The 133,260-nt window shown below is 51.5% G+C and overlaps 5 protein-coding genes, 1 long non-coding RNA gene and 1 other non-coding gene across 16 annotated transcripts; 4 read left to right on the top strand and 3 right to left on the bottom strand.

Moving 5' to 3' along the window:
- Nucleotides 1-22,159: 22,159 nt before the first annotated feature.
- Nucleotides 22,160-53,836, top strand: R3HDM4 (R3H domain containing 4). Of its 2 annotated transcripts, XM_048830781.2 has the most exons (8): nt 22,160-22,305; nt 34,491-34,645; nt 35,789-35,907; nt 43,984-44,107; nt 44,804-44,889; nt 47,642-47,727; nt 48,568-48,623; nt 50,390-53,836. In XM_048830781.2, the coding sequence occupies exons 1-8, from the start codon at nt 22,247-22,249 to the stop codon at nt 50,491-50,493; spliced, it is 789 nt and encodes a 262-aa protein (XP_048686738.2). In that variant the 5' UTR covers nt 22,160-22,246; the 3' UTR covers nt 50,494-53,836. The 2 variants fall into 2 exon arrangements, with proteins under 2 accessions (XP_048686738.2, XP_074979288.1); XM_075123187.1 differs by lacking the exon at nt 48,568-48,623.
- Nucleotides 53,837-57,179: 3,343 nt separating this feature from the next.
- On the bottom strand, nt 57,180-57,286 carry LOC125627362 (U6 spliceosomal RNA). Its single transcript, XR_007353993.1, has one exon. It is a non-coding gene; the product is annotated as a U6 spliceosomal RNA (small nuclear RNA).
- Nucleotides 57,287-57,711: 425 nt separating this feature from the next.
- On the top strand, nt 57,712-73,398 carry MED16 (mediator complex subunit 16). Of its 6 annotated transcripts, none has more exons than XM_048830769.2 (15): nt 57,712-57,798; nt 59,373-59,572; nt 59,881-59,988; nt 60,647-60,816; nt 61,595-62,026; nt 62,365-62,470; nt 62,835-62,990; nt 64,312-64,523; nt 65,117-65,323; nt 65,928-66,138; nt 66,820-66,953; nt 67,661-67,853; nt 68,132-68,348; nt 69,302-69,385; nt 72,747-73,398. In XM_048830769.2, exons 2-15 carry the CDS (start codon nt 59,437-59,439, stop codon nt 72,871-72,873), a joined length of 2,493 nt encoding a protein of 830 aa, XP_048686726.1. In that variant the 5' UTR covers nt 57,712-57,798; nt 59,373-59,436; the 3' UTR covers nt 72,874-73,398. The 6 variants fall into 6 exon arrangements, 5 of the variants coding, with proteins under 5 accessions (XP_048686726.1, XP_048686725.1, XP_074979287.1 ...); XM_048830768.2 differs by having other exon boundaries at nt 57,730-57,802; XM_075123186.1 differs by lacking the exons at nt 57,712-57,798; nt 72,747-73,398 and adding exons at nt 57,897-58,327; nt 70,010-72,200.
- Nucleotides 73,399-88,129: 14,731 nt separating this feature from the next.
- LOC125627053 (mast cell protease 1A) lies at nt 88,130-93,804 on the bottom strand. The gene is made up of 5 exons (XM_048830779.2): nt 93,639-93,804; nt 92,787-92,943; nt 92,223-92,358; nt 90,249-90,500; nt 88,130-89,144 (listed from the first exon to the last, which is right to left on the bottom strand). Exons 1-5 carry the CDS (start codon nt 93,787-93,789, stop codon nt 88,995-88,997), a joined length of 846 nt encoding a protein of 281 aa, XP_048686736.1. The 5' UTR covers nt 93,790-93,804; the 3' UTR covers nt 88,130-88,994.
- On the top strand, nt 89,141-110,146 carry LOC142070112 (uncharacterized). Its single transcript, XR_012666066.1, has 4 exons — nt 89,141-89,238; nt 91,398-91,494; nt 100,849-100,976; nt 107,698-110,146. It is a non-coding gene; the product is annotated as an uncharacterized LOC142070112 (long non-coding RNA).
- LOC125627055 (complement factor D) lies at nt 97,530-105,296 on the bottom strand. The gene is made up of 5 exons (XM_048830782.2): nt 105,126-105,296; nt 102,908-103,064; nt 102,265-102,409; nt 101,136-101,393; nt 97,530-98,197 (listed from the first exon to the last, which is right to left on the bottom strand). The coding sequence occupies exons 1-5, from the start codon at nt 105,181-105,183 to the stop codon at nt 98,042-98,044; spliced, it is 774 nt and encodes a 257-aa protein (XP_048686739.2). The 5' UTR covers nt 105,184-105,296; the 3' UTR covers nt 97,530-98,041.
- A 6,810-nt stretch (nt 110,147-116,956) lies between the features above and the next one.
- PLPPR3 (phospholipid phosphatase related 3) lies at nt 116,957-127,323 on the top strand. 4 transcript variants are annotated; one of them, XM_048830772.2, is made up of 8 exons: nt 116,957-117,078; nt 120,071-120,190; nt 120,840-121,025; nt 121,533-121,662; nt 122,228-122,423; nt 122,643-122,700; nt 123,286-123,459; nt 123,685-127,323. In XM_048830772.2, exons 2-8 carry the CDS (start codon nt 120,116-120,118, stop codon nt 124,984-124,986), a joined length of 2,121 nt encoding a protein of 706 aa, XP_048686729.1. In that variant the 5' UTR covers nt 116,957-117,078; nt 120,071-120,115; the 3' UTR covers nt 124,987-127,323. The 4 variants fall into 4 exon arrangements, with proteins under 4 accessions (XP_048686729.1, XP_048686732.1, XP_048686731.1 ...); XM_048830775.2 differs by having other exon boundaries at nt 117,008-117,082; XM_048830774.2 differs by lacking the exon at nt 116,957-117,078 and adding an exon at nt 117,505-117,740.
- The last annotated feature ends 5,937 nt before the right edge of the window (nt 127,324-133,260 follow it).

Genomic DNA, 133,260 nt, shown 5'->3' with positions numbered 1-133,260 from the left:
TGGGGAAACATCTTATTACCAACGCCTTGTACCTTGGATAAAGAGAAGATCCATCCAAGCTTCTCCTGCTACCATAGGATAAGAACCTCACAACACCCCTTAGGTAAGGCGGTGCTGTTATCCCCATTGCACAGGTGGGAAACTGAGGCCCAGAGAGACTAGGTCGACCTAACTGCATGGTTCAGGGCTGTGGAAAAGGTCATGCCCTGTGCAACTGAGACTATGTCTACACTACAGACCGTACAAAGGCCCAGCTCTTCCTTTCCCCAATAGAGTCCTCAGAGAAAGGTGCCCCCCAAAGACATGCACCTAACTGCACAATACTGCACCATGAAGGGAGACTGCACTTATGAACCCAGATGCTGATCACTTTATACCCTGAAGCATGAGGATTGAGAGCCCAGGCCCTTTTAATCTTACCTAGTGTAATCACAGTTGTTGGTCTCATCCACATAGACAGCTGATCCTTTTTTATTACTGTTGCTTCAGACATATCATGTGGGGGGTAGTTCCAAAGGTTAACGATATCTTGCATTTTTTAAAAAAAATAATATTTCAGCTTGTAGGATCCAGGAGTGGCTGTCAACCTGCTAGCACTTTAAAAGCCAGCTAGTTGGGCAGTAATCATCATGGTTGAAGGGGGAAATGATTCTTCTCATGTAGCAGGGAGATCTAGGGGCTAGCTGTCCGTAGCATTAAAAAATAAAAAACGGTTCCATCTTGCAGGACCCTGGAACAGCTGTCAGCCTGCTAGTGCTTGCTTGTAGTCTGGTGATTGCAGAATGGCCAAATTAGCACGGCTGACGGGGGAAAGAAAACTTCGCACAGAAGCTCATGCAGTGTCAGAAAGCCAGCATCAAACGCATTCACTGTCCGGTGGGAGATGAGCCCCCCAACTGGTCTGGATCCACCTCCAGGCGTCCGTTGTCAGCTTCAGAACAGCGCTCGGCCTAGGCCATGTCTACACTTACCAGCGTACAAGCGGCGCAGCTGTCCCGACAAAACGTTTTGCTGAGGTCTGTGCTGGTGCAGACATGGCCTTCGGGGATTTTAGTGCTGCTGATGAAGACTTTCCGATGCAAGGCGTACACAGACACAATGTGTGTAGATGGCACATGTTGTAACACTGCTGAAACCCGGAGTCGGCAGGGCAAGGAGAGAATGTGAGCGGTGGGATGGGGGAAGAGAGGCAAAGCAGCAAAACAGCGGGGAATTAAAGTGAGAAAGGACCCATGTGTGAGCTGAATACGAAAGTGGGAGATGGTAAAAGGTCTATCCCAGTGAGCACTCAGGCCATATTCTCAAAGGGATTTCAGCACCTAACTCCCATTGACTTCAGGACTATGGAAACCTTCTTCTCTTTCACCTGTGCACGCCAGCTAGAACTGGGCAGTGAACAGGGCTTCTTCTAGGCACCCAGGGCCTGGTGCAGGAGGATGCTGGGCACCCACTGAACAATGGTGCCCATTCGGGGCTGGGGGGTGATAACCCCCTCTGCATGGTTTTGCAATTGCTTAAAATTCTACAGGCCCAAGAGTGAGGGGGGCATGAGGCTGGAGCACTTTTAAGCTGTGGTCCCGTATTAAGCCAGGACAGCCGCTGCTACAGCTGTCCAGAGCATCGCTCGAGCTGCGTGATTGTAACAGACAGCGGAGCAACTGGGCCAAATAGCAGCAAGTGGTGTTGTGACCTGGCTCACAGGGCTGCAACGCTGCTCAAATCTGGCTCAGCTGTCCCTCCGTCCTGACAGAGGGGCAGCCAGGTCCAATGGTGCCGTGACCTGCTGCATGGGGAGTCGGTTCCTATGTAGTGGGGTGCAGGGGAGAGCTCAGCTCTTGGGGGCAGCAGCTCGTGCACTGTGTGGGTAAGAGAGAGGTGGGGTCTCTGCGAGAGGAGGGGGGCTGAGCATGGGGACCAGCATTCCCCACCCCCACCCCAGAAATATCTGAATTGTTGCCACTGCCACTGAAATCAATAGGCACTCTCAGGAGGTGCTGAGCACCCTGCAGGAGCTGGCCCATGAGCCTCCCCCATCCCGGGGATCAGAAGCAGGGATTGAAGCGGGTGTCGTGCTTCAGCGCTGGCCCGTAAGGCCTTGGCACAGCCTCGGCTTTAGCTTTTGAGCCTGTAGGGTCTCATTGTCTTGCACGTGGGCATTGCGGCCTCTCACCCCTATACCTGGCTTCACTGGAACAGGCTCCTCTTGAAGCCAGAAGGACACGTGCGTTTGCCTGAGGTCTACTAATGTCACCGTGCAGCACATCTCCGAATTGTCATCTGGTGTCTCTGTGGCACTGGCTGACCTGACTGATTCTGTCCTCTCACCTCAGAGCAGGTGTAATTGTTTGGTACTCAGACTCTCGGGTCACTCTCTTGCCACTCATCTGATCTTCTTCTCCTGCTCCTCCTTCCCCATCTCCTCCTTCTCCTTCTGCTCTTCCTTCTTCTTCTAATTTCTCAGCCTCACACAGGGCCCTGAGGTTATAATTGTTCTGCAGCCAGGATTTTACAAATATTGCCAAGGTTACAGAGAAAAATAGACACCAAATTGCTCCTGGATTGAGACAGCTCTGTGCAGCTCTCCAAGGATGATTCTAAAGGCCCAGAGAACCCACTGATCCCCACGCCAGCCCGGGCCCAGATTCTCTCCCACTGCCAAGCTCTACACAGCTCAAAAAGTGGGGAGAACCAGGGATCTAGTTACAGTTATCTGTTTCTGAGGCCCAGTCTCTGACTGCCTCAGTATGAGTTAGAACAGCCTAGGGGCTGCTCTGACCTATGTCAGTGGTGGATGGTCCCTAGGGATACATCTACACGGAAATAAAAGACCTGCAGCAGCTGACTCAGGCTCACAGGGCTCATGCTGCGAGGCTAAAACTTGCAGTGCAGATGTTTGGGCATTACAATTTTGAGCCCTGCAGCCTCAGCACCGTGAGCTGGAATCAGTTGACCCAGGCTCTGAGACTCGGTGCCTCAGATTTTTTATTGCAGTAAGACGTACCCTAAGGGGCCATATATCAGCTGAGGACCGGCATGGCAAAGTGGAATTCTGCCATCTGGTGGCATCTCCTCATTCCCCTAACTGATGTAGGAGTTGGCACCGATGGCTATACACCAGCTGAGAGCTTGGAGAGAATGTCTCAGCTAACCAGAAGTACTAGAATCTGGCTCCTTTTACAGCGTCAGAAGACCGCTCACTATCCCACTCTGCGCGAGCCCTGTGTCTGAGTCCTGCAGGCACAGGTAACACGCAAGGACCCCCATGTGCACCTAGCATCCTAAACACCGCCACGTCTGGCGACTGTCACACCAAGGAGTTGGCATTTTCTCCTTGCCGTCGGTTCACTGTGCATCGGAGAGCACACTGTGTGTCCTCAGCTTCCGTTGGGTGGTCAGTTGCTTCCTACCTGAAGAGTCCCTTGCAAACATTGGCAAGACCACTCTCGAAAGATTGTACGTCGTGACATCCCATATAAGCAGGGCTTATATTTCTGAAGAGATGCTCAGTGGCTCTTGAGTGACCAGACACATTAGAATAATTACATTGCTAATGACTGCTTATGGAATAGTTAGAGCTCCTCGTGTTTTACAAGTACACCAGCTCCATTAAGGACTACATATTAATTAAGGAGAAGGAAGAGGGAAGCAGATGGGGGGGGAGGGGGCGACACTTAACACTGAAACTAGCTGGGAACATCAGGCCGTCGGAGGGTCAATAAGTTGGTTATACGCAGGTTTAATGAACCCTCCATCCCAGTAGCTGGTCTTTGGTATTTTCAGTGCCGCTTGCCACTGTGGCTTTGAGTCAGCCATGCCGGGGCTGTTTAAACCCAGTCAAAGGCCTCTCTGCCCTTTGCTGCGGTGATAAAGACTTTCCAGAGAGTTGGTTGGATTTTCTGCTGCCCGGGGACTCACTGGAGAAAGGAAGAGAGAAGAGTCGGGGCCTCACCAGCCTTCCTCTGCGTGGGTGATGGACAGAGCGCACAGCACAGACTTGCTGGCATTGTTTGCAATGGTACGGGCTGCAACCAGTCCCCTGTCTAGTGTGCAGCTGCATCTGTGGAGTAGCAGTTGCCCGAAGCGTGTCCAGTGGCAGAGCTGGGAACCAAACACGGGTTCAAGTCGCTCCGTGGCACCTACCATCGTTAGCGACACCCCCTCAGCCGACCGTCCGTCACGGGAAGGAGTTGGCGGTTTTCCTTTCTGCTTGCAGTTGGTTCACTCTGTGCATTGCGGAGTGCTTTGTGGAACATCAATCCCCCCTGTGTCGTGGTCAGTTTCAGAAAACAGAAGGCTGCCCCTGGGAGGCGGAGTATCCAGAGGTTAGGACATTGGTGTGGTGATCAGAGGAGCCTGGCGCTATCCCTAGCTCTGACTTGCGGTGGGCGACTCCCTTCCAATCTGTGCACTCGTCTATAGGATAGAAACGACGCTATTCTTTGTTTTAGAAAATCTACCAATGAAAGGTGTTTGGTGGGTCTGATTTTCACTATTAAAGTCAATGGAGTTTTGCCATTAACTTCCCAAGGTGCAGGGTTGGCCTCATAGGCATAAATATTATTTCCCATGTAAGTTGCTGGGTTTGGGAGGAGAGAGAAATCTGAACAGGGGACACAGGGAGATTTTGGTACCCAGGAAATCATGAGAGGCCCTTTGGGACTGGAGGGGTGAGCGGACTAGGTGGATGTTCCTGCTAAAATGATCAGGAGAGAAATAATTAACAGCGTTCTTTTCTAAAACATCATTACGTTTCAAAGTCAACAGCGACTGCTCCAGAGTTAACACTCATAGCGCTCTGAACGGAGCAGTTCACATCTCTCACAGCTATTGTTTCAAGCTGCCTGCTGACTCAGGACGACAACCCTGCATTTGGTTCATGCGTAAAAACATGCTCTTCACAACCACAAAGGCGAGAAATGCAATTCTAAAAAAATGGCTGTCCGTTTCTGTAGCAAGGGATGGAGTCTCGTGCTGATTTCTGGGCTGTAGAATACCCAGGGCTCTGGCTAACACGTCTAAATTGGCTGAAAACCTTTGTCAAAGCGGAGCAAAGCCCCAGGGAATGGCGCAATGTGGCTTTAGAAGATTTCGAATAGGGCGGTGACGTGGCTGAAGCTCAGAGGAGCAGCAGCCGGGAAGCTGCATTGGTGGTGATGCTCCTGTAGACACAGTGCCTAGCATCCTCCAGCCCTTTTTGCCAGGCAACATTAGCGCCCACCATTATGGCTACTGTCGGTGGAGCTGCACTGGTGGGGTGTGAACTGGTGTTCAGGGGGTCGTGACCATCTTACCCGTCCTATAATGCTGAGTGGGAGCGGGCTCCTGGCAAGATCAGAGGTGTGTCCAGGAACAGACAACATGGTCAACCACTCAGCAAATGGGATTCTTTCCCCAAAAAGCCTAGCAGGGATGGAGCTGACTCCACATGGAGCGCTCTCCCACTCTGGTGGTGGCCGAACCACAGAGTGACAGATGAGCCTGCTGCAGCCTGGCCTAAGGAAGTTAGGGCTATTTTCAGATCAGGCAGCAGAGGATCATATATTTAGCTCTAGAGGTTCCAAGCTGAAACCCTGCCATCAACTCACTGAGCGGCCCAGTCCTGAGTGCATTCAAAGCCCTTAGCAGACAGCACTGAAGTGTCCACAGGTTTGTGACTAATATGGCGACTGTAGAGAAGAACAGAGCTCTGGGTTAAGAGTGAGTGACAGAACAACTGAGGGAGAAACAACATTTGCTGAATAGCTACAGAGACCTTTAGATATTCTTAAACTCATAAACGTTACCTCTTCTCTCGTGCCTCTCCCAACACCCTGTGCACTTGCTTAGAAGAGTTTTTACATCTTCAGAGACTCCATGGTGTTGCTTTTGTCTATATTTACCTGGGGAAGGAAACAGGTACAACAGGGGACATGGTTTTGGTATGATGTCAGTAGAAGAGGTTTTAGAACAAATGGATAAACTAAAGAGGAATAAGTCACCAGGACCATAGAATCATAGAATATCAGGGTTGGAAGGGACCCCAGAAGGTCATCTAGTCCAACCCCCTGCTCAAAGCAGGACCAATTCCCAGTTAAATCATCCCAGCCAGGGCTTTGTCAAGCCTGACCTTAAAAACCTCTAAGGAAGGAGATTCTACCACCTCCCTAGGTAACGCATTCCAGTGTTTCACCACCCTTTTAGTGAAAAAGTTTTTCCTAATATCCAATCTAAACCTCCCCCACTGCAACTTGAGACCATTACTCCTCGTTCTGTCATCTGCTACCATTGAGAACAGTCTAGAGCCATCCTCTTTGGAACCCCCTTTCAGGTAGTTGAAAGCAGCTATCAAATCCCCCCTCATTCTTCTCTTCTGCAGGGTAAACAATCCCAGCTCCCTCAGCCTCTCCTCGTAAGTCATGTGTTCTAGACCCCTAATCATTTTTGTTGCCCTTCGCTGGACTCTCTCCAATTTATCCACATCCTTCTTGTAGTGTGGGGCCCAAAACTGGACACAGTACTCCAGATGAGGCCTCACCAATGTCGAATAGAGGGGAACGATCACATCCCTCGATCTGCTCGCTATGCCCCTACTTATACATCCCAAAATGCCATTGGCCTTCTTGGCAACAAGGGCACACTGCTGACTCATATCCAGCTTCTCGTCCACTGTCACCCCTAGGTCCTTTTCCGCAGAACTGCTGCCTAGCCATTCGGTCCCTAGTCTGTAGCGGTGCATTGGATTCTTCCATCCTAAGTGCAGGACCAGATGGGATTCACCCAAGAGTTCTGAAGGAACTTGCATATGAAATTGTAGAACTACTAACTCTAGTAGGTAACCTATTACTTTAATCAGCTGCGGTATCAGGTGACTGGGAAGGTAGCTAGGATGACACCAATTTTTTAAAAAAGGTTCCAAAGGCAATCCCGGCAGTTAGAGGCTGGGGAACTGCACACATTGGTAGACACTATAATAAAGAACAGAACTATCAGACACGTAGATAAACATGATTTGCTGGGGAAGGGTCAACACGGCTTTTGTAAAGAGAAATCATGCCTCACAATCTATCAGAATTCTTTGAGGGAGTCAACAAGGAATTGGATAAGGGTGATCGGTCAATATGATGTACTTTTGGATTTTCAGTAAGCTTTTGACAAGGTCCCTCACCAAAGGTTCTTATGGAAATGAAGTAGCCCTGGGATAAGAGGGAAGGCCCTCTCACGGATCAGTAATTGGTTGAGAGATAGGAAACAACAGGTAGGAATAAATACTCAGTTTTCACAATGGAGAGAGGTGAAGAGCAGGGTCTCTCAAGGATCTGTACCGGGACCTACGCTGTTCAGCACATTCATTATTGATCTGGGAAAGGGGGTGGACAGTAATGTGACCAAATCTGCAGATGATACAAAATCATTCAAGATCATTAAGTCCAAAGCAGACTGCGAGGTGTTACAGAGGGATCTCACAAACCTGTGTGCAAAGACATGCCCGTTGGAGAAAATCATCCCAACTCCACATACACACGGATGGGGTCTAAGTTAGCTGCTATCACCCAAGGAAGAGCTCCTGGAGTCACCTAGGGTGACCAGACAGTAGGGCCGACTCCAGGCCCCAGCGTTCCAAGCAGGTGCGTGGGGCAGCAGGTAGAAAGGGACGGCAGTGTTTCCGCCGTGGCGGCAATTCGGCGGCAGCCCCTCTGTCCCACCAGCAGCAAATCGGCGGCAGCTTCTCCCTTTTGCCATCTGGGGCGGCAAAAACTGTAGAGCCGGCCCTGCCAGATACCAAGTGTAAAAAATCGGGACAGGAGAAGGGGGGAAAAAGGTGTCTATATACGAAAAAGCCCACAAAATCAGGACATCTGGTCACCCTAGAGCCACCGTGGATAGTTCTTTGAAAACTCCCGCTCAATGCACAGCAGAGATCACAAAGGCTAACATATTCCAGGGCTAAGAAATGAAATGTTTTTTGGGGAGACATCAAGCTCTTAGAATCTCAGGGTTGGAAGGTACCTTAAGAGGTCATCTAGTCTAACCTCCTGCTCAAAGCAGGACCAATCCCCAACTAAATCATACAATTTTTTTTTCCTTTTTGCCCCAGATCCCTAAATGGCCCCCTCAAGGATTGAATTTACAACCCTGGATTAAGCAGGCCAATGCTCAAACCACTGAGCTATCCCTCCCTCTTCTTCATTAAGAATTCACCATTTTAATGAACTAATTAATCAGAATTATATGTGGATTGCCCCTTGAGGAGCAAAAAACCCCCAGCCCTGCGGTCTGAAGGCTTCCTGTGTGTTTGCCACTTACCTTTCCAGGGGACACTCAGTGGCAACTTTGTTTGAATAAACATTTCCTCAGCTGATGTAAGTCAGCAAAGCTCAGCTGAAGTCAATGAAACAAAGTCCATTTACATCAGCTGAGGTTCCCACAAAACCAAGCTCTTCTGCACTTGTGATCATCAATGATGTAATTCCCCCCTATGCAGCGTGCTAGAAACCACTTAGACCCTGTTTGGAGGAGTTCGGTTGTGCCTACGCCTTGTGATGTCTTGCTACACGGCGGAGAAGTCATCCTGCGAGTGTTAGAGGAAAGGTGTTTGTGGTGTCGTGGAGGCTTGGCAGCGTTCAATTTTAACCCACAACTGTGAGAACAGGCGGATTTTAGCTGACACGTGGAAATCGACCCAAAAGAATATGAAGCAGTAACTGGTGGGTGTCTGCAGGATCTGATGTCACGAGCCCCTCAGGGAGCCCTCTGCAGCCCTAGTGGCCTGGGAACGAGGGAACGGGGCGCTGACAGGGCTGCTGGGGGGTAGCACACGATCCCTGCAGGCACAAGATGCAGGGGAAGCTGCGGTCATCCTGGCCTAATGGGGCACAGTGCCCTGGCCAGGGCTGCGAGGAGCAGTAGTTCCCAGCTGTGGAGGAGGCCACCTGCTGCTGAATGGCTCTGTCCCTGGGGCTGGGGACTCCTCCTCCTCCTTGTAGGTCCTGGCCGGGGGGTCTCTGCTTCGCCAGGTCAGGATGACTGCCCCCTCCCCCACACCTTCTGCCAAGGGGGGGGGGCCTTGGGCCCCTTGGCCGTGAAAGTATCCCCATAGAGCCCCGCAGTCAGCTCAGTCCTAACCCCTTAGCCCCAGCACTGCCCCCCTCTTAATGTCCTGCAAGTGTAAAAATCAAAATATCAAAACATAGAAAAAATCCTTTAAAATCACTTTTTTTTTTTAAATGGAGCAAAATCTGGAAAAATAAAAATCAAATTCTGCCACCCTCAGCGTGAAAGGCAACACGTCAATGGAAACCATCCTGGTGAGGGGCTTGTTGTTAGCAAAAGGGTCCCTGGACTGAATGGACAGGGGAGATTTGCTTCCACCTGCTTTGTTTTGCTATGGAGGTTTCTGCCCTAACCCTCTGCAAAACCACGGGTGCAGCTGCCTGATTCCTTCCTCATTGTTCCCGCTAATCCCTCGTCAGCTAATCCTAATCATCCCTCTAGGACCATCTTGTCCTTATATTTTAATTAAAATCCATGTCCTGCTACGGGATCACAGACTGAAACTCTTGAAAGCAGTCGGGGGTAAATGTTACCCACTTCTCATCTGGGGAATATGGAGTTTACCTCCATGCCACTGCCTGGCCTGGAACAGCAGAAAGGTTAGTATGCCCAATTCTTCTTCTTCTTCGTCTTTTTACCATGACACCACTGGTTTAAAGTAAAATCCAATGGAGAGAGATTGCAGCAAGCGCGATTCAGGTTAGATATTAGGGAAAACTTTCTAACGATAGGGATAGCTAAGCACCGGAACAGGTTACTAGGGTCTGGGAGATTTTTAAGATTAGACCAACATCTGCCGGGAATGGTCTAGGTACAGGTAACCCTGCCTCAGCACAGGAGAAAGGGTTAGATGACCCCTTGAGGTCCCTTCCAGCCCTACATTTCTATTATTCGATGGCGGGATTGAAGAGTCAAGCAGGGTTTGTCCTGCACCCAGACTCAGGGAAGGAAATGAGATGCCAACATGCCCACACTTTCCAGATCCTATTATATTCTGAGACCTAGGTGGGGCGTAATTATCCCCCGTCTGTTTAAGGCATGGTTCTTATGCCTTCCTCTGAAGCATCTGGCGCTGGTTACTGGCAGAGACCGGATACTGGACTAGATGGATCAAGGATCTGATCCCATCTGGCAATGCCTATGTTTCCTGTAAAGGGCATGTCTGGAGTCGAGTCTTGTCCCTACGCATGAGTCAGTCTTGCAAGGGCAAAATCCCAGGCCAGGCCAGGTTCTAACCCTAAAGTTCCTGCTCTGATCTATAGATTCCTGCAGCCTCCCTTTGTAGTTCTGCATTGGACAAGATGGGTTGCCGTTGTCCTGGACGGGGAGCAGGAACCCTGAAATCATCCATGCATCCCTAACAAAGATCACCAAGGATCATATATTCAAAGTAGAGATGGGTTTGAACCACCCCTCTGCCCCCCCCAGTTTCCTCCCACCTTTGGTGCGGTGTGTGATGTCAACACCTGGGATCCAGGTCTGCATTTTGGGTGGAATTCACCCCTGCGTAGAGGGCCCAAATGAGGCCTCTGTCCCAGACAAGCCCCAATTTCAAGGCTCAGAGCAGGTCTGCTAGCACTCTGTAGCGGCTGGTACTTCTCCCTTTGCCTCTAGAGCCTGCCATGTTTAAAGCTGCAATAATGAAACAATGTTAAAGAACCATCTCAAAGCACTTTACAAAGAGGGTGAAGTAGCCTCAGACCTGCCCTTAAGTGGAGAAACTCAGGCACAGAGAAGGAAAGTGACTTGGCTGAGGTCAACAAGTTGATGGCTGAGCCAGGAACAGAGGAGAGGGACGTGACCTTTGCTACGAAAGACGGACCTTTACAGCTCCCGGTGTGGCCCAAACAATCAATACAGACCCATTTCCACATGAAAGGTGGTGAATTTATATTTTGCCCTCTCAAGAAAAGCATTTTAAAGTGTCAGACTCCTACAGAGACTTTCATCTTTACATAAGGTGGTGGTAATGACAGGTCTGATCTTTGCCCTCGCAGCACACATAGTGGGTTAAAATGCTCTGTAAATAGGAGATTTTGCCTAATGTTTGTCTTCATATTCTGGGCGGATGTACCACTGCGGTTTGTAATCTGATTCCTTTTCATTCCTCTTGTCCCATTTTCTTTCTAAGATGACAGTAGCTCAGCATGGACGGAGAACACCAGGGGCCTGATCCATCCATGCCCTGCACTGTGGGCCCAATTCTTCATTGTCTGTACCTTTGGCAGTCATTTACACCAGTGCGAAGTGGGAGCATTCTGCTCTGGATTCTGCACAACCTGCAGGACAACGATCAACCGGTCCCCAGGCATGCATCTAAAATACCCCCTCCTTAACAGCTATGTTGAGGTAGGGGGAGGAAAACGTGTGGGCAGAACTCCCCACGATCACACATATTCAATACCCCTCGGACCTGACCCACAAGTCCGGTTGAAGTAATATCCCAAAGCAATGACATGGGGCTAGGAACATGTGAACCAGTTTTTGCAGCAATGGCCTGTTTGTCAATTTCACACTCCTCACCCCCACTGAGAAGCCGGAGTGCCCTTTGAAAGGTGGCAGGTGCCCTTTGAAAGGTGGCAGGCTGTGTCAGCTCCTTATCAGGGCCTGCAAGGCACATGCAAGGGGGTGTCCACAAAGGATCAATGCGTCATTTAAATGCCAGGTCTAGAGCTCTCCACTGAGAACTCAGAACATTAGTCTCTCTGCTGGGATATTTTACAGCAGTTAAAGCATGGAGGCCTCATCAAGCCGAACCCCCACGACTCCACAGAGCCCTGAACCACTTATCCAAAAACTCCCTCGTTCAAAGCTCCAGTGGCTGGAATGAGCGAGATCCAGACTGGAAGCAGTGCAAGGAACAAGGGTTTTTCAGCATCCAAACCAACCTGGCAGCAGTGAGACCGAGGATGCAGTTAGCAAGTGCCACAAATTCCTTTAGAGCCCAGAGGGCTCCCACTGAGTCAGACCAGGGCCAGACCCAAAGCTCCCAGGAATCAATGCAAAGACTCCACTTGGCTTCAGTCATCTTTGGATTCGGCTCTCAAAGAGTCACAGTATGGAATGGAGACAAACCCCACACGGACCTGGAAGGGTTAATGAGTTTCTATCAGCCCCCTCCCCGCACCCACCCGTAGAGGCAAGAAAGGAGAGAGCCCACTCCTCGGGGGATGAGAGCAGATCAATGGTGAGAGAAGCTGGTTTGGAGCCCGGAAGTGGGGAGGGAAGGCAGGCCCTGATGGGGAACTATTAGGAGGGACCTGGGGACCTGCCAAAGGTTCTTAAGCCAGGCCCTGACAATGGCATCTCCCACCAGCAGCAGCAGGAAAGCAACTGAGATCTGAGCCCAGAGGGTGCAGGGATGCATACCCTAAAGAGGCTACACTTAGAACTAGGCCCCGCAGGGACAAAACTTTCATTTTGCACTTGCTTGGGTTATGACCTTGGACTCTGCCCTCCCGGAAGGGGATTGAACTTGGCCAGGCTGGAAGGCTGAACCACATAAACCACCAGAGGAGGCTGGAAATGCTGGTTGGAGAAACTGAGGCAGAGAGTCTGCAGCACCGTGCCTCACCATCAGGAGGTTCCGTGGGGTGGCAACGAGCTCAAAGTAACAAAGGGGATAAGCCTTTGCTCACATATGTCCCTGCAGTGCAAACTGCACCACAGACAGCTTGGGGCTGGAAGTGATTATTCCCCTCTATTCAGCACTGATGAGACCACACCTGGAGTATTGCGTCCAGTTTTGGGGCCCCCACAACAGAAGGGATGTGGACAAATTGGAGAGAGTCCAGCAGAGGGCAACGAAAATGATCAGGGGGCTGGGGCACATGACTTATGAGGAGAGGCTGAGGGACTGGGCTTGTTTAGTCTGCAGAAGAGAAGAGTGAGGGTGGATTTGATAGCAGCCTTCAACTACCTGAAGGGGGTTCCAAAGAGGGTGGATCTCAGCTGTTCTCAGTGGTGGCAGATGACAGAACAAGGAGCCATGGTCTCAAGTTGCCAGTGGGAGAGGTCTAGGTTGGATATTAGGAAACACTATTTCACAAGGAGGGTGGTGAAGCACTGGAATAGGTTCCCTAGGGAGATGGTGGAATTTCCATCCTTAGAAGTTTTTAAGGCCTGGCTTGACAAAGCCCTGGCTGGGATGATTTAGTTGGGGATTGGTCCTGCTTTGAGCAGGGGGTTGGACTAGATACCTCCTGAGGTCTCTCCCAACCCTGATCTTCTATGATTCTATGGGTGCTGCATGGCCAGTTTCAGAGGTGAGCACGAAACAGGGGGAAATGACACGTGTTCCTGTCCCAACAGCGTAGAGGTCCCAGCTCAGCCTACGTCCACTCAAGACTTACGTAAATCCCCATCCACTTTCCAGTGTGTAACCCTCCCTCTCTCCCTCCTTTTAACATCCCTTCTGAATTTGTCCTACGGCATGAGTCTAGTGTGACAAATGCAGTGGGGAGCAGGGCAGAGGTGTGCAGCTAGACAGCAATGAGCAGATGGATGTAAGACAAAGTAGATTCAAGTAGCCCTCTCCTTGCTTTAATGTCCCCCACCTCACCGTGCGAGTGACACCAAAGGCTTTACACGGGGGCATGGGGGTGTGAGTAGATCTAAGGGTGGTCTGAGGCCCGGAGTCAGGAAAACAGACCTCTGCAGGACAGCACTTTAAGCCCGTGCTTCAGTGGTTTCCTGAATCGGGGCCTAAAAGCCTAAGGGAGGGTGAGTGCAGACCAAGAGTGCTTCCTTGTACTCCCTGTCTGTCTATATCCATTGGTTCTCACTTGTCTTACACTTAGATTGTAAAGACGGGCTGGGTGCTTGGCCTGTGTCTGTGCAGGCTCCTCGGTGTTACCAGACTACAGATCATCCTAATAATGTAGCATAAGGGAGTCTAACATCTACCACCTCACTTCTCACCTCTGCATTTGGCCCAAACCAGAGAGGAGGCCACCCTTCATGCCCGTCCCTCAGGGGGTTGCTGAGAGACTGCAGGAGGCCCTTTTCACCTTCTGAATCCCTGCTCTGCCCGAGGGCCTTGGCTTCCGTTTGCGCGATTCTGACACAGCCGGTGATGTTTTCCCTGCCGTGGACCAGAAGGATTAACTGCGTCTGGCTCGCTATCAAAATAAATAACACGAGGCAACAAAGGAAATCCAGGACGTCTTGGGGGGATTGGCAGGCATGAGGCTGAATAACGGAGGAGAGGTGGAGAAAATGTCGCTTACAGGCTCTTTGCCTCAACGTGCTTTCTCCAGAGATGGAAACACAACAGTCACTAGAGAAAATGCACAACAAAAGGCTCATACAGTGAGCTGCATCTACCTAGCTGAAGTGCTTCTATGGCTCACTTGCTGTATAATCCAAATACCTCACAGTCTTCACAGTGTTTTTCCCTGCAATCCCCTGAGAGGTCGGGATGTGCTGTTGTCCCCTTTTTTTCCCAACAAAGGAGAAACAGAGGCACAGAGAGACTTAGGGGTTGTCTATACTAACAGTTAGTACGCGGCAAGCTGAGGTGTAACACTACCTCCTGCTAACTGCTGGCCATTAATTGTCCAGGTGGACCATGCTGCTGCGCTCGAAGGTTTCCCCACTGCTCTTGCATCTACCCTGTTTCAAAGCACACCGCAGCACCTTTAGTGCCCAGGAGTGGAGTGCACACAGCCTAGTTTTACACCCTGCTTGTCATGCATTAACTGTTTGAACAGACAAGCCTTCAGTGACTTGACCAAGATCACTGATGGAGTCTGTAGCAGAGCTTGGGACGGAGCCTACCTAGCTTGAGTTCTAGTCCAGTGCCTTTGCCACCGGACCATCCTTCCAAGGTGGGGGTCCAAATTTTAATCTAGGATGTTTCTGTAGAAGAGAAACATCCCAGCCTAAACTCAAGGGAGTCGTGCAATAGCAAGTGTTGAAAGTTTAGCAGTGATGGGAGTCTCAGTTTCTGCCTCTAACTCACTTCCTTGCCAGGGTGAGTCTCTCTCGTGGAATAAAACCCCACGCCGCTGATTGGAATTCGTGGAAATGGGGATATTTCCCAAACCTGAGGACAATGTCAAGACTTGACTAAATGTGCAGGTAGGGCTTAATCCAGCCTGTGGTCTTTGTTCCTCTGACTTGGCAGCAAAGGGCAAGAGGTGAAAACTCTGGTGGCCCTTAAAAAAAAAAATCAGTAAATGTTGAACATGCAGGAGAAGACGGCAGGAGAAAAACTTCTCATTACTCTATCTTGGCTGCATAGAAGGGAGCTGGAGTCAAGATCCATAGACAGACACCCCATTCCTTTCCCTCAGCCACCAAGGGTTTCCTCTGGCATCGGGGATATTCTCATTTTACAAACCTTACACCTGATGGCCCTCATTCTCTCTTAAATTAAGGCCTCTCTATGCCGTGGAAAGGGGCCTGAAAGTGGGGGAACATGGCTGCCCGAGAATCCCCCATGCGTAAGGCCCAGTGCCGGTCTGGCAGAAGGGCTCTATGTCCCGCTCCCAGGATAGGAGTGGATTGGGGGGATGGCCAGAATGCACGGCCTTACCGGGCCATAGCAAGTCAGTTGTGAGTTAGTAATTTACACCAGGGGTTGAGCAGGCTCTGGCATGGTCCCAGAATATGAGGGGGGCAAAGGTAGTTTAAAGCCCCTTTTCTCCCTTCATGGACAGAGAGGCCCATCCATGGGTGGTGGGTGACTGTGTTGTTGGGGGAGGCTAGCTCCCAGCCCCTCCACCTCTGCCCCGCTCCTCCCCTTCTGACCCCCCCTCACCTGCCAGAGCCCGGAGCACTCCCCCCCCCCCCCCCCCGTGTGGCCACCGGCCCCCCTGAGCAACCCCAGTCCTGGAACGCTGGGCGTACGGACAGGCGGCGCAGGGTAGCCCAGCCCTGGTGCCCCGGGCCTTGTGTGCACCAGCCCCAGCCTGCCTCCCCAGCCTCTTGGCCACAGGAGACAGGAAGGGAACGGGAAACAGGCAGGAGGGGGCCTCGGGGTGGAGTGTGGGCAGGGCCACACAAGGCACAGCCTTCCCCTGCCCATGCTACCCATCGCCCACGGTCCCATCTCTTAGCAGTGCAGTGAACAGGTTGTTCCTGCCTCCGCCAGATATAAAAGGGAACGGAGCCGACTGTTTAAATCGCTAGTAAAGAGGCCTGTTCTTTCCTCTGAAGACAATTTTCTCTGCAGGCCGTTCTGCTTCTCTCTCTCTTTCCCAGCCCAAAGGAAGAACAGAGCTGTGCAGCTTTCCTCCAAGGGGAAGGTAATTAGGTGTTATAAAGGTGCCTTAAAGTGGCTGCATGGCTTTTAAAGACTTTTGCTGTGGGCCACTGGGCACTACACACACAAGCCAGCTACAGCCGAAGTCTTTATAAAGTCCAGGAGTGATGCTGTAGCAAGAAAGGCAGTTTCCTTTATAAATCCCTATTTTCAGGGGGTGAGCATGTCCTGACCTCCTCAAAAACATAGTCCACACACTTCACAGGGCCACAAACTTGCCTTCCTGCTGAAGTTAATCATTATTCATTTCCTTGTTAATAAGGCCACATAACTTTCACCTTAAACCATCACCCCAGGCTTGGCCGCTCCTAGAGTTCCTCCCTCTGCACTGTTCAGCCCACACCCTAGATCTTCTCTCCCCAGACTTTCACTCCCACCCCTCTCACATCCAGGTGGGGTAGTGAGCCACCTGCTTCAGTGAGGCAGCTAAACCCACTTAACCCTTTCCCAGCAGCTTTAACACCTACCACCAGCCAGATGCTGCTGGCCTATTACATAGGGGCTTGGAAACATACCCTGGCCAACTTCCTATCCCTTCGCCATGACTCTGAAACTTACCACAAGCAGGAGATGGATGATTTGAACTGGAATCAAGAAACCGCATCCTACTGTCTGGTTCCTGCTGGCTGCACAATAGCTTGGCCTCCAGCATTTTGCAGGGAGCGGAGGATGAGAGGTGGGTTCCTCGGAGCCGACAGGTGGACAGCCAGCACTAACATTCTGCTGTTCCTCGGGAGGTGTTGTTTAATGGGCAGCCCCCCAGGGATTGGAGAGTTGTGGCATTCTGTCCTTCCCATCAGCGGGTGAAGGAGGGGATGCCTAGTCTTGGCTGAGGTTGTTGGTGATCTTTATTTTGCCTGACACCTTTCAGAACCTGCTTGGTTATAAGCTGTTAAACCTTCGGCAGAGATTGGAGGGAGAGGGGATATTTGCTGAGATAACAAGACAACAGGCTGCAGAGTGTGAACCTCTGAAATTAAAAGAGTGTTTTTTTTAATATACCACTTCAGCACAGAGGCTCCTTTCCTCTGGCTGAAACCTGTAATTACAGCAGCAAAATCCTCAGAAAACAAGCCACGCCGCTAACTCTGAAACGAGCAAAAAACAAGAAAACCATGGGCCAGATCCATAGCTGGGATTACTCCTGTCGCAATTCAGGGCAAGTGCACCTGTATTTCCCTTCAGTGGTCCAGCCAGGTCACCCACTCCCAGGCTTCCTGCTCCCCTGGCTGTCACCTCTCTTGGGTAGGGTAACCAGGTATCCGGTTTTCGACCAGAACACCCGGTCGAAAAGAGATCCTGGGGGTGGCTTCCAAGAGACTGATACTGGAGGACCTATATTAGCATCCATCTCCTCCTACAGGCATTACGGACAATTCCACAATAGCACATACACAATTTTCACGTTTAACACAATGGCCCCAGAGGTCTGACAGCTAATTCAGTCAGGTTAACATTAATTCACTAGAGTTTATCTTAACTTCATAAGGTTTGTCCAGGATATTGTCAGTATGTCACAACTCCACTCACATCAGTGGGGTCGTGCTGAGGATCTGGTCCAGCATTCCTCTTATGTTTCCTTTGTGTCCCTATGGGCATGTAAAGTATGCTGTTGGCAACTCAGCAGCCGGTGCTCTGATAAGGGATTCAGACTGATGTTAGTATACAACAAGGGGATGAGATGCAACACTGAGGTCCTCACTGGGATTGTTTATTTAATTAATTTTTTTAGTTTTTACTTGTGAAGGAGTCTCTTTTAATGCCTAGAGCTGCAGATCACAACAAAATAAAACAGAGCTGGATGGATGGATGGATGACAACTGAAATCATTCTATGTTATAAATGCCAGAACTCTGAAATCTCACAAAAAAACTCCATCATAATTATGCAAAATTTAAGGGGTCAGTGGCCCCCTAGCATGGTGATGTAACTAGCAGATCAACTCAGGTAATATGCAATTCAGACAGAGAATGGACAGTTAGTTAGGTGAATCTGCAGACACCCAAGGACTGTTCATATGGGTGCAATCACATCTGTTGACAAAAATATGATTTGTGATGCTAAAAGAGCAAGTGAAGAAAACACTGACTGTGATACAAAAAAGCCCTTAGAACTACTCACTGGGCAGACTGAAGAGTACAGTCAACACAAATACAATCACCAGATGATACCACGGCTGTGTCGCTCCAGATAAAGAAGATTTAAACCCAGAATGGAAGGACTATGGCATGTCCTAATGCTGTTATGAAGCAGGAACATTGGTAATGGCATCTCCAAACTTATTTTGTTTATGGGGGGAATGTATTGTACACATGATACATATATCTGTTAATTTGTTAAAGGTCACAGGAGACGTTGGCCCAGATCCTCAATGGTATTTAGGCTCCTAACTTCCATGGTTCGGGGCCTTTATGCAAGACGAGGGTTTCCAATATAGGTAACTGGTGAAATTTCCTCCTCTTGCCGTTTCAACTGGCTGCAGGCTGCTGCTTCCTGTCCTAAAAGACTGAAGAGTGCTGGCTTGTACTGCTCAGCAGCTGCCACATCCCATGCCCAGACATGCCAGGAGGCTAACCCCTCCAGCAGCACAGACACATGGAGGTATGTACCCAGCCACACGGTGGTACCTAGGTAGTTCAATATGAACGATCACTTTTCTGCCTGGTATGAGAGGGAAGGGTATGAAATACAGATGCAACTATTCACAGCAGAACTCAACAGATAGCGGGAGGCTCAGTAAACTGTGTCCATGAGAGCTTTGTGAAAGCAGGGAAGGGGAGGATGGGAGAGGACTGCTGTGTATAGAGCGCGTCTCATTTAGGAAACTATTAGCTCTGTCCGACTCCTGCTGATCCTTACTACCCTATAACTGGGATACAGGGATGGGCAGAGAAGGGAAAGGAATCCCTTCCTGTGTACTAGAAGTGGGCTCCACCTGTGGATTTTGGCTCAGGATTCAAATCCAAACTTCCCCAAAGTTTGGATCCAGGGCTCTGGATCGATCCATTATAGAGCTACGCCTAGACCATGAAATTCAGGTCTGGAGCTGAACTTGCTTCAAGTTCAAGATAAAGATCCAGGGTTTGGGTTCATCGCTACAGTCCAGCTTGTTTGCAAGACATGACAGAACCAGTCTGGAAAATATAAGAGCCACCCCCAATCTCCATGAATCCCTGGCCACACACAGACAGAGTGACCACCTTGGAATCTTATTATAGCGATAACTACAGTAGTCTAATTACATCAGGATAGTTCTGTTGGTAAATTTTCCTCTGTAGACAAGGCCTTAGAGAAACGAGTAGATGCTCAGATACAGTGGTGCTGGCAACTAGACTGACAGATTCCCAGCCCAGTTTTGGAAACCCAGGGAGTTTGCAGCAGTATTCAAAAGTGGGATGTTTCTCTGAACTTCTTGTGACTCTATCATACCTTTAATTCACCCGTGTGATTGAGAGGGCACATTTCTAGGGAGAAAGTACAGCCCTGGGAATGGAAAGAGGGGGAACCGAGAGCGAATATAGGAGGTTAACGGTATGTCAATGTCAAAGCAAACTCAGTACAGCTGCAAACACAAATATCATTTTCATTTTCAGCCACTGCAGGGCAAAAGGCCTGTAGGCCCATCTTGCTGAAAAAATAATGAAACCAAGGTGAAGCTGAGGAAAGCGGCATCACACGCACAACAGCCCTGCTTGGTGCAGCTCTGCTGCACACGGTTTTCATCACAAACTCTGCTTCAGATGGCCTGGGCAGTGAGCCAGCTTAACTGTGCTGGCATAGAACCCTCCTCTGGATTGAGTAATAGCGCACATCCCATCCTAGCACTTTCCATTCAAGGATGTCAAAGCCCAACCACCCAAACCAGCCTCTCAGGCACAAAACAGGATAAAGGTCCACAAACTCAGATTCTGTCAGACTCCTGGGGGAACAAATTCCAGGGCAGAGGCTGTCCCCCCGCACAGGCCATGTCCACACTATAGATTTTGTCCAACGTAGCTGGCAGACTGCCTGAGCTGGGCTGGCGCAGGCCTCTAGTGTAGACGCAGTTGTACTGGCAAAGCAGTGCTTTTAATGGAATAGCGCGTATTACTCGGGCTGCATGTAGATTAAGGTAAGCTGGCAAAAGGACAGCTTTGCCAATAGAGCTGTGTCCACACCAGGAGCGCTTTGCTGGTCTAATTCAGAGGGAGAGCACTCCCAGTGTAGACACATGGCCCCGAACGCCCAGCGCCCCTTCCAGAATTCAGAACTGGCAACTGTTAGCAATAGTTTGCCAACCGATCTCAACTGTGGAGATGGAGCATAAAGAGGGAGAGGTAGACTCTGAGGTCCCAAACTGTCTAAGCCAGGACTCAGGCCATAGAGGGCTTTATACACTGAAACCCACAAAGAAACTGAAGGCGAGAGGCCTCTCCAGCGTATCGTGGTCCAGCTGGTGTTTCCAAATGATCTTACAGGGGAGCAGGCGGAGGGTCCAAATGGCATAGTCAGGGAGGGAAGGGCACAGTCTCCATGGTATGTTGGCTGCTGACTGGGGGTTCCAAAAGCAGCTTTGGAGCCGCAGGGCACAAAGGACACTAATGATTTGATTCCCCTCAACAAAGGACCCTCAGTTTCTGGAGCAGGTGTCACTTCTTTCATGATTTCCGCACGTTCTGCCAACCCACTGTCACCATTGTCTTGGCTAGGGTGACCATCTATCCCGGTTTGGCCGGGATTGTCCCTTCTTTAAGCTGTCCCGGGCAAGCTGGCAAGAGCAAACGGGACAAAATGGCCACTTTGGTCCAAAACCCTGGGATGCAGGAGTATGTGTCCGGGGAGGGTGGTGAGTGGCAATGCCAGTCCTGAGCAGGGTGGGAGGCAGGGGGCAGGCAGGGCTCTGGCGAGCAGCAACACCAGCCCCAGCCTGGCGCATGGGGCAGGCAGGGTTTGGGTGAGCAGCGACGCCAGCCCCATGCAGGGAGGGGGGCCCGGGCGAGCAGCTCGGGCCAACCCCACGCGGTGTCGCCTTTTCCCTTTGGGAAATATGGTGGCCCTAATCTTGGCCAGACCTTGGGGAAGCCCAGGTAGGTAAAACCATTAGGGTCCGAGAGAGGTAGAACTGAGCCTATGGATGGCATTGCCCCCCAACCTGTCCCACCGTCTCCCCCAGGGCCTCACCTGTCTGACTGTGTGGGTGCACAGGGGTGTGTGTGTGTAAGAACTGTGCTAGGCCACAAGCCTTTGCTGTGCTCCGGGACACCTTGCAGCCTTTGCCCCAAACTTTGCTGCCCTGAAACTATGCTCCCCACCCCCATGCTCTGCTGAGCTCCCTGCTCCCGCCCCATTCCCTGCCCCAACCCACGCCCCCCCCATGGCTTCCTGCCCTGGGTCTGCTGCCCTTACGCCCCATCCTGCCCACAAGCCACGCTGCACCCCTCTTCCATGCTACGCTCCCCCCCAGGCCATCCTGCCCCCCGTCCTCTGCTGCACCCCCAGGCCCTGCTGCCCCTCTGTCTCCATTGCCCCACGACCTGCCGCACCCCCAGGCCCTGCTGCCCCTTTCGCCCTATTGCCCCCCGTCCTCTGCTGCCCCCCCAGACCCTGCTGCCCCTCTGTCTCTACTGCCCCACGCCCTGCCCCACCCCCAGGCCATCCTGCCCCTTTCGCCCTATTGCCCCCCGTCCTCTGCTGCCCCTCTGTCTCTGTTGCCCCACGACCTGCCGCACCCCCAGGCCATCCTGCCCCCCCCGGGCCCTGCTGCCCCGTCTCTATTGCCCCATCCCGTCCTACCCCGCCCCCCGGCTGCCCCCTCTGTCTCTGTTGCCCCGCCCCGGGCCCGCAGGGGTTAACCCCCGGGCCCGCCCCGCCGCTGACGCGGTTTCCGGGGGGGGGGAGCCCCGGGGCTGGCACCGCGGCCGCTTTATCCGGAGCGGAGCCGCGCGGCCGCCTCCCTCGGCCGGCCCCGCCATGGTGGTGCTGACGGGCCGGGAGGCTGGAGGCGGGCGGGCCCCAGAGGAGCCCTACCTGTGAGTGGGGCGGGGGTCCCCGGGCCCCCCCCATCCGTCCCTGCTGGGGGGGGGCAGCCCGGGGGTTCCCCCGTCAGTCCCTGGGGGGGGCCCTGCCGGGGGCGGCAGCCCGGGGGGTTCCCCCGTCAGTCCCTGGGGGGGGGCAGCCCGGGGGGTTCCCCCGTCCGTCCCTGGGGGGGGGCCCTGGCTGGGGGGGCAGCCCGGGGGGTTCCCCCGTCTGTCCCTGGGGGGGGGCCTGGCTGGGGGGGCAGCCCCGGGGGGTTCCCCCGTCTGTCCCTGGGGGGGGGCCTGGCTGGGGGGGCAGCCCCGGGGGGTTCCCCCGTCCGTCCCTGGGGGGGGGCCTGGCTGGGGGGGCAGCCCGGGGGGTTCCCCCGTCCGTCCCTGGGGGGGGGCCTGGCTGGGGGGGCAGCCCGGGGGGTTCCCCCGTCTGTCCCTGGGGGGGGGCCTGGCTGGGGGGGCAGCCCGGGGGGTTCCCCCGTCCGTCCCTGGGGGGGGCCCTGGCTGGGGGGCAGCCCGGGGGGTTCCCCCGTCCGTCCCTGGGGGGGCCCTGCCGGGGAGGGCAGCCCCGGGGGGTTCCCTCGTCTGTCCCTGTGGGGCTCCCTTCCCCAGGGATCCATATACAGGAGAACTCTTCCCCTTCTCGGTGCAGCCAGAGTGGGGGTTCTCTGTCCCCCAGGGAGATCCCGAGCCCCCTTCCCTGGGAGGGGGGGGCAGCCTGGGGGCGGGTTCTCTCTCCACACAGGGGAGATCTCCTTTTCCCCGGGGGGGGGGTGTCCCTGTCTACACAGGGGAGATCATCCCACCTTTCAGGGTGGGGGTTCTGGGGGTTGTTTCCCTCCCACATAGGAGAGATCCCCTCTCTCGGCCCCCCAACCCCAGGGAGGGAGGGGCTCAGTCCCCACACCTGGTCAGATTCCCCCTCTCTGAGGGTGGGGGCATCACTCTCCCTAGTGGTGATAAATTTTAGTATCCTTCACCCTTCTCTGGTACCATATTACCCCACCCCTTGTAAGCCCCAAGGGGGGCAGACAGAAAAGAGGAACTGCCCCCACCCCCAGGCGGGTGAACCTGAATGGCTCCAGTCTTCTGGTCTCAAGGCTGTGCGCCCCACAGCACTGTGGCCCAATCCTGCACCCCATGGGGACTGAGCCCAGGCCGCACGTTACTGAGCCTCTGGTGGATGTCAGTCATTTTGCTTAATGCCCAGTTGACAGGTGCTCAGATCTACAGAGAAGAGGGTGTCCTGATACCCTATAGAGACTGGAACAGCCAATGGTTTCCTCTGCCTCATTTCCCCCTACAAGGAGACCTTGGTCCCATACAGGTCTAGGGCCTCTGCTTCACCGGGCACAGGTGCTAAGGCCACTCCCTCCCCCCCCTTCTGTCTTGGTGACACCCAGAAAGTCATTACTCTTGTTTCCTCCTCCCTTCCGATCATCCGACCAGGGAATGCAAATACCTTTCACCTTGCTCTGGGTAGGGCTCCTTGAAGCGCCAAAGGGCCGGTGATCCAGCTATCTGCCTCTGTGATGCAGGACAGCCTTGAAAGTGTTAGGCCTTGTAGAATTTGCTCCAGTTTAAGTTAATTTGAGGCAAATTCCTCTGGAGAAGCTTTTTTTTTTTTTTTGTTCAGTTCCCAGTTGATTTTAAGCTAAACTGAAACAAGCTGCCTGGCTTAAACTGGGATAAGTGTTCACACAGCCTTTTGCACCGGTTTAAGTACATTGGTTTCAAGTAACACCTGGAATAAAACCGGTGCAACTGTCTCATATAGACAACCCTGAGACCTCCTGCCTGTGGGATTCCCCAGCCCAGTGCTTCCCTGCTTTGCACTGAATGTAGCAGTCCTAGGTGGGTATTCTGTCCCCAACCAGGATGGTTGCATAACATGTTCATATGGAAACAGTGTAAATGACACCACAGTCTGTCTAGTTTAGGGCTTGTCTGCACTCTGGGGGTTATAGGACCATAGCGTCTGTGCTAGGGGGTGAGGTCAGCACAGCTGTGGCTATGTATTTCTGTGGTCCAGGGGTTTAGATGTGTATTTCTGTGGCCCCCGTTCCCATAGTATCGAAGACTTAATGTATTTACTCGGGCAACACCCCTGAGTGGTAGAGAAGGATTCTCTATTTTAGAGAGGAAACTGAAGCACATAGCAACCAAGAGACTTGCCTGAGGTGTGTCAGAGCTGGGAATTGAACCCAGGTCTCCTGAGTTCCAGAGTTCAGTGCTCTAATCACTAAACAATCCTTCCTCTCCACAGTCTAAGGCGAAGGAGAATCAGACCTCAGGCTGTCCACCAGAGCTGGTTTTAGATCCTGGGGTCTCGACCTGGGAGTTGGAAATGAACCTTGGGTGTTGTAACTACCCTGTGATTTGTCAGGGCTAGATTGTGGGGAAGGTCCCAGAAAGCTCCTGTTGTAGAGGGGGATCACAAGTATGGATAAGGCTGAAACTAGCTGAGTTAGATGAATCTCAGGAAATGGTAACATGTTTTATACCATGAGACCTTTTGTTTTCTATTCTTAGTTAACAGCAGGCTGGAAGCATTGGGTGTATAAGGGACACAGGGTTATTACTCGGATAATTAACTAATTATTGTTTGCACTCTGCATTTATAGCACCTTTCATCCAAGGTCACCAAATACTTTATGGAGTTAAGTTTCAGAGTAGCAGCCGTGTTAGTCTGTATTCGCAAAAAGAAAAGGAGTACTTGTGGCACCTTAGAGACTAACAAATTTATTTGCATCCAATGAAGTGAGCTGTAGCTCACGAAAGCTTATGCTCAAATAAATTTGTTAGTCTTTAAGGTGCCACAAGTACTCCTTTTCTTTTTATGGAGTTAAGTTAGCATCATCGTCCACCTCTTACATGAGAGCGAAGCTGGACATTGAGAGGGGGCATGAGTTGGCCCTGGGGTCACACGGAGTCCCTGTCTCTCTGCATTTAGTGTGCAGAGCTACTGACTCCCCATGCTCCTTGTTCTGCCTGTTGGGTGTCCGGGGCTCAGACCTGCCTCCATGGGCATGTTGGGGAAACTGAGTCTGCCACTGTCATCTGCTGAAATGACCAATTTCATGTTGGAGGCTCCTGTTAGAAATGGCCCCAGGACCGTCTTGTCCCTTTGGTCCTGGCTATGGGGATCAGCCACAGTTAGCTGGTGCAGGCTAAAATGGGTAAAACCCTGGTTACCAGCAGGGCTCTAGAGATCCTATCTGTCTGGAAGCCATGTTGTACTCGGGGGTTATAGTCCATATAGGATGGCTTTCTAGAAGGAGGATGCTGTCCATACTGGATAGGGAAGCCCTGCTCCCATGGCTATTGTCCTAGCATGAACAGCGATCTTCCTTGGGACTGATGCATGAGGCTTAATTCTGCAAACCCAGTTTCTAATGTGAGGGGCGTTCGGGACCATTCCAGCATATCCTGTTCATAAAGTAGTAAAGGCCAGAAACTGTTTGTTTACAGCTCTCCTGTAATGAAATCAGATGATTCCAATGATTTCCTCTAAACCTGCGGGGGGGGGGGGGGGCATTAAGGAACTGTTTTTGAGCTGTGATGCAGAAATCTGTGTCATTGTGAGGTTTGTGGCTTGCTTTAGCACTGGCTCAAAAACTATTTCAAATGGCTGGAAGTTTGGACTGTTTGTTGCTAGATGCTGGACTCTAGAGCAGTGACTTCAAGGTTGCACAAGTGTGCTGAGTGCTCTGCTCCCCACCCCTATTTTTAATCCAAACCCAGCCGGGGGGGGCGAAGGGTGGGAGATGAGAACGTGTTCGCTCTTAGAGTAAAAAGCAGTGATGGGTGAGATTTTACACGCTCTAGCAGCAATGCTGTCCATGCTGTGATGCTGAAGAACAGCGGCAGAGAGCGTCTCCGGGGAAAGCTGCTGGCACCGAGGCGATCTGTGTGGAGAAGGGCTCTTCAGGGCGGAGAAGAGTGGTAACAAGAACTAGCCCCCTTTCTAGGCCGCTGGTTGTGTAAGTGGAGAAAAGGATTGGAAGGCGCTGGCCAAGCAAGTGGTGGGGTTGGGACAACTAGGAAAAAGCAGCTTGGCTTCACGCTGCTGCCAGAAAAATGTTGCCATCTTTCTAAGATGTTGTGACCAGGCCGTGGCATGATGATGAGCCTGGTCTGCCTGTCGGAGTATCTGGGCAACCTGCTATTACTGACACGGGTTGAAAATGAAGGGCCTATTACTGAGGGGCTTGCGTGGTCGTGAGTCTCCAAGGCTGACAATGAATCTGTTACCATTTAAAAGCTGGCAGGGAGGGGGAAGATCGTAGATTCCCACATAGTATTAAACCGGTTGTCTGTCGCTCTGACAGGACCTTCAAAAGGCATGCCAGTCACCTTCTGGTGTGGATTTTTTCCTTCTTGAACTGTTTGGTAGCTACTACTAACACTTAGTTCACATATCCTGCTTTCCAGTCATCCCTTTCAAAGTAGGTCATTATCACCATTTGACAGGTAGGGGAAAACTGAGGCACGGGTGAAATGACTTGCCTAAGGTCAGCTGGCAAACCAGTGGCAGACCTGTGACTTGAACCCATGCCTCCTTAGTCCTAGTCCAGTGCCCTGTCTAGGCGATGCTGTCTTCGTAGTAGCTATGAGCTTAAGAACAGCTGGAGCTAGCAAGCTGTGCTGTGCGTTATCAGGGAGGAATAGCATCCTTCCAGTGGGATAAAGCATTCACCCCTAGGTTTACTGCTTCTTGAAATCTACCACTAAAGTCATGTGGGAAAGACTTGGATGAGGGCTGAATTGGCAGACTAGAACGAATGCTTTCAGGTACATTAAACCCTTCCAAGTGCCAGTCCGGAAGCAGAGATCAGAAGAAAGTGTTGATTCCTGACAGACAAGATGAACTGCAAAACCATAACTTCCAGCAGAACAGCCTCGGGGTAGATTTTCCACACTAATATCCTTCTAAGGAACAGGGTTAATCAATGACAGTGCAAAAGTGCTCCCCTTGCATAGAAATAGTCTCAGAGTAGGATGAAAAGCCTGCCAGCTTTCCTATAAGCATGGTGCTTTTTGCTAGGATACCAGGCAGAATGGCAAGAGCTAACCTGCTAGCACAAGGCAAATTAAACTTGGCACCAAAATCTTGGAACACGCCTTCTATGGTGAAACTTGCCTGTTTATTTCTAAAAACTTTTTTCCAGCTGAGGTAAGAGGGAAAAGTCCTCTTTATTTTTTTTCTTTGCCCTGCTATGGAGAACTGTGACTGCCTTAAGGTGTCATTAAAATTGGGGATTTCAGAACGTGCATTGTCTTGGATTTTTCCTCTTCTGCAAAATCCTCTTTAAGTCAAACAAATCTCAGATAATGCAACAGGCCCCTGGGCTACCAGGGCAGGTTTTGGTATTCTACATGGTACCACTTAATGGTTGAACAGTATAATACATAGAATATCAGGGTTGGAAGGGACCTCAGGAGGTCATCTAGTCTAACCCCCTGCTCAAAGCAGGACCAATCCCCAGTTTTTGCCCCAGATCCCTTAATGGCCCCCTCGAGGATTGAACTCACAACCCTGGGTTTAGCAAGCTATTTGGTACTAACTCTAGGCCTACAGGTTTTGAGACACTTGAATGAAACCTGTTGGCTCTGTGCACGTCAACTTTATGATGAGCCAGTTCAGCTATATGTGTGGGATGATTTTTTTTTTTTAAACCATGCTTATATCAGACACATCTGTGCAGGTTCTACTTCTCTTCTATAGCTACAGCACTGCGCAAGGTTCTCCATCTCCTTCTGTTTGTCGTCACGCCAATTTCCTGCTTCTATTTTGCAAGATCGTGTCTGACCCTCTGTCCCTGCCCCAGTTGGAAGGGGGGAGAGATTTTACAATAGAGATTCTCTCCCTGGCGTGGCCCTGCTTAAGAAAAAATCAGGACGTGGAGGCCAATTAAAAACCTTGCCTTCCACCCCTTCCTGTGTGCTGTTTGCAATTGGTAACCTGCCAGCACAACCCTCCCATCTTCCAGATGGTGAGGGGAGCTGTGCCAATGCCCCCATTTATGTAATGCACATTTCATGAGGGGGGATGTGTAATGGGGCCCCAGACTGGCAGTATTCAGTGGAGCCAGGCAATACTCCTGGGGCTACAGCGGAGGGGCCTTTTCCTCTTTCTGAATAAGTACATGAGGAGGGTTAAACCATCCATCTATGTTATTGACCTCAAGCTGCCACTGAAGCACGACTCTTAGAGCTAAAGTACCAGACCTCCACAATAGAGGTGACTTCTGTGGAAGGTTCCCAATGTTCCCCTTGCCTGGTCTTCCCCAGTGAATTATATGCCAGTCACTGGGAAGTGTGACTGATCAAACTCACCTGTTTGTAAAAAGAAAAGGAGTATGTGTGGCACCTTAGAGACTAACCAGTTTATTTGAGCATGAGCCTTCGTGAGCTACAGCTCACTTCATCGAATGCATAACACGGCTGTTACTCTGTCACCTGTTTGTGGAATTCTTAGCCAGTATTAGTTACAGTAGCATGGCGCATCCAGACACATAGTGAGAGACAGCCCATGTCCCAAGGAGTTTACAATCTAAACAGGAAAGATGAAGGATTCTAATACCCTTTTACTGATGTGGAAATTGAGGCACAGAGAGACTAAGTGTCTTGCCCAAAACCACACAGGAAATTGGTGGCAGAGCCAGGCTTTGAGCCTAGATCTCCTGAATCCCAATCCGATGCCTTAAATGTGAGGCCACTCTTCCTTATGCACTATGGAATTAGCATGATCCAGATAGCAGTTGCTTTGATTGAAGGACCCCGAGGTCTCTTCCTTCTGAGTAGTCAGACTTCAGGAGTCAGACAGGACACTCCCTGCATTACAATTTCATTCTTTTTAAAGAATATCTGGGATTATTAGAAACTTAATTTGTTTTTGGTGTTTTTTTGGTTGTCATTTATGCCATTTACTCTTTACACCAAACGTAGCCTGCAGTGACCGTCGCTGGGAGTCTCTGGCGTGGTCTCAGACCCTAGCACAATGCTGCTTGTGTTTGGATTCTCAGGCTGGCTGGAGCAGGTTTAAATCTTAAATAAAGTTGAGTCATGAATTGTAAATTGCTCTTTACAACCTGTGCACAGTTGGGCTGTGACTTACTCATCAAATCGCCATCTCAAAGTACAGTAAGACCTCAGAGTTACGAACACCTCGGGAATGGAGGTTGTTCGTAACTCTGAACAAAACGTTCTGGTTCTTTCAAAAGGTTACAATTCAACACTGACTTAATACAGCTTTGAAACTTTACTATGCAGAAGAAAAATGCTGCTTTTGACCAGCGGTTCTCAACTGCAGGTCTGTGGCCCCCTGGGGGTCCATGAGCCCTTTCGGGGGGCTGTGGGGCCCCACTGCTGAAACCCTGAGCCCCAGCACCCCCCCGTGGGGCTGAAACTGGGAGCGGTGTGTAGCTGAAGCCCCATCCCTGGCGCCCCCATGGGGCTGAAGCTGGGGACAGCACGGGGCTGGAACTCTGAGCTCTCCTTCCCCCCTCTCCCCTGAAGCCGGGAGCAGCGTGGGGCTGAAACCCTGAGCCCATGGGCAGAATTGAGGGGACATGAGGGTGTTGCCCCCCCAAACTGCAGTGCCTTACCCACAGTGGGGCAGTCCTGGGGGCAGCTCCACGCCCCCAACCTCCTCCTCCTTCAGCGCCCTCCCTCAGGCCAGATCCTAGGAGGGAAGCCAGAGCCAGACAGTGAAGGGCAGCTGCTCCTGTGGCTGGTGGTGCTATGGAGTGGGGAGCCCTGGCATTCCCCCGTCTGTTGCTGGGGCCTGGGGTTGCGGCTGCTTCTCAGCTCCCAGTCCCTCATGCAGCCAATCAGAGCTACCCAGGTGGGGAGCCGGCTCCGGGGCTGGCAGAGCCCTCGGGGAGCAGCCACCAGCACATAGCCCCAGACAGGTGGGTGCCACCTGCTGAGGTGAGTCGGGGTGGGGGTGGCGCTCCCTTCCTGGGACCGTGCGGTGCGGAGCTGGCCTGAGCCCTGCCGGCCTTTGCCCCCCTCCCCGCCAAATAGTCAAACTATACATATGCCCAATGGCCCCACCCTTGGCCTGGAGCCCTGAATTTTTCCCTCCCCACTCCCCAGCCCTGCTGAGCCCTGGAGTTTTTATAGCATGTTGAGGGGGGCCTCAGAACAAAAAGGGTTGAGAACCCCTGCTTTTAACCGTCTTAATTTAAATGGAACAAACACAGAAACAGTTTCCTTAACTTGTCAAGTCTTTTTTTTTTTTAAACTTTCCCTTCATTTTTTTAGTAGTTTACATTTAAAATAGTACAGTGCTGTATTTTGCTTTGCTGCCTGATTGCGTACTTCCAGTTCCAAACGAGGTGTGTGGTTCACCGGTCAGTTCGTAACGCCGGGTGTTTGTAACTCTGAGGTTCTACTGTACCTGGGATGTTATAAATAATACAAACAAAATGAAACCATTAGCCAGGGGCCCCAGCGTACAGCTTAAACTGGGCAGACAAAATAGTCCCAGAAAGGGATTGGCAAGGAGAGATCTCAGTGGATCAAAGCTGGGTTAGTTGGAGTTCAGTAACACCCAAACAAGGGCCATGTGAGAGACCATCACTGCCCCAAAGAGTTTAGGGTGGAATCCTGGATCCACTGACGTCCATAGCAAAAAACTCCTGTTGACTTCAGTGGGTGCAGCATTTTCACAGTCTAAATAGGCAAGACAGACGAAGGGTGGGAGGGGGGACCAGGGTGGTGGCTTGCCCAAGGTCACATAGTGAGTCAGTGGCAGAGCCAGGAATTGAATAATCCTTTTTTTATGCATTGCTTCACATCAGTAGATCTCAAAGTGCCTTACGCAGGAAGACCACCATTTTACAGGTGCAGAAACTGAGGCACATATCTGATGTGACTCCTGCAGCAGGCCAATGGCGGAGCCTAGGTGTAAAACCCAGGTCTCCTGACTCCCAGTCCAGTGCTCTATCCACTAGTTCAGAGAATAGGCCTCAAAGGCAGCTTCAGGGACTCTCCTGGCTCTATTGCAGGAAGGTAGTCCTAGAACCAAGGGGGTTCCTGCCCTTGGCCTGATTCGGATGAGGATGAGTAAAAAGACGACTGCCGGATACCTTGGAGAGACGTGGGGGAGAGACGATCTCCGATCTGCAGTACTCCAGGCTGAGGATATAGATTTAAAGTGAGCATGAACTTTGGCCCCAAGCACCATAATGTTGTGACTCACCTGGCTGATGCTGCGTGGGTGCCCTTGTGATCATCCCCAGGTGCAAGGAAGGCCCCCCTTGGTCTGAAGAGCAGGACCTCAATGACACAAAGCTGGGTGTAGTAACTGGAGGAAACAGCATTGGAGGGGGTGGGGGTGGGAGTACTGGCCGTCCTCTGCTCCTGTAAGCTTGCAAACTAGTCTCTGTTTAAAGAGACAATTGAAATGTAGTTAGTTTCAAACAATTAAAAAAAAAGTTTCAGCCCCCCCGGTCCTTCTGCTAGTTTTGTTTTGTTTTTGTTTTTTTTACAGCTGTGCAATTTTCTAATTTTTTTTAAATGTTTGTCTCCTGTTGCTGTGTGGAAACCCACACAAACCAAAGGGGAAACAAACAGTGAAACTGATTGCGCACAGTGTGCTGCCAGATGTACAGAGATATTGAGGGGGTGGGGTGGGGGGTGGGGAATAGGGAAATGTCTTAAATTATGTTGATCTTGGGTGTTAATTGTAACAGTTGCAGGTTTTAAAAATAATCCGATGGAAAGTTTTGTGCTCTTAAAGAAAAACAGTCAACTTAAATCTTCAGTGAACGCCTCTTAAATTCATGCTTGGGTTTAATATTTATCAAGAGGTTCAGCTAGACCAGGGGTAGTCAGTAGATGGACTGTGGGCCAAATCTGGACTGCCAGATGCTTTAGAACAGACCCTGAAATCTTTTTATTTACTTGCTATGATCATTATTTTGTTGTTCTCTCTGGGGTCTGGACCTTGACTATACCTTGACCAAGAAATCTGGACCTTGACAAAAAATAACTACCTCAGAGCTAGACCGTGTCTGTATCTGTGCATAATATAAAAACCCTGGCCTTGAAAATGGATTTATATGATCAATAAAAGCAAAGCAGCCTGTAGTGTGTGAATACATCAAAGCTGGGTCTTTTTCTTTCGCTGTTTGGGTGCTTAATTGCAATAATGCTTGTTATTGGCAAACAGCCCAGGTAGATGTAGATGGAATCATTTTGCTCTGTATCAAAGAGGGCAGTAGCAAGTGAGTATCTCATTCATTTATCAGTTGTGTTCACTTTGAAGGTCAAGTAGTTCTGTTTCCCTGCTCGGCCTTTTATACACTAATTTCGGGTTGCTCTGCAGGCAAGGTATTCAGCTTGTAGTTTTATCTCTAAATGGGTTTCCTGTACTTTCCAGATGTGCACGCTTTCTCTTGTGACTTTTCTATAGGGGTTAGGATAACGTTGCCACCAACAGAGTTACCACCTCAGAGTTACAAACACCAACGTTACAAACCGACCCGTCAACCACACACCTCGTTTGGAACTGGAAGTGCGCAATCAGGTGGGAGCAGCAGAGATACACAAAAAGAGCAGAGACAGTACAGTACGGTGTTAAATGTAAACTAAAAATAAGGGAAAGTTTAAAAAAAAATTTTTTTGGCAAGGTGAGGAAACTGTTTCTGTGTTTGTTTCATTTAAATTAAGATGGTTAAAAGCAGCATTTTTCTTCTGCAGAGTAAAGTTTCAAAGCCGTATTAAGTCAATGTTCAGTTGTAACCTTTTGAAAGAACAACCATAATGTTTTGTTCAGGGTTATGAACCACCTCCACTCCCATTTTAGATCGGGGGAGAAAATCTGGGATCTTGGGTTCTGTTCCTAGCTCTGCTTCGTGAAATTGGACAAATCACATACGACTTGTGTGTTTAGACAAGGGCTACCGCTTTAACTACAGTGATACAGTTCAAGCTGCACAGCCTTGGCGTGGACACAGTTATACCAGTATAAAGGTGCCTTATACCAGCATAGCTTATTCCCTTCCCTGACAGGAACAACATATACTGGTATAAGGCATCTTGATACAGCAACACTAGGGCTTTTGTCCAGGTATAACTATTTTGGTGAAAAATGATACCCCAACCAAAATGGTTATGCCAGTGCAAAACTTCCAGAGCTGGCCTAAAGTGCTCTATGTGGCTGGGTTTTTTTAAATCTCTCAAGTTGAGACCGTAGTACTTAACTTTTCTAAAGTGCTTTGAGATCCTTGCCTAAGTGCAGAGGGTCAGCGGCTATGGTTGATGCCCCCTGGAATGTTGCTAGAAGAAGTGTAAGTCAGGGTTTGATGTAGTCACCCCTTACTGGAGGGAGCTGTCTCACTTCATCCACGCTCATGCATCGCACCAGGGAACATTGAGAAATCACCAAGCCCAAGTCTCCTTTCATGCTTACATAAATCCCAGTTGAATTCCTCTAGATTTGCACTGGTGTAGCAGAACAAAACATGTCGCTCTGGGGATCGCTCCCCTGGCTGGTTGTGGAGGCTTGCCTGCCCAGGTCTAGCCCCCATATGAGCACATTCTCTAACCCGGCATCTGAGTGCGCTCATTGCTCTGTTTTAATAACAGAGTCTATGGGTGTCTGAGAATCTGGGCCGCCAGATGGAATTTGTCTTCATTCTGCCGAGAACCAGACTGTCTATTTACTTGCATGTTGGTAGTGTTAATTAAGCATCAAATCTTGTTGTTACTACATGGCCACTGAAGCAATCTAATCAAGTTGGGTTTTGAAGCCTGAAGAACGGAGGTGGTTGTTTTGGGAGTCTTTTAACTGTGACGTCGGGTGAACTTGTCATTGACTGGCACAAAGCCTGATGAGAATAGGTGTTATCTGGGCTTTCCTCTGCTGGGCTTCTCCTCTGCTTAGCTCTGCTGATGCATCTCAGTCCTGACCTCTACCCCCGCCCTGGGTTCCCCATTCAGAGCTCTCGTGCTGGCCCACAGTCCTGACCTGCAGGCCCACTGCTATTCCAGCCCTGGGCTCCCCAGACACAGCTGATCCGATCCTCAAGGCTGCCCTGCAGTCCCCTCTTCTTACTATTCCTGTCCTAGGTCCCCAGAACCTTTCAGCTGGGCCAGCCTGTGGTGGTCTCAGGATCTGAACAGAGCCCTTGGCAGGTGACACCTCTCACCGTGTGTTCTCTGTGCCTCTGTAGGAGGATTGAAGACTGCCTGCCTCCTCTGGGGAGCTCCCCATCCAAGAGGTTCTCCCCCTCCAAACGGAAGCAGTACTACGTTAACCAGGCCATCCGCAACTCCGACCTCATCCCAAAGGCCAAGGGGCGCAAGAGCCTTCAGAGGCTGGAGAACAGTAAGGAGCAAGCCCTTTTGTGCTTCATGCAGCCTCTTCCCCCTAAGCACTAAGCAGTCTCTTACCCCTGGGGTAGTCCGGTCTGTTTCCTTGGGAGCTGCTTGCAGCATGAGGGATGGCTCATGGTGAGTGAGGCTGGTGGAATCCGGCCCTGCCCGCACTTGCTCATCGCCAGGCTGTGTGCCAGGTACATAACTGAGATAGCTTGAAGCTAGTCACTGCAGAGGTGACTGCGCGGAGCCCTCTGGACAAACAGGCCAAGGCTTTCATAGGTGTCAAGTGCCTTTTGGGGTGGTGGGGTTGGGTACTCAACTTGAGAACTTTTAAAGAGGCCTGACTTCCAGAAGTGCTGAGCATCCACCCTGTGAAACCCAGCTCCATTTAAGGTGTGTCAGATTGCATGGTCACCTGTGCAAACCTTGGCCAATGTGCTGCTGCTGATTTAAAATGTCCCCTAATATATTTCCCTCTGATCTCCGCCCCTCTGTCTTCAGACTCCGCCCCTCCTGATGTATTTTCCTGTAGATTTTGCCCCTCTGTTTAATGACTTCCAAGGCGCTATCTTGACTAGTCAGCTAGCGATGGGTTTGCATGATGCGGTGGTGTGAAGCTGATCCAGTTCTGCCCAGCTGTGGAGTGAGTGATCTTACCTGATGTGAGATCTGGTGGGGAGTAATGGGATGAAACTGAGGAAATCTCAGGAGAGGACAAGTTCAGAGTGGTCTGAGCTGTTCGAGGGAAGAACAGTCTCCCAGAGGACATGGTGGAGGCTCCAAACCTGGTTGGGACAGCTCCGGGAAATGTACTGTAGGGAACAATCCCGTATTGGGATTTGATGACTTTGAGTCTGTCATGTTGAATGTTTTGATCCTTGATTTGGGAGGATGGGAAGGGGCTAAAAACAATTCCTGCTTATGTTTCCAGTGCAGGGCATGGCTCCTGGGTAGCTCTCCTTCCCCATTCCCCTTCTTTGTCCTGCCCAGCCCTAGCTCTGGTGCAGGTGTGTCTCTTGCTTTGTGTCAGCATTAGATCCCCAGGCTGGGACTCAAGCTGGAGTCACTCCCAATAATCAGAAACCCTCTTGCTGAGAGCCGCTCTGCCTGGAGCTTCCGCTCCTTGTTTCTAAAGGGTTCTGTTTCCTAGCTCGGTACCTGATGACTCTGCTGGAGCGGGACGAATGTGGGAATGATGATGGAGAACTCACTCACTCTGCTGCCCCAAGCATCTTCACAGAGGCCTGCAACAACGAGACGTACATGGAGGTAGGTGTCGCGGGTGATCGTACCCGCTTCAGGCTCACGCTGGGAAACCTGGGCATAAAGTGTCCAGTAACAGTAACGCTTGGACCTCAGATCCTTGCTGTTCCTGCCAAGGCGCTGTAGGAACATTGGCTAACACTCAGCCTCCCGGTGCTGTAAGGAGGTGACTTGGCCAGGACTGCGCAGTGAGTCTGTGTCGGAGCCAGGAACAACACTTAGGAGCTCCTGGTTCCCAGCCTTGAGCTCAGCCCACTAGTCCATGCTGCCAGGGGGTCTAGCTGGTCGGAAAGTGATGAAGACTGGGTCCTCAAGGTTCTTTTAACCTCCCTGAAGCACTTCCATCCTGCCCTTCCCAGGGCACCTCATGGGCTCCTGAGTGGGGCGGGAGCCTTCGCTTCATATGCAATTAGCAAGCGCGTCTGAGAGCCAAGTGCTGGCATGCAAATTAAGCACAATTCCTCATGCACCCTCCTTTGCCTTGGGCTGTGCGACTTCTCCAGGCAAAGCTGGCACGCGTGGAAAGATTGGTGCTCCCTTGGCTTTCAGGGGTCTTCCGTTTACTTGGGCTTCCTGTGGCTGGAGCAAGGCTCCGTATCCTCCCTCAAAAGCAGCGGAAATCCCTACCAGGAGACCTTTGGGCCAGACAATTGCAAACTCCTCTGCCTGGGGGAAGAGCTGTGATGTGCCTTCTCAGGCTTCCCTTGGGCAGGGGCCTTGGAGATGATCTCTAAAGTCCAAGCTCCTGGCTGTCCTATGACAGGTCTATCCTGGGGTGATCACTGGAGTATTTATAGATGGGGATGGGAGGCCATGTCTTCATGCACACTGGAGTCTCTTTTCTGTCCAGAAACAGCCTCCAGCTGATGGGACGGCAGGAGGGGGTGGGTTGACGTTGCAACAGCTAAGAAGCCAATTCCCTGGTCTATTTTTGGGGGTCAAAGGGTGGGAGGCAAGTTCCCTGGGGTGATGTAGACAGTGTGGCACATTGCCAAGCTCCCCGTCCATGGGCCCGTCGCAGCTGCAGGCGCGGCCTGTGCCAGGAAACCCTCAAGAGCCTGCACAATGAGCTGAACGGGGGGGGCTCGCCCCAGCAAAACCGTTAGCTAGCTAACGCAATGGCTTCCTCCGTTAAGGCAGTGAAATTGAGAGAGCTGTGAAGAAACTCAGCGTTTTAATGCTTGCTATTGACTCGCCCAGTCAGTGATGGTTTCTGTCTGCCTTCCTGCCCCCTGGGGCTGTATGACAAGCAGATGCTGCAGGGGCATCATTTGAGAAGCTCACTTAATAGAGGGCAGCTTTTGTTGGTCTCTCATCCCGGGGAAGCTAGAATCATTCCTCTGTGAGGAGATTAAATGGGTAATTAACTGGGGAAGGACTTCAGTGGCCAGGGCTTGGAGTAGGACGTCGTAATGAGCTGTTATGCCCACCACCTGCTTCACTGACTTAACCGCCCGGGATGCCCATTCATACCAGGTGCCTTGGGAGGGAGCGTGTCCTGCGAGGAACATTCTTCAGCGTCTCCAGCCCTGGCATTTGAGACCTTCCCCAGGTGTGTGAGGCAGCCAATATGCGGGTGACGGCTGGAAACAAAAACAGCTGGTAGAACGTTGCTGTCCATGCTCTGCCTGGTGAATGGTCACACCAGGTAAAGCCTTGGTGTGCCCAGCAAGTTGCCCGAGTTCATAATGGAACTTGCGGTGTTTTAGTGGCACTGCATCCCAACATGCAACGCTCCATCTAGGTCTGCAGAGACCATCTCTCCTGCACGGTGAAAACCACCTTCTGCTCCCTTGTCGGTGTTTTTCTGGTCTGTAGTCGGACCAAGCTTTAAAAATCATGTGGCAGGCTAATGTCCTGACTTGGAGGCTGCCTGTGGATGGAGCAGAGATACTGAGGCTTTGTGCATAGGAGCAAAAACTCCAGCGCCAAACTAGTTCCTGCTCAGGGTCTGGCTCAAAGGAGCTGTCAGTTTCAGGAAGTTCTCTATCAAAGCAAGCAGCACTTCCTGCTAAACGGGTGCTTGCTAAATCAAGGCTTGCCTCGTCTGGCCCTTCTCCATGCCACTTTTGACACTTGCAGCATCAGACAACTTGCTTCGTGCCTGATGTTTAACCCTGTGTGACCTGCAGTGCGCTGTCACTTCCATCAAAACAGGTCTCTTGCCAAACCTTCATCCTGCCGTTGGCTGGACAAGATGTAGCAATCTGCTTTGTAACAAGAAGTTTGGAAAGGTTTTCTTCTCTCTCCTATCTTAGATGTTTAGGCTTTTAACATTGCACGCGAACAGAGGCAGCTCCCAGGGGAGTGTCGGAAGGTGTAGCTGCGGACTCTGGGGTTGGAGGTAGCGGGACTTGGTGAGTGGCGTTTCGTCTGTCTGAAGTCTGAGTGGTGATGAGGGGCAGGGCAGAGCTGAGCTAAGCAGGGAGACTTGGCATAAAGTCACTTGAGAGCCATGAATGGAGGCACCTAACAGGACAGTTGCAGAGGGAGTTGTGAGAGGCGCTCTCCCAGGTGCAGCTCTACATGCTATTTTTAGGTGGCCAGCGGTAAACACGTGGTGGTGACCTGCTACAGATGTCATGTTTTCTTTCCTGCCTGAAGCCGGAAGGGACTTCCTGGGCAAGTTGGTGGCTGTGCCGGAGGAGAAAATTCTTAGATTGGAGGGGCAAGTAGAGACGCTACTGAAAATCAGAAGCTCAGGAGCTCCTAGACAGCCAGGCTCAGGAAACATCAGTACTCCAGGTTCAAGGAAGAAAGGAGCTGGCCACCAAGCAGTGAGAGACCGAGCAATATGTAATCACCAGAGGCAAGAGGTCACAGTGGCATTCTACATAGCTGGGGATAGATGAGGATGGGCAAGCTTGGACCACCAGAGCAGAGGACCAAGAGGAATTCCATGCTGCTAAAAGTTGTCAATCAATGTCAGGTCCTTAACATGGAAACTGAAGAAAATCTCTCAAGATCCAGCAGGCCCCAAGGAATGGAGAGATGTACAGGACACGCGTGTGGATGGCAGCTTAGACCAACCTGTCAGAAAAATCAAGCTTGTCCACAAAGTTCTCCAAAGGTCTGAGGAAGACAGATTATCTTTGCTGGGGATTCAATGCTCAGAAGAATCAGAACAACATTTTGCAAGGGACGAGCAGAAACCAGAATGGTGTGCTGCCTTCCTGGAGCCAAGCCCTGAGATGTCTCTCTAAGGCTGGATCGGATTTGGAACTCTGTGGAAAAGGATCCATTGGTGCTGGTTCATAGAGGCACTCATGATACTGTGTTGTGAGAGATCTCACTGATAGAAGATGTCTTCAGGGAACTTGGAAGCGTGCTGAAGAAGAGGAGTGTCCAAGTGATCTTCTCAAAAATCCCAGAAACAAAGGAGAAGGCAAGGCAGAAGATGCTGGAAGTGAACTGCTGGTTAGGTAAATGGTGTATGGTTTTGTGGAACATTGGACCACCTTCTATTGGAAGAGGGGGCTGTATAGTTTGCATGGCCTCTATCTTGGTAGAAGAGGAGCTGATTTTCTTAGGCACAGGCTGGCTTGAATGGTCAGGAGGGCATTAAACTGCTAACAAACAGGGAGAGTAAAAAGGTGGGAAGATACAAGCATCATTTAGTACAGAATCAGGATGCCGAGGACAAAAATTAATCAAGGGACCAAAGGACATGAAGAGAAGAAATTATTTAATTGCCTGTACACCAATGCTAGGAGCCTGGGTAACAAACAAGAGGAATTGAAGTTGCTTATTCAGGAGCATACATTTGATCTAGATGGCATGACTGAAACCTTATGGGATGAGTCCCAGGAGTAGAATGTTAAAATCAATGGTTCTAATCTATTTAGGAAGGATCAAGAGGGCAAAAAAGGGAGAGTGCACTCTGTCAAAAATGGCATTACCTGTTTTTGAGTTGCTGATAACGTGGAAGAAAACGATGTTGAATGTTTATGGATCAGTGTCTAACAGATAAAGCACCAGATATGGTATTAGTTGGTGTTTGGTACAGATCACCAAATCACACTAGGGAGCAGGATGACCATCTCCTTATGCACCTCCCTATAACGTGTGTGTGTGTGTCGGGGAAAACTACGTGATCATGGGGGATTCAGTTTGAGTGACTCAAGCTGGATATCTCATGCTGTCAGTACTAAACCATCTGTGACATTTCTAATTATTATTGATAACCATTTCCTAACTCATAAAGTGTTGCATCCAGCTGGGGGGAATTCTACATTAGACCCCATCTTGACAGATCACAGAATTAAAAATTAATGGTAGCTTAAGTACAAGTGATCATGACTTGTTTAAAATGTGCAAACGGAATAAAGTCCAGACCATCAGTATATATATTTGGTGCTTTAAAAGATGCAGTTTCACAATGTGGAAGACAATTATGAGCCCAGTCATCTCCGAGGAAGAATTTAATAAAAAAAGAGTGAGTGATAATTGGAAATTGCTTAGAAAAATTTTACTAGATGCCCCAAAAGCCACAATCGAAGAAGGCTATATTGGTTAAAAACCCAGCTTGATTTAAAGGGGAGATGAAGGCAACTATAAAAAATTAAAAAATAAAATAAAAAATGAAAGGTTGATAGTAAAAAATATAAATCAGAAGCTAAGAATGGTAGAAAATTGATAAGAGAAGCAAAGGGACAAAAGGAGAAATATATGGCCAGCAGAATTAAGGACAATAAGAAGGAGTTGTTTAAGTATATTAGTAACAAAAAGAATCCTAACAATGATATTGGTTCATTATTAGATGGAACTGGTAGAATTGTCAATAATAAGGCAGAAGTGTTCAATAAATATTTCTGTTCTGTATTTGGGGGAGGGGGGTCCTCTCCTATCATAACACTCTTTCCATTCCACTTGTATCTCAAGAGGATGTTAAATAACAGCTACTAAAGTTAGGTATCTTAAAAATCAGCAGGTCCAGATAACTTGCATTCAAGAGTTTTAAAAGAGCTGGTGAGGAGCTCTCTGGACTGTTAATATTGATTTTTTTTTCAAAAAGTCTTGGAACACTGGGGAAGTTCCAGAAGACTAGAATATTTAAAAAGGGTAAATGGGATGACCTAGGTAATGATAGGCCTGTCAGTAGGATATCGATCCAGGGCAAGATAACGTAGCAGCTAATACAGGACTTGATTTATTAAAGAATTAAAGGAGGGTAGTATAACTAACGCCATTCAACATGGGTTTATGGAAGACAGATCCTCTCAAATTAACTTTTTTTTTTTTTTGAAATTACAAGTTTGGATGATAAAGGTAATAGTGTTGATGTAATACTTAGGCTTCTGTAAGACATTTGACTTAGTACTGCACTACATTTTGTTTAAAAAAAAGAAAACTAGAAAGATATCAAATTTAACACGGCACACATGAAGTGGATTAAAAGCTGGCTAACTGATAGATCTTAAAATGTAACTGTAAACTTTGAATCATGATTGAACAGGTGCATTTCTAGTAGGATTCTGCAGGGATCTGTTCTTGGTCCTGCGTGGTTTAACATTTTGATGAATAACCTGGAAGAAATTGTAAAATCCTCTCTGAACATTTGCAGGTGACACACAAATTGGGGGAGTGGTAAGTAATGAAGAGGACAGGTCACTGATACAGAGCAGTCTGAATAGCTTAGCAAGCTGGGCCCAAGCAAACAATATGCATTTTTAATATAGCTAAATGCAAAGGTATACATCTAGGAACAAAGAACGCAGGCCATATTTCCTGGACGGGGGACTCTCTCCTGGGAAGCAGGGACTCTGAGAAAGATTGTGGGGGGGATGTGGATAATCAGCTGAACGTGAGTTCCTCGTGCAACTCTATATCCAAAAGGGCTAATACCATCCTGGGATGCATAAAGAGGGGAGCAGAGATGTTAGTTTACCTCTGTATTTGGCACTGGTGCATCCTCTGCTGGAATGCTGTGTCCAGCTGTGGTGTCCCTAATTTTAGAAGAGCGTTGACAAGCTGGGGAGGGTTCAGAGAAGAGCCATGAGATGGATTAAAGGATTAGAAAACACGCTGTATAATGACAGGCTCCAGGAGCTCGATCCATTTAGCTGAACAAAGAGAAGATTCAAGGGTGACTTGATCCTCAGTCTATAAGTACCTACATGGGGATGTAACGGGGCACGACTCACCCCTGCGGCGCCTCCTGCTGGCTGTCTGGGAATTCTCTTTTTACCAGCTCAGGAGCACCCTCTGCTGGTGTCTCGCCATCGCTGGCCCCTGTGTCCCTCCCGGACACTGGTGCCCTTTTACCTGGGGTGCTGCCCCTCCAGGCAATACCCCACAGATCTGGGTCTCGTCTCCCCTCCCCAGGGAACCCCCCACCTTCTATCCCCACCTTACCGCAGCCTATGGACTACTGCCAGTCCCCATCTAGCCCCCTTTCACTGGGGTCAACTGCAGTCTGTATAAGCCAGTCGTCATAGGCAAGGGGGGTTTGGACCCGCTGCCTCTGCCTACCCTTGGGCTGCCCTGTTGCAACCCCAGTACCCTCTTTTAGGTCGTCTGCCAGGCCTGCAGCCTGGGGCTTTTCCAGTCTGGAGCCTCCCAGCTCCTCTGGCCTTCCCCAGCACTACCTCACCTCAGGTACCCTGGTACGCTCCCCAGCAGCGAGGCCCATCTCCCTCCACAGCTAGAGGAGACTGTGTGTGCTCCTGGCCCACTGTCCTCTTATAAGGGCCAGCTGCCGCCTGACTGGCGCATGGCCCCCAGCTGAGGCTGCTTCTCCCAATCAGCCCCGCTTTTCCTTCCCTGCCACAGCCCTCTCCCTGGGCTGTTTTAAGCCTTTTAAGGCAGGAGCAGGTGACCACCCTGCTACAGGGGAACAAATATTTAATAATGGGCTCTTCAAGCTAGCAGAGAAAAGTGTAACAGGATCCACTGGCTGGAAGTTGAAGCTAGACACATTCAGACTGGAAATGAGGTGTAAATTTTTAATGGTGAGAATAATTAATTGTTGGAACAGTTTACCCAGGATTGTGGTGGATTTTTTACCATTGACAATTTTTAAATCAAGACGAGATGTTTTTCTAAAAGCTCTGCTCTAGGAGTTATTTTCGGGGAGTTCTCTGGCCTGTGTTATACAGTAGGTCAGACTAGATGATAACAATGGTTCCTTCTGGCCTTGGAATCTGACCAATAGAATAGAGCATCACCTTGCTCGTGTGTGCTTTTTAAGGCAGAGAAAGCTGATCTCTCCCCAGCTTATCTAAGATCCAGGGGCAGGGCTGGTGTTGTGAGTGCAGGACTGAAACCAGTAATAAACCCAGTATGCCTGTAGCCTTTTATGATCAAAGTGTGGTGTGGGTTAGAAAGACTAATTAGCCTTTAGCTCTGAGATCAGTTGGATTTCATAAATGGCACCATCATTTCAGCACTCATCACATTCATTTAAAAAACCCATTAATACGTTGGGTCCAAAAAAGACAGCAAACCTGCATTTTCTGCCCCCGAAACAATCTGGTGATCAGTGAACCGCTTGACCCAGACAGATGCATCTTGCGGAGAGTCCTAGAATATTCCAGGGGCCAGAGGAGCAAAGTCCAAAGCCCGTTCTGAGAATATCCTGCCACAGGTTCCAGCGCTTTCAGCCCCAGGAGCTGACAGCAAAACCTCCTGGAGGGGGATCACTGCCACACCAGGGCCATGCAGAACTTCTTGGATCAGAACTAACACCTTGAGCTGCTCCCAGAATGAATAAGTATCAAGTTCAGAGCCCTGGTGTTACGAGCTTCAAACTCTGATCCAGTATCTCTGGTGCGAACTCAGGCATTGTTACAAGGGCAGGGCTAGGCAGGCAAGGCTCTTCCTGTCAAGTAGTCTGTTCATCTCTGTTCCTTGCAGGCTGTGGATTTTCTAGGCTGCCCGAGGACTTCACTGAACAGATTGGCCCCATCTGACAAGCTCCAAGGACTGGGGGGGTTGGCTAGAGAGGCCGTAATTTATCCAAGTTTCAGGTGGTGCCAGGAGACTACGGCGTTGCATGTACCTGGAGTGGCCGAGTTCTGGTGACTGAATTGGAGTCCCCTGCACACGTCTACACTGAAATTGTGGTGTGACTTCCCTTCGCAGATCTGGAATGACTTCATGAACCGGTCTGGGGAGGAACAGGAGCGGGTCCTGCTCTACCTAGAGGAAGAGGCCAAGAAGAAGCACAAGAGGAAGCTCCCTGTTAAAGCAGAGGACACGTGGAAAGGTACCGAGAGGGGAAGGAAAGGCTGGACAGGGGTGACTTTGAATCTTGAAGTGGGTGTTACGTTCCCGGGCATCACCTTGCTGCCCCACTGCACCCTGCTCACATTTTCTCCTACATCACTCTGTGCCAGAGAAGCGCGACAACCTGCCCTCTCTGCTAAAAGAATCAGCAGGGACCTAGTTAATATTGAGCCTCCGTTTATCAGGTATGTCTGCCCGGACCCCACAGAGGTGAGAGGGGGCAGGTCATGCCACCCGGAGCTATGGGGGTAAGTTCATCCCTGTGCTGGCGCTGAGGCTGGTTCAGGACAGGGGGGAAGCAACTTGTGTCTCCCTGATTCCAGGCGTACGGGGCTTGCAGCTGCAGGGAATCACTGGGGTGACTGGCACAGCGTGCCTCTTCCTGTTCCAGATCCCTCTTGGCCAAGCTGCCCTCGGCATGCCCCTCCACTGGTGGGGAAGGTTGCTGCCTCTTGTGCCCTTCACATGCTAAGAAGAGAAGATGCCTGGCTGACATCCCCACTGGGGCAGAGTTATGGTGACTTGTGCACCTTGTTTGAGGAGTGCGACCTTCACTCTGCATTTGCCTGGTTTCTCCAACATTCATTCAAGTCCCTGGCTTGTGGCTACAGCTGTCTCATCCCTGAACAACACTGGGAATGCCGATTCTTTAAATCTGTTTCTTTGTTTCCTCCAGAGCATCCTGCTTACACGCCGAAAGAATGTTTCCAGCGCATCAGCCGCCGGCTTCGCACCACGCTGAGACGAGGCAGGATCCCCATGGTGAGACCCTGTCACGTCATTGGTCTGGTGACTGTCCAGGTGCCGGAAGCTCCCATCTAGAACTAGAAGTTTCCTATAGGGTCGGTAACCCACATGCCCCTTCTATCCAGTGGGTGGAGCCAAGGCTTGTTCTGACTCTTCCTGATGCGGCTGCAGCTTGCTACACGAGGGTATCTCTACGCTGCAGCTGGCGGTGTGATTTGCAGCTCATGTTCATGTACTTGCACTAGCTTCAATCTGGCCAGCTCGCTAAAAAGAGCAGTGAGGACGCGGTGGTGCCAGCCGCACAAGCAAGCAAGTATCCGGGGGGTGAGGTGGGCTTGCGCAGCCCAAGCCGCCCTGGCCTCGCTGCTATTTTTTGCAAGCTCGTTAGCTTAAGGCCAGCACAGGTACGTCACGAGCTGCAGATTGTGGATGCTGAAGATGCTGCAGTTGACACAGGAAGCTTGGGTTGAAGTTTCCACCCAGTACAGTTCATGGGAATCAGGTGTCGAAATCGCAGTGCACAGGGTGTGACCAGAGAAGTCTAGTCAGCTCAAGAACAGAGTGGCTCAGAGATTTTGGGAGTGGGGCAGGAGGGAAATGGAGCCTGTAATCTGTAGGTTGTGGGTTTTCAATGTGATCCGGGTCAGTAAGGACTGAATTCTTGTCATCTGCTGGCTGTTCAGTCCCTGGGGGCGGGGGCTAGAGGGTCGAGTGTCTCTAGGTCTCCAGCTAGCTCCTGGTGTGTCCACATCACACAAATCACAGCTGCCCTCCCTTTATTAATAAACTTCGGCGGGGGAAAACCAAGGAACCAGTGGGGCACTGAGACAGCGCCAGCCTCCTCCATAGAGGCGGCCTCTCCACGTTGGGTTGAGGGGCGCTGGCAGGCCGCTGCGGGGAAGCTTGCTCTGCCCCAGCCTGTGCTGTTCCTATTCCGGAGACGGAGGATTTATCCCTCCAGGGCATCTGACGCCTTAGCCCTGGTTCGCGCCAGAGGATGAAGTTGTCTCTGCGAGAGTTTGATGATCAAACATGAAGAAAGAAGGGAGCAAGGTCTGTAGGAAGGAGGTGGAGAAGGGAATGACATGAAGGATCCACAAGGGTATCTAGACTTTACCAGCTGGGTACACGCTCCCATCATGCACCTCCACTGATGGGAGGAAGACATTACGCTTGATCTGGTATGACCAGGCACATCGGTAGGCATACACTGACAATTATCCCTTGTTACCGAAGGGCCCTTGGTCTCCGCTTCCTTTGATTTTGATTTTCAGTGCTATAATTTTCTTGGTCTGTTTTTCTGCTGCCTCTGTTCAGCACCTGCTTTTAAAAGCAGCTCCAGCTTGTGCCTGGCGTGGCTGCTCTGATTTGCTCTCCAATTGCACCAATCTTTGCCACTAATTTCTTAGGTCACGGTGCTCCAAAGAGCTGTGCTGTAGCTCCTCGCTTATTATACTCGGGGGCAGGCGGGAGACAGGAAGCCAGAGTAACCTCCCGGAGGCCTTTTAGCTGCTGCTCCGTTGTTAACGAGAATGTAAATATTTTCTGGGAGAGACTGTTTAGGGGAAACACACCAGCGCTGAGGTTTCTTTTCACAAGCTCTGGAGCTGGGAGCTGCTGCTCCTGGATTCTTGCTTGCCTCATGCTGCAGAGAACGAGGTTCCCCCGTTCCATCCCCACCAAACACCCATCTGAATGATTTCTATTGCAGCAGAGCCTAGATGCCCCACTGGAGATCAGGAGCTCATTATGCTGGGCACTGGGCAAATACAGAGATTAAAGAGACTGAGGCTGCGGAGAGAAGTGACCTATCCAAGATCCTGCATGGATCAGTGGCAGAACTGAGAACAGAACCCAGGGGTCCTGATCCAATGCCCTGATTGGAATGATTTTCCCTCTCCATTGGTAACAGCTAAAGGCTGGTGCTTCATGTCCTACATCTTGGTCAGTTGCTCTCAGTGGGTCTGGAAAGGCTTCCAGGAAGGCACTGTGACATGGCATGGCTTCTCCCCAGCTTTCCATGCCCAGCATCCTTGTGATTGGGTTTATTGTCCAAACGTAAGCAAGTGAAACGGTCCCTCAACCCAGCCTTTGTCCCAGGGTTTCACAGCCTCCCTCCCCAGGGGTCTCTGGTGATCCTGCTTTGTGCAGCTTTGCACTCCCAGCCAGCTCTGTTACTCTCCTGGAACAGCAGTTCCAGGGCAATCTTACTGGGCAGCTGGCCCCTTGTCCCATCACACCCCCTCTGACAGGCCATTATCACCCCTGCCTCCCCCCTTGAATTTGCTCATTTGGGCCCACCTGCCCTGACATCTGGGCCTGGTCTGCTGGGACTCGCTGATCTGCCACCCGCCAAGGAGTCAAATCTGAAATGCTACATTATATTTATTTTTTTCCCAAACCTGGCTCTGATTACAAAAGCAGAGATGTTCCTGAGGCCCGGTCCCTGTGACCAGCTGTGTGCATCAACTCCCTGCCTGCACAGGTGAGGCAGCAGAATGTGACTTCATGTAGGGAACACAAACCACGCAGGCATGGAAGCTTGCTGCCCAGGGGTATGGAAGACCCAATATCCTGGCAACCATCCACTTTGGAGGGAGATGTCTGGGATCTTGTGGCATTCTGTTTGCGGGTCGGCCTGTTGGCTGGCTCAGCTTTCTGGATGCATGCAGCTCCTAGCCTGCAGGTGGTGACCTGATGCTGGTTTCAAGCTTCCAAATAGCTTCTCAGCCATATTGTCACCCCCACTTGATTCTCATTTTTGCAGGGGACCCTGGAGTGTCTGGAGGAGGAGTTACTGGCCTTTTTCTCCGTCACCCCTCACTCTGTCTACACAGCAATGATGGACAATAGGTAATCCTTTTTCCTTGCTGCTGGGACGGCAGGACACCTTTGCTCCTGTCCCAGAGGAAGTGGGAGGAGGGAGGGTTTTGCATGGTGACTCCTGCTTGAGCTGGTTCCCACTTAGTAATGAGGTCACTGGGTGTGTGTGACGGTCAATCTGTCAAGGTGTCAGGTACACAGGATCTTTGGGGCTGATCTTGCAGACTGCAGGCACGAACCAGACAGAGCTGCCCCACGAAGGGGCCTTTGACTCGAGTTCTTCGGAGATGCCTGTTGCAATGGACTTGTGGGGATCGGAGGCCTCTGCCTGCATCCCCTCGAACCCGGTCGTTTGCCTTCCGTCCACCAAACGCGGGTATGTCCTCACTGCAAGAAAACGCCCGTGGCTGGCGCATGGCAGCTGACTCGCGTTCGGGAGGGCTCAGGCTGCTGGGCTATAAAATGGCAGTGTAGATGTCCAACCTTGGGCTGGAGCCCGGGCTGTGGGACCCTTCCCCCTCAGTGGTCCCAGAGCACAGGTTCTAGCCCAAGCCTGGCTGTCTCCACTGATTGTATAGCCCCGCGAGCCTGAGTCAGCTGATACAGGCCAGCCCCGGGTGTTTGACTGCAGTGTAGACATACCCCAAGAGTCGGATCTGATCTCAGATCGCTCGCTGGAGAGGGAATCAACCAACCCGTCCTCTTCAGAGAGAGATGGCCGGATTAGCTCCAGTCTCAGGTTATCAAGACCAATAGCTCGTTTGCCACCGGGGGCCTAACGTGCTGTGAAGCTTCTGATCCCTGAGCTCTGATGGTGGAGTTTAAAGAACCACTTGTGACCAAAGCCCGGTTGGTTTGTTTTTGTTCCAGCTTTGAGCGGCTGCTGCTCCATGCCCTCTGCCAGTACATGGACCTCGTCTCTGCCAGTAAGAGCCTTGTTTTGGTTCTCTTCTCTCCATTGCTATCAAGCCTCTCCAGCTAAGCCCTCTTCCTCCCCACCCTTCCGTCACCCCTGCCCGCCTTCCACTGCAGCTCCCAGATAACTCTCACCACACGCTGCCAGCGTTTCCCCGTGGCTCTGGGAGCTGGGGAGTCAGGTGGGTTACCCTGGGAGATTGTTTGAAGGCCGCATGGGGCTGGGAGGCAGGAATTCCAGCATTGTAATCCCAGCTGTGCCAGTGAGGAGTCGTGCAGCCTGGGGTATCTTCCAGTGCCTAATTCCTGCCCCGCTAGGGTGCTGCCGGGTTTGATTAGCTACTGTTTGTACAGCAGTTGGAAATGCAAGTTGCTGTCTCAAATGCTAAGCACCATTCTGTATGGCCAGTCCTCTTAGGGCCAGATCCTAAGAATCCAAACGCCAGGATGCAGCCCTTAATTACACAGCTCAATGAACTTCTTGCAACCCACTCGACTGTCCTGGGCTTTGCTTCCCTCCCGCTGTGCGTCATTATTCCATGCACCCTCTGGCAAGGCCCAGGGGTGGGGAAAGGAAGGAATCTGTTCCCAAGCTGCAGTACTGATTACAGCTAGCGGGGTGTGCATTAGGGGAGATGGAGTTGGAGTGTGTTGGGTGGCATGTCTGGGCTGGGAACCCCATTCGCTCTGGCATGTTGGCAAGTCAGTGGGAGTTGCTGCTGCTTATACCGGGGCCGAGTTTGGCCCAGAGATTCGACATCCCACCGCAAGGCTGAGCCCTTGGGAGACATCCTGCCGGTCCTAGAATTGATCTCGCTATCGGCTGCTGCTCTGGGTGAGCCGTTCACTGGGGAGTGAGCATGCTTCCGTCCTTCCACTTGTTCATCGGGAGGTTTGGCTCAGTGGGTTCAAAACAACCAGCTGTTCGCTTGGCCCAGTCAGTCTCTTGTTGCATCAGCCTTTGTCTGCGGCTCCCTTCCAGGCAGCGAGCTGGCCTGGCCACCAGAAGCCAGCAGGAGAGTGTCTGTCTGGAGGGTGTTATGGGCTGGAAGGGCATGCTGCGTGCGGTCTGTGTGTGAAGGGAGCTCACGGGCGAGGCTAACTTTTTGTGTTGGAAATGAGCACATACAAATCCTACTGGGGAATACAGCACCTTGCAGCTGGGAGGCACAAGTGGTTTAGCAGCTCAGATGTGGGCCGGGCCAAGCAAGTCATATTGTCATGCTGTGCCTCAGTTTCCCCATCATTAAAACATGGCTGATTCTACTTGCCTCTCTCTGGGCAGTGCTGTGAGAGGTCATTGTGGGATCTGCAAGCAGGTGTGCTCCTGCCCTGTTCTTAACCCAGTGCATGCAAACATTCCGGATCTGGCCCAAACTTACCTCCTCTTTGGGGCTTGCATTTATCAACTTGGCTGCCCAGCACCCTCAGGCGACTTTGAAAACGTCAACTTTAAGTAACCAAACACAAACCTCAACCCAAGAGTTCTCCTGAGTGTGGCTGTGGCTGGCAGTTTTCTCCAGGCAGGACACCACTGTCGGTGCCTCTGTGTTAGGTGCTCATCTAGCTTATCCCCCCTGGATCGGAACTAATGAGACCCACCTGGTCTGATCGCTGGGGTGAGTGAGTAGAAGAGCACTTTATCTTTCTGTTTGGTCCCAGAATATGACCCCAGTTGCAGGCCCAAATCCTGTGGTCTTTGCTCTAACTGTGTGAGAGATGGAGGCATGATCTGGCTCCGAAAAAAGAACTCAGATTCTTTCCTCTCTCTGTCCAGGTTCTGACTTTGAAGGGAAACGCCAAATGAAAGTGAGCAACAAACACGGAGTCTTCCTGCCCCCAGAGTTACTGCTGTCCACCTACTTGGAGCAGATGAGCTGATAAGCCTGGAAGACATCCCACTCGGTGCTCTGAAGGCTTCTACGATCCCTAGATCTGCTATCCGTCCACTCAGTCCTCAGCGTACAAATGGGGTGTGTCCCCACCCTCTCTGACGATTCTCTGCACTTGTGCAATGGCCTAACTGGCCGGTGGGTTTGTGTGGAGTGGGTTAGATTGCCATCCCTTGTGCCCTGCTTCAAGACAGGAAGTCTTCCCTTGCCCATCGCTGAAGCTCTGCAGGCATCTCCCGCAGCTGCCGCTGTCTCTTCCCCGTGTGGCACAAGCTTGGCAACACGCGGGTGTGACTTCCAGCTTCCTCCCCACCCCTGGGGTGCTCCTGGTTCCACCCAAGGCTTCTCCATACCGCTCCTGGTACCTGGTGGAGGGCACCATCTCTGCTCCTTGCAGGCGGGGGGGTCTGGCAGAGGCCTGCAAGCACCCCCCAGGCAGCCCACTCTGTCCGGAATGGAACCACCTATTGGACAGCCCAAAACATCAACCTTTGTCATGCTCAAGTGTCCAACCCCTTCTCAAAGACATGGTCAGGACTGAGGACTCTGCCTCTCTTGAAGCCTTTGCCCTGGATGGGCAGAGTCCTGCGGGTGAGGGTGGTAGGAGCTGACTCCAGGGGTCTCCCCTGCTGCCTGTAGGCTGGTGGGAGGTGAGGAAGCGTCATCCCTGCAGGATTCCCTCCGAGGGCCCATCGACACTGTCAAATGCATATCAGCTGTTGTTGCGGCACTGTTCCCTCTTGTAGTGTAGATGGGATCTTGATTGTGTCTCTTCTGCCCCCCAAGCCATGTTCCGGATTCAGAATCCAGCCAGGTTCGGGGCGATGGTGAAAGTCCTGTTCTCATAAAATGGAAATGTGCTTTTATTGGTGCTGGGGAACAAGATCGCTCTTGAATAGTGGAGATGGGCCCTTCATCTCAGCCCCTTCGGGCCAGATCCTGCCCTCATTTCTCTGACTCATTGGCCTCTTAGCTTGGCAGGGAGACTCCAGGACCTGCTGCAGCTGCCAGATATCACCACACTAATGGTGTGAGACCAGTCTGCCTAGCCCTGCCTTGGGCGTGGCGCTATCTCCCAGCAGTAGCTGCGCTCCCTGGAAGCTCATTTAAACACAAACAGCCTGTCCCTGGGTGCCTCTGGCTTCCCCCGGGGGTGAATTTGGAGCAGTATTTTTGTGACAAAACAGTTCCCTTTCGGTCTTAGCATTTCAGTGGCTCTGACCTTGCCGTTGAGCATCTGAATTGGTCTCCTTCCCCAGCTCAGTAAACACTTGAACAGGAGCCTAAAGCTTCAGCAGTGGCTGAAGTGCTTTGCCGAATCAGGACCTGAATGTCCAGCAGCTGCCTGGAACATATAACTTGTAAATTGCATTTCACAGACCAGGGAGGCAGGGGAAGAGCCTGGGGTCAATTACCACAGACTGCAACAGCCTGCTTTGGCTGGTGCCTAACCCTACTTCCGCTCGCCACTCGCCACAGAGCGCTTTAAAACATCGCAGGGTCAGCCCTGGGTACAATCCAGTGGCATATAGGGGGTGTAGATCCCACCGAATGCACGCATTAGCACTTACCTAGCCTTGGTAAAGGAGGGAAATATCTGTGTGAAAAGCTCAAAGACATGTCCAAGCAGGACTCAGCGCCCCCCTCCCCTGCTGGCTGCTTGGTTTTGGACTAGGGAGAGCGATCTGTTAGTTCTGACAGAAGCTCAGTGGAGAAGCTGTCCAGGGAGCCAGCCCTGAGTGGGAGTAACTAGCCCATTGTTTAGTGTCTCCGTGTAGATTGGCATTGAGCAAACAGCCCTCTGAAGCCAGATCGCTATTGTTTAAGCTTTGGTACAGTTATCAGTGAGACAATAACACAAAGGTCTGGCTTTCTCTGCAGTGTGGGGGCCTTTTCTTAATATAATAGTGTGTCATTTATACAGATGTGTGTTGGTGATTGTGGAATCCAAGCCAGGGCCTTAGCAGTCCTGCCGCTCGCAAGCGTGGCTGGGTGGTCAGAGCTGAACATCACAGCTTGGGCCACCTGGGTCTGCCAGGGGTATATGGCATGGGGGGAGGGCAGGGGGAGTTTTATATCATGGCGCAATTTAAATGGCTCCGTTTCCAGCTCTCTAGTGCTGTAACGAGCCTGTTCGGATATGTGTGGTTTTTAATATGTATACTACGTGTTGGGGTGTTTCATTTGGTGCATATCAAGAGCTGCTCTCACCTGTACATAGCAGCTGGTTTAAAGGGATGGGCCAGGTTTGATTCTCCACCATCCCGCACTGCCTGTGTCTGATCAGCCCTGCGGGGAAACGCTCCTGTGTTGGGATTCTCTGTAGCTGTGAGCAGTAAAGAATCCCGACTGAGGCACGCGCATTTGTATTCTCTGCACAGGTTCGGGGCTTGATTCTCCTCTCCGCTATAGTGCGGCTCCCTTGGTTTCACTGGAGTTACTCCTGACTTATATGGGTTAGTGACCAGAATTAGGCCCCCGGAGGGCAGGATCAGGCCCCTTTCCCCTCTTCTCGCTGAGCACCAGCGTAGCTCGTGAGTGAGGCTGTACACTGAGTGGGTGGAGAATCGGGCTCCGTTGACATCTCCTCTTCCCTTGTAAACCAGCTGGATGTAAAAAACTTTTTTCAGCAAAACAACCTCTCATCCTACAATGGAGGACCCTTGATTTGCTTTGGACAGCAAGGCTCTCCTGGGCGTGGGTGGGGGTCTGTTCTAGCTGGACAATGCAGCATAGCGGACCGCAGCCCTTGACCTCCCATGGGTGCGCTTTTGTGCGTGTCAAAGCCACGCACTATTCTGGGAGCTGCTCTGGGCAGAATAGGCAAACTCCTGCCACAGTCCCTGCTCTGCTCTGCCCTGGGGCCTGGCGTCCCCTTCTGCCAGCTCTGCACACTGCCTCTCCAGCCCATGCTCCTGGTCTGGTGAGATGGCGCAAACCAAAGTGATCTTGGCACGGACAGTGCCTCTGTGCAGCCCAGCACCCGATCAGGACCGTACTGTGGATTGTAACGTGGACATGGATGTTGTGTGTCGTGCTTCTGGGAATGGTTATCGATTTTTCTTTTTAATTGTGTCACTTGTACCTGCCAGCCCTAGCTCTTGCCTCTGTTGAAAGGACCGTCCCCTGTTCTCACCGCAGCATTCACCTGCTGTGCCTGAGCAAATCCATGCGTGGACTGGTGACTGTGTGGCGTTGGTAATGCTTTAGTCTGCTGTAAACCAGAGGCCAAAACCGGGGCTTCTGCTGAAAGGGGAAAAAAACGATTCCTTGTGAGCTGACTCAGCTGGGGAAGGTATGTGCACAAGGACAATAAATCATGGTGCTCCGGAGTCATCTGTCTGCTCGTGTGTCGTGTCATAGCGATCGCCCTCTGTCCAAGCCAGGGCTTGAGGGTGGTATTGTTAGCAAGAGGTGTAGGACGCTAAGGGTTTGTCTACACAAGCACTTTTGTCGGTGAAGGGTGTGGAAAAAGCACATGGTGTGGACAGCGCTGTGTTGGCAGGAGACCCTCGTTGAGGCGTGATTTAATTACGCCGGTGGGAGAGCTTTCTCCCATCAGCCTATATCGGCTACACAGGAGGCCTTACAGCGGTACGGCTGTGCCGCTGTGTGGTCCATAGTGAAGACCTGGCCTAATGGAATATCCCGTCGTGCTCAGACGTGAGGCAATTAACTTGTGAATCATCCTAACTGGGAGAAACTCCAGGGCTTCTGATGTAGCACTGCCAGCTGCCACCACCCCTGAGTTTAAATCCACTTAGCAGGCTGGGTGTTGTGAAACTGACAGTGATTGAAAATATAATTTACGCCTATCTACTATGTATTATGGAGCTTTGTTCTCCATAATAGCTGATTTCTTAAACTGTCAAACACAGACAAAGCAGGGAGGAGGCTGCAGCTTAGATGAAAGGCCGTGGTCGTATCTACGCTAGGGAAGCCTGCAGCCCATCTACCTTCAGCAGCCTTAATTCCAGCCAGTGCTCTCAGCCCCTGGATCCAGGAGCCCCATGTTCATTTGCAAATTGCATTCTAGCAAAATAAAGCATCTTTGGCCGGGCATGAGCGCCACTCAGCACCCAGACGAGAAATGGGACAACGGCTCGCTCCGCCAGCAGGAACACACGTCTCTGCTTTGTATTTGCCTGTTCTGTACAAGAGCATGGGCGTGAACCCCCCCCATCACCCGCAACCCCCTTGCGTGGCCATATTAATGGAGACGGGGCTGGCAGACTCCCCTGTTCTTGGCAGCAGGGGGCTGGGGGGGAAGAGGAAAAAGTGGGTAGAATCAGAAGCCTGATACAACCTGTGAGTAAGGATCCAAAATCTGAACAGCTTGGTCCAGATCCTCTGCTCTTCTTTCAATCTTCCGTTCTCTTGGGGGGGATGTTATTGTGATCTGCCACGTCTTCCTCCTTCTGCTGTCTCTTTCAGTCCCTCTTTAGTCAGTCTCTTGTGGCTCTCTCTGCCCACTCTCTTTAGTTCTCCAGCCCCCTCTCTCATCCTTCCATCACTCATGCACCTGCCCCCTTGGATCACTGACAATCACCCTCCATCTAGCCACACATCTGCCCCTTGGGGCCACATGCACACTCCCCAAAACTCCTGGATTCTAGGGAGCCAGGGAAGATGCCCGTTCGGTCCCCTCCCCACCCCACCCCAGCCTAAGCTGAAAGTGGGACCAGGGTCACGGGGCTGGGCATTGTGCCTTATCTCTCCTGCTTCTGGACAGACGGTGCTGCCTTAGCCCCTTGCAAGCTGCAGTTGAACATGGAAACTCAGGGCAGTTGGGCCCTAATGAGCAGCTTTATTCACAGGCACACGGGCATTAAAGGCACCAGTCTGATGGAGCCCTGTGGAGCGCTCGCTCTCGCTCTTGCCACTTACTGGCTCCCCAGGCAGCCCTAGGAGGTCTCTAATCGTCACCCATGGCGGAGAAGTGTTACCCCCTGCCGGGGGAAGGCAGGAGCCAGGGAGCGAAGCAAGCTTGCACGGAGGGAGACCTGTAGGGGGATCACAGTGACTGAGAGGCCTCTGGCCAGCCCAACTGGCTGGTTCATTCCGGCAGAGCCGAGACTGAGTGTGGAACCGTCATCGCTCTGAAGCCCCCTGCGGGTTCTGACTGGAGCCATCAGGCTCAACAACTGAGCCCACAGGGCTTCCCAGCACCACCTGCTCTCTGTCTGGTTTTCTCATCTTGCACTTTTTCATTTGGGGTTTGCAAGTGCATTAGATCGGCCTCCATCTGCCTTTGCTGGACAGGGTGGAGGAGCAGGGGTGATCATGTGGAGGGGACAAGGGACACAATGCTTTGTTCCACTTGCCAGGTGCACCATGCACACACATGAAACCAGCTGGCTGCATGCCCCTGGGGGACCAACCCAGCGCCTCAGGTGTGTCCACAGAGCGCCAGGCCAGAGGAGTGACTTTAAGCCCCCCAGGGGAGAGAGAACTGTCCCAGAGGCCCTGCTTGGTCACACTGCATCATGCAAAGTGGGAGACAGGGAGCGTCTGTTTGTGCAGCCCCTAGCACCCTGGGGCCCTGGTCCATGACACAGCCTGCCGGCTACTACCACAAGAGAGCTAACAATAATTAAAAGAGGGCTGCCCAGCTGTCAAGAAGCTGAATGCATCCGCAGGTCTCAGGTTGTTTCTTGTTCCCGGGAGTGGGCAGTGTGGAAAGGGAATGGGAACAGGTCAAGGAGGTGGGTAAGTCAGGGTGGTCGCTAGGGGCGGTAATTCTCTGCACCCCCACCATGCCTCCCCAGCTCATGGGAGCCAGGAGGACATGAAACTGCCAATGCCCATGAGAATGGGGTTTGGCACAGATTTCCTCCCCAGCAACAGCAGTGAACGTAGTTGTGTTTGGGAATTTTCTGGTTTGAATGAAGCAGCTGGCAGCGTGTTCTGCAGGTCCCTGAAGTTTCATGTTGAAACCACAGATCCCACCCTGGCACCGGATGGTGGGTGGGTGTTTGCTCAAACCTCAGCATCCCTGATTCACTCCAAAACTCACTCCCCAGCTTGCTTGAACCTCAGCACTCACTTGTGCCGACCTCAAGCCCCCACATGGCTGGCTCCAGACTTGGTCTGGCTGTGGCTTAAAACTTGATCTGGGTTCATTGAACTTCAGGCAAACTTGGTCCAAGTTATGGGGTGTAACAAAATCCCAAGCCAGGCAGGAACTCAGTCACTTTCCCTAAAGAGAGAGAGCCTGGGGAATTCTGCAAATTTACTTGAGATAGTGAAGTTTTGTTGGATACTGAGATATTGGGGTTTATTTGGGTCTACACAAATAACAAGTTGCTGGGGTTTATTTGCATGGATGCAAATACCAAGATACTAGAGTATTTGTATGTAACCCAGTAGAAAAAACAGTGGGGTGGATCTGGGTCTATGTATTTGGGGAATGAAGAGTGAGATTGTGGGGTAAGTTTGGGTTATGGGGGAAGCTCAATATGCAAGAGTTGCTTTGGGTTCCTCTGAATAATGAGATTTTTGTGGGGTGGGGCCTTGGACTTTCCCAAAGGCAGAGGGTTTTTCTTGGGGGGGGGGGGAATATTTGGGCAGCCCCAGCCCCAAATACTAGGGTAATTTGTAAAACCCTGCTGCAGAGGGAGTTAACAGAAATGCCCTAAGGAGAGGTTTCCTTACAAGAGGGGAAGGGCAGGCAAGAAAAATATGGAACGCTTCACGAATTTGCGTGTCATCCTTGCGCAGGGGCCATGCTAATCTTCTCTGTATCGTTCCAATTTTAGTATATGTGCTGCCGAAGCGAGCACAAATTCAAGGTGGGCCAGCTCAGTATTTATATCTCTAAAAATTTATTTTCTTTACAGTGAGGGTGATCTTAGTATGTTGTCAACGATATGTACCTAATTAATATTCTTGTTTACTTAATACATATCATTATTTTATTTCATAATAACCTTTTATTTTCATTAAATCCACTTAAATTTGGCCATCATCTCAGCTTCTCAGCCGTCTGGCATTATGGGTAGGAATGTATGCAAATTAACAGAGCAGCGCCCTCGGCTGAAGGAGGCCCTCACACTGGGGCTGCCCTGTGGGATGCCTGAGCGAATTGTCCACAAACGGCTCCGAGACCGTCTCCCGCTCTGACAGACACGGGCCAGCTGGGCGAGTCGCCTCCTTCCTTCCTTCGGGCTCCGGAGCCGAGCCCTGGCCCTTGCCCGCTCCCTGGGAGCGAAGGTTTGTTCCGGCCCGTTTAGAGGCAGCCCGGGCAGGGGGCCTTTCTGGGCAGAGAGGAGGCGGCGCGCAGGGAGGGGGGGAGGTAGGTGAGTCTCTCCTGCGGGGGAGGGCAGTTACCGCCTCTCTCTAGGGTGGGGGAGGGGTAATTACCCCCCTTCCTGTGTGGGGGGAGGGGTAATTACCCCCCTTCCTGTGTGGGGGGAGGGGTAGTTATTGTCCCTGCCTCTGTGGGGGAAGGGGGGTCCCCCCCCATCTTGGAGGAGGTGGGTGGACTCTTCCCCATCCCCATGAATGACTGTGGGGGGGAGGGGATTTCCCAACCCCCTGTATCTTGGAGGCATTGGGGGTGGCCTGGGTGGAAGACCCTGGCTTACCCCACTGTTAGGAGTGAAGGGATCCCAGCGTGGTGCTGTTGATAGGGGCTCCTGGGTGGAGGAGAAATACTGGCAGCCAGCCCCAGTGTAGCCCCTGACAGTGACACCTCTGGGGGACCCCTCTGGTACTCGGGTGACCATCACGGCACCAAGGTCACTGATCGCGTACAGAAAAAATACTCTTTTCTGACAGCATCTAAGACTCACCAGCGTTGATCCAAGGCTAGTAACAAGAGGGTAATGTTTCCACTCGAGAGGTAGCACTTGTATACAGGTGGCATATGCGGCTAATGGGGCCGTATTCCCAGGTTAAGAACAGGGACTGTTATACAGAAGCTCAGAGGGAGTTAATTATATCATCCAGTGTGCTTACTGGACCTACATGTCAAGAAAGCTTAAGCCATTTAGGAAGAGACCATCCAGCCCACCATGTTGGCTCTTGTTTTATCTTTTAATCTCACTGTACTTTTCCTTTAAACAGAAGAAGTGTTACATCAGTGGGCTATGGAGATAAGTTGCCCACAAGTAAGATGAGCAATATGGCATTTGGATTGGAGAGTTGATATTCTTTTACCTGGGAAGGAGTGGTACAGTGGATAAACTGTATGATCACAGGTTTCAGAGTAGCAGCCGTGTTAGTCTGTATTCGCAAAAAGAAGAGGAGTACTTGTGGCTCCTCTTCTTTTTGTATGATTACATTCTCTCCACCTTAGCAGAAAACTTAACCTTTAAATCAGGTGACTGTGGCTGTAAAGATTATGAGCTCCATGGGCTTTTCTTTGCTCTCAGGCTCCCAAGTATGGAGTACCCTCTACTAAGAGAAACTCAAATTAATGGTGTTGAGGATCTGTAATGGTGTTCAGGATTACTGTGTCTGGCTTACATTTAGGGACAAAGGAATGAGCTGTAAAGGTTGGAGGATCTTAGGTGGGAGATCTCAGTAGGAATGAGGACATGGGAGAAAAGAAAGAGTGGTGAGGAAAGGAATTAATGCAAATGGGAGCAGAGGGTACAGCTGTGTCACAGGAGTTAATAGGATTCTTTAAAAGGTGTAAGGTTTAAAACTAGCCATGATGGGAATTCTCCACTCCGGCTGCTCTGACTGATAATGTAAGTCAGTGCATCCTTATTTTCAGTGGGGATTGCACAAAGCAACACATTTCCTTGGGAAAGTGAAAATGGCTGCTGTTTTACAAAGGGGATCTTTGACAATGTACTTGTGGTCCTTTGCATGTGTGACTGTACAGTAGATTCTAGTCCTATTTATTCTTCTCTTTCCTAGGCACAGCAGTCTATGAATAGGCTTGCAACAGGCAAGTGGTGCCTTGGAGGTCTTCCAGGGCATAATGGATTTGGCATATGTCTGTGAGTGGGAGAAAAGGCCTAAAAGCAACCACTGTCCTTCCATCCCACTGGTATGTGCTTGGTCCTGCAGGAACCTGATTGCTTTCACAACAGACCTCAAAAATGAGGAGGAAAAAGGTACAGTTTGTCCCATTCCTGTGGTTTGTGATTCTTATCTGCTCCCCCTCTCAACACCTATTCATGACCCCCAGCTAGAAAAACCCCTGCTCCAGACTAGTCTTGCTGTGGAAAAACGCTCTAATTAGATCTTCACTTCTTCAGAGCAGAGACTTTATTTTTTGGTCTTGTAAAGCAACATATGTTTATGGTCCTATAAAAATAATTAAAGCTCACTAATGTCCTACAGTAAAAAATTGAATTTTTAAAAAATTAAATTAAATTCCACTGCAAATTTTTGAAAGGACTTGGTGTCTCTCCCTGCCTAGATCTTACCCACATGATCCATATCCTGGACACTGAGCATCCATGGGATGTTTATTCCATTAACTCTGGGCACATTGAAATCATCACCTGTTTGGAATGGGATCAGTCAGGTAAGCTTTGCTCTTATAGTTGGTTGGGGTGGTTTTTTTTTTTTTTTTTTTGGCTTCATAAAATTGCTCACAGTGTGATGGGGCATATAGTGGGAGTTTATGGAGGTCTTTCTCTTTTAGGTTCCTGCTATCAGAAATCTTTGTATAGTGCCAATCATGTAATATCTGCAGTGTTCAGTTCAGTCAGATCTGCATTGTGAGGTCCATAGTGGATTTCATAGAGGACTGTGCTTCCCATCCTTCTTGAGTTAGTTATTAGCAATAGACTGGTCTCCTGGGGTAGTTAGGTGCCAGGAGTCACCTCTTGAACTCCAACCTGTAAGAGCTGCAAGGTGCTGAAGGAGGCACTTTTAAAATCCAGCAACAGGTGAGAGCCCTGAATCTGCTGAATCATTGAGGAAATAATCCAACCCAGGTATGATTTCACAGTATCACCAGTACACAGTGGGAACCAGTGCTTAAGATTAAATTGCTGCTTGAATTGTGAATTTTCATCTTACGTTGGTGTGAGTGTAATGTTACTAAACCCTTTTGTCTTGCATGGGGGGGGCCTCTCCCTCCTATGCATTGCTTTGAAGATGCCTGTGGCTGGGTTCCTGGTAATCTCTGTGAGACGTGTTCTGACGTTTCTATTCTTCTTTTGATTGTATTGCATTAGGTTCCAGGCTCCTGTCAGCAGATGCAGATGGACACATCAAGTGCTGGAGCATGACAGATCACCTGGCCAACAGCTGGGAGAACACTGTGGGCAGCATGGTGGAGGGAGATCCAATTGTGGCTCTTTCCTGGTTGCACAATGGGGTGAAGCTAGCACTGCACGTGGAAAAGGTTTGTTCTAGCACTTGCACGGGGAACCTGCAAGGAAGGAACCAGAGAGGAAGGATTATCCAGTGGTTAGGGCAGTAGTCTAAGACTAGGGAGATGTGGGTTCAAATCCCTGCTCCGCCATAGACTTCCTGTATGACCTTGGGCAGGTCACTTAGCCTCTCTGCCGTCTGTACAATGGGGAGAATAGCACTGACCTATCTCACAGGGTGTTGTGAGGATAAATGCCTTCAGAATTGTAAGATGTGCTTTGAAATGGGGACCATATTTATACCATATAGCCTGCTTGATCTGGAATATCTCCCTGATTCCAGAGAAGATCCAGGGGCTTTGGTAAACTTTCCATTCCACAGGACGTCTCATAATACACAAACCTCACGATACGCTGATGAGAAAAATGTTTGTCCCATTTTACAGCTGAAATGCCTTGCGGCTCTTTGCAGCACATGCTTTAAAACACTGTGTGATTTAAGTATTAACCAGTCAGGGTGCTTCTACTATGTTGTTAAATAGTATTATTTTATCAATTAAATTATTTGCTCAGCCATTTTGCTGTGACAATAATTTATAGATAGATAGATATAGTAAATGAAACAGTGAATTAACACTACTGTGGCTCTTTTGGGTAATGTTGATTGCCGATTTTGCTCCTGTACTACTGAGATCTGAGTATCACTGCTCTAGGCCATGTTGAAGTGATATTAAAAGGAGACTCAGGTAATGGCAGAGTCGTTCAGCCCTAGGATCTAACCGCTCTGTGTATGTTAATCTCCATTCACAGTCCGGAGCATCGAATTTTGGCGAGAAGTTTTCCCGGGTCAAGTTCTCTCCCTCCCTGACTCTGTTTGGTGGGAAGCCTATGGAAGGCTGGATCGCTGTGACCATTAGCGGCCTGGTGACAGTCTCTCTCCTCAAGCCCAACGGGCAAGTGCTAACATCCACGGAGAGCCTGTGCCGTCTGCGGTGCCGTGTCGCCCTGGCGGACATTGCCTTCACGGGTGGGGGAAACATCGTGGTAGCCACCTCAGATGGCAGCAGCACCTCTCCCGTCCAGTTCTACAAGGTCTGCGTCAGCGTAGTGAATGAGAAATGCAAAATTGACACAGAGATTCTGCCCTCCCTTTTCATGCGGTGCACCACAGACCCAGCCCGCAAGGACAAGTATCCGGCAATCACTCACTTGAAATTCCTCGCCAGGGACATGTCAGAGCAGGTGAGCGCCCTCCTCCTATGTTACACTAGTATTCCAAGAGTTAAATGCTTAGGAAAGGGAAGGACCCACTTGATCTATAAACTCCTCCCTACAGCTTTGCTCTTGCACTAACCAGCAGCCCATCTGCTGTTCCAAACTTGGGCTCCCCACCAGCTCTACTAATGCACACATTTTCTGTTTCTCACTTTTTCACCCTGTACTCTGTATTTTCCTATTCTGAATTTCATGCAGACAATTACAGTAGCAAATCTTCCCCCTTCCTTTTCGTCTAGAGGGTGGGCACAAAAGACATGGCTTTGTAGCTGTGCCTGGTTTGAAAATTCCTTTCTGCTTTGAAGGTGCTGCTCTGTGCCTCCAACCAGAACAGCAGCATCGTGGAGTGCTGGTCTCTCCGGAAAGAGGGCTTGCCAGTCAATAACATCTTCCAGCAGATCTCTCCCGTGGGTGAGTTTCAGCAGCTGATGCTCCTCAAAAACAAGATCATAGCCAAAGAAATATCAAAACCTAGTGTAAACTCTTGACTCAATTATGACTCGAAATCCAATCCTTATTCTTCTGGGCGTTCGGTAATCACCACGAGAAGAGCACTCCGTCATGATGGATTTAGAAAAAAAAAACCACAACTTTTTTGTAAAACTAATGAGTCTACAAAAATGCATCCATCTGAGTGAATAAACTCATAATCAGTGTTTAATTCCAAGCACGCTGTTGTGGTGGGGGAGAATTCAAGACTGGGATGTCTGTGGCACTTTCTCTGACTTTTTTATGTGAAATTCTGTCGTTTATTTTGTTCGTTTTTTCTGTAAAGTTGGAGACAAGCAGCCGATGATACTGAAATGGCGGATTCTCTCCGCCACCAATGATTTGGATCGTGTTTCAGCTGTGGCTTTGCCGAAACTGCCAATCTCCCTAACCAATACTGATCTGAAAGTGGCCAATGACACCAAATTCTTCCCTGGACTGGGTAAGGAGGCTTCTTTTCTGAACATCTAGCTGCAGATGGAAGTTTTGCTGCCTCTGTTCATCTCACTTATGAACAGAGAGAGCCCCAGCTACTTTGGAGTGTGGTTTGTGTGTTTCTTGATAGAAGATGCCCTGCAGGAATCAAGAAGTCCTTTAAAACTGGACTAAGTTTGTTCCCAGTGGGGATGGGTACATCCACCTAGCGATGAGGAAGAGCTTACACAGGAGGAACTGTTGTAGCTGTCATATGTGCTGGGGTGCCTGAGGCCTTCTGTCACTGTATCCCAACTTGAAAGGACTTTCTGCATGTCTACTAGTGAGGACCGAAGAAACCTAGAAAGGTCAGGGCTCCTGTTCTCGGCTGTCCAGGCAGTGCAATTAACGAGGCTGGCGTTGAGGAGGGATACTGGATAGCGGTTAGAGTGGAGGACGAGAGTCAGGATTTCTGGGTTCTTCTCTTGGTTCTGCTACTGTCTTGCTGGGTGAACTTGGGCAAATCACTTAGGGTGTTCAGATACCACAGTGATAGGTGATTACAAGGACCTGATTAGAATAATGTTTGCTTTTCCAAGGTGCTGAGCGCCCATAACTCCCCTATGGAGACAGTGGGAGTAGTAGGTGCTCTGCAAATCAGACCTTTAACCCCCTCCCTGCCTCAGTTTACCCAGCATGTCGTATGTGTGCCAGTCTCTTGGGATACATCTACATTGCAGCTGGGTGTGTAATTTCTAGTTTGGGTAGACGTACGCGCACTAACTTTGATTGAGGTAGTTTGCTAAAAAGAGCAGTGCAAGTGAGAGGGGCTAGCTACCCCAAGCACGATCCCATCTGAGACCCTAGGTACGTACTCAGGTGGTTAGCCTGCCCTGCTGCCGCAGCTTCACTCCTATTGTGTGTGTACGTCCATCCGCGCTGGAAATCACACCTCCGCTCCAGTGTAGATGTACTCTTAGACTGTAGGCTTTGGGAGGCAGGGCCCATCTTTGCTTTTTGCCTGGTATGGGGCTGGGCGCATCAGTGTTTAACACACAACAGAATGGATGTACTGTGTACCTACCTCCCAGTGGGTGAGACTGAGTCTTAATGTTTGCAAGGTGCTTCGGGATCCTCCAGTAGCAGACCCTATAGAAGAGACAAGTATTCTCATTACTGTAAAAATGCAGGGCAGGATGGGGAAGAAAGGCTTGTGGTAGGCTGGAGACCACTGGGCTGTCTTCAGAGCTGCTGTCTGACTTTGTGACAACTGTCTGTGTCTCATTGGGGTGGGATGGGTTACACTCACAGGAATCACTTGCTAAACCCCAGATATTTCTTGTCCTCAGGTCTTGCTTTGGCCTTCCATGATGGTAGCGTCCACATAGTTCATCGCCTGTCCTTGCAGACCATGGCAGTGTTCTATGGTTCTTCCTCTCAGCGCCCAGTGGATGAGCAGGCGATCAAAAGGCAGCGGGCCGCCGGTCCTTTGGTTCATTTCAAAGCCATGCAGCTCTCCTGGACTTCACTGGCCTTGGTTGGGATTGATAACCATGGCAAGGTACTTTGCCTTGTTATGCTAGATGTGGGAAAAGACCTATTTGCTCTTCTAGGCCAGGACAAACTCTGTTCAGTTAGCCAGGGCTCTGCTCTGCTTGCTCTTAACTGGCTCAAGCAGTGAGTCTTCCAGGAGTTACAAGTCCATTTGCTCTTGCCAGTAGGCAGCCTCATCCAAGATAGTGCCTGTGTTTTCCCTTTGTTTAACAGAACTGTCTCTCCAGCTCAGTAGTAACTAAAAATTGCTATGGTCAGACATAGAGTCCGTTAACTTGTGTCAAATGAGTTTAATAGGTCTCAGTCCAATTTGCACACCTCTCTCCAGAACTGGCCTCTTGTTGCGAGTTTTATCAAAGACGTTAAGGTCTGAGACTGCCATGGGGACTGAACTGCCCATATCCTGGGAGATTGTCTCCACAGATCATAGCGGAGGTTCATTTGCAGGGTGTAGTGTAGACAAAACTTACTGGAACATGGCTGACACTGTTCTCTGTTAGAGGTTTTGTAGATCTCCTGCCACTTTGATTCCAGGTGTTGTTAGTCCCTTAGAGTGGATGGATCCTCTTGATGTGTGTTCCTTTTCTTTTCTTTCTTCAGCTGAGCATGCTCCGGATCTCTCCCTCCATGGGCCATGTGCTGGACATGAACATGTCTCTCCGCCACTTGCTGTTCCTGCTGGAATACTGCATGGTGACGGGATACGACTGGTGGGATATCCTGCTCCATGTTCAGCCCAACATGGTGCAGAACCTGGTGGAGAAGCTGCATGAGGAGTACATGCGCCAGAATGCAGCCCTGCAGCAGGTGAGGAAACAGCAGAGGAACGCTTGGCACAGTGCCGAGTGTGGACTGGTAGGAGGGGAGTCAAGGAACAGGAGTAGATAAGGGGATGTTAATTTCCAGACTTCACTGGTTTCCAGTGAACTTCCACGGGTTACTTTGACTACTAGGCTACACTGCCTCTCCAAATCTGGTACTTATGTACTGTTGGGGGCTTGGAGTGATTGGGAAAGGCATATGACTTCACCCAGGGTGATTACTATGTAGAGAATTCTTATGCATGAACTTAGCATACTGTCTAGTGTCCAATGAGTTGCCCCAGTGATAGAGCATTGCTGGTTTAGGCGTAGCATTTTAAGCGTAAGGTTGATACCACTGTCTTCGCTACTCTGCCTTCAGAGTATTATATTTCAGCAGCTCCTGCCCAGTAGCAGCTCTCGGAGAAACTCTTGGTAGGCTAGTAAAGCCTATTGTTGATGTAAATGGGTACTGTGGCCAGTTGTAGCACACACGGAGAACAGCATTCATTCCTCAGGGTGATGGTTGCTGGGGAGTAGCGGTTTTAAGTAGGCTCATTCTAAATCTGATCTTGTTTCTGTGCCTATCCTTGTGTGTCCCCGTCAAACAGGTTCTCTCCACACGCATTGTTGCCATGAAGGCCTCTCTCTGCAAGCTTTCCTCCAATACTGTTGCACGCGTGTGTGACTATCATGCCAAGCTATTTCTGATCGCCATCAGCTGCACCTTGAAATCGCTGCTCCGCCCGCACTTCCTGAACACTCCAGACAAGAGTCCTGGTGACCGGCTCACCGAGATCTGCTCCAAGATTACGGACATAGGTAGCCGTTTGCATCCCTTGATGCAGCACGGCTGTTTGCCTGGCTGATCAGCTCCCTCCCTTTCTGAATCAGTCTTTTGTTGGGGGTACTTAGATTAGGGTGGACACTCCATGGGGGGAGCGAGTTCCACCCCTTCATGGCTACCAGTCCCAGCAAAAGTTCACTCGCTTGTGAACCTGAGGTGTGTTGGTGGAACCCCAAAAGATGATGGTGTCAAAGACCAGATGCCCACCAATGAAACAGGATAATGTGGACAACTCCATGTAGGCTGTTACAGGCACTGGGCATGAAGGATCCTCAGGGGTGTGTATCTGTTTATACTGCGATAGCAGATAGAGGCTCCAACCAGAGTCAGGCTTGCAGGGCAGAGACTTGCGTCTGAAGAGCTTATGGTCTATTAGACAAGACAGACAAAGGGTGGGAGGAGAAACGGAGGCATAGTGGGGGAAGGGACACGCAGCAGGGCAGTTGGCAGAGATGGGACCAGCACCCAGTCTCCTGTAGCCTTACCCATTGGGCTACACTGTCTTCTATAGGCTGCACTATTGGGGTAGGTATAAAGTTGCATGCATTTGTAGTCGGTAGCCGGGTTTAAAAGCGAGAAGAGCAGTGTTCACAATGCTGGAAACTCCCAGAGCCTCTTTTCTCCCTGTGCTAGGAGCTGTCTTGCTTCCTTTTCAGACATTGACAAAGTGATGATTAACCTGAAGACGGAGGAGTTTGTCCTGGAGATGACTACCCTGCAGTCCCTGCAGCAGCTCATCCAGTGGGTGGGAGACTTTGTGCTCTATCTGCTTGCCAGCCTCCCTAATCAGGTGAGAACTTGTCCTCCATCTTTGGCAGTGTGGTGTGTGGAGGGTAGTGAAAGCCTTCTTTCATTCAATGGCCATGTGCTGTTGGGTTAATCAGTGTGCTCAGTGTGTGCTGTTGTCCTAGAAATGGATTGCGCTGAAGCCAGTGTTAATGTCAAGTGCGTCTTTTTTAGTGTAACTTTTCATCTTGCAGTGTGCTAAAGGAACTTGTGTGTGCAGATCTACACAGAGGAAATAATAACCCTTCTCTAGGGCCTTTCATCTAAGTCTCTGAGTGCTTTCCAAATGTTAATTAAGACTGTCAATAGCATTATTTTCTTCTTACTGAGGGAAAATTATTTACTCAAGATCACTCAGCAAATTAGTGGCAGAGCTAGGAATAGAAACCACAAGTCCTGGTTTTGATCATGCTCATGCCAGCGTAAATCCAGAGTAACTCTGAATGGAGAAGCCACCTGTGTAAGTGAAATCAGAGATGGACGCCAGAACTCCTGATCTTCTGCTCTGTGGGTGCCTACAGCGAGCACAAACGCACATGGCGCTAAACTAACCTCTTGCCATGCTGCAAAATTTAGCAGATGATGACAATAATGGGGGCCATATAAGTACCTTAGCTAGATCACCTGTATGGGAAGTGGTTCCGGTGGGGATGTCTGTGAGCCCAGATCATAAAAGTTTCTCTTCTCTGCCCTTCCTCCTATTCCCTGCAGGGATCCCCTGTGCGGCCAGGGCACAGCTTCCTGCGGGACGGGGCATCACTGGGGATGCTTAGAGAGCTCATGGTGGTGATCCGGATCTGGGGCCTGTTGAAGCCAAGCTGCCTCCCTGTTTACACGGCAACCTCAGATACCCAGGACAGCATGTCCCTACTCTTCAGGCTGTTGACTAAACTCTGGCTGTGCTGTAAGGATTAAAAACTTCCCGGAATTAGAGAGACTCATCCTATCTTGTGCGCAGTGGATGTTCCATATTGTACACAGGAAAAACACTTAGGGATAATGAGGCTCTGGGTAGGTCTGTAGCAATCAGAGGGAGAAAGAGTGGCTACAAGATGAATTGTTTGTTTCCTGAGCTGCCATACTGGGTCGGGGAGGGGGAAACATGCAGGCAACAGCATTTATTGTCCTTTAAGCAAGTAGCATGCTAGAGAAAGTTCTCTCTGTGCTTCGTCTCCCATGCAGGTCGTGACGAAACTCACCCGAGCGAGCCAGACGATACCCTGATTGATGAGTGTTGTCTTCTCCCCAGCCAGTTGCTTATTCCCAATGTAGACTGGTTACCCATCAATAATGGCATTATCAGTAAGCTGCAGAACAAGCAGCTCATCAGGCTGCAGTTTGGGAAGGCCCCTGGACTCATTGGTCACACTGTTTCATCGCAGTTTGATGTCTTTGTCAGGTATGGAAATCTGAAACAAGCAGGTAGTGTGGTTAGAGCAGAGAGGGGACTGGGAATCAGGACTCCCGGATCCTGTTCTCAGCTCTGGAAAGGAGTGTAGTCTAGGGATTACAGTAAAATCGACCAGAAGTCAAAATTGCTATTCCTTTCTTAGGGAGGGGAGTGTTGTCTATTGGTTAGTGTAGGGAACTGAGTTAGGACTCCTGACTCTGCCACAAATTCACTCTGTGACCACAGATGAGTTGCTTGCTTTCTCTGCACCTCAATTTTTCAGTTTCTAAAATGGGTATAGTGTTTTATTGGCACATAGGCTCTAAGGAATCTGAAATGGGAATTCAGAGAATAAAATGTGATGGGAATTAAAAATGCAACACAACCTTACAATGTATCTTTTATCCTGTTAAATCTCACTGTGCTTTGCAGATTGCATGGTCAGGAATCAAGTCAGCCCTCACTAAAATGCAGCCACTTCTGGGGTGGAGCATAGTAGCCATTCTCTGTCAAATTCCATATGTTAGGTTTTAGCAGGGAACTTGGAGGAAAAGATACAGTATTTAGTTGAAACCATGGGGGAATTTAAGTAAGCAGAATATAATTTCTTAAGATGTGGTTTGGCCAGGATATGAGGGTTAAATGCTTCCTGTTTATATAATAGAAATTCACTAGTAGTAAGAAGGCAGCGGTTTGGAAGACTGCGGAATAGTTCATCATAATGGGTAGAAGTGGAACTTTAATCCCTTGAGTGCAGCCCCTTACACTTGGAGAAGGGTTATCACAGTGCCCCATTGGGACATTCCCTCTGGCAGGTGTGTAGTGTCTCAGTTGTCCATAGTTTCATCTTGACCTTGGTTGTCTGGTTCTCAGGCATTCTGTGTAATGAGCCTGCAATCGTGGAAACAGCTTTTACAATTTTTCAGCAGTGTGGTTTTTCTCGCATTTTTCTTCCTATGCAGGGCACCTGGGCAGCCAAAAATTGACCACTTGAGACGGCTTCACTTAGGGGCATATCCAACAGAGGAGTGCAAGTCATGTACCCGGTAAGCTCTGCATGTGTAACTCCTTTAATTCACAGCTGTTTTTATTCAGGGCTTGACAGCTTAAAAGCTGTGCTAGCTTATACACTAATAGATCTGTATTGTTAGCAATTCCATGGTGGTTTTTTCCATGTTAACTACTGTGCACATGACAAAATGTTGCCTTTAATACATGGCTCTTTCTCAGCTTATGTTCATGCCCCCTGATATTGGAAGGAAGCCAAGACAATCATGGTTATGCTGTTCTCTGACCCTTTCCCCCTGGGATCACTAAGATTCCTAAACTGCTGATCTAGTCTGAAAACTGTGTAAAATGGCACCATTCTTACTCAATACAACGCTCCCCAGGGTTATTAAAAGTTTTATTGTTCTATGTGTGTTTTTACTGCTTGTTATGCCCTGCAAAGCTAGCCTAGCTGTGGGAGAATGAGCTGGAGTCTGTCCCGCTTTGCACATTGTCAGCAGAATCGTTAACTACATTCCAACTGCAAGGCCAAGTTTTGCACTCAGTTACATCTGAAGATAATGTCGCTTTAGGTGCAGGATATAAGGACAGCATTGTTGCACAGGCATAACTGAGGGCAGAACTTGGCCTGCAGGTTATAACTGGTGACTATTCATGAATAGGAAAGATCCCCGGGCTGTGTTTGCATGCTTGGAAGCTGGAGATTCTGTGTACCAGGTTTGGAGTGGATGAAAGGGGATGAATACAGAACCGCACAATGCCATTTTTAGAATCACTTTTCGGAATGGGTCTGCATTTGGAGTCCTTCTGAGCTGCACCTTGTGACAGTTTCCCCCCAGGGTGCCACTTGGAACTGGGGTACCACTGAGCCTGCTGGACCCATCAGCCTGGGTTCCCTTAACACTGTACCTCTGTGCAGCCTGCCAAGCCTTCCCTCAAGCTTCAGACTGCACTTTACCAGCACACACCCAGCGGCAGCTTCACACGGATGCTGCGGTCAGCTCTGCGTGGGAAGGCTCAGCTAAGGAACTGCCCAGTACTCAAGTGCACACCGCCCTCTAGAGGGTAAACCCAAAATTATACCATCTTGTGCTGCACAGAAATCTGTACAGCATAAGATCATGAAATTCACCCTCTCCCTCAGTGTGGAGAGGAATATACATGTCTTTCTACCCCACAGTTATGATTTCCACACACTGGTTTAGACAAAACAAAAATAAATGTGTTAGTCTCTAAGGTGCCCCAAGGACTCCTTCTTGTTTTTGCTGATATAGACTAACATGGCCCCCCCCTCTGAAACCAAAAAGAAGTTTAACTACAAAAGATAATTTTAAGGGATAGCAAACCGATGAAAGCAGATTAACTAGCAAATAAAATAAACCTGCAATCTAAGCTTAATATACTAAAGAAATTGGATGTGTGTAGTAAATTCTCACCCTAAATGTTGTTTTAGGCAGATTGCAGAGATTCTTGAAGGCAAGCTGCACTTACTTGCAGCTTAAAACTCCAGTTATTCCTTTCACAGGCTAGACGGCCTTCTAGCCTGGGTTCAGCCCTTCTCCCCTAGTTCAGTCTTTTGGCTGCTTAGGTGTTTCCAGCAGTCCTCTTTCTTGGGCTGGGAGTCAGTGAAGAACAAACCACGATGATGTCCCTCCCCTCCCTTAAAATAGTTCTAGCATATAGTGGAAACCCTTTGTCTCCCAGTTTGATTCCCACACCTGGTCAGTGGGAAAAACACTAGGGTTATCATGGAGTCCAGTACCAGGTGACTATAGGGCCACTGCAGCCATGACTCGGAGGCTGTTTGCAGGGTTCCCAGGAAGGCTTCCTGGTGGGAGATTAGCATCTTCTAAGACATATTGTTCTCCCTAATGGCCTTTCCCAGCCAGTCATTGAGGGCTTGTCTACACTACCAAGTTGTGTTGACAAAACCTATGTAGACACCCAAAAGTCGACAAAACAAAAATCGCCGAAGGGTGTTCACACTCGCTCCCTCTGTTGACAGATCATGTCCACATTGGGGGCACCATCATCGACAGGGTGAGCAATGCACCATGGGTACGTATCCCACAGTGCAGTGTTGTGGGAAGAAAGAGCTGATCGCTGCGCATCTTGGGATTCTCTCCAAGTTCTCCCACAGCCCCCTCAGCTGCCGAGAGCAGCATCCTGAGTAGCTCTGTGAGCTCTCCATGTCGAGAAATGGCAAAGCAGCCCAGCAGTCTGTCCCCTTGCCCCTGCAGCAGCAGGTTGCCTGCTGCTGCCTGCCTAGTGCAGGGCAGACCAGGAGCATGCCAATGATTTGCTCTTTCTTTGTTCCCGAGACAGCACAGCACACAGATACTTCCCGGAGCTTTGAAAGAGGAGGGACGCATGCCTGCAGGGCAGTGGAAATCAAAACACGGAGCAGAGCAATCGGGGCAGGCATTGTGGGATACTGGTGGAAGCCAGTTCTGTGGACAAAACAATCAGCAGTGTCTACACTGGCTCTTTCCCCTCAATAAAGGGAGGGGAAAAGACAAAACTCTCATGGGGTGAAGTTTTTTGTCACCAAAACGGGGCGTTTTTCATGATTAAAAGTCCCGTTGTAGTGTGTATGCTCTTGCTGTTTTGTCACCAAAAGGCAGTTTTTGGTGACAAAACTTGGTAGTGTAGACAAGGCCCTAGACTGATTGCATTCTGCCTAGTGCGTGTTCCTCAGGTATAAACAACCTTGTAATAGATGCATAGGCAATATTCCTAGCTTCAGATACGAAAATGATCCATGCATACAAATAGGAGAATCGTATTCAGTAAATCATAACCTTCCCAATGATATGTCACATGACTTATCTTGTCTAAAATACATCATAATTATGCCGTAATCACATATATATATATATATATATATATATATATATATATATATATATATATATATATATATATATAAAACAATATTGCTGTGAAGAATATGAGGTGTAGTGTCACACACCTTTCTCTCACTTCTCTCCTAATAATGAGCCTGGATTATGCAATGACAGTGCAGTGAACGACCAGCCATCTGATCAGATGATTAAATTGGTCTTAAATGTTGGCTTTAATAGAAAGTCACCATACCGGAACTCTGAAACATACCAGATTGTTTTCACAAGGCTGGTGTGTTTGCTGCTTTACATATAAATAGCAGCCAGGGGCCATCATCTTGAAGACAGCTTTGTGTTCCTCTGATATCCCCTCTTCATTGGCAATCATTTCCAACACCTTTTCCATTTTCCTTTGATTCTCCCAAACATCACCTGGAAAGGACAAAAAGCTAATTCCCTCCCATGATTTCTCCATCCCAACCTGATCCATAAAGTCCCTCAGTAGTGCCAGCTTGCATTTCAGATGACCCGTTTTCTGTGTTCGTGTCTCTCTCAGATGTGGCTGCGTAACCATGCTGAAATCACCCAACAAAACCACAGCAGTGAAACAGTGGGAGCAGCGTTGGATCAAAAACTGCCTCTGTGGGGGACTTTGGAGGAGAATGCCACTCAGCTACTCATGAAAGCTCCTCTTGCAGGGGGAAAAGGGAACAATGTGCACTAGGTGGGGAAACGGCTTAGAGCAGCCTTCCCATTTTAGACACCTCTGGGAATTCGGACCAGAGTCAGCCCTCTGAAACCTTAAGAAGAGTACACAATGCTCTTCCTTATCTGGCCATCACAGAGGAACCACTCAGTGCTGCCCAAGAGCAGTGAGATACTCATCCTTCTTTGTTTTGCCTGTATTGATTTTGTTTTCTTTGAGCTCTAAGCTGAAAGGAAAAGATAGAATTATCTTTATTTTACCCTTTATAAATCACTTTGATCCTCTAGTGAAAGGCTTTTTATCAGTGTAAAGTATCAATATTTTAATGATGGAGAGCATTTCTCCCTGTTTCAGAGGAACAGAGAAAGTGACAGAAGGACATTACTGCCCTGGGATGATACAAGCAGTAGGGGTGTCCTTGAACTAGCAGCTGTATTGTAAATAACGATTCTCTTAATTTTGTACAAAAAGTTTTGGTAAAATCTCTTTAAATCTTCAGAAAGCTCTTTCCTCTTTTATTAAGTGACTAGATTGCCATGTGTAAGAACCTTCAAAGGGAGAAAATACCAGATACTTCAGGGCTCTTTAATCTAGCAGAGAAAGGCCTAAGGAAAACCCATTGGCTGGCTGTTAAAAGCCAGACAAAGTCAATTAAGAAGTAAGGCATGCATTGTTAACAGTGAGGGTGACTAACCATTGAAGCAAACTCTCAAGGAGCCTCCATCTGTTAATGGCTTCACATCAAGACTGGATGCTATTTTGGAACATGCTTTAGTCAAACACAAGTTGCTGGGCTCAATACAGGAGGTTAGTGGGCGAAATTCTTAGCCTGCATATGTTCTAGAGGAGGTCAGACTAGATCTAATCATAGAATCATAGGAGATTAGGATTGGAAGAGACCTCAGGAGGTCATCCAGTCCAACCCCCTGCTCAAAGCAGGACCAACACCAACTAAATCACCCCAGCCAGGGCTTTGTCAAGCTGGGCCTTAAAAACCTCTAAGGATGGAGATTCCACCATCTCCCTAGGGAACCCATTCCAGTGCTTCATCACCCTCCTTGTGAAATAGTGTTTCCTAATATCCAACCTAGACCTCCCCCACTGGCCACTTGAGACCATGGCTCCTTGTTCTGTCATCTGCCACCACTGGGAACAGCCAAGCTCCCTCCTCTTTGGAACCCCCCTCAGGTAGTTGAAGGATGCTATCAAATCCCCCCTCATTCTTCTCTTCTGCAGACTAAACAAGCCCAGTTCCCTGAGCCTCTCCTCATAAGTCATGTGCCCCAGCCCCCTGATAATTTTCGTTGCCCTCTGCTGGACTCGCTCCAATTTGTCCACATCCCTCCTGGAGTGGGGGGCCCAAAACTGGACGCAATACTCCAGATGTGGCCTTACCAGTGCCGAATAGAGGGGAATAATCACTTCCCTCAATCTGCTGGCAATGCTCCTACTAATGAAGCCCAATATGCCATTAGCCTTCTTGGCAACAAGGGCACACTGCTGACTCATATCCAGCTTCTCATCCACTGTAATCCCCAGGTCCTTTCCTGCAGAACTGCTGCTTAGCCAGTCAATCCCCAGCCTGTGGCGGTGCCTGGGATTCTTCGGTCCTAAGTGCGGGACTCTGCACTTGTCCTTGCTGAACCTCATTAGATTTCTTTGGCCCAATCCTCCAATTTGTCTAGGTCACTCTGGACCCTATCCCTACCCTCCAGCATATCTACCTCTCTCCCCAGCTTAGTGTCATCCGCGAACTTGCTGAGGGTGCAATCCATCCCATCATCCAGATCATTAATAAAGATGTTGAACAAAACCGGCCCCAGGACTGACCCCTGGGGCACTCCGCTTGATACCGGCTGCCAGCTAGACATCGAGCTGTTGATCGCTACCCGTTGAGCCCGACAATCTATCCAGTTTTCTATCCACCTTATAGTCCATTCATCTAATCCATATTTTTTTAACTTGCTGGCAAGAATACTGTGGGAGACCATATCCAAAGCTTTGCTAAAGTCAAGATATATCCCCTCCACTGCTTCCCCCATATCCACAGAGCCAGTTATCTCATCACAGAAGGCAATTAGGTTGGTCAGTCATGACTTGCCCTTGGTGAATCTGTTGACTGTCCCTGATCACCTTCCTCTCCTCCAAGTGCTTCAAAATGGTTTCCTTGAGGACCTGCTCCATGATTTTTCCAGGGACTGAGGTGAGGCTGACTGGTCTGTAGTTCCCCAGCTTCTCCTTCCCTTTTTTTAAAGATGGGCAATTGTCCGGGACCTCCCCCAATCGCCACAAGTTTTCAAAGATAATGGCCAATGGATAATGGCCAATGGCTCTGCAATCACATCAGCCAGCTCCCTCACCACCCTTGAATGCATTAGATCTGGACCCATGGATCTCTTCTGGTTTTAAAATCTATGAATTATTTGTATTACAGTAGCTACAAACAGCCCCAATAGTCTAGAAATAAGGACTGTGCAAACCCTTAGTAGAGTGGTGCCCAAACTTTTGAGGATCATGCCCCCGCCCTTACCCCTGTCTGTGCCCCCCCAGAGCCAGGTCTGGGGGGGGATGACAATGCAGACAGGGTAAAGGGGGTGAGGCTGGGGACGGGAGCAGAGCGGCAACTGGGCCTGTGGCCAGGTGTGGCTCTGCTCCCAGCCCCACCCCCAGCTGAGAATGGAGCCGTGGCCAGCAGCCAAAGCTGGGGATATGTCTGGGGGTGGGACCAGAGCAGAGCTGGGGAAGGGGCTGGGTGGCACTCCCTCTCCGCTCCCCATAGGGGCTGGCCCAGGCCCCGCTGTATCCCTACTAGACATTTATGCACACCCCTCTAGGAGGTACACCCCACAGTTTGGGGACCTTTGCCTTAGTAGAAAGACAGGCCCTGCCTTAAAGAGCTTAAAGTCTAGGTCACCACAAGCCATGCCATGTCGATGAAACAAACAAACGTTAATTTCATTTACTCTCTCAGCAGCAGTCGTGTGGAACTACATGGCTGTGGTGTTTTAAAAATTCTATTGCTGTGGAAACAATTTAGACAGCATAATAACCTGACATTAGTGCTGCAGAAACAAATATCTAATGCACATGCGGTTCTCCTCGTGCATGAATGGGAAAAGCCATGTTCATTTCAGCCCCATTAGGAAAGAGGGCTTAAATCAGGAGCAAAATTAGAAAGATAACCTGGCAGATGCTTGAAAACAACATTTATTAGACACTGAAAAGGAAAACTGATTATATTTGATCTCCCCTCCCACCCTCCACCTTTGTACATTAGCTGCCCCAATCACACTTCTTTTGAAGGACATGTTCAATGTTATCTTAATGTGAGGAGCAGGGACAGGCTGGAGCAACAAGCGCAAGTACTGTACTTGATTGTGTTCCCCTACCATTTCCTTGTGGACACTCAATCTTTACATAATCAAGCCCGACTTGATTGTGTAAAGAGTTGTCACTTTGGATGGGCTAGCACCAGCAGGAGAGTGAATTTGTGTGGGGGGGTGGAGGGTGAGAAAACCTGGATTTGTGCTGGAAATGGCCCACCTGATGATCACTTTAGATAAGCTATTACCAGCAGGACAGTGGGGTGGGAGGAGGTATTGTTTCATATTCTCTGTGTATATATAAAGTCTGCTGCAGTTTCCACGGTATGCATCCGATGAAGTGAGCTGTAGCTCACGAAAGCTCATGCTCAAATAAATTGGTTAGTCTCTAAGGTGCCACAAGTCCTCCTTTTCTTTTTACTCAATCTCCAACAAGTGCAAATTAATTACATCTGTTTTGTGGCATCAATTACACACAATTGCCCTGGGGTTTTCATCATTTAGATGCCTGGCTGATAAGAGTTCATTCATGTGTTCCCTCGGCTATGGGGGGTTTGTTTATAGTTTTAGTTTTAGGGATGGGGTTAGTAGAAGTCTGAAAAGAGCTTTTAACCACAAAGAGGTCTGAGGGGTTTTTTGGCTACTGTAGTAGGAAATGTGCTTCTATTTTCAGCTCCAAACGTAGTCGGTGGCCCTGTTCATGCAACTGGCTGAGCTCCCAGTGCGCGCTCCGAAGTCTGCTTAGGTGTGTCCCTTTGCAGGATCCTGGGGGACTTTGTGACTGAGGGACTATGAAATCAGGATTTGTATTCGAATCGAATGAATTGGTTAACTTTCAAGTTAGAACGTATGTAAGATCTCATACAAATTGTAGAGCAGCAGGCCTGTCCGGATATAGGGCCTGGTTCTCAGCCACCCTCAGGTGCTTTTACACCACTTTGACAGTGTAAAGGGGTCTTCAAGGGAGTGAAAATGGCCTGGTGAGAATCTGCTGCTGAGCAGCCACCATGGAGCAAGACTGATGTATGGGTGTGATGAGTGTATGGTCAAAGAGCACTGGGCTATTCTCTGCTTCCGGGGGGCCACGGGCAACCGGATGTACATCTGATCGGCTTGACTCAGGTCTTGAGTCTCCATAGAAACCAGCGTCTTCCCCTCTGAAATGCTAAGATCTATCCAAACAAACCTGCCCCGCTAGCTCCTGTTGATTTAAGAACGAGATTGGAGAGCAGAAGGCAACAGTCAATTGTCCAGCTCCCAAGTCTCCAGCAGTCTGATGCAGAAAAGCTTCTGTGGTGTCCACTTGAATCCACGCGCCGATGGTTGGTGGAGAGAGAGCATGGCTCCTCCCTGCTGCAGAGAGTCTGATGGGCACCAACAGCCAAACTTCGTAGATAGAGACTGGGGTGGATCCAGCCCCCTTGTTCATAACGATTGCTGAAGACGATGATCATGCAGGAGGAAAACAGTGTCGAAGGCCTGAATTTCAGAACTGCTGAGCACCCACAGCTTGGGCAGCAGCAGTTGCTCAGTACCTCTAAAAATTCTGTCCCTGTGCCTTTAAATTGCTGGTTACTGGTCTCGTTCCATGACCAGGTGTACGAATGGCAACAACCACCATCCCAGCTGGCCCTGCTTGTTTGAACCATTTATAGTAGGGGCCTTGGCATTCCCAGTAGAGAGATCAAGGCATCAGTGGGTCATGAGGCCTGATCTGGCCTCTGCACTCTAAAGAGGGTTTCTCCGCAGCAAGGGGTGAGGCAGCAGACTGGCTGGGATAGTTCATACTGCCATGCTGCTGCTCTATGGAGATCTGCAAGGCTTGGCAGTGGTGCTGGAACACTTTTTACAGTGAGGGTGCTGAAAGCCAGTGGTCCCCAAACTTTTTACTTCGCACTCCCCCGTACCCCTATCTGCACCTCCTCTCCCCAGAGCTGAGGCCAGGATCGAGCCATGGCTCCAGGAGGGCAGGGGGGATGCAGACAAAGGTAAGGGGGCTGAGGCTGGGACCACAGCTGGGGCTGGGAGCAGAGCCCCGGGCGTGGGGCCGGCAGCACAAGAACCCTGGGCATGGGCCAGGACCCTGCACAAAATCTGGGAGTGCTGCAGCACCCCTCGCATCCCTAGTTCCCGTGCCTATGAAACTCAGGTCCCCAGGGCTCCCCATCAGGTACAAAAAGAAATCTTTAATGTGATTACAGCGTGTGCTGCTCCATCAACCAAACTGTTGCAGCAGCCGTGTCAGGGCATGGAGCTGAGCCTGCCCATCCGGCCCAGTTACAGAGAGAAGGGATGAAAGTTGGTTTTGAACAGAAATAAAAATGAGGCAGCGGCTCATTTAACAAGGAAAAGGGGGGCTGGGGTGGTAGATCCCACGAACCGGCTGACTTCTAGAGCAGGGCTGTGGCTCATCAGTACTGAAAATGAGGGATCCCAACACCGTGCTTGGTCCCTGAGTGTGTCTCAGCTGCGACATGTTGCCCTTGCTGAGAGTCACACTTTCAGGGGCACTGGAGGTGTCCTGGGTGAATCACTCCCACCTGCTCGCAGCAAAAGGCAGACGCCTGTTTGTACCCACCGGGGAAAACTCTTCCCTTGGAAACAAGCACCAGTCAAAAAAATCTTTATAATCTTTTATTAAAGGTACAGTACTGAAAAAGAAGAGAAAAGAGTTAGAACGTTGGAAATATACAGTATTAAGTAAGGCTTTTATTTTAACACTATTGCTTATTCCCTTTCCCTGTAGCTGTGGAGAGTTTTTATGAGGAACCCTCCCCTTGTGACAGTCTTTAAGGCAGTATTAACTATCCTCTGTTGGGGAGAAGGGAAAAAGTTAGTCGGGAATGGCTGGAGCTGCTGCTGTTTAAAGTCCTACCCCGCTTCCTTTAAGAGAGACACACACGATAGAGAAGAGAAAAGAAAATGCGACTTCGGAGTGATGCTGATGCTTAGTTGTAACCTCGCTGCTGGCAGGATTTGAGTGCAGCACAGCAGCATCTGTCACCCAGAGGGCTGGCAAACTCATACCGGTGCTGGGCTGTGTAGGGCTTTGCTTTTAGCTGCCTCCCTGGTCAGTGCTGCAAAAGAGACAAAACTTGGGCAACTGCTCCAGACTCTGATTAAACAGAAGGAGAAGCGAAAAAGAAGAAATAAGGTGGGAGAAAGAGGGGGATGTTGGCGGGAGCCCACATCTCACATTAGAGGTGCTGTTCAGGACTTAGCCAAAGTCAGAGACGGGGGTGAGGTCGCTGGTTCCCCCTCTCCGTCCCAGTCCGGTCAGGATATCTCTCAGGATGGTGAAGGCCCAACAGCACACGGTGGATCCTGGGGTCCCAGGAGATGGCGGGGGGGAGGGTGGGCAGGCTTGATAACAGAACTCCCTCTTTTCCATCCATCTGGTGCCATGATTTCCCCCAAAGTCTCTTTTTTAAAGCACCCCCATAAAGGGCCATGGCTCCTTCTTTTGTCCACCAATTAGCCCATGTAATTACTGGGGTTACCCTGTACCCCAGGCCCCTAGGGTGCCACAGCTCAGAAGCCAGCGCCGTAAGTGCTTCAGTCGCTAGGCCTTGTAGGCGCTAGCCCTGGTGGGTCCCAATAACCACTCAGACATCCAGCTTAGGGGAAGGTTTTTACAAGGCTTGGTGGGAAAGGTCGTAAGCACCCTAAGCTTACAGAGGTTAAACCAGTTACCGTGAAACATTTGTCTCTGTCATGGCCCTCCCCTGGGCAAAAAAGGATGGCAGGAGTAAGAGCATAGGGACTTTCATGTCTTCATCTCTGCAGCACCGCGGTTGGCTGTTCTAACTTCTCTTTGAAGCAATCAGAGTCTTTCCAACAACTCAGCCCTCCCACAAGCTCACAATGAGGAACCAGCAGCCGGGGTTTAATCCACTGTGTTGCGGTGATATAATCAAATGTCTGGTGGAGGATGATCTCCTGCACATTTCTGTCAGGCTATAATTACCCGCTTACTGTGGCTCTTATGCATATCTGAGTTAATCTGATCAGGGTTTTATGTTCTCACCCTCCCAGAGTCGTTCAGCGTCTCTAAATTGTCTTGTAAGGAGCCAAATGATGTTTCTCGGTTTGCATTTCTTGCCGGAGATGCAGATAGGATGTTCCTGGGATCAAAGCCGTTTCTAGTGCAAACCGTCAATGGCAGGAAGATGGTAATACCTCGCTCTAATATAGCGATTGTCATCCATAGCTCTCAAAGGGATATGGCCAAGGTCACCTAGTGTCAGAACTAGAAATACAATCGGGGTTCTCCTAGATTGTGCCCTAGCCACTAGACCACGTTCTCTCTCTCCTACTCTGGGGCAAGAGAAGAACATCCACAGATATCACCTTGATTCGGCCCATGGTGGTCAAGAGTGTCCACATAGGGTAGGAATTCCATTCCTTTTCTGGTTTCAGAGTAGCAGCCGTGTTAGTCTGTATTCGCAAAAAGAAAAGGAGGACTTGTGGCACCTTAGAGACTAACCAATTTATTTGAGCGTGAGCTTTCGTAAGCTACAGCACATTTTGTCCCACCCCTCTACCACCCTCTCCAATCTTACTCCTCCGCATCTATAATTTGTATTGTAGCAGTGCCCAGAGGGCCCAGCCGAGGAGGCCTCCCATTACACAGGTGCTGTCCATACACATAGCAAGAAGTAGGGGCAGTGGGGTGGGATTCAAGAGATGTGCGTCCAGTTTCCAGCGGTGTCACAGTCGCCCTGCACGACCCTGGTCAAGTCATTTCATCTCTCTGCGCCTCAGTTTCTCCTCTGTAAAATGGGGATAATAATCTTTTTGTCTGGCCTCTCTAGTTCGGTTGTCAGCTCTTTGGGGCAGGGACCATCTCTCACTGTCTGTGCAGTGCTTGGTACCACAGGCCCTCATCTCAGTTGAGGCTTCTAGGTGCCACTGTGATAGCCAACAGAGCAATTCTTATGTCAGAGCAATGATCCATCTGGGCCAGTAGCCATCACTGACAGTTGGCTAGCTGCTTCAGAGGAAGGCACAAGAAACCAGGTAATAGGCAGCTATGGGCGCCCTTCAGTGGAGACAAAGTGGTTGAGTGTGTGGGGTGTTGGCCAGAGAATCAGGTGACGTGTCCTTATGTTGGGCAGGTCTCTGCCTCTGTTTCCGCACCTAGCCTTTCTCTGTTTGGATTGTAAGCTCATGTGGACAGGAGCTGTCTATATGTACAGTACCTAGCGCAATGGGTACGAGTACTGCCTCTGCTCCTGTAAGACCAATGATAAATGTACCGCACCTTGCCTTTCTTGTGCTAAGCATTTGTCCCCGTTAGATGAAAGATCTCACGAGCAATTTGAAATGGAGGGTGGAAAATTAGCTGTGGTTTAGTATCTTTGAGTTAATCAGAAGTTGCCTTTCTATCCAGGAATCTGCCTCTCCAAAATGGTTGTTAATAGACTCGAGGCGGGAGTGCTGTGATACCAAGATTATCCCACTTCCTTCCCACATCCAGTTAAACTGCGATACTATACTGGTTATTTCCCTTATCAGCAATTTGCACATTCTGCTGAAAAAAAGAAACGACAACAACAAATGTCTCAGCTCTTGATCTTATCTCTGAGCTGCCTTACAAGGTGCCAAGACGCAAAATGTTTCAGTCTCGCTGCTGCACCATCACCTCCCCTTCTTACAAATGTCAGAGGAGAAACTATGACAGATGATTAGCCCCAGGAAGGGGATGTTTCAACACGCTCTGCTGGTGGGGGTGCTACCGTTCAGGTTGGCCTTGTGGTGAATGTTCTGGGTTCAATTTCTGGCTGTGCCTCTGATTTATGTATGACTATTGTCAAGTCACTTAATCTTGCTGTGCTTTGGTTCCCTGCCTGTGAAATGAGGATAGCAACACATCTTTTGAGATTGCAAGCTCTGTGGGACAGGGACTGTCTCTCCCTGTGTGTCTGTGCAGCGCCTCGGACAATGGAATGCTGATCTGGGCTGAGGCCTCTGGGTGTTCCTGTTATACACGTTAATAAGAATTCCTTGCAGACGCTCCTAGCTGAAGGTGACCTTTCTGGGTAATATACTTTACTCACTTCTGATTAGCCACCAGCAAGAGCTCTATTGCATATATGCAGCCTTTTCCTTTGATCCTTAAATTACTTGTCGTCTGGTCTGAGCCCAGTGAGGAGCAGAGATGCGAGGTCTTTGTAGGTGCCATCGAAAAAAGAGCTGGATCTTGGCCTTAAATGTGAACTATGCATCCCAGTGCATGACAGGTAAACCTGACCTGTTTTGCTAGCATCCAGAGGCATGGGGCATGGATGATTTAATTTGCTGAGTGCCTCTGAATTATGTACCTGGTCCTTCCAGGCAGGAGATCTGTGCTGGGTGAGGCATGCTGACTCCAAACTTCTGTACCGAGCTCTGTAGCTTTGCATCAGATAAATAGATGGTGGTGATCAATCTAAGTACCTGGACAGAGTGATGCCTTGACAGCATTTCCTAAGCAGATCTTTCATTGATTGAGGTGGTTTTTTGTAAAGTAGCTGTTGACAGCAAAAGAAGCTCTCACAGCCTATGCACTTTTGAGCTGACATAGACATTTCTTGCATTAAGGTGGAAGATAAATTATAACCATTGTCTACAGCCAAGCTCTGTGATACAACCGCATTTGCTCCAACCCCTCAGACAGAGAAAAACACCTACAAGATCTCTATCAAGCGTTCTTACAACTACAATACCCACCTGCTGAAATGAAGAAACAGATTGACAGAGCCAGAAGAGTACCCAGAAGTTACCTACTACAGGACAGGCCCAACAAAGAAAATAACAGAACACCACTAGCCATCACCTTCAGCCCTCAACTAAAACCTCTCCAATGCATCATCAAGGATCTACAACCTATCCTGAAGGACGACCCATCACTCTCACAAATCATAGAATCATAGAATATCAGGGTTGGAAGGGACCTCAGGAGGTCATCTAGTCCAACCCCCTGCTCAAAGCAGGACCAATCCCCAATTAAATCATCCCAGCCAGGGCTTTGTCAAGCCTGACCTTAAAAACTTCTAAGGAAGGAGATTCTACCACCTCCCTAGGTAACGCATTCCAGTGTTTCACCACCCTCCTAGTGAAAAAGTTTTTCCTAATATCCAACCTAAACCTCCCCCACTGCAACTTGAGACCATTACTCCTTGTCCTCTTCTACCACTGAGAATAGTCTAGAACATCCTCTCTGGAACCACCTCTCAGGTAGTTGAAAGCAGCTATCAAATCCCCTCTCATTCTTCTCTTCTGCAGACTAAACAATCCCAGTTCCCTCAGCCTCTCCTCATAAGTCATGTGTTCCAGACCCCTAATCATTTTTGTTGCCCTTCGCTGGACTCCCTTCAATTTTTCCACATCCTTCTTGTAGTGTGGGGCCCAAAACTGGACACAGTACTCCAGATGAGGCCTCACCAATGTCGAATAGAGGGGAATGATCACGTCCCTCGATCTGCTCACTATGCCCCTACTTATACATCCCAAAATGCCATTGGCCTTCTTGGCAACAAGGGCACACTGCTGACTCATATCCAGCTTCTCGTCCACTGTCACCCCTAGGTCCTTTTCCGCAGAACTGCTGCCTAGCCATTCGGTCCCTAGTCTGTAGCTGTGCATTGGGTTCTTCCGTCCTAAGTGCAGGACCCTGCACTTATCCTTATTGAAGCTCATCAGATTTCTTTTGGCCCAATCCTCCAATTTGTCTAGGTCCCTCTGTATCCTATCCCTGCCCTCCAGCGTATCAACCACTCCTCCCAGTTTCCTATCATCCGCAAATTTGCTGAGAGTGCAATCCACACCATCCTCCAGATCATTGATGAAGATATTGAACAAAACCGGCCCCAGGACCAACCCCTGGGGCACTCCACTTGACACCGGCTGCCAACTAGACATGGAGCCATTGATCACTACCCGTTGAGCCCGACAGTCTAGCCAACTTTCTACCCACCTTATAGTGCATTCATCCAGCCCATACTTCTTTAACTTGCTGACAAGAATACTGTGGGAGACCATGTCAAAAGCTTTGCTAAAGTCAAGAAACAATACATCCACTGCTTTCCCTTCATCCACAGAACCAGTAATCTCATCATAGAAGGCGATTAGATTAGTCAGGCATGACCTTCCCTTGGTGAATCCATGCTGACTGTTCCTGATCACTTTCCTCTCATGTAAGTGCTTCAGGATTGATTCCTTGAGGACCTGCTCCATGATTTTTCCGGGGACTGAGGTGAGGCTGACTGGCCTGTAGTTCCCAGGATCCTCCTCCTTCCCTTTTTTAAAGATTGGCACTACATTAGCCTTTTTCCAGTCATCTGGGACTTCCCCCGTTCACCACGAGTTTTCAAAGATAATGGCCAATGGCTCTGCAATCACAGCCGCCAATTCCTTTAGCACTCTCGGATGCAACTCGTCCAGCCCCATGGATTTGTGCACGTCCAGTTTTTCTAAATAGTCCCTAACCACCTCTTTCTCCACAGAGGGCTGGCCATCTACTCCCCATGCTGTGATGCCCAGCGCAGCAGTCTGGGAGCTGACCTTGTTAGTGAAGACAGAGGCAAAAAAAGCATTGAGCACATTAGCTTTTTCCACATCCTCTGTCACTAGGTTGCCTCTCTCATTCAGTAAGGGGCCCACACTTTCCTTGGCTTTCTTCTTGTTGCCAACATACCTGAAGAAACCCTTCTTGTTACTCTTGACATCTCTTGCTAGCTGCAGCTCCAGGTGCGATTTGGCCCTCCTGATTTCATTCCTACATGCCCGAGCAATATTTTTATACTCTTCCCTAGTCATATGGGGAAGAGTATAAAATCTTGGGAGACAGGCCAGTCCTTTTACAGACAGCCCCCCAACCTGAAGCAAATACTCACCAGCAACCACACACCACACAACAGAACCACTAACCCAGGAACCTATCCTTGCAACAAAGCCCGTTGCGAACTGTGTCCACATATCTATTCAGGGGACACCATCACAGGGCCTAATCACATCAGCCACACTATCAGAGGCTCATTCACCTGCACATCTACCAGTGTGATATATGCCATCATGTGCCGGCAGTGCCCCTCTGCCATGCACATTGGTCAAACGGGACAGTCTCTACATAAAAGAATAAATGGACACAAATCAGACGTCAAGAATTATAACATTCAAAAACCAGTCGGAGAACACTTCAATCTCTTTGGTCACTCGAGTACAGACCTAAAAGTGTCAATTCTTCAACAAAAAAACTTCAAAAACAGACTACAACAAGCGACTGCTGAATTGAAATTAATTTGCAAACTGGATACAATTAATTTAGGCTTGAATAAAGACTGGGAGTGGATGTGTCATTACACAAAGTAAAACTATTTCCCCTTGTTTATTTCCCCCCTACTGTTCCTCACACATTCTTGTCAACTGCTGGAAATGGCCCACCTTGATTATCACTACAAAAGGTCCTCCCCCCCCCACCCCCCGCTCTCTCCTGCTGGTAATGGCTCACCTTACCTGATCACTCTTGTTACAGTCTGTAACAAACCATTGTTTCATGTTCTCTGTGTATATAAAATCTCCCTACTTTATTTTCCACTGCATGCATCCGATGAAGTGAGCTGTAGCTCACGAAAACTTATGCTCAAATAAATTTGTTCATCTCTAAGGTGCCACAAGTCCTCCTGTTCTTTTTGTGGATACAGACTAACATGGCTGTTACTCTGAAACCCCTCTAACAAGATTCAGTGATGTGTGTGGACCAGGGACACCTGAAACTGACTAACCCAGGTATGACCTGAGCTGGTGCGCAGCCCTGAGGGTCTTGTGCATGTGTGCTGGCAGATGGGAGGAGGTTACATGATGGATCCTAAAATGGTACTGTGTTGCTTTGAGCTCCCGTCCCACCACTCCGAATACTCTGAACTAAATAATCTACCTGGGCAGAGTAATGATGATCCTCCTCTACAGCTGTAATAGCCTGAGTTGAATTTGCCCCAGACATTGGATTAACTCCTCTCTCTTCATGAATCCATGGGATCTTTAAGGAACACAAGTAGAATCAGGGGCTCAGTTTTGCACCTCCATCAGCACAGCGACCTCTACAGCACTGGGGCAGATACAAGAACACCAACCTTTGCCACCACTTATCCCTTGAGGACTTCCAGTCAAATATAGGCCTGACTCAACTCTGCTTAGCTCTGAGGCAGGGCTGACGAGGAGGAGGGGGGAGGAAGAGGGGGTAGTTGTACCAGGGCCCTAAGCATCTGTAACGGGTGAAATGGAAGGGGATCCCACTGAACATGATACATTAGGGCAGTGGTTCCCAAACTGGGGTTCGCAAAATGTTACAGGGGGTTCTCGGGGGAAAAATTCCCTAATGGTGGACAGAGCTGTCCCTAGGGACCCCGGGCAGCACGGGGGCAGCACGGGGCCAGCAGCCCAGAGCCCCCGGACTTCCAAGAGCTAAGCAGATCAAAGCAAGCATATCTATCCCACTGAGGAGATTTAAACTTCAAGACTCCTTATAAGAAATGGAAAGGGAGGTGGATATTTTCTGCTGTTTTTAAAATTAAATAGGCAGCTAGTATTGTTTTAAAAATTATTATGAAGAACAAGTTTAAGCTTTGTTGTAACGTGCGTTGTTTGCCTGGACTGCTCAAGACCTGAATGTTTGTGTAGGAGGAACTCTCTGAGTTGGCTTCTTAAATACCTTTATGCTGTTTCACATCTGATACTCCTTGATGAAACATAGGAGCCTTGTCTTCTAACAGGCTTATTCAAAGTGATACAAGCTACGAAAGTGAGATCTTGGAAGAGTGTTGCTGTTTTCATAATGTAATAAAAATAGTGTCATGATAAATAATTAATAATAAATAGTGTATAATAAGCATGTCATAAAAACAAATTTTATATTTCCAAGATCACTGCTTTTATAATTTATCCTCAGGTAAAGGAGAAAATCCCTGGAAATATTCATTTTTAGGAGGGGGTTCAAGAGACTTGACATTTTAGTGAAAGGGGTTCACAGGTTGTTAAAGTTTGGGAACCACTGCATTAGGGCCTGCTCAGAGGAGACCACAGTCTAAGACAAGGTGGCTTCAGATCTGTGGTTGCTCAATGGCAGCTATCCCCACCCCAAGCGTTAAAGCTTTGGCATTCGCTTCCTCTTGTCTACCCGAATGGAGGCTGAGGCCTAGCCAACTGCTCTGCCTTCATCCGAGAGCCTCTTTCTACTCTGCTGCGGTCCAGCACAGGAACTGCCTGCTGCTTCCCCCAAGCTTGACTAGAGATGGCCGCGATGGAGAGCCTGTGTTGTGTGTACCCACGTACGTAAACATGACAGACACATGATGGCTGAAGTGGGATGACATTCCTCTTTCATGACCAAAGGGGGACTTCAAAAGCCAAAGCCAGTGGGGACTAGAAAGAGGTTTTTTTTGCTCTCCCCTAGCTTTTCTCTTGATCTCAGTGCATGGGAGCTCATAAGAAAAACTACAGAACTACTTCCCCTGGGTTCTTATCTCAGCCTCACAAATTCACTACCCTCAGAACATCAGGGCACAGAACTTGCACCAATAGGCACAGGTACAGGCCCCCCTCAGCTGAGCTAAAGGAGAATCCCCATCATATGCATACACTATAGGGCATATGACACACAGCTTAGGTGCTCTGATCCCAAGCAGTATGTACAGTGTCCTGGATTCAGTTAGCACACACATCCACTGGAAGGGGGTGGAAAGGAGGTATTCCCAATCTGCAGACGGAATATTTGCAAATAAATCCTCTCTGGGAAAGGAGAAAGGAAGGTAGGAGAGGGACAAATTTCTGCTGAGCAGGTTTTGCACAAACACCAGGTATGAAGCAGATTTATTAGGATCAGACAGAAAGCATTTTTCACACTGAAAAACAAAAGGCTTCATAGTATCAAAATAGCAGCAGGATATTGTTATTTATTATGTGCATTTCGGGTAGGGCCTGGGAGCTTCCAAAATGAATCAGAGCTTCTTAGTGCCAGGTGTTGTACAAACACAGAGATGGTCCCTGCCCCCAAGAACTTACAAGTTATATAGGACAAGAAACAGCAGGTGGGTGGAACAAACTATGGACAAAGGAAATGAGATGCTGAGTTTGCATGGGCCAAATAAAGGAGAGAAGTATCAGGAGCCCTTCCTAGCCATTGTAACAGGGGTCAGGCAATGGCCAGTTTGGGTAACATCAATGGGCAGGCTGAGATTGGGAAAGTGGGGTATGGACACACAATCATCCTCTGGAGTTGTCACTGGGTACTGAACACCTGACCTCTAGTGCTAAAGACAGTGTCTACTGCTTGAGCTAAAGGAGTAACCCTGCTAGCTGTAATAGGCTCTTATCCCCAGTGGTGCAGCCGCTAACTCACACTGATCACTGTCACCACTGAATTAAACAGAGAACAAATGATTACTCTCCCAGACTGATTATCTAGATGTAAAAACCTCTCTTCCCCATTTAATCCTTTCACTGCCTTTAGGACAGGCCTGGGTCCCCAGCAGTATTATCTTGTGCACCATCAGAGCCCACCAGATCCAGCTGGGGTGAGCCCCTGCTGTCCTGTTCAGCAGTAAAGTGGTTAAAGCAAGCACATACTCAGCTTGTGTTTTTCTTAATAGAGTCAGGTGTGGGTGGGGTTCTTAGCAGCCCTTGGGGGAGCAGGATGAGGGAGCCATTCCTGGTGGGGATGCTGGGGCAGGATTCACAGAAGGGAAATGTTGCTGGCCAGGAAGGATGGGGGTTAAGCAGCCCCCCCCCCCCGGATCCTCTAACGGGCCGACTTGATGACTTTGTTGATCCACGGCAGGTATCTGGAGATCTTGGTATAAACCGTTGGGGTCTTGCCGCATTCCTTGCTGCCGAAGGAGACCACGCCTTCAGCCACACCGTCGCAAACCAGCGGCCCGCCCGAGTCGCCCTGCAGACGTGACACATGAGAGCCAGGCTGCATGTTAACAGCACAGGAACCACGGAAGCCTGATCTCTCTCCTGTCTCAGGGCAACTACCTAAGGTACTTCTATGGTCCCATTGTCACAGTATCTGAGCACCTCTGACTCAGATCTCTGACTCAACCCTCTCTGCCCCTCTGCGAGGTAGGGCAGTGCTATTGTCCCCAGGTTACAGAGGAGGAACTGAGGCCCCGAGAGAGCAAGGCCCAGATCTTCAAAGGCAGTTAGGCACCTAAATCCTCTGGGAGTCAGGTGTCTAAACCCCTTTGATCTGCACCTAAGTGACTTGACCATGGGCATACAGGAAGCCTGCAAAGGAGAAGTTCCAAGCTAGCACCCTAACCTCTAGGTCCCCCACTTCTCGCTGCATCACCCCTTGAACTCAGTGGGCCTACCTGCATCTCACGCAGTCACTTTCACCAGGGCAAAGAGGGGGTGAAAGGCTGACAAATCAGACTAGCAGCATTTTACGCTCGCTGAAGGAAGCCTGCAGTCCAATGAGCCTGACAGCCGAATCTGGATCTTAATGACGAATGTGGGAATTACCACACTGGATCAGACCAGAGCTCTAGGATCTGTCCTCCTACAGTGCCAGCTGTTTATAGGTTTAAGAAGCTGTGAAAACCCCAGGAGTAGGCTGTTATGAGATAATGGGTCCCCAGGCAGCCTTTCTTCCTGACCTCTTATAGTTCGCAGTTGGATCATGCCCTGAAACATGCAAATTTATATCCCTTCACCCCTGACCCCAAATCCCTATTATCATAACGCCAGATATTCCTATTATCCACAGAAATGTCCAGTTCCTTTATGAAACCTGCTATGCTCTTGAGGCTATCCTGTGGCAATGAGTTCCACAGGCAGATCACCTACTGTCTGCCTGTAGCCCAGCCTGGTCTGGTCTAAAACACTCAAGAAATGGACTGCTGATTGCATTACAGTAAGGGGCCAATCAGTTACCTGGGAAGAAATTCCTCAGGGTTTCTGGGATAACTGTGTCTCGGGTAACTGTGTCTCTGGAGCCTGTCTGCTACTCATCAGGCCTCTCCTCAGTGAGCAAGAGAAAAGAAGGTACCTGGCAGGCATTGTGCTCCTTGTTCCCAGCACAGATCATATTCCTGGTGATTTTCCGCTTGTGGACTGATGCGCAAGAGTCCCTAGGAACCAGGGTGACGTTCACCTCCCGCAGATTCGTGCTGCGCTTCCCGCCATCCCTGGTGTGTCCCCAGCCCGCAGTGCTGCAGGCAGCCGTGCTGGGGATCTCCCTGTCCTGCTGTGGAAGTTTCACTGGTTGGACTTCTTTATTGTAGGGAACAGGGTTGTTCAGCTGCAGACAGTGGGAGAAAGAAATTAACAGAGCACACGTCCTCATTCAGTTGCTTAGCACAGGACCTAATGCCCTTTTTGTTTGTCAGTCAACGCTCAAGGGATAGAAGGGCTTAGGATGACCAGATATCCCAATTTTATAGGGACAGTCCCGATTTTTGGGTCTTTTTCCTATATCAGCTCCTATTTACGCCCCACCCCATCCCGATTTTTCACATTTGCTGTCCGGTCACCCTAGAAGGGCTCTGGGAAGCATCTTAGCCTGTCTGCTAAAGGGCCTGTGATGGCCTAACGTTTTGGGTTTGGTGGAGAGACCATAGACTCAGATTTCAGTGCAGTTTGGGCCTTTGGCTGGAAATACACATTTCAGCCACCTCTGCTTTAAATACACAGTGGCTGCCTTTGGTGGAGCCCGGTGCCCTCTAGAGGGAATGTCAGACATTTTTATCCATTAGAAAATAGAGCCAAGATTTTAAAAACCTTGGGAGTCCAAATCCCTCTATTTCAGAGAATAAATAAGAGAACTGGACACCCAGCAGCACCCAGGGACTTCAGTGCGTTTGAGAATCAGGCCAGGTGCCTAAACATGGATTTAATTTCAGCCTCTATTTCCTCTCCCACCTTTTGCGTGTTTAGATTGTGTGGGCTTCCAGCAGGGTCTGTCTCTTAATCTCTGTCTGTTCAGAGCCTAGCACAGCGGCTCTCAGTTCAGATCCCAAGGTACTGATGTAACACAATCTAAAACATAATCTCCCATTTTTTAAAACTTCGGTCCCACCTGGCAGTAAGAACCATGAAACCAAAAGCTTTTGTAGCCTGGATTGTCAGCGAATCTGTTTTTTTTTATGATGTATTTGTGTGTTTCTTAGCTTGAAATTATATCCCCTCCCTTTCGTAGGTAGCCTATCAAATGCAGGTTGTGAAGCAGAGATGCAAAGCGATATCTGACAAAGAGCATGCTGTCAGTGACACCAGAGCACCCTGAGACTGAAAAGGTACATGCAAGTGGGACATATACAGCAGGGCAGATGTTGAGCCCCCTTGTCCTCATTCCCAGCGTCAGAAATACCATGTCTGCAAAGAACCGATTAAATGATTTGCACGAGCCACTTTGAACAAGGGTGACGTTCACCTCCCACAGACTTGGGAGGGCAGTCAAATGACCTAGAGACCATGGTCCTGGTTTGTCCTTGGCTTGCAACTCACTCAGTCATTTACACCAGTGCAAAGAGCTACGATTCGGTAGCACTTTGCGTGGGTGCTGATGCGTGCAGCAGGTGCAGGGCAGTGGAGAATCCAGCCCTGGAGATGTTAAGTAGCCAGGCAAATTGTCCCATTGAGCAATTCCAGGGGAGCAAATTATCCCATTGGGCAATTCCAGTCTCTCAGGTCATCATTTTTGCTACATGCTCCTCTGTCCATGGAGTGTAAACTCATCAGCCCTGGAATATTAGCCATTGCCAAAGAACTAGGATATCCCAGCAGCAGGAGAAGCCTGGCTTCAAATAAACCTCAATTACTATCACACAGGCTTTGCTTTCTTTCTTTCTTTCTTTCTTTCTTTCTTTCTTTCTTTCTTTCTTTCTTTCTCTCTCTCTCTGTCAAGCTGGTGATGTGGATTTGGAGTGATCCCTACACTCCCCAGCTTTCAGCCCTTGTGTTTAACTGTGATGATGACCCCAGGCTCCCTGGAATCGGGTGAGAACTGGGAGGAGGCACTTACTTGGACCAGCATAATGTCATTTTCCCAGGTGGTCGGGTTGAAATGAGGGTGTGGGCGAAACCGTGCGATGTCCCATATGTGGTTGGATGAGTCGCTCAGCAGCTCAACCCCCAGCACAATCAGGACTCGAAAGTTTCTGTGAAAAGCAACATTCCCGTGAACAGAGAGCCATCAGTGGCAACCCAGAACCCTGTGCACTGTCCTTGAGCCAGGCAGCGTGGTTCTGTGGCTAAAGCAGAGGGGCCCCGAAACAGAACACCAGGGTTCTCAGCCTATCTGCTACTGGCCAGCTGGGTGAGCCCTTCAGTAAGTCACTTTTCCTCCCTGTGCCTTAGTTTCCTCATTTGAGAAGCTATGACTGAATAGTGCAGTGTAAGAGCATGGGGAGAGAGACGCCTGCTAGATAGCTAAGAATCCTGGATGTGCAGTGTGTGGAGGAAGAGGGGACACACTGGGACTAGTTCTTCCTTTATATGCAGCCCATGGTGCAGGGTGAGTTTACGCCTACAGTGCCCAAGGAGCCTATTTCCCAAGAACCTTCAGCTGAACAATCAAGGCACCCACCTGGCACTCCTGCAATGGGCTGCGGTCATCACCCACTCTGGCTGGATCAGGAACCCATCACACAGGATTTCCTTATAATCGTTTTCCAGGATGGCCATGTAGGGCCTGGAGTGATTCACCACTTTGCGTCCCCCGAGGATCAGAGCATCCTGCTTGCCTGTGAAGGGGAGAAAACAGAGTTTGTCTGCTGTCACCTGGCAGAGCGGAGAGAGAGCGGACGTCAGGATTCGCACTGTCCACTGATCTGAACATCTCCACGCTGCTTCGGGACAGCGGCTGGGCCAGCCGAGTGGCGAGAAGGTCAAGTTCAACCCCAGCAAAGTGGCACAACCCAGGGCAAAATTTGACCTGCATGTAAAATCGTGAGGGTGTCTGCCATTCCGGCCAGCCATGTGGACCTGGCTAAGGAGAGTCCAGCTTTCACCAGGGTCTAGAAACCAAAGCCGTGGAGATGGGTGTGGTGAGAGATAGAAAGAGACCTGCGCCCAACAGCTAAGGAGTCGAATGCAGGGAAACCTGGAGGGAGCAGAAGATTGTGCCCCCAGTGTCACAGGGAGCATACACATCTCTACCGCTGTGCATGGCCCCTGTGATCTCCTCTAAGGGCAGAAGACATGATGTCGGAAACAGCTCCCCCGCATACACCCACTGCCTCTCGGCCATAGCCCATGTTAAAAGAGTGGCTGGATCAGGCTTTCAGCACCTGGTTTGGATCTCACTGCAGCAGTCACCAAAGCCTGTGCAGTGCCAGGTGAGGGAGTGAGCTGTGCGGGGTTGCGTTGACACAACTCCATGACTAGTGCAGATCCCGCCGGAGAAACAAGAGCGGGCCCAGGTGTGCGATTCACTTACCTGCATGGCTGGAACACACCAGCAGCAGCCCCAGCAGGACAATGCAGGATCCCTCCATCTCCTGTGTCCTCGAAGCGTGACTGGGCTGAAATAACAACACGGCCGGGCTCTTATGCCTTTGAAGGGAGCAGCAAATTGCTTGGATCAGCATGAAGGTGCTTTCACTGCAAAACGGAAACCACAGAGCCACAGAGAGTAGAACCGTGCACAGAGGAGATGCAAGAGAAGGCGGGATGAGGCCAAGTCTAACAGCAGAGTCCGTGCTCCATCGTGCTCATCGCCTGTCCCCGCTTCAAGGACTTGGGAAAACAGAGCCCCCATGGTGCATTCCCCTTGGGAATGAGTTTGCAGGGTCTCAGCTCACTTCCTTATGTACAAGTAAAGCCAGGGCAGATGCCAGGGCCTGATCATCTTCCTGCACGTTTGGGCAGGAAGGGGAGCAGAGGTGGAGAGCAGGACGTCTGTTGTGTAGTGTGGAATTGGGTGGTCTCCCTTTAAGTAATTTGTGAGCCCTCGAGTGGTGCTCACTGGGTTCTAGGTTTTAGAATCCAGCCAGAGCAACAGTATGTGTGTGCATGTAACAAGGCCCTATATGTTGGGTGTTGTTAGTAACATGGTTATTTGGCTAGTGTGCCAGTTGTTTCTTTGTGCTATTACTGTTGTGTAAAGAGCAAAGTACACAACTGCCTGTGTTGAGAGGGTGTCATGCAACATCCAATAAGCAGCCTTGATCCCTGGTGAGCCGGAGGCCCCCAAGCACCAGGCTTCTGTTGACTCCAGAACCCTGATGGCTGCTCACCTGCGGCGCGCTCTGCACCTCCGCTGGGACTGAGTGGGCTGCATCGGGAATGCACGGCAGTCGGGCTTTGCCCTGGAGGTGACTGGGACGGGCAGCTGGTGAGATGGAGGTTTGTTTATGTACCTGTCCAGCTCCAAGTTCAGAGCCACCAGACCCCCTGGATGCCCCCCACATCTCTTGGTGTGTAACTCAGACATGGATCTGCCTTGGTCTGGGGAAGCAAAGTTTGGGAGATGTTTGCTGTTTCTTTAAGTCCATCCAGCATCCATCTTAGTTCCTCTCCTTGCCATCTCCAGAGGCACCAAGGCCCCCAGGGAGAACCCACAACTGGGCACGACCGTTTTCCAATGAACCTGGCAGAGCCTGCGGCTGGGTTTTTGTTTTGCTCTGTTGAACTTTGCCATCAGTTTGAAAGTTTCCCCCTCCCTGGCAGATACTACAAACCAGCAAGGCTCAGCTGGGATTCCCACCCCGCTCCCATGCAAAACCACCACAGACCTCTAGTCCACCAGGTTCTCTTTTCTTTGAATGGCTCCTGGCACTAGAACTGGCATAATGAGGCTGTGAAACTTACGGCCACAAGATACTGACGAGGTCAAGAGCGAGGGGCTGTAAACCCCCCTGCTTCAAGAGGTAAACCAACCTCTAACCCAGGGGTCGGCAGTCTTTCACAAGTGGGGTGCCAAGTCGTCATGTATTCACTTTAATTTAAGGTTTCGCGTGCCAGTGATGTATTTTAATGTTTTTTAGAGGGTCTCCCTATAAGTCTCTATATTATATAACTAAACTATTGTCGTACGTAAAGTAAACAAGGTTTTCAAAATGTTTAAGAAGTGTCATTTAAAAATTAAATCAAAATGCTGATCTTACGCTGCCGGTCCGCTCAGCCCGCTGCCGGCCTGGGGTTCCATTCACCTAGGCCGGCAGCGGGCTGAGCGGGGCTGGTGGCCAGGACCCCAGACCAGCAGTGGGTTGAGTGGCTCAGCCCGCTGCCGGACTGGGGTTCTACCCTGCTGACTCCTGCCAGACGGGGTCCCAGCTGCTGGCCCCTCTCAGCCCGCTGCCAGTCTGGGATCCCGGCCCTGCCCACGTAGAGTGGGTACCTACCTTCTCCTTGGTTCTAGCCATTCTCTTCCTCTCTCTCTGCACTGAGCCGAGGGTGGGAGTGCACGGAGTACAGGGCTGGGGGTGAAGGAGCAGGCTGGGGGTTGGGGTGCAGGGTATGGCCAGGAGCTAGAATGAGGGAGGGGGCTCAGGGTTGGGGCAGGAGGTTTGGGTGTGGAGTGCTTACCTGGGCAGCTCCCATTTGGTGCAAGGGGAGCAGGTGGGAATGTGGGGGGTGCAAAAGTCAGGGCATGGGGGGTGTAAGAGTCAGGGCAGGGGGCTGCGGGTGTGTGAGGAGGGTACAGGAGTCAGGGCAGAGGGCTGGGGGCATGTGAGGGGGGTGCAGGAGTCAGGGCATGGGGTTTGGGGGGGCTAGGTATGTGTGGGGGGTGCTGGAGTCAAGGCGGGTGTGGTGGGGGGTGCAGGGGTCAAGACAGAAGGCTGGGAGTGTGTGTGGGGGGTGCAGGGGTCAGGGCAGAGGGCTGGGGGTGTGGGCTGGGGTCATGGGGGTGATCCCAGACCCCTGCCCAGAGCGGCTCAAGGCAGGTGGCTGGAGGGGATATGCCCTGATTCCACCCGCTCCTCTCCTCCCTCGCAAGGGCCATCAGCTGATGGGGGCAGGAAGGGAGGGGAGGAGGGGCAGGACCCCAGCAGGCTGGAAGAGGTGGGGGAGGGGGAGAGGAGGAGGGGCAGGAACCCAGCACGCTGGGGGAAGAGGCAGGGGAGGGGGGACCTTGCCTGCCCTGCAGCAGCAGCCGGCAGGACCAAGCTTCTTCACCCTGCCCCCACAGTGGGGGGGGAGGGGGCGGAGAAGAGTGGGCCGGGGCAGGCAGGATTTTTAATGGCAGGCTGCTGCCTGCCGGGGTCCCGGTCTGGGTTCGGCAGCGGGCTGAGCAGGGCTGGTGGCTGGAACCTGGCAGGCAACAGCGTGCCATTAAAAATCAGCTCACGTGCCGTCTTTGGCACACGTGCCATAGGTTGCCGACCCCTGCTCTATACGATGGCAATTAGAAAAAATGACTCCATAACTTCCTACTGTATAGATCTTACAACTTCCTCTGAAGCAACCAGTGCTGGCCACTGGTCAGAAATAGGATGTTCTGATCCAATCTGGTGATTCCCATCTGTATCAATAAGCGGGGAAACTTGCAGCCTTCCCGTCAGACAAGGAGACTTCCCATGAGCGTTGAAGCCAAATTCATCCCTGGTGTAGCTGCTGCCTGGAAGTCAATGAAGCTACGCTAGGGATCTGCCTCCCAGTGGATGGGTTGGGGCAGGTGAGCATGGCTGAGAGCTGCAGGGAGTGCCGTGAGGACATGGGAAGGGTCTCTCCACCAGCCAGAAGGCAAGGCCCGCAGCCAGGGACAGCAGTAGAAAGCTTTGGAGGAGCCCCTGCCTTGGAAGGGAACTAGGAGGCCTGCAGGAGGGATGGCTCCTGTAGCCTGGGCAGGCTGGCATTGAAAGGAATTGGGACTCGTGCTTGCTCAGGAGTCCAGTGAGAGGGAGGAGGAAGCGGTACCCTCCCCCACCCCATCTCCTTTTGCCCTGTGCAAATGAACCCGTGAGGCCAAGGACTGGACTGGAAGGGGAACGGCAGCTTGGTGAGGGAGGCGTGTTGCTTGGCCCCAAGTGACGAGCATGAGGTTGCTGGACGTCTGCCTTGTTTGGTTGGCCTTTTGTTTAGCCCTCACTATCCAACAGTGTGTAGGGAGGTTTGGGGAGGGGGGGGGAGAGAGGGAAGGGATTCTGGTTTGCCCAGAGGGGCTAAATCACAGAGCAGCATGAGAATCTCACATCCAAAAGCAGGAGAGTGAAGTGCCACCAGAACATGAGACAGTGAGTTAACCATGTGGGGACACTGAGGAATGGCCAGGTCTGATGTGGGATGAGGAAAGATCCTGTTACACTCTCCTCTTCCCTTGAATCCCCCCAGTTCAACCCCCAGTGTGTCACATCTGTGCAACCCTGACGACTCTGGGGACCCGCAGTTATAATCAGTTCCTTTTATTGCAATATTTGTGCTCACTATTAACAGCCACAGTGGTTCAGGTTTGCTCCGGATCTGGCTTGCGCTAAGGAGGACAGAGTTGACAAGATGCCACCTGAAATCCAGCCTTGAGCCCATCCTGTAGGGTGACCTACCTCTTCCTACCCCCTTGCAAACCGCCCCTTTGGCAGGCCAGACAGGAGAGCTGGGCCAGGTGGTTTCCAGGAGCAGCCGTTGTGTTGGTAGAAGGAGTCAGTCCTCCCCTCTCCGGGATGCTGCTTGCAGGGGAGTGCTGCACTGAGCTTATGTGATTGCGAGGAGAGCTGAAAGCAGGTGGGGGAGGCAGCCATATAAGCTCCCGCTGTCCGGTTATATTGACGTTTGCAGTGTCCGAGTGCTCTCTGCCATGCTAGCAGCTAGCTCTGCCCTGGGGAAATAGCGTGGAGTCTGCTGTGTGCCCCTGCGGGGGCCAGGCAGCCGGTCCCTTCCAATCCAGGGCCGACCCGTCCGCCTTCAGTTTGTTAAAGCCATGACTCTCTCGATCCAGTCGATGTAGGGCGGGATCCGGGTGTAGATTCCGGGCTTCTTGTAGTTCCCACAGACCCGAGAGCCAGCAGCCACCACCCCTTCGGCAATCCCATTGCAAACGAGCGGCCCGCCGGAATCCCCCTGGAGAACCAAGTCACCGGATCAGCCTCAGGGTGGAGGTCAGTTTGCCACATGCCCCAGGTGGCACTGGACCTCTTCCGCCCCCTTCTGGGCCGGCTCAGCAGCCAATGGCTAGCGCTGGGAGCCAGGCTGTCTGCCAGCCTTCCTCTCCCATCAGCCCCACGCTGGGCGTGGCTGCCAATCACCACCCTTCCCAGAAGGGCGTCTGTTACATACACCTCCCCCCCCTTGCCTAAGATGGGGGGAAGGGGGAGAAGCTTACCCTGTGTCTCCCCATTATTTGTATTGCAGCAGCACCCAGAGGCTCCGGCTGAGATCAAGGCCCTATCGTGCCAGGTGTTGCACAGACCCGTAACATGACAGACCCTGCCCCAAGGAACCTACAGGCTAAATAGACAAGGGACAGGAGGGGAAATGGAGACACAGAAGAGCAGAGTGGTCGGCCCAGGCACACATGGCAGAGACAGGAATAGATCCCGAAAAGAGATGGGACATTTATAGGGATGTCAGGAATATTCCAATTTAATAGGTCATCATTAATTATGATGAACCTCAGGCTTCAGGGCTTGAACTAATCCCTACCTATTAGATCAGGCTGAGACTGAATGTGGGGAGGGGGAACAGATTGTCCCACATCTGCCTACAGTGGAGTTCTTGCACGTTCCCCCGAAGCAACTGGTTCTGGGCTGGCCCCTGTTATCCCCTGGGCTAGATGGACCTGGCAAGTCCTTTGTACCGAACTAGCTTTTTTGGTTCCCAATTCCATTCCCTATCCACTAGGCGGTGTGGTCTCTTGAGCCGTAACACAGTGCTTGGATCTAGCCCCTGTTAGTACCTCCCCACCCTTCCACCCCTCGCTGAACGGCTCCATTCATTTTGAACAGAAAACAAGTTACATGGAGTTAAAAAAATAACCAAACTCCCCGCTTCAAGGTAGCAAGAGATGTATAACTTGCGTGGCAGCTGCCTGCCGGGTAGCTTCCTGGAAGATAAGCTAGAAGTTTTATTAAGCACCTCTGCATGTTTGCTCACATGCTGATAATTATCTTGCATTCAGCTTTGCAAAGTGTTCATGGGCAGGGAGGGCAGCTTGGTCAAAATGCTACAGACTTGTGCTGCCACTCCCACCTGTGGCAAGTGGGTGTCTAATGCTCTGGAGTGAGGGCGGGCACATTCGACGCCCCCCTTGCACAGGTGGAATGGGTGAGGTGGGGCAGGACCTGATTCTAAGGGTTTGGCTACATGTGAAAATTAATCCAGGGTGTGAGTTTAAAGCAGATTAACTCCATGGGTGGATGCGCTTATTCTGGAATGAGAGTGCCTCGTGCAGAATCACCTTAATTCACTGGTGCATTAGTTTAATCCAGTGGATTAAACTAATTCAGAATAAGGGCACGGCTACCCTTGCAGATGTAGAGCGCTTTGAGTTTGTATTTTCCACTGCATGCATCCGATGAAGTGAGCTGTAGCTCACGAAAGCTTATGCTCAAATAAATTGGTTAGTCTCTAAGGTGCCACAAGTCCTCCTGTTCTTTTTGAGTTAAACCAGCTTTCGGAGAGCGCAGTGGGGAAAGCGCTGCAGTCTGTCCACACTGACCGCTGCAAGCGCACTGGCTTGGCCATATTTGTGGCACTTGCAGCAGCATTGGGAGCAGTGCATTATGGGCAGCTATCCCAGCATGCAAGTGACTGCAACGTGCTTTTCAAATGGGGGGGGGTGGAGCATGACAGGGAGTGTGTTGTGTGTATGTGGGGGGAGAGAGAGTGGGTTTTTGGGTGGCTGAGAGCATGTCAGCATGCTGTTTTGCAAGTTCAGACAGCAGCAGACCCCCCTCCCACCCCTCTCCCTCACACACACACACACACACACACATAGCATTCCACACTAATGGTTGCTTTGTCTCAGAGCAGATAATCAGCCGGCAGTCAGAAACGGAGCTTTCAAAGGGCATATCTGCATTCCTGCAGAGATTCAAAAACAATGACAAGAGTGGCCACTTGTCTTAAGGGGATTATGGGATGTTTCCAGTGGCTGATCAGAGCGCAGTAATGCAACACCTCGTTCACACTGGCTCCGCGGCACTCCAGCGGGGGCACAGCAAACGTTATTCCACTCGCCGAGGTGGAGTCAGAGCGCTCTACATGCCTTGCCAGTGTTGACGGGTAGTGAGCTAGTGAGCCCAGGGCTCCTTTATTGCGCTGTAACTCGCAAGTATAGCCAAGCCCTAAGTGTGTCCACACATGGAGTTATCAAAAATAGTTTACTCTGTAATAGCTCCTCGTGTGGACAAGCCCTAAAAGCAGGGGGAAAGGATCCAGGCTTTTAGTTATTCCCCTTATTCGTGTATCCAAGTGAGGCCGTTTGGTGAAGTGGCTTCGGATATAAGAGCCAGGAGATCTAGGGAGAAATCCTGGTCCCATTTACTTCAGTGGTGATCCAGCCACTGATTTGCAGTGTGACCAGTGGTAAGTATCTGTGCCTCAGGTTCCTCATCTGTAAAATGGGGCTAATAAGAGTGACCCACCTCCGGGGAGCATTTTGAGATCTATGGGATTGTACATCTGCTCCATACAAACTAGGACTTTGCTTCCTCTCTCTTTCCAACAGCAAGGGAGTGACATTCAGGGCCTGATTCTGCTCTCTTACACAGGTGCAAATCAGGCCTGACTCCAGCGTAAGAGGAGAATGAGACCCCAGAGCTCTGCAGGGAGACAGCAAAGGACCCAGGACTTCAGAAGTTACATGCTTCTGTATTTACCCCAGAGGGCAGGAGGACAGGTAGGCTACCAGAATAATCACACACACACTCCTGCACAGATACCCACGCATACATACACCTGTTCTCACCGATACACCCAAGCGCATAGACACAGCTCTGACCCCCCGCCCCTCCCGGCAAGAGGGCTGAGCCGAGGGATTTCCCCCAGAGATAGATACCGGGCAGGTGTCCTTCTTCCTGGAGTCGGTGCACATCATCTTCTCCGTGATGGTGTTGTCGTGGTGGATCCTTAGGTTGCATTTCTCCCGGCTGATCACCGGACGCTCCACCTGCCGCAATTTGTCAGGCAGCTTCCCGCTGTGGCTCATTTCACCCCAGCCGGCCACCTCGCACATGGTGTCAGCTGGGACATCCCTGTCTTGCCTCTGGAAGGGCAGGATCTTCACATGCTCGTTGAGGAGCGCTTTCTCCTCTAGCTGATTTGGGAGGCAAAGAGGCAAGGGTCAGTCGGGGTGAGAGAGACAGACTCTGTATGTGTAACGCTGCCCCTGGCTGGGCTCTCTGCGGGGATAAAACCTGGGACCTCTGGATCTTCCAGCAGGAGTCTCTCTACAGCTTGAGCTAAAAGGACCAGGAAGGGACTCACACCTGTACGGGGTGTGGCCACTAGAGGGGGACAGAGCTGCGCTACCTTAGCACAGGTTACGGGGCGATCACCTGGGAAATACCTCAACTAGGGGTGACGGGACACAGGCGCCGACTTTCATTTTTCCAGATGGGTGCTCCACCCCCGCTCTGCCCCAAGGCCATGCCCCCACTCCACCCCCACCCGAGGCCCCACCCTTGCTCTGCCTCTTCCTGCCCCCCCTCCATCCCCTTCCCCCAGCACCTTGGCGGGTGGCTAATGGGTGCTGAGCACCCACTACTTACCCCGCCGTGGGGGCTCCAGCCCCAGAGCACCCACGGAGTCGGTGCCAATGTGACTGGAGTCCCTGCTGCAGCCGTGTGATCGCAGATGCTTTGTGGGGAGGGTTCTCCCTCCACTGGTGGGGAGAATGGGCCCTATCTTTGCCGGTGCCTTGGGCTTCATCCTCCTCTCCCTTGCCATGGGGTGAATCGGGGTGACCCCAGCCAGGGCTGTCTGTGGGGTATCAAGCCTGTTGGATCTCAGCCCAGTCAAGCAAGACTCAGCTGTGAAATCAACAGGAGTTCGGTGCCTTTGAGGAGCTGGGCCTGGCCCGAAGCCCACAGGAGTCAGTAGGAGTTTGTTCCCCGCATTGACTCCAGTGGGGTCTGGGAGGCGCCATTCCTGCAGCAGGGGATGGTGCCGGTGTGGGTCATGCGCACCTGGAGGAGAAGGAGGTCGTCGTCGTAGGTGTCCGTGCTGCTGCCGGGGTGGCCGATCTCCGCACGCACCCCATAAAGGCGCTTGTGCGGTTCTGGCTGCGAGAGAGAGTGGGCTCCCAGGAGGACCTGGAACGGCTTGCCGTGCCTGCAGTCGAGATGGAGACGGTAGCAGGAGGCGCTCTGCTCACCCACAGCACTGAGCTGCAAGACCTTTCCGCTCCCTCCCGGCTGTACAGTTCACCCCGATGGACAGCGATCGCCAGTAGTCAACCTCTGCCTTTCCCCAGCCATGGAGAGTCAGCCCAGACTACCCTGCCTGTGGGCCCAGCCCCAGCTAGGAAGGAACATGTGCTCCTTGGGTGACAGGGGAATCCAGCCTCGGTGCTTGTTGGGCCCTGGGCTTTCCCTTCATAGTGATCCTCAAACGATCCTAACCCGGGGCTGGAGCCATTGAAATCAACGACAAACCTCCACTGACTGCGATGGGAGTAAGATCTGGGCCGTGCTCATCACTCCAGAGACTCCTGTATCCCCTGAAATAAGTACTGGGGTCTGTGGTAGAACCAGCTGGCCCCAGCCTCCATGCCCTGCTCTTCTCCCGCCCCGCGCTCCTGCCCCATCAGATGCGAAGGCCGGTACTCACTTGTCTTCCAGGCAGTGAGCTGCACTCAGCACCCACTGCTCGGCGATCAGGAACCCGCCACACACATGCTTCCCATCCACCTGCAGGGAAGCCATGTAGGGTTTCAGGTGGGGAGGAGCTTCGTAGCCCCCGAGAATACGACCCCTGGGGCTACCCACTGATGGGAGGAGAAATAGAACATTAGCCACTGAACCTGCTCAGCCCAGCCTTCCTTTCCTGTGGAGCATCTCCCTGAGTGTTAACGGGAGCTGGGTGAGCACATCCAGAGCAGGGCATCTAGCTAAAGGACGTATCGAGCCCTCATCCCCAAGGGGGTCTGAGCACCTTCTCTTCTGATGGATGAGAAACAAGAATTCTGTTTTGTGGACGGTTTGTGTTCTCCAGCGAGACCTTTAGAGGCCCACCTCAGAGCAGCCAGCTGGTTGGGGCGCTCCCCTGGGGTGGGAGAGAGACAGATTTGAGACCCTCCTCTGCCTGATTCAGTTCCAAGGGTGCGTTTGCCTTCAAACACAAGGAGGGGGAACTGCAGGGCAGACAGGCTGGACCTTCAGCAAGCGGTCAGATGTAACGCATCTGTATCGTCACATACGAGTCTCTCTTGCAACAGGCTGAAGTTGGTCCATGATGAGTCAACTGGTTTCTATCACCTGCCCCCTGGCTTCAGACTGCCTGTGCAAATAATTTTGCCTGGCCTCACAGTGCAGCCAGTTGGATTGTGTCTGCAGAGCTCTGCTGGCTGGTTGGACAATCATCGATTTTTTTTTCCTGGACCTTTGAAAATCTCTCTTCCCTTCAGCAACTTGAAGAAGAAGAAACTAAAAAGAAAGCCCCACGTACAAATCATAAGATGCTTCTAGGTGTTTCAGATGAAGATTTTTCCGAATGTTCTGCAGCAGTGGATCGACTGCATGCTTGGGAGAATAGCAGGAGGCCTTAGTCAATATTCACCAATGGCCAGTACCTGCAGTTGCAAAGAATCTGCCAATGGAAAGATCCGCACTTGATTCTAGTACATGATCCCAACTCAGCGACCTAGAAGAATCTGAATAGTGCCCCCCCAGTCCGCCGCATCTCAGTCCTTGGTATGGAGGAAACCTCAGCTGTAGATCCATCCGGCAACAGTCACCATGGTATCCTAATCCAAGGGGAGGCCATGTTGACTAGTGGCTAGCACAATGGGCTGGGACTCAGGAGACGCAAGTTCTGCCACTGATCTGCTGGGTGACCATGGATAAGTCACTTCCCTTCTCTGTGCCTCGCTTTCCCCCTATGTAAAATGGACCCTTCCTTTGGAAAGTGCTTTGAGATCCACAGGTGAAAAGCACTTGGGATTATTATTATTAGCATCATCCTACTTATACCCCAAGATGCTTTTTGGTTTCCAGGAAATCAGGTTCTATTGCAGCAAAAAAAACAGGGCAAGCGAGTTGATTCCACACCCAAACTTTTCTGTTATCAGTTCCACCACCCTCATCTCTCCCCAGATGGGCAGGGTATTTAACCCTCCTTCCCCCACCCACTCACAGTTTTGCCCCAGCAGAAATAAGTTTTGTTCTAAGCCTCCCTCAGTTTACCCGCATTGTCTCAAACTGCCTCCCCTCTCCACCCTCTGCTCAGTGCAGGACTCCCTGGCTGAGTATCTCTGGCCTGTGCTGTGCAGGAGGTCAGATGATTTCTTTTGGCCTGAAAAACTAGCTGCAGCTGGCGCCCTCTGGGAGTTGTGTCCTGAGAAGCCACCCTAGCTTATGGGTTTAGGCGTTTGGGAGATAGAGACTGATGAAGCTGCATTGTCTATAAGTATGAGACAGGGATCTAATCCAGCTTCTGACCCAGATTCGCTGTGTGAGCTAGGCCAAAGCAGTCCACCTCTCTATGCCTCAGTTTCCCTGTCATGATGGGGGTCGTGAAGTGGAATTGTGTATAGATAAGATTAGATAGAGGGTTAGTAAAGTGATTTGAGATCCTCAGCTAGAAGGGGCTAGAGAAAGCGGTGAAATGTACTAGGTTCCCCTAGGCCTGCTGCTGAGGCTATAAAGTTAAAGCTCATGTGTGTGGCAAGGAAGCACAGATATCTAACTGCTTCACTTATTGTGTCAATTCTTAGCTAGGCATGCCCTGCGGTATCCACCTCACATGCAGTCCCAGTCTCTGCCATGCACAGATGAGTCAGAAAAGAGAACAGGGAGTATGGGAAGGATCAGAGAACGGATGTACTCACCACACACCGAGATGCCCAGCAAAACAACCAGAGCTAGGAAGGGCGAAAGGTGACCCATGCTGGCTACAGAGACGCAGGCCGATCTGTCTCTAATTCAGGGGATGTGTCTTGTCCGGATAGAGGCAGCTCTGCTAGGAGTGAGAGCAGAGACCTCCTTTTTATAACAGAGCTTTGGGGGTGGGGGATGAAGGGGAAAAAAGGAGATTTCCAGGAAAGAGAGAGCTGGGAGGAAATATGCAACAGCTGTTGAGCTCTCAGCCTGGAATGGCCTTTTGGTTGTAGCAGTGCCAGGGGCTAGGGAGAATCTCATGATTTCTCAACACAAACAGCCCAGGGAGGACGCAGCCCATCCCAGCTGCTGAACCTGGCATCCCTAGAAGGGGATTTCTGCATTGTTTGTTTGCTCTTCAAACCTGAAAGGGCAAGCACAGTTCATTCCCCAACTGCTCATGTTTGAAGAACAAACAATGCAAAAATCCCCTTCCCTGCCCTCCCTGTTTCTGCAAAACTGAATGGGCCATTGAGTGAACTTCCTCCTTAGCAAAGCTCGCTCCAGGATAAGCCAAGTCACTGGAGGAACTGCTGCAACCTGATTCCTCTCTCTGCCACCTGTGCTGGGGAGGAAGCCAGGACTTTGGTCTCCAGGGCTGCAAGCCAGCACCTGTTTTTGCCCCTGTTAAATTCAGTGGTGGGGTTATTGCACCCCTCTGATAGCTCTAGACATGGGGCAAGGCCGGGAGACAGAACTTTAGCCAAGGGAAGGGGGTTTAGGGGAGGCATTGTCTGAGATCTCAGGGAAGCTGCCCTCTGGCTAGTAGGGTAAGTGGCCAAGTGACACTGGTAAATAATCTGGAATGTAACTGGCCAGAAAGAAAGGTAAAGATCTGGTGTGAGTGAGAGGGAGAAAGTGTGTGTGTGTTCAGAATGTTTGTAAGAATACAGACATTGACATCATGTTTTAGAGAATGTCACGATTTAGGGCCAGGTTCCCAAAGGGGTTTAGGCCTAAAATGAAGCTAGGTGCCCGGGCCTGCATTCTCACAGGTGTTTGGGCCCCTAGCACCCATTTATTTCAATGGAAATTAGGCACCTAAATACCTTTGACAATCTGGGCTCTAGTAACTTCCAATGGGAGTTAGGCACCTGCCCCACTGTAAACCCCACTAGGCACCTATCTGCATCTTTAGGCACTTAAATACCTTGGTAAATCTGGCCTTTACGTGTCCCTCATGGTCGCCTCCATCAGTATTCCCCAGAGCCGAGTCCGTGCGTGTGTGGGACCCAAACTCTCATGACTTGGGGTACTCAGCTCTAAAATTAAAATCTGAAGATAAAACTGCCCTTGGAGCAATAGATTTAGAAGCAAACGGAGCAATTTAAAGGGTCCCGGCCCAGGGGCAGTGGGTGCTGTCAACAGAGAGGCATCAGCGGCTGCTGTAATGGGGCCTCAGTTTCCTAGGGAGCTGGACTGCAGCACCCGAAAGGACCTTGGATGATTTTTATCACAAGGCAAGTGAGTCCTGCAGTACTGGCATGTCTCGCTGTAGAAGGATGGCCAGTGGAGAGGAATCTGATGTGTCTGGCAGAGATAACAAAGAATGAAATATCCTGCGAGGGAAATGCAGAGGTGCTAAGCCAGAGAGTGGAAGGCCAAGCCCCTGCCTGCTGGAGTGATCAGCGGAATGAATCAGTGTTTGCCACGCAGACCGCAGAGGGGTGTGGTGCAGCCTCCCATGTGAGCTCGTCCAAGTTCGGGATCCAGCACTCCTTGCTCAAGAGGCCTCCTCTGGTGCAAACTGCAGCCCCTCTGCAGCTGCATGGGTCCGAGAGTTCAGATGAAGTGGAACCACAAGGACCCAAGTCAGCCAAGAAGAGCGAAGTGGCTTAGAGCTGGTCAGTCCACCCCAGGGGGTAGGGGGCTTGTCTGGGACTGGAGAGACCCAGGGGCAAGTCCCGTCTCTGTTCTCAGACTTCCTAGGTGACCTTGGGCAAGTCACTTAGTCTTTCTGTGCCACAGTTCCCCAAATATAAACGATGGGAGGCTAGCCCTGCTCTACCACACAGGGATGTTGTGAGGGCCGGAGAAATACTCCAGAGCCCGGGATCTCACAACCTTTTTCTTTCTGAGCTCCCCCCCCCCCCGGCTATAAAAACTCCACGGCCCCCCTGTGCCACAATAGCTGGTTTTCTGCATATAAAAGCCAGGGCCGGTGTTAGGGGGTAGCAAGCAGGGCCACTGCCTGGTGCCCATGCCAAACCTCCCCCACACGAAGCTACACTGCTCAGACTTTGGCTTCAGCCCTGGGTGGTGGGGCTTCAGCCCCATGCAGTGGGGCTTCAGCTTTCTACCCTGGGCCCCAGCAAGTCTAAAGCTGGCCCTGCGTGGCGGCCCCCCTTGAAACCTGCCCGCACCCCTGGTTGAGAACCACTGCTCTTGAGAGAGGGGAAAGGGAGGGAGCCTAGTGGTTTTAGATCATGCCCATGACCGTAGTATCGGAGCGCCTTCCAGTGGTGCAGTAAGCACTGTGACGAATGCCTGTCACCTGGTGTGTGTTCTCTCCTCCTCTCTCAGGCCGGTTGCTGTGCGGTGCCAAGGACCGTGATGATTTCGGGGGGGCCTACGTTTATCACAGCGGCAGGGATCCGTGGTACATGGCAAGCCCATGAGATCCACCAGAAGCATGGAAGAGAGCGTGCGGAGGGGCAGAGAGCGTGGTAAAGAAATGAGCTGGGTTAGGGGAATCTTATTCTCCTGCCATTCTCATCTGTACCACTAGGTGGGGCTAACACCTCGGTTCCCATGCCAGGCTTGATTCATAGCATATCAGGGTTGGAAGGGACCTCAGGAGGACATCTAGTCCAACCCCCTGCTCAAAGCAGGGCAATCCCCAATTTTTGCCCCACATCCCTAAATGGCTCCCTCAAGACTTGAACTCGCAACCCTGGGTTTAGCAGGCCAATGCTCAAACCACTCAGCTATCCTTCCCCCCAAAACTAGGTTTGACTAATGCTTCAGAAGGGGCGCAGAGTCACTCCCCAAAGAGGGGACACATTCCACGCATCCCTGCTGTGTTTTCATCCCCTTTATCCTGGGGGGAGGGACGGCTGGCGTCTTGGCCGTAGTTCTGAAATTCCGGGGGTTGCGCCAGAATCCTGTCAAAGAGGCCAACAGCCCCACATTTTAGACTTTGCCTGGATGAGCTTGGAGAGAGAGAGAAACCACCAGCCCGATGGTTTCAGTGACAAGAAAATTAATTCAAACACAATCCAGTAGAAACAACTGTTTGTAAACGAACAGGAAGAGCTTGCAACCCAAATATTGGAGCTGGGTCGGCTTCCGTTTCAGCCTGGCCTCACCTGAGAGCAGACCAGTGAAACCTGCTTCACACTTGGATGTAAGACGCTCTCGTTACTATATTACATTTCTAGAGTACCTTTCATGTAAGGATTTCAAAGTACTCTGCAGAGGAGGGTGAGTGTTATTATTACCTTCTTTATAGGGAGGGAAACTGAGGCAGGGAGAGGTGAATGAAGTACCTTGCCCAACATCACACAGCAAGTGAAAGGCAGAGACAGGAAGAGAAGAGAACCCAGGCGTCCTGACTTGCAGTCCAGCACCTTATCTTCCTGTCCATCTGCCTTTTATGAAGAGTTTGGCAGATGTTTGTAAGCGGTCCACCTCCTTGGTATCTAGATACAGTACCAGAAGTGGTTCTGATCTCGGATCAATTTTAGACAACCTCCCCCTAGCCTGTTTAAATAAGACATCAGAGCCTTTATAGTGAGGTCAGGAGCTCCTGAACAGCCAATTTAAGCCAAGGACAGACATTGTTCCTCTTATGAGACTGTTTCAAGCCCTGGAGACAAACGTGTGGCCAAACCTGAGCCTGCGGCTCTCACTAGCACTTCACCCAGTGAGAGCCCTTTGTAGATTTCATGGGGGTAATTTAGTGCACGTTTTTGACATAGGGATTCATTAGGAAATGTATCACATTTCCTCTCCTTCCACAGCTGCCACCCGCGTTGGCCTTCTCGTTCAAATAAAGTGCACGTGGGAAGGTGAGGGGGATGTACGGTAAGTTTCACGCCCAGAGACTGAGGATGAAAGAGAGCTATGGGACTTTAATAAAAGCCTCCCACCGGCTCTGATGTGTATCTGTGTGAGAGAGAGATTCCCAGAATTGGGCTGTTCAAAGAGGAAGGATGGAGTTGTTCTATTTTTCCCCAAGGGTGAATATAAAGGGAACCTGGCCCTTTGCTCATTGATGGTTGTGTAATACAGGAGGAAATCTGCTGAAGTCAGTTTCAGTGCGAGTTTAGGATCACGCCTGCTCTGTGCACTGAAGTTCCTATAAAGGTTATGAGCCAGATCCTGATAGTATAAAGTAGCTGTGAAGCTATGGGATCTGGCCTCCTGAGGATTCCCCCTCGCCATGACGGTCCTTCTGGGGTGCAGAGCCCCCATGCATTATTCTCCCTTGCTGCTCCTCCTTCGCACCCCCCCAGCATAGGGGGAGTTCCCAGAAGACAAGGGGCATGGCTGGGGCAATCCCTATGCTGCCAAAACAGCCCCTTGAGATTATGAGTGTAAATTGGAGCAGCTCTGAACTTGCTTTAATATATGCTGGCAATTAGACAGGCCCCAAATCAGGGAGCTCAAAGCTGGCTTAAAGCCACCTTTACCCATTCGCCTTTGGGTTGTGTACAGCTCAGCCTGGCCAAAAGACTGGGGGTGGGAGAGAGACTGTGGCTTGGATTAGCTTTGAGGATCTAGGCCTGTCTGTTTGCTATCCCGCGATAAAGCTGAGGGTGGAGTGCTGGGTTTGTTCCTTACATAAGCGGAGGTGACAGCAGTATTCTTTAGAAACCTTCCCTATATACAGAAAGCCTCTCTGGTTTGCCTGGTTTACCTGGGTGAGTATTGTGCTAATTTCCCTAGGGTGGAGGCTGTGATGCCAATGCTGGATCAAGGGAAAGAGCTTAATAATAATAATAAAAAGAAAAGGAGGACTTGTGGCACCTTAGAGACTAACCAATTTATTTGAGCATGAGCTTTCGTGAGCTACAGCTCACTTCATCGGATGCATACTGTGGAAAACACAGAAGATGTTCTTATACATACAAACCATGAAAAAATGGGTGTTTACCACTACAAAAGGTTTTCTCTCCTCCCACCCCACTTTCCTGCTGGTAATAGCTTATCTAAAGTGATCACTCTCCTTACAATGTGTATGATAATCAAGGAGGGCCATTTCCAGCACAAATCCAGGGTTTAACAATAACGTCCGAGGAATGGGGGGGTGGGGGTGATGTCAAGAATTATAACATTCATAAACCAGTCGGAGAACACTTCAATCTCTCTGGTCACGCGATTACAGACATGAAAGTTGCAATATTACAACAGAAAAACTTCAAAACCAGACTCCAGCGAGAGACTGTTGAATTGGAATTCATTTGCAAATTGGATACTATTAACTTAGGCTTGAATAGAGACTGGGAGTGGCTAAGTCATTATGCAAGGTAACCTATTTCCTCTTGTTTTTTCCTACCTACACCGCCCCCCACCCCCCATTCCTCAGACATTCTTGTTAAACCCTGGATTTGTGCTGGAAATGGCCCACCTTGATTACCATACACATTGTAAGGAGAGTGATCACTTTAGATAAGCAATTACCCGCAGGAGAGTGGGGTGGGGGGAGAGAAAACCTTTTGTAGTGGTAAACACCCATTTTTTCATGGTTTGTATGTATAAGAACATCTTCTGTATTTTCCACAGTATGCATCCGATGAAGTGAGCTGTAGCTCACGAAAGATTATGCTCAAATAAATTGGTTAGTCTCTAAGGTGCCACAAGTACTCCTTTTCTTTTTGCGAATACAGACTAACACGGCTGTTACTCTGAAACCTATAATAATAATAGTAATTAATCCTAGCTCTTCTCATCTGTAGATCTCAAAGCACTTTACAAAGAAGGCCAGTATCATTATCCCCATTTTACATATGGGGAAACTGAGGCACAGAGCAGGGCAGTCATTTGCCCAAGGCCAGCGAGTGGCAGAGCCAGGAACAGAACCAGGTCCCCTGAGTCCCAGTCCAGCCTGTTTGTTTAACTTGGCTCCCAAGTGACTAAGTCTGAAACATTTGATGAGAAGCGTGATCTTTCCTACTGAACTAGCTCACACATTGTCTAGCAGCAAATGTAGTTCTGTGTCTGTACAGCACCTAGCACAATGGGGCCATGGTGCACGACTGGGGCTCACAGGTTCTTTGGGAAGCCACAGAATAACAATAATATATCCCAAGGCAGAAGATCAGGACTCCTCTCCCCTCCCGCTCACTCCCCATGTAACAAACTAAATTCTAGTTTTACAACACATGAAATCCAGATGGTGCCAGGTCAGGCTCCAACCCACTGCAAGCCTGTAGCTTGGCCCAGCCCACCAATGTTCCGATTACAGAGCACGTCACATCCCACTCTGTCAGTTACAAAAACAACAGGCTTAGCTTTGGCAAAGGTTCTTATTGCATCACTCAAGTCAGCTGCTCACACTTAAAAGTTGCTCAGCAATCAGAGAGGGGGCAAAGGGATAGAAGGGGGGTGCTCCGCATGGGGAGCTACTGAGACATGGTGAGGAGCAGGGAGCTGTCTTCAGGCGGAAAAGGGATTGAGGGGTGGAGGCCAGCAGCTTGCGGGTCCCTTGCCAGCCGCCAGGGGTAGCTGTTCCAGGATCTGGCCTGACCACCCCGGTTCCTATCTGCTGCCCAGCCTAATCCTGGGTGTCGCAGCGGTCAATCCCACCCCTCTACGTCCCACTTTCATCTCCACCCCTCGCCCAGTGCATGCGCCCAGTTTACAGGGCACACTGGTTCCCAGCAAGGGCAGTGGAACAAGGCACAGAGGCAGAACCATAGATCAACTCCTACAGTATTTCCATGGCCGGGCACTTGCCCCCCCCCCTCAGATTTCCATTGCCCCTATTAACCGTTATTCTGTCTGGAGAAGCTCTCCTGGTGGCATCTTCACTAAACATGACAGCTGTCCAAGGGTGGCTGGACACATAGGATGCTTCTCTAGTCTGGCTTGATTTGGTGTCCTCCCCATCCCATGCTTGGGTCTCAGATACTGGCTGCATGTCTTTCCCCCTCTAGATTCAGTTCTTGGACTCCACAGGAGCTGTTAGAAATCCTCAGATGCCATAAATAACTCCCCTATGGTACAAAGATTCCTGTCTCTGAGCTAGGGTTAGTTCTGCTGCTCACTAAAGTACTGAATTGTCAGTCCTCAACTCATGCTGAACAAAATCTGAGAAGAACCGTTAGCTGCTAGCATTGGTTTTCTCCCTGAATATTCTTTGATATTTATAGTCTGGTTGCTAGATTTGCACCCGTTGTTGTCATGTTCACACTTCTATCTCCTGCTCCCTTCTTGCACTGTGCACCGCTCAGACACGCCTGAGACTGTGTGTGTGTGAAAGGAGAGAGAGTGTGTGTACATGACAGAGAAGTGTGACGCAAAATACCAGCATGTGGGCCAAATTCAGCCTGAGAATAACTCTAGTGACGTTCTGGAGTTACACCCAGGATTGTTATGCCCCGTGTGCATACAGAAGCATTCAGGTTGCGTGCAAGCCATGTGGGCGTTTGTGCAGAGCATACGGATGTGCGTGCTTAGTGCATGATGCATTTATGTGCAGGAAGGCCATGGTTACAGGATGGGGAGGCAAAGAAACTGTACTCCCAGAGTGCAGGCAGTGGGGGGCCTTCATGGGCAGCTTAGGGGAACACCCAGAGCTGATGACTGTGAGGATCGAGTGCCGTTCTCCACAGGAGGGACTGCACATGACAGGGCCTGGATCTCCTTTCATTCTCAGCAGTGTAAAGCAGGAGTGAGTCCCTTTAACCTGATGGAGTTTGGCCAGCATAAAGGAGAAGCAGGCCCAGGACTGGGGACACCAGGACTGAAAAACTGGGAGCCCAAATTCTCTTCTCTCCCTTAGTCACTCAGGGCCCGGAATATCCAGGGGACCTGCAGCTGCATCCCCAGCCATGAGGCTATCGGGGGAGATATCTGCAGTAGTGGAGGGGAGAACCGGCACAGGTGGAGAAATGGTTGGGGTCACCTCTTACTTCCCACGGAGCTCACCCAAGTGGAGTGGGACTGGAGCATCCTCTGAGGTTCCTGGTTCTTTTTGTGGCGCTCTTAGCACAATTGGTTCCCTCCCACCCCTAATCCCCAAGTACCCATCAGTGGTGATGGGGCAAAGGGGTCGTCACCGTGTTTCTGGGGCGGTACTCACTGCTTTGCCCCATGGGATTCTCACTGCTTTGCCCCATCATAGGGGACGAACCATCTCTCCCAGGGAATCACCACCCGGAAGGCAAGGCATCTCCTGCCAGCTGCACCCTTGCTTGGGAGAGCAGGGGCAAGGCAGCAAGGAGGAGTGCTGATCGGGGCATGGGCATCAGGCGCAGGCAGGGCCACATCTGATCTGCTGCAATTGTTAGCAGGAGCAATGGAGCAGAGCGGCATCCAACGAGGGCGGGAGACCATCAGCAGAGTGGAGTGGCTGGGCTAACAGACTCCTTTCTCCTCCCATAGTATCAAACTGAGTGTGTGTGTGTGTGTGTGTCGGGGGTGGGGGGAGGATGCAGTGTGTCTGTCACTGATCCAGTCAGATCCTACAGAGCAGAGAGGCCAAAAGCAGCTGGAAACACAGCAAGCTGGCCCAGCTGAACTTCATCTTCCATGATGCACTGCTTCCAAGAGAGGAGACCATGGTGCATCATGGGAGATGAAGTTTGGATGAGGAGACTGGCCTATAGAGGAGACTGGGAGCATGAGGCACTGTGGGGGGCATTGCAGAAACAAAATATTTAAGAGGTTTTTTATTTTTTGCCAAAACCACCAAATTTGTCATGGAAAAACACCCCGATTTCCAACCAGCTCTACAGGGAACCTTCCACCACCATGCAATGGCAGGAGAGGGCACTAGCTGTCTAGTATGGTGGGGATTTTTCTCCATTCTTTCTAAGCAGCACTGTGGGAGCACCAGTGGTTAGCACAGAAAGCACGTTAGCGTAGGAAGGTGTTGAAGAACAGGGCAATGCCCCCTTCACTCCATGCTGGGGCACCGGCAGATGGGACTCACTCAGATTTTGGAGCAAGCTGTCCTCGCAGCAAGTACTGACATGCTGGTGTGTAAAGAAGCAATTTAAAAAAAAAATCTATAATGTAGAACTCCAGGGCAGTGAGCTTTTCTCATCCACTTGCAGCTCAAACGGCGACATACCCAAACCATAGCCACCTCCATCTCCATCTGTTCCTGGTGGTATGTGGAGGGCTGATCCAAGGACATCTTATAAAGAAGGAGTTGATGTGCACCTGGAGGGTTGAAAAGGCTCAGAGACATTCCACAGAACTAGAGGCAGGGAATCCACCACCTCAAGCCTGATCCCTTTTGAATCCAGAATGCCTTTTGCCAGAAGCTGGGAATGGACAACAGGGGATGGATCACTGGATGATTCCCTGTTCTGTTCATTCCCACCTGGCATTGGCCACTGTCAGAAGACAGGACACTGGGCTAGATGGACCTTTGGTCTGACCCAGTATGGCCATTCTTATGAATCCAGACCCTGGGGTGGAGACAAAGCTGGAAGGAGGGCTGTACGTTTCTGGTTCTGCAATGGCTTGTGAGAACGGCTGATTTCTGTCAAAAATGCTAATGAGGTTTCAGTGAATTGGGTTCTAACAGGAATCTTATGGGATTTCAGTGATTTGGGATTTTTTTTTAAAAAATGGGGCCAGAAATGGAATGAAGATGGCTGATGGGGTCTTGGTGCCACTGAATCCTAACCCTGAGGTGACTCGGGTTGGAGTCTAGGTTCCAAAACCCACCCCTAGGCCTAAACTGAGCTACATTCAAACAGCATCCATCCACGGGCTGGCAGAGCGGTGTAGAGTGAATCTTAGGCTGACTTGGCAGGATCCTTTTGTTCAGACCCTTTCCCCGGGTTCCAGCTGAAACATGTTTTGTCTGGATACATGCCTACGGGCCTGTCAGTGCTTCCCCAGTGCAACTGCTGGCAGATAAGGAAGGGAATCCAGGAGGCTAGGAGCAGCCTGAGCACAGTGAGAAGAAAAGGATGACTTGTGGCACCTTAGAGACTAACCAATTTATTTGAGCATAAGCTTTTGTGAGCTACAGCTCACTTCATCGGATGCATCCCTCACTTCTCGGTCCCCAGTACTCAGAGAGGGGATTGGGATTCATGATACCTTCGTTCTATTCCCAGCTGTGGGAGGAGCCTTTGATCTACTGGTTGGGCTGGGAAGCTGGGCAACAGGACTCCTGGATTCTATTCCATCACTGACTCTCTGTGTGGCCTTGTGTGTGGATCACTTCATTGCTCTGTGCCTCAGTTTCCCCATCTATAAAATAGGAATGATAATACCAACCTACCACACACGTGGCTTGCAAGGCCAAAAAAGCCAATATTTATAAAGCTCTTTGAGATCCTTGGAAGAAAACAGTCTTCACTCTTAGGTTGGTTGTAACAAATCAGAGCCTGTGTATTTTCAAGCAATTTAAAGAGGGGGAACTACACACCGGGGCAGGGAATCTCCCTCACTCCAGGTAGGGCTCCATAGATAAACAATTGAGGCAAGCCTTTATACCTTTTTGCTACAGGCAATAATGATCACAGCTGCAGTTTGTTTATACATATTCTTACCTGCTATCTTATTTTTCTCAACAAATTCTGCAACAGTCTACATTCCAATTTTATCAAAGCAAGGTCAAAAAACAGCATCTCAGACAATTTTTCGAACCGCCTAGCACAAGCCCCGCTTCTACGAATCTCGTGCTATTAGTAGTAAGGTTAGCCTGTCTTCTGCAGGGCTCTTGCCTAGCACAAAATGACTACTACACTTCCACAGGGAGGAGCCTTTGATCTACTGGTTGGGGTAGGAAGCTGGGCAACAGGACTCCTAGATTCTATTCCATCACTGACTCACTGTGTGGCCTTGTGTGTGGATCACTTCATGCTCGGTGCCTCAGTTTCCCCATCTATAAAATAGGGATGATAATACCAACCCACCACACGGGTGGCTTGCAAGGCCAAAAAAGCCAATATTTATAAAGCTCTTTGAGATCCCTGGATGAGAGATGCTCTAGAAGGGCAGGAGAGTGGGGTGGGGGGAGGTATTTTTTCATGCTTTGTGTGTATAAAAAGATCTACACTTTCCACAGTATGCATCCGATGAAGTGAGCTGTAGCTCACGAAGGCTCATGCTCAAATAAATTGGTTAGTCTCTAAGGTGCCACAAGTACTCCTTTTCTTTTTGCGAATACAGACTAACACGGCTGCTACTCTGAAAAAAGAGGGAGAAATCCTGCCTTCAGGCTCGGGAAGGCAGAGCTGGGTTCGGCACCAGCCCATAGATCCCCGTGGGCAGGCGATGATCCTTAGTAGAGTTCCCATAACCGAGTTCTTCCACAGCTCAAGGGAGGGTCCGAATATGGGGCCTGAGATTTTAGAGAGAACAGGGTCAGAACCAGGCCTTCAACCCCAGCGCCTCTAAACTTGGTGACGTTCTGGATCTGGATCCAGATCCTAACTCCGGTCCCTTCCTAGATGCCCGTCCCCCGGGCTGCGGAGGCCCCGCTGAGCTATAGTAAGGAAGAGAGGCTGGGATGGAGGTGTGCCTGCCCCATAGTCTCTCTGCCAGGCTGAACAGGCCCTAGGGAAGCTGCAGTTTTGCCCCACCCAGCGAGGGAGCTAGGATGTGAGCATCCCCAGACACAGACTCAGGCAGCCTCCGTGTTGCTAGGTAACCGGGCCAGAGGATTTTGCGATGCCAGTCACGCTGCTGAAGTTCCCACCCCTCCCTCAGGGCCGCGGCGCTTCCTGCAAAGGGGTCTCCTCGTTCAGCGCTCTCCTCCGGGATGGTCAGGCAGGTACCAGGGCCGGCCGCCAAGAGGGAGTCCCAGTTTGGGGCCTGCCAGCTCAGAGCCCGGAGTGGTGTGAGGAGGGGCTCAGACCCAGACCTGGCATCTTCCTTTCTGGGTGCTGCTGATCTGTGGGGAGGGTCCCCGGGGGAGGCGGGGGGCAGCTGTGGGTGGATTGGGGCAAGAACAGGCTTTGGCTCACCGTTGTGCTGCTCCCACCAGGTGCCCTGTTTGTACCCCCGCTACCTCCAGGGGTCATGCGCCGTGAGCGGCTTCCTGAGCAACCCTGCAGTCATCTGCACCAGCAGGTGCTTTGAAGATGGCACCAGTGCCAAGGATTCCGGGTCCCCTGTCTGGGAACGACCGGTACCCAGTAAACATGGCACTGCCGGGCCTTGTTGGAGGGGACAGCGGGGGGGCTGAAATGCCGCAGATAGAGAAGCTGGGCGTGGGATGGGCTGATGGATGAGTGGACATGGAGCCGGCTGAGAACGGACAAGCTCACTCCAGGCGCAGACTCGGTGGTGGGGGTCTGAGCTGGGATTTGACATGGAAACGGCAATCTGGCTGGTGTCTGTGGTCACGAAGAGACCGTGCTGGCCCGCGGTTCTTGTTTCCGCGTGAGAGCTGGGGACGGTGGCCTCTGAAACCTTCGGATCCGGCCCAGGTGGGGATAGTGACTGTATAGGAATGGTGCAGCCTGCCTTTAAATAGCTTGTGAACCCTCAAGTGGTGCCCACCGTTTCGATATCTGAGTGTGCATGCCACCAGGCCAGGCATGCTTGTGTCCAGTGAACGTGGCGACCTGGGCAAAGCTCTGCCCGTCTGGTTTCTCCATACTATCCTTGTTGTGTAAAGACACAACCGTGGCCCAGGGCTGATCCCAGCTGAGGGCCATCCAGGGGTTCTTATGTGAAGTGAGTTTGCGGTGGGTCTACACGCTCCGCAGGCAGAGGGACAAAGATCCAGTGGCCCAGGAGTGGGTCCTGGCAGCTGGGGAACGTGTGCCGGGAAGCCAGCTCTGCTGGTTGCTTCCCGGGCCAGCTGTGGGTGTGACTGTCCCTCTGTCTCCGCAGGGCTGGGATTTCAACCCCGGGTGGGGGCAGGCAGGGGAGGCCGATGGTGCCAGGCAGCCAGCAAAGCCTGCCGCAAGCCCCCCGCATGGCTTCCCCCCACCACCCCCGGCCAGGAGAGGGCTGCGCCCCTGAGTCCCCCTATCTCCAGCTGCGAGAGGCGGGGGGGCGGGGGGGAGAAAGGAGGGGGCACGATCCGCCCCGCCCTGCAAGCAGGTGCTGGGGGGGGGGGTGGACTGAGCCGTCCCTGCGCTTCCTCTCCCTTTAAGGGGGGGCAGGTACCAGGACCCCCCCCCAAAGCTGTATCCGAGGGGACGCTGATTGCAACCCCCCCCTCCCCAGCTCCTATTCCTGGGCGCTCCCCCCCCCCCCACCAGTTCCTTTGTTTCGCTGCCCCGGGCTCGCCATGGAAACCGGGGCAGGAGCCGAGCCGCGCGCACACGCTCCCCCCGCCCCAATTCAGCCCGATCCCCCCCCCCGCCCGCAGCCCCAGGCTTTGTGCGCGCTCGCAGCCGCAGCAGGATCGGCAGCCGCCCTGCCCGGGCGCCCCAGCGGCTCCAGCGCCCCCGGGGGCTCGCGGCGGCCGCCGGAGGGACGCGCTGGGGCAGAAGCAGCCCCGAGCCCCGCGGCCCCCTTTGTCCGGGCCGGGGCCGGCGCGGTGAGTGGCCGGGGCGGGGCGGGCACCGGGCTCTTCCCCGCCCCAGCGGCCGGACAAAGGGCTGGAGCCCGGCGGGGGGGGTGGGGGGGGCTCCGAGTGGCACAGGACCCCCCCCCCCCAATCCCCAGGCCAGCGGGTCCCACGGCTCAGACCGCTGGGCGACCGGGTGGGGCTGGCTTGGCCCCTCCCCAAGCCCCCCAGAGCCGGGGGGGCGCCCCCCTGCCCAGCCCCACGGGTGGGCTCCGGCGGTCCCGGCACCGGGTCCGCTTCCCTCGGGCAGGACTTGGGGAAAGTTTCCGGGGGCGTGGATCGCTGCGGGGGGGGGGGGGGGGCAGCTTGTCAGGGTCAACTCCCCCCGCTGGCTCCGATGCGAAGGTGCAGCCCGATTCCCTGAGCCTGTCACCCGCATGGGGCGGGGGGGGGAACACGCCCCCCCCGCACTCCCCACGGAGCCTGGCCCCTGTCGCGATCCCCCGCCGCGGCAGCTGGGCGTTTTGTGCCTTGGCATCCGAGGCTGGAGCTGGCACGACGGGGGGGGCCGCTAGGGGGCGCCCCTCCCGCGTATAGCCCGCGGGCTGCAATACAAGCGGGGACCCTTCCACGGGCTGCAGCTAGGAGCCTCAGCCCTGCCCCGGCGGGGCTCTGGCAGGGTTGGGAAGCAAAGGGAGGGGACTCAGCCCATACCTGTAACCACCCCCCTTGACCCCACCTGCTGGCATGTTGAATACAACAGCCTGGCCAAGCTGCAACCTGCTGCAGCCTCAGTGTCTTGCAGGGATCCGGAGAACAGGCAAAGTCGGACGCCCTGCAAACAGGTCCCGCAAGCTGCGACCCCAGCCAGGCCCTGGGCTTCCCCCCAGCTCCCCCTCTTCGGGCCAGGATGGTGGATTCAAGGCACCCCTTGTTTTGCCCTTCTCTCTCGTAATCGCCCCTCCCTGCCCGCATGCCGCCCTGCTTTTTACCCCTCCCACCCCCACCCTCCTTTTCCAGCCTCCCCAGAGCAATGCAGGTGAGGTGGCTGGATCCTTCCATGCAGCCAGCAGTCATGCACCATTCCCTACAGTGCCTCCTGCTGGGAGAGGCTGGGACTGGAGTTTCTGGGAGTCCCCTCCCCCCCGCCTGCAGTCAGCGCTCCTGCCCTCCTCGCTCCAGTGCTGGGTTGGTCCTGGAGTAACTATGATCTTCCCCCACGGACAGCACTCCTGCCCCACCCACTTCCCCTTGAGTGCCACTAAACTAACGCTTGCCGTGTGTCTCGTTGCCTAGGCTGACCCAGGTGAGCCCCCGTCGCTTGCCCCTTGAGCTGACACCATGATCTCCCCAAAAGAGAAGTCCAAGGCCCCCAAGGATAGCATGACACTCCTTCCATGCTTCTACTTTGTGGAGGTGAGCAGAGGCTTTTCAAGGGGACCCAGAGCACAGCAGGGTGGGGGCGGGTGCTGCCTTTTGAGCCCCATCCCTGCAGCGAGGCGGAAGCCGAGTGTGTGGGGGGAATGTGAGATGCTTTCTCAGGAGCCAACTGAGCCCTGCAGGGGCTGAGGACGGGGAAATGGGAGATGATTCCATTTCTGGGGCTGATTCTCAGTTACTCCTTTCCTGTGCCTGGGGCCCGGATGGAAGAGTGTTAAGGTGGCTTTAATCTGCCTTTGTCCTTCCTTTACTTTGAGGCTGTGGATGGGTCTGCTCAACCCGTGGTGTGGATGGGCAGAGACGCTAGGCCTCAGGGGAGGAATTAACAAGACAGAGTGTCTGCTTAACATTTCTATTGCAGCAGCCACTAGAGACTGGAGCCTGGTTGTGACAGGTGCTGTACAGACACATAGGAAAGAGACTGTCCAATGGTTAGAGCAGGTGTGACTGGGAGTCAGGACTCCTGGGTTCTATTCCCAGCTAGAGGAGGGGAGTGTGGTCGTGGAATGACTGGGAGCCTTGAGGCCCGTGAAGGCAGGTCTGTAGGGTGGGAGGGGGATGAAACTGAGCCCACTGGACCATGCTCCTGACCCGCCTCTTTGCTTCCTTCCTGCTCCTCGCCCAGCTCCCGATCGTGGCTTCGTCCATCGTGACGCTGTATTTCCTGGAGTTGACCGACCTCTTCAAGCCAGCCAAGGTGGGGTTCCAGTGCTACGACCGGGCCCTGTCCATGCCGTACGTGGAGACCAACGAGGAGATGATCCCCCTGCTGATGCTTCTCAGCCTGGCCTTCGCTGCTCCTGCTGCCTCGGTACGTAGCTGGGGCCAAGCCCGGGAGGGCTTCTCTTTCCGCCTGGGCCAGGAGGGCTGAGACAAGGGGGCAAGGGAAGGGAGAGACCTGGAGGAACCTTCTGGAGAGGGGGGTGGGCAGATTCCACCTGGCCTTGAATTCACCTCCCTTCTTCAGAGACTGCAGGGGCCCGTACAGTTCCAGGCACAGGCTACGGCAGCCCAAACTTGTGCCCCTTCTTCATAGGCCCCTCTGCCCCAATGCCCCCAGCACCAGCCACCTGGTACGATAGGGCAATGGTAGAGTGTGCGGGAGGGGGATGTGTGTTGTGTTGGGAATGCAGTAGCTGGGAGCTCCCTCCACAGCCAGCGCTCCTGCCCCGCTCCCTACAGCGTCCCCTGCTGGGAGAGGGTAGGACCTGCCCCTGTGCCAAAATCTCTACATTTATACCTCTTGCTCTGACTTGCCAACACACCCTCCTGCCTACAAGCCTGTGTGGCCCACACTGAGTTCTGCTCTTCCCCCCAGATCATGGTCGGGGAAGGCATCATCTACTGCCTGCAGTCCAAGCTGAAGGGGCGCAGCGGGTCGGAGGGGAGCATCAACGCCGGCGGTTGCAACTTCAACTCCTTCCTGCGCAGGACTGTAAGGTTTGTGGGTAGGTTTTGCCGCAGTCCTGGCCTGGAGCCTTTCAGTTCTTCGTATCTGGGGGGATCCTCCTTCTGAAGCTGCCCGGGGCCTGGATGAAGAGGGGGCGGCCATGGAGGAGCCTGCATGGGAAACATGTGCAGCTCGGAGCGTGATATCCAGCAGCACGGAGATCAGTGTGGGCTCCAAAGCCCACGTTCATCCTCTGCGTTAGTGTCTCTCTGGTTGCCCCTGCCACGTGGATGCCCTTGGCCTCTCTCCCCGTCATGGGCCCGTTCCACTGCCTTCGTGCTGTAGGCTTTGTGGCCACCACCCCAGTGGTGGCTGCATTTCACTGGGATTTGAGTCTGCGCCGCGCTTGGGGAGGGAAAGTGCTGTGGAAATGGAAAATGTTTATTGCCCTGTGGGGCTTCCACACCTTGACCCAAACCTGGGAGGGGCGAGGCAGGTGGGAGGGGGATTGGGAAGATGGACAGAGGGGCTGGGGGGAGAGGCAGGTGGGAGGGGGCAGAGGAACATCGGTGACTTCCCGGTGGCTGAGGCTCTAATCCATGACCCGCTCATGGTTTCCCCAGGGGTCCACGTGTTCGGACTCTGTGCCACCGCCCTGGTGACTGACGTGATCCAGCTGGCCACCGGCTACCACGCTCCCTTTTTCCTGACGGTCTGCAAGCCCAACTATACACTGCTCGGGATCTCCTGTGACTCCAACCCTTACATCACCCAGGACATCTGCTCGGGCCAGGACCAGAATGCGATTCTCTCTGCCAGGTACGTCCCGTGCAGTCCAGAGCCAAAGGACTCGGCTTGAGGGACCCTGCCCCCGATGGCCCCAAAGGAAGGGAGTACAAGGCTGTCTCTTCTCACCCACACCCCACCGGGCCCCGCTGCATGTATCATGCTGGGATCTGGCCACCCACCGTGCCGCAGCAAGGTCTCTGCCAGCACTAGCCCAGGCTGCTCGAGCTGTCCTTTGCTTCCCTTTTGCAGGAAGACTTTCCCGTCCCAGCATGCCACGCTGTCAGCTTTCGCCGCTGTCTACGTGTCGGTGAGTTCACCCGCCTCTCTCCTTATCTCCCTGACTTGCAACCACAGGCTGATGCAAGCAAGTATGTGAAGTCCACAGACACGCGCCTGCCTCCATGCTTACAGTTCGGTCCCTCACCATGCCCCTGTACAGCTCCTTCCCCAGGCAAGCCCCCTCACTGTACGCCCCCCCCCAACACACACGTGCTGCTCCACACACATGCAAACAGCTTTGGTGCACCCCCCATGGATACATGCACACAGTCCCCTGCCTTATGCAAATGCAAACACACCTACGGTGCCCCCCGATACAATCAAATGCCCCCTCAACATGCACCCATGTGTGCAAACACACAGAGTGCTTTGCTCTCTCTCTTTCTCACACACACACGCAAAACAGCATACAGCTAACATAACCCTCACCCTCCTGGGACTAGCCGAGGTGCCCCCGTGAACCAGAAAGGCCTGGGCAGTCCATGCAGGGAGGGGGGTCACCCACCAACACAGGAGGTCGCATCCTTGGCTGCCCAGCCAGCCCCGTGCATTTGCTGGGCCAGCGCTCGACCCGTGGCTCTGACAGGCCCCCGCTCTCCCCTCCTCTGGCCAGATGTATTTCAACTCCATCATCTCAGACAGCACCAAGCTTCTGAAGCCCATCCTGGTCTTCGCCTTTGCCATCGCTGCCGGCGTCTGCGGTTTGACCCAGATCACCCAGTACCGCAGCCACCCTATCGACGTCTACGTGGGCTTCCTCATCGGCTCGGGGATTGCCGCCTACCTGGTGAGTTCACGCCCCCAGGGGGGGGAGCCAGGCTCAGGGAGCTGAGCTTAGAGCCCCTGCTGAGAGGAAGGGCCTTTGCGTCTCCCTCCAGGGGTTGGTGTCAGTCACTGGCATTAGGAGTGATGGAAGCGCCCTAAAAGTGGGGAGCCCGCGGGCGCCCAAACTGTGATTGGATGGCTGCCGTGTGGTCTGACCCCTGACCCCTGAGCTTTCTCGCCCCCTCAGGCGTACCACGCCGTGGGCAACTTCCAAGCACCGACCGAGAGGGCCCCGGCCAACCCCCCCACCAAGGACGCCTTGCGGGCCCTGACCCAGCGTGGCCACGACTCGGTGTACCACCAGAATAAGTCGGTCAGCACTGACGAGCTCAACCCCCAGACCCGGCTGGACGGGGTGAACCGCCAGGTCCAGCGGGAAAAGAACTCCCTGGGCAGCCTGAAACGGGCCAGCGTGGACGTGGACCTGCTGGCCCCCCGCAGCCCCATGGGCAAGGAGAACATGGTCACCTTCAGCAACACCCTGCCGCGGGTCAACACCCCCTCCATGGACGACCCCGCCCGGCGCCACATGACCATCCACGTGCCTGTAGACGCCTGCCGCTCCAAGCAGCTCATCACTGAGTGGAAGCAGAAATCCCTGGAGGGCCGGAGTATGACGCTGGCCGAGGAGGCCAGCGGGCACGCGAGGGCTGGCTCAGACTCGGTAGGCGCGGATGAAGAGGAGCACGTCCCCTCCTCACTCTACCCGACAGTGCAGGCCCGCACGGCCGAGCGGGCCGCCATGGGGCCCCGGGTTCTCATCCAGCCCCGGCCAGGGGCGTCCCAGCTGGTTCACATCCCCGAGGAGAGCCAAGGCACCGCCAACATCTCACCCACCAGCAGCTCAGCCGTGCGGGCCAAGTGGATGATGATGGCGGAGAAGGGGGCGGGCCAGCGGGTGGCCAACCCGCCTCGGCTCATGCAGGTCATCGCCATGTCCAAGCAGCAGGGCCTGGTGTCAGTCACCCCCAAGCACTCGGAGACCTCCTCGTCCTCCACCAGCTCCGACTCTTCCCAGTACCGCTCGCCGTCAGAGCGGGACAGCTCCAGCATCATCACCATCGACGCCCACGCCCCGCACCACCCTGTGGTGCACCTCTCCTCCGGCAACGGGCCCTGGGAGTGGAAGGTGGCCCAGAAAGGCTCGGATGGGCAAGAAGCCTACGAGCTGAACGAGATGGGCAAGGATTACCGGGGCTTCCGGCCCACCAGGAGCGCCGGCGTCTCCCCGGGCTCCTCCGTCAGCGACATCGAGCAAGACGAGCCGCGCTACGGCAGCGTGGCCACCATCAACGTGGCAACAGGAGGGGGTGGGGCGGCGGAGCGGGGCGAGGGCATGCCGGAGAACGTGCTAGGCCCCACCAGCCGAGAGTCCACCCTGCGGAGGAAGCCCACCAGCCTCACGGTCAGCGAGAAGGACGGCCACACAGACAACGAGGCGGAAAACTACTACAAGAAAATCCAAGCCAACCGGAGATTTAAGGAGTAATTCCCTCCCCAGCTTCCACCCCACCTGCCCCAACCCAGGGCAGCTGTCCAGAGCGGGGTACCTGCCTCCGTGGGCGTCTCCACTGCTGAACTACACAATCAACGCACTCCATGTGCTGCGGCTTTGGGAGAAGGCCAGGACCGGGGGGGTGCGAGCATCCCGTCTTCGGGGGGCCTCCAGGGATTTCTATACAGCACCCTCAAAGCGGAGCAGCACATGGAGAAGATGTTGCGAGCGCCGGATGGGAGGGGTGGACTAGAAGATGCAGGGACTGCAGAATTCTTCTCTAAGGCGTTAAAACAACAAGCCCTCCGTGAGACTCCAAATATCCAACCAGGGGAAGAATTTTCCGTGTTTATTTATTTGTTAACCAGGTGCTGACGGGTCCCGGGAGGGTTTTAGTTTATTCGGATGTTGCGATGGTGGGGTGGGAGAGAATGAATGACCTTGACAGTCAGGACCCAGGAGTCCTGGCTACCAATTGAGGGAACTGGCTCCAGCCTTGCATGTGGATTTGTTTGCCTCGCTCGTTGGGAGCTGGTAGCCAACGGATCCAGTCGCCAGCGGCTACCTGGATGGCGTCCTGTGTCACGTCCTCCTCCGTCTGTTTTATTTGCAGGGGGGCATGTCCGGCCACCGACTGAACTCCTGGCCGCTGTCGGACTCTGTAAATAGCTCCCTGGTTGCGTACGCGGTGAGGAAGGGGTATTAGCCAGGGCTTAGAGGCTGCCCCAAGATTTTTCAGGGGCCTTTTATTCAGGTGTCAGTGCTGGCCAGTCCACGCCTTGCCCTCTGTGCTGAGCCACACAGAGATGCTGAGGGACAATTGACCCTCACCCCTTGTACTCCCTATGGGCGGTCAGAGGAGGCTGACAGACTAAGCTTTCCAGGGGGGCACTTGGCTTAGCCGCCCATTAGCCAAGGACACCTGGATAAATAACCCTCCGTGCTTTGCTGCGGCTACCAGGCTGCTTAGTCCTGCTGCCGCTTTACCACCCCCTCCTGGCACAAGGCGTCCCAGGCCGGATCCTGGCTTTGGAAGAGCAGCCCTGTTCAATTAACAGACGGCATCCGGGCTGCGGATGGGTGCAACCTGATTGCGCTGATTAAATTGTCTCTCGTCTTGCTGTCCCTTGGGCGAGACAGCGACCAGAGCTGCCAACGCAGGGGGTGGGGGGGGGAGCTTGCACACCAGCTTTGTGATTTGAGCTGGTGGGATTTTATTTATTTATTTTTTAAATAGCGCGGGAAAGTTTGATGGCATCTTCGTGATGCTTTTGTCGTCATTGGCCCCCCCATTAAAAACGGCCCCCGTTTCCCCTGGTTCCCCACCGAACCCAATCCACAGTCAAGCTGGCCACCCCTTAGTCGCCGTGTGGGCCTGATCCCAAGCCTAGCGACATCTTCCAGCCATTGACTTCAGTGGGCTTTTCAGCAGGGCCCCTGTGTGGCCCAGGCAGGAGACGGCAATGGGACAGGGGAAGGCGGAGGGACAGGAAATGGGTGTCATGTCCCCCCTGGCTCTAGCCAGCAGCTGTGTGAGACCCCGTGGCCTTTGCGTGGCCTCCAGGCATCTGTCTCCGTAGCCACAACGGCTAACTGGTCAGGAGCGGTGGGAGAGCTGTGAGCTGGAAGGCCGGTGGGTGAACGGGAAGCATGCGTACAGGGGTGGAGGGTGGGTGTTTGCATAAGGGGATAAATACACTCTAGAGAGATGGGGTGGTCCTAGCTGGGATCTGTGCCACTGGGGAGGAGGGTGTGGGGAGCTAACGCTGGGGGGTCGGGGGAAGGGAATTACACAGTGGAATAACAGGCCTAGATCCCTTACATTGCCAAATGCTACCGGTGCTATCAGCCAAGCTCATCAAGACAGGGCATGTGTAGATCCCTTCAGCCCAGGCACTCCTTCGTCCCTCGCCAGTCCGCTTGGAGGGGTGCAATTAGAAGGGTTCCTCTGATCCTGCAGCGCTCTTCCATTTCTCATGGGCAGCCACGTTTCTGGCTCGCCGGGGAACTTCAAGGGAGAGCGGTGAGGATGGATCCCTGCTTGGTCCCCTGGCAGCGGGCGAGACAGGGCGTGTCCCCCCCCTTCGAGGGAGCTTCGTGGCTGCTGGAGCTTGGGGAGGGGAGTTACTGGTGTCATGGTAGGAAACTGACAACCTCTGCCATTCCTTACCCCGCTCTGCAGGGGTGGGAGCACCGGGGCTCCAGGAGGGCTGGATCAGGTTGGAGGGGGAGGGAACACCCTACCACTAAACCAATCCCCAAACTGTAAATGCATCTGTCAGGCGATGTCTGAATCTGCTGTGTTTGTAAGGAAATAAATGAATGAACCTGTGTCTCTCTCCACATCAGCCTGGCTGGGGCGGGAGGGCAGAGTCTGTTGTCCGGCAGATCAGTGACTGGAAACCTTGTTAAAATTCCCTTGCCCTAGTGTGGGAATTTCCTGCCTGCGATGGAGTCGTCTCCTGCCCCCACATCGCTCTGCCTGCTGCTCCTTGCCCTTGTGCAAAGTCGCGACTTGCCCCTGGTTCGCATGAAAATGTTTCTCAACAGGGACATTTTTGCACTGGGAATCGGAACCGACTGTGCCCTGCGACCTGTGCTTTCATAAGAGAGGCAACCCCTGCATGAGTCCCCCCATCTCGCCTGGCCTCACCTCACTGTCTAGGCCACCACGCTGGGCTGGGCTGGCCATATACTCAATGGGCATCATTCTGGGCACTGCTGTGGCATCTCCCATGGTGCAAAGCAACTATAAAACTGGGCAAACTGGCCCGCAGGAAATTCCACCAGCACGGAGAGAACCTGTGAGTGGCACAAGGAGGAAAAGAGCCCTGAGTCCCCAGCCCTACTTTAACCACGAGCCACTCCCCCTGCAGAGCTGCAAATAGGCCCCAAGCGTCTTGATGCCCACTCCCCTTTTCTTTAACCCCATTAGCCCCCACCCATTTTCTTCCTCCAGCTGGGACTAGACCCCAGGAGCCCTGATTCCCATTCCCCCCCCCCCATCCTTGAGAAAGCATCCACTGCCCCTATCTGGCAGGAACGCCCCTTTCTGACTGTGGCTGGGGCTGCCCCATGAGCATTACTGGCTGGCCAGCAACTCGGCGGTAGGCTGGGGGCTGGGTGCCTATGCAGGATTCCCAGCGCGTGGGCTGCCAGGCCTACAGTTCTCCCAGCGCCATCAGGCTCTTCAGTCCAACCTGCCTTGAATCCTGTTAAAAATCAATTCTGGCCAATGCTCGAGCCAGCTGCTGGGCACAGCGCCGGGTAGGACCCCCCTCTGCCCCCAATTGCCTGATCACGCTGATGTCTCTAGCAGCCCCCCCTCGCCGAGCCCTGGGCCCCCATCCCCCTTTCCTCTCCCCGGCTCCATTTCGTCCCGACCAAAGCTGGTGGCATCCGCCCTGCGGCTCATTGCACGTTGCTCTCGAGGGTTGCTCACCCTGCTGCTGCTGCGGGTCGGGGCGGCTGGAGCCTGAGTTACGCTCCCTCAGAGCCACCCAGCCTTTCGTAGCTGCTGCTAAATGCTCCCCTTTCCCAGCGTGGGCATCTTCGCTCACCATCCCCACGAAGAATTAATTCCACCTCTGCAGAAGGGGAGATGGGCTCCGTTAGGAGGCAGGTGGCCAGCAGCTGCGGCTGGGCCAGACTTCAGCGCCTCCCTCTCCCACCGCACACGCCTTCACTCGTCTGCCTTTAGGAGGCCTGCCCTGTTCCCTCCCCCCCCCCCCCCCCCCGTAATTATCAGTTGCTCTTTTAGCTTTTTTGGTCCTAATTTTAACTCCTAGCACATCTGCCACCAACCCCCCCCCCCCGGTGTCGCACACGTGTAATGTACACGTCAGTGCTGTTATGGTTCCTGTTAGCAGCTTTCGGCAGAGGCATGTGCAAGTGCTTGTCAAAGCCAGAGCAGTCTTAGCATCTGGAGAAACTGAGGCACAGAGCCGTGACGTGACTGCCCCAAAGGCCAAATAAAGACTAGAAACCACGGTGGCTTGACTGCCAGGTCTGTTCCCCCTCCCCAACCAGTAGGCACCACTCCCCTCCCAGAGCTGGGACTCGAACCCAGGAATCCTGGCTTTGTCACCTGCTCTGACCACTAGCCCCAACCCTCCCAGAGTCAGGGGTAGACCCCTGATGCCCCTTCCCGCTCTAACCCACTAGAAACCTGCACCTCTCCTGAGCCTCAGGGATCTAAGAACCCAGGAGTCCTGCCTGCCAGGCCCCTGCTCTGACCCCTAGCGAGAGAGAGCGCGAGAGACCAATGCCTGATTCATAACACTGACACTACGAGTGGATGAAGCAGGCTGCCTTGTGTGAGCTAATGCTGTTCTCCTGGGCCTCCTAGGGTCCCACCCACACACACAGCAGGGGAGGGGGCGGGCGAGCCGGTCTTATGAACCAGCTAAACCGCCCTAACCCCAGAGCCAGCTGCTCAGATGTTTATGGGCCAGGGCCGCGTGGGTGGAGCTGTGGGGTGGATGGCAGTGAGTGGGAATGTCTTTGCAAGGCCAGCCAGGTGCTGCGTGGCCCCAGCAAGGCCTGAGGCACATGCAGGGTTGAAGTAAAAGTGCAGGGTGGGGGAGAATGGTGCAGGGATTTATGGGGCGGGGGAGGGAGAGGAAGCCCTTACATCCCACCCCCAGCACTTACAAGAGCAAGCGGATCAACGTGTATGTTTAATGTAAACAGCTGCAGCGGGGGGGATTTACTGAGCCCAGAGCTGGGGCCGAGGGCGGGTGCCAACAGCAGTCACCTTCCTGACCTCGCTGCGTGGCCCGGCCTGGCTCTCCCGCCCACTCAGGCGGCCGGATGAAGGCGTGCGGCTTTGCCGGCATGCAGCCGGCAACGTGCAGAACCGTGTAGCGACATTCCCGCGCTCTGGAAAAGCCCCGAGCATCCTCGCCCGCCCACGCGCCTGGCTCGCTGGCTGGGAGCTACAGGGGGGGGCGTGGAATTCCTGAGTGCAGAGAGCAAGGGTGCCAATGGGCGGGGGGAGCCCCCCCACCCTGAGTTTCATACAGGGGGTGCAAGCGCCCAGGTGAAGCTGTTAACTAGAGCCCTGCATTAGTGTGACATGTAAGTTCTGCAGAGGAGCGGTGCCCCTGGGGCAGGGGGTCAGTATTTTATTTACAAACAGAGGCAGGATGATGACGCTAAGGACAGGCTGGTGATTAGATTCAGGATCTGGAAGTTTAGAGGAATCCCTCTGTGGAGGGGGGTGGGAGGGAGGAGGGGTTGTTTTAGAGCGAACACGGGGGCGGGCCTCAGAAAATATACTGCCAAGCACTGAGCCTAGGTTGCCCCTCAGTGAGGTCGAGCAGCGGTTTTATCCCCATTGTACAGATGGGGCATTGAGGCACACACAGACTAAAGGCCAGATTTTCAAAGGTATTTAGCCACCTCGTGAGATTTTTCAAATGCACTTAGAAGGTTCGGTGCTTTGTAAACCCCATTAGATGCCTTGCTGCAGCTTTGGGTGCCTAAAAACCTTTGAAAATCAGTCCTTAAAGCACTGGCCTGGGGTCAGCGAGGAAGTTCATGAGGGGAGGAGAACCCAGGTCTTGCTCCCGACCCAGTAGACCAGCCTCTGCATGCTGCAAAAAAAAAAAAAAAAAAAAAAAAAAGGATTCTGATAGATGGGAGCAAAAACAAGGCAGCCAGTTCTCTGAGACGCCAGCGAATGGTCCCAGGATGGAGGCCATGGCTGACAGCATGAAAAGCAGTGCAGAGATCAGGAAGGCTGGAGAATGAGAGTCAGATGAGAAGAGACGACTTAACTCCCAAGGGGTGGCAGGTTCTGCCCCAGGCTGGGTTGTACAGCAATGGCTGCTGGGCAATTTTACATTTTAACTGAAAACTATTTTGTTCCGTCATTTTCTGTTCTGAGTTGACAAAAGGAAGGAAGGCGAAAGTGCTGTGTGAGTATCCGGTGTGTGTACACCTGCCATTCTTAAGGCTTCAGCTGCATTCAGGCCAATTCCAGAACAAAGAACAGAAACTGCATCCACAGGGTCCATAAAGTCGACACTTATTGTCATGATTTGCATTATTCACTGGGCACCATCTGTGTGCTCAGCACTGTTCAGAATATGCCAGAAAAGCCAGTCCCTGAGCCAAGGCATATAAACTGTGTAAGTCTGGAGAAGACGGCTCATATATTTAAGTATGAAGTGTATAGTTACCGACCACACATGTCAGCACATGGTCACTGTGATGTTTATAGCTATGACGGGAGGTACTGACGGCAATAGAAGGTTTAGTTGATTAAGGACTAGAAGATTTGACCCTCCCAACTTTCTCTCTAAAGGAAGAGGCACAGGAGCTCTGGGCAGCTGTTTATTTTCCTTTCCTGCCTTCAGTGGCCCTGAGATACCTCAGACGTCTCTGTTTTTTTCTCAACTTTAAAATATAGAATTTTCTTGGTGTTTGATTTAAATATTCTCCTGTGAGAACTGCAACTCGCTCGCTGTTGTGTTGGATTTAAGAGCCTTCTGGAAAGTAATTAGCCTTTCAACAGCAGTAAAAGCCGTGTTGCCAACTCTCATCGTTTTGTCATGAGTCTCATGATTATTGTTTCCATAAAGCCCCGGCTCCTGGAGTCAGGTGGATCTGTGATGATTTCAGCCTTCGTTCTTAAAGAAAAATGAAGTTTCTAGTCCTCGTGGCTGTGGAGAAAGCTTCAGAATGTGACCCCGGTGCACCTTAAAGGCTCAAAAAGCAGAAGGTAAATAAGAAGATCCCCAAATCCATCATTTTTAAAGCTAATCTCATGAGTTTTTGAACATTTGGGACTGGCAATATTGTGACAGTGACTTGAAAGTGTCAGTTTCACTCCTGTTGAAGGTCAGTTTCTAGTCTATTATTTGTAGTGAGGTAACACCCCTCAAGCCCCAGGCAGGTGCCCTATAAACTCACGGGGCCTTGCCCTGGTAGGATGTTTCCAAAGTTAAATGATCTATTCCAAGCTTGATGACCTGCAAAAAAGTGATAGAAAGTCATCTAGCTTTTTCTACAATTGTTTCAATTGTTGTATTCAAGTGTTAGTCACAACGAACGTACATTACAATTTTAAACCTAACCAGTGTTCCCTAAGTGACTTGACAAAAGACGTGAGATCATGTTAGTATTAGAGTTGAGTGGGTCTAATAGGTATTAAATCCTCTATTTTTATATAGGAATTAGATACAGAGCTCCTGTTAGCTAATTTCTAACACGTGGCCAGATATGGAGCTGTTGGACAGACAGACGTGCAGGGGGATAGGCAAAGACGATGCAGACGCTCCCATAGCATGTGAGCGAAAAGCAATCTTGACGGGGCTATGCAGCCTCTCAAGCACTTAGCCCAGACCCTGGCTCTCGGGAGGCGGCGGGGGCATTGCACCGGCATACCCCCCGCATGCCACGTCAGGGGCCCTGCTACCAGCTGCTGAGAGCACATGTGCTACACGTGAACCAAGCCCTTCCCCAGGGGCGCTGCTCAAACAGGGCCACCTTACCCATGGACTGGGCTCATTTGCAACAGCCGCCTTTGCACTCCTGTCCTGCAAGGAGCTGCCAGACAACCCCACCCAGATAGGACATGCGCTCTGGGCTGGGAGGGGTGGCGGGGGGGATTCACAGAGTTCTCAGGGGCTGGGGGGGGGGGGGGAGCCGGGTCTATTTTTATTATTATTAGCTATAGTTTTTTGGTCGCTAGAGGGGAGATTTTGCTCATTTGCTCCATCTGGCCCGTTGTTTATTTTTAACCCAGCTGACGGAGCCCTGCACCTGGCACATCACGGGAGCGGGGAGGGGAGCCTGGCGCTCAGTGCATTAGCAGCAGCAGATTGAGGCTTTATCCTTAGCAGTTTTTATACAGATTCCCAAAGCACTTTAGGAACACAGGCGCTGCCAGACTGAAGTCCATCTAGCCCTGTCTACTGTCTCCAACTGTGCCCCATGCCGGCGATCTCAGTGGACGAGTGGGTCAGTGTCATCGTTTCCGTTTTACAGATGGGGAAACTGAGGCACAGAGCAGGAACAACATAGTCAGAGGCAGAACCCAGGAGTCCTGCCTCCCAGTTCCCACTTCTAGCCCCCGACCACACTGCCTCCCTCTGCACCAAGATGGCTCCAGGGTTGCGGGTTCTCTGTTTTAGGTCCTGCTGTTCGGGGTGTGTCGGGTATTTGCAAAGGGGCAGCTCGTCCAGCTTGAGAGGAATGGGGTCTATAGTGCCTTCGAGCTACTGGACGGGGTGGTGGGGTAGGAATGGCCACGAACCTCTG

Source organism: Caretta caretta, chromosome 25 (genome assembly GCF_965140235.1).
Source record: "Caretta caretta isolate rCarCar2 chromosome 25, rCarCar1.hap1, whole genome shotgun sequence".
NCBI classification, from domain to species: Eukaryota; Metazoa; Chordata; order Testudines; family Cheloniidae; genus Caretta; species Caretta caretta.
Note: the sequence above shows the minus strand (reverse complement) of the source record. Positions and strands in the feature narration are given on the sequence as shown.

Bases quoted from the DNA above. Each gene is read 5' to 3' on its own strand.
- PLPPR3 (XM_048830772.2), top strand. From the start codon at position 120,116: ATGATCTCCCCAAAAGAGAAGTCCAAGGCCCCCAAGGATAGCATGACA. The intron at 120,191-120,839 runs GTGAGCAGAGGC...CTCCTCGCCCAG, and splicing joins CATGCTTCTACTTTGTGGAG to CTCCCGATCGTGGCTTCGTC. The intron at 121,663-122,227 runs GTAGGTTTTGCC...TGGTTTCCCCAG, and splicing joins CAGGACTGTAAGGTTTGTGG to GGGTCCACGTGTTCGGACTC.
- LOC125627053 (XM_048830779.2), bottom strand. From the start codon at position 93,789: ATGCTGATCCAAGCAATTTGCTGCTCCCTTCAAAGGCATAAGAGCCCG. The intron at 92,944-93,638 runs GTAAGTGAATCG...TCCCCTTCACAG, and splicing joins GGTGTGTTCCAGCCATGCAG to GCAAGCAGGATGCTCTGATC. The intron at 89,145-90,248 runs GTACCTTCTTTT...TCACGTCTGCAG, and splicing joins AGGAGCACAATGCCTGCCAG to GGCGACTCGGGCGGGCCGCT.
- LOC125627055 (XM_048830782.2), bottom strand. From the start codon at position 105,183: ATGGGTCACCTTTCGCCCTTCCTAGCTCTGGTTGTTTTGCTGGGCATC. The intron at 102,410-102,907 runs GTGAGTACCGGC...TCTCGACTGCAG, and splicing joins GCTCACTGCCTGGAAGACAA to GCACGGCAAGCCGTTCCAGG. The intron at 101,394-102,264 runs GTGCGCATGACC...CTCCCAAATCAG, and splicing joins ACGACCTCCTTCTCCTCCAG to CTAGAGGAGAAAGCGCTCCT.
- R3HDM4 (XM_048830781.2), top strand. From the start codon at position 22,247: ATGGTGGTGCTGACGGGCCGGGAGGCTGGAGGCGGGCGGGCCCCAGAG. The intron at 44,108-44,803 runs GTACCGAGAGGG...TGTTTCCTCCAG, and splicing joins AGCAGAGGACACGTGGAAAG to AGCATCCTGCTTACACGCCG. The intron at 48,624-50,389 runs GTAAGAGCCTTG...CTCTCTGTCCAG, and splicing joins CATGGACCTCGTCTCTGCCA to GTTCTGACTTTGAAGGGAAA.
- MED16 (XM_048830769.2), top strand. From the start codon at position 59,437: ATGGATTTGGCATATGTCTGTGAGTGGGAGAAAAGGCCTAAAAGCAAC. The intron at 59,989-60,646 runs GTAAGCTTTGCT...GTATTGCATTAG, and splicing joins TTTGGAATGGGATCAGTCAG to GTTCCAGGCTCCTGTCAGCA. The intron at 66,139-66,819 runs GTAGCCGTTTGC...CTTCCTTTTCAG, and splicing joins CTCCAAGATTACGGACATAG to ACATTGACAAAGTGATGATT.